Source organism: Prenolepis imparis, unplaced genomic scaffold (assembly GCF_030444845.1).
Source record: "Prenolepis imparis isolate NDT839.2.m4 unplaced genomic scaffold, iyPreImpa1.0 SCAF_79, whole genome shotgun sequence".
Taxonomy (NCBI): domain Eukaryota; kingdom Metazoa; phylum Arthropoda; class Insecta; order Hymenoptera; family Formicidae; genus Prenolepis; species Prenolepis imparis.
Genome location: NW_028141237.1, coordinates 1,546 through 145,724, shown reverse-complemented (window position 1 = coordinate 145,724; position 144,179 = coordinate 1,546). Strand labels below are relative to the sequence as shown.

The following is a 144,179-nucleotide window of genomic DNA, read 5'->3' as shown; positions in this document are numbered from 1 at the left end:
ATGTCGGAAAGAAAAATCCTTCGGGAGGGAAATGGCGAGGAAATAATTTTTCCTCGAAAGGGAAAGAATGTTGGACGTGTGGAAAAACAGGACATTTTCGATCTGAATGTCCTGAAGAAAAGGGAAACGCGGTTTAGTTGAGCTGCGCGGGGTGCGCGCGACTTACTCACAAACCCCGAAAAATCGATTTATAGATTTTAGTATCGGTAGAATTAGGGAAAATAATTTCTATTATAATGGAAAGATAGATGGAAAGAAATGTTCTTTAAAGATAGACACGGGCTCCGATATTTCCTTGTTAAATAGAAAGTTGATAAATAACAATATGAAAAAGGTTAGAGTTAAAAATTGTAATTTAAAATATCCAACAGGAGAAAAAGTAATAATCGAATTTCAAGTTGAGGTTAGAGTAGAAGTTGGAAAATATTCTATTTTGATTCCCATGTTCGTTGCTGACATAAATGACGATTGCCTATTAGGAGCCGATTTTCTTAAGAAAATTAATTTAGAAAATATTTTTGATTTTGAATTTAACAAAAAAGAAATTAATAAAGTTTATAATTGTTCTCGGATTGAAAATTCTTTTAAAATTCCATCTATCTTAAAGGAACTTTTTGAAAATAATTCAACCAATTTGGAAAACACACAAGAAGAAATTTTCGCTGACTTTTTGAATAATTTTTGCGATGTATTCTCTGAAATTATTGTGGCTGGCAATTGCAATGTTGTTGAACATGTTATCAATGTGAAAGACTCTCTCCCCATAAGCAGGTACCTCGTCGAATTCCAATTCATTTAAGGAAGGAACCCAGGTAGCATAACGGCGTCAATTAGACGTCTTTTTTACGTACGTTTTCGTCAGGATTTACGTTAAACTGACAGTTAGTATGACGTCTAAATGACTCTATACTGACCATTTGTCACAGCATAAATGACGTCATCGGATGACATTAGTATGACGTCATTGGATGACATTAGTATGACGTCATAATGATTTTAAAATTGCCTTAAAAATAACGTTAAATTTAAAAAGATATGTGTGTGTGTACCATATTTCTTTTGTTAATTAAGAATTTTAAAAAGTCGAAAATATTTAAACAAAATATATTTATTTATTATACATATGTATGTTTTACAATATTTAGACTTGTGTGCTTTACAAAATAGACTTTCAAATAATAACAAAATGGCTGAGCATCTAATACAGACTCTACCTATATAAACGGCGACGATAAAATAAATTCTTATTTGTAGCATTTATCTATTTTATAGCACAGCCTTTAATAAAAAAAAATTCAACTTTTATCTTAAATTTAATTTAAGATAAGTGAGTTTAAAATATCTTTATTCAAGTATTATAAATATGAAACACATATATATGTGTATTATATATTTAAGTGTTATATGTGAAAACATAATTTTACTTGTATATATACCATTTCAATTAATGAAAACATAATTTTGAGCTCACTTATTTTAGTTTTTAACAGTATACATGTTTCTTTAAAATAAAATTTTTTTAAAAATGAAAGTTAATATTTTATTCAAAATGTTATTCTTCTTTTATTTTAACGTTTTGCTCTAATATTTTTACCATATTTTCTTAATATGTATGAATAATAGGAAAAGAAACCCAACAATTATCGAAAGGAAACACAATGCACTTTGCAAGTATATCATGAAAAGGCCATATATCAGATTCATGTGTTAAATTTTTTACAACATAAATATTTAATTCTTTTGAATCTAGGGGATACTTATACAGAGAATCGTAAGATGTGAAGTATTTTCCAACAACAAATATTTCTTGTAGACTTATAACGACAATATTTTGAATTTGAATGAGCATATTATTTTTCATTAAACAATACGAATTTGCACTTGAATAAGAATGTGTAGTAATAGTAAAATCTCTATGTTTAAATTTTTTAAATTGCTTACAGAAAACACTTCTAAATTTTTCAGATAATGGACTCAAATTATCTTCTACAGCATGAATAAACTGTTTTTCTATGATAGGTAAATTATTCTCTAATGCTGCATTCATTTCGTGTAATCTACGACCAATTTGTTGCAAAGGGTAATTAGGAGATTTTATTAAATTTTTAATCTGGCCAAGATAATTCTCGAACGGAAAACATGAAAATAAATCTAATGGCCCATAAATCTGCACATCATCAGCTAAATGACATAATATGTGTACATTATAGATTAAGAATTCTTGGCCGTATAATTGTTCACAATGTTTAACAAATATATTCAACAGTTCTTGTGGAAATGCACAACTAAATTTGGATATAAATTTTGCAGATATTAAAATTGATATCGCAGTATGAAAAAGTAAATAATTCTCATAAACGGCTGTATCGACTATATTTTTTAGTACAAGGGGTCCTAAATATAATAAAAACGTACGGAACTCTGTCGCTTTCCACCTTGGAAGCTCATGAAGTGTTCTGGGTTTTCTATTAAATTCTAACGGTATATACGATTTTAAGGATTCTAAGTGTTGTGATAAAATATTCACCTTACGACCAGATAATCGTGTTGCCAACGCACCACTTATCCAAAAATTTAATAATTTTCGCATTACTCCTAAGCAACAAGCATGCATATAATCAATTGGAAAAACAGTGACCATTCCGATTCCTAATTTAACTAAAGGAGAGATTCCGATATGGTGATCCTCATCTTGTTGGTTAACAAAAGAAACATTTGTTCTTTTCGGTGCAGATATATCTTTAAGTACAACTCGTATTTTGTATATACTGTCCTCGTATCACACATTTTTCGCAACATGAATAGCCAGTATGGGATTTTATACACTTTATGAATGCTCTAGCAGGTGCATCGCACACAAAACTGTGGATAGCAATGTGATACCTTTTGTTATTGATTTCAATACCTTCTTGCAACAAATATAGGAGTTCGTCAATAAAATCTTCTAGAAATAATTCTAAAGGCTGTGGTTTTGATCTACCGCAAAATATACCAATAGCAAAGGGATTACTTTTAAAATTTTTTACTAGTCCTAAAATCGGCCAGAATTGTAAATTTGAACTGTAAAATAGGGGAAGTCCATCAATATTAAAACTGATATCTAACTTATTTCCAAAATTTTCTGTTATTTGCGATAAAATAGATTTTAAAATATTTTTCAGACCGAAATAATAAAAATGCCCATTATTGAGTTGTTTTGTTTGAATATTTCTTGGCGTTTCTAATAACGTTCTGGAGTCTAAAGGCAATTCATGATGAAAAACGTGTAATACGTGTAATAAACCAGTAATTGCTGAATGTGTGACATTAAAATTAAGAGCCCACTGCCTTAAGCTTGAGTTTAAACATGGCTGAGAAACTGTACTATTTAAATTTATATTTAAATCAGATGAAACTAAAGTGTTGTCAGACAACGTTAGCGATAAACTTGCATCGTAATTACTGGACACATTATTTTTAAGTATACTAGAACAATACAGGCGCGCGCTACGCGCGCGCTATTTATTTATTACAATTGATATCTATATATATAAGTGCCGTCCGTCTGTCTGTCTGTCTGTATGTACGCGAACTCCTTCCACATTTGTGGACCGATTTTTGTGAAACAGGTAACAAAATGTTGCAAATTTTTCGGGGGTGGCTGCTGTGGGGTTTATTTTCATTTAAAAAAATTTTTTTTTTTTCTCATAGAGGAGGGTATGTTTTCCTGAAAATAATTTTTTCACAGATTTTTACGCCATTTACGCCAATGTGTTTAGGGTGTTCCAAAACATTGTATGTGGGTGGTTGCGTGGGTTTTGCCCACCCACGCAACCACCCAAAAAACCAACCAACGCACTTATACATTTGTTCACCGATTTTCAATAAATTCGTAAAAAAATTCAGCAAATTTTTCGGTGATGGCTACTATATGTGATTTTTTTAACCCACCCCCGCAACCACCCACGCACCCACCTACGCACTCATACATTTGTTAACCGATTTTCAATAAATTGGTTCCAAAATTTCGCTAATTATTCGGGGATGGCTACTATATGTGATTTTTTTTGTTTTACACCTTCACCCACGCACCCACCCAAGCAATCACATATTTATTAACCGATGTTTTCGAAATTGGTAGTAAAATTTTCGATATTTTTAAGGGATGACCATTATGGTTATTTTAAAGTTTTGCCCACCCACGCAACCACCCACGCACCCACCTACGCAATCATATATTTTTTCATCTATTTGCATGAAATTGGTAACAAAATTTATCAAATTTTTCGGGGATGGCTATTATATGTGATTTTTTTTAACAAACCCTCGCAACCACCCACGCACCCACCCACGTACTAATACATTAGTTCGCTAATTTTCACGAAATTGGTGAACGATTCGAAATTGGTATTAAAATTTTCAAATTTTTAATTTTTAAAGTTTTGCTAACCCACGCAACCACCCACACACCCACCCACGCATTCACACATTTATTAAACGATTTTCACTAAATTGGTACTAAAATTTCGCAAATTTTTCAAAGATGGTTACTGTATGTGATTTTTTTAGTTTTGTCTACTTACGCACCCACCCACGCATCCACACACACATTCACACATTTATTAAACGATTTTCACTAAATTGGTACTAAAATTTCGCAAATTTTTCAAAGATGGTTACTGTATGTGATTTTTTTTAAGTTTTGTCTACATACGCACCCACCAACGCACCCACTCACGCATTTACAAATTTATTGACCGATTTTCAAGAAATTGGTAGCAAAATTTAGCAAAATTATTAGAGATGGCTACTATGTGGTTTTTTTTAATTTTACACCCCAACTCACCCACCCACGCATCTACTCACTAGCGTGCGCATTTAAAAAATGTTATTTTATGTTAAAAAACTTTGTAGTTATAAAAGAGAAACATATAATTTTAATAAAATCATCTTTTGGTAGTGGCGTGATTGTTAAATGTTGTTATTAAGTAAGAGCATTTATTTATTAATGTATTGTTTTTTTTAAATCGTAAAAATTTTTAAATTATTTTGTTCAGCTAGATTTTGCAAAAATCACCCCTTAGAGGTGATGAGTATTATTTACATGTGATTTCAGAAATGACTATCTATTTATCTATATCTATATCTTTATCTATATCTATATATATAAGTAGCTGGTTTCACATATTAAATGTCATCATTGATCAAACGAATACAAATCAATTTGAAAATACAATCATGGAAGAAAAATATATACCGAAAGAAATAGAAAAAGAAATTGAAGAATTTCTAAATGGTAAATATAAATAATAATTAATTTATTTAAATAAAATTATTTTTTTTTAATTTGTTAATTGTTTTATTTAAATTAATATATTATCACATTAACATATAATCTAATATATTTTTTAATTAAAAAATTTCAGTAATTGAAGATGATCAAATTAATACAAATGAATTTGAAAATTCAATTGTGGAAGAAAATAATATACCGAAAGAAATAGAAAATGTTCTGATAAATGAAACAAATGGATTTGAAATTAAAAATATAACGATGAATCAATTAAATATATCAACAGAAATTGAAGAATTTCAAAATGGTAAAAATATAAACAAGATTTTTGTGAAACAGGTAACAAAATGTTGCAAATTTTTCGGGGGTGGCTGCTGTGGGGCTTATTTTCATTTAAAAAAAAAAATTTTTTTTTTCTCATAGAGGAGGGTATGTTTTCCTGAAAATAATTTTTTCACAGATTTTTACGCCATTTACGCCAATGTGTTTAGGGTGTTCCAAAACATTGTATGGGGGTGGTTGCGTGGGTTTTGCCCACCCACGCAACCACCCAAAAAACCAACCAACGCACTTATACATTTGTTCACCGATTTTCAATAAATTCGTAAAAAAATTCAGCAAATTTTTCGGTGATGGCTACTATGGTATATGTGATTTTTTTAACCCACCCTCGCAACCACCCACGCACCCACCTACGCACTCATACATTTGTTAACCGATTTTCAATAAATTGATTCCAAAATTTCGTAATTATTCGGGGATGGCTACTATATGTGATTTTTTTTGTTTTACACCTTCACCCACGCACCCACCCAAGCAATCACATATTTGTTAACCGATATTTTCGAAATTGGTAGTCAAATTTTCGATATTTTTAAGGGATGACCATTATGATTATTTTAAAGTTTTGCCCACCCACGCAACCACCCACGCACCCACCTACGCAATCATATATTTTTTCATCTATTTGCATGAAATTGGTAACAAAATTTCGAAAATTATTCGGGAATGACTATTATATGTGATTTTTTTTAACAAACCCTCGCAACCACCCACGCACCCACCCACGTACTAATACATTTGTTCGCTGATTTTCACGAAATTGGTGAACGATTCAAAATTGGTATTAAAATTTTCAAATTTTTAATTTTTAAGTTTTGCTAACCCACGCAACCACCCACACACCCACCCACGCACTCATAAATTTGTTAACCGATTTTCACGAAATTGGTACCAAAATTTCGAAAATTATTCGGGGATGAATATTATATGTGATTTTTTTAGTTTTGTCTACTTACGCACCCACCCACGCATCCACACACGCATTCACACATTTATTAAACGATTTTCACTAAATTGGTACTAAAATTTCGCAAATTTTTCAAAGATGGTTACTGTATGTGATTTTTTTTAATTTTGTCTACATACGCACCCACCAACGCACCCACTCACGCATTTACAAATTTATTGACCGATTTTCAAGAAATTGGTAGCAAAATTTAGCAAATTTATTAGAGATGGCTACTATGTGGTTTTTTTTAATTTTACACCCCAACTCACCCACCCACGCATCTACTCACGCGCGTGCGCATTTAAAAAATTATTTTATGTTAAAAAACTTTGTAGTTATAAAAGAGAAACATATAATTTTAATAAAATCATCTTTGGTAGTGGCGTGATTGTTAAATGGTGTTATTAAGTAAGAGCATTTATTTATTAATGTATTGTTTTTTTTAAATCGTAAAAATTTTTAAATTATTTTGTTCAGTGAGATTTTGCAAAAATCACCCCTTAGAGGTGATGAGTTTTATTTACATGTCATTTCAGAAATGACTATCTATCTATCTATATCTATATATATAAGTAGCTGGTTTCACATATTAAATGTCATCATTGATCAAACGAATACAAATCAATTTGAAAATACAATCATGGAAGAAAATAATATACCGAAAGAAATAGAAAAAGGAATTGAAGAATTTCTAAATGGTAAATATAAATAATAATTAATTTATTTAAATAAAATAATATTTTTTTTTTAATTTGTTAATTGTTTTATTTAAATTAATATATTATCACATTAACATATAATCTAATATATTTTTTAATTAAAAAATTTCAGTAATTGAAGATGATCAAATAAATACAAATGAATTTGAAAATTCAATTGTGGAAGAAAATAATATACCGAAAGAAATAGAAAATGTTCTGATAAATGAAACAAATGGATTTGAAATTAAAAATATAACGATGAATCAATTAAATATATCAACAGAAATTGAAGAATTTCAAAATGGTAAAAATATAAACAATAATTAATTTATTTAAATAAAATGATATTTTTTTATAAATTTGTGAATCGTTTTATTTAAATTAATATTATTACATATATATAAAGATATAACCTAATCTATATATATAAATAAAAAATGTCAGTACTTGAAGATGGGCTAGATCATGTATTAATAATGGCATTAGAAGAATTTGAAAAACGAGAGGAGCTAAAGAAGGAGGAGTGTATGAAGAATGAATTTAAAGATAAATTTCAGAAAAAAAATAAAAAGCGGAAAGAAGATAATAATGACAATGATGAAAAAAAGGATAAAAAAATTAAAAAAATATAATTTGGTATAAAATAATTATTTAAATTATTAAATATGTGTATTTTTTACATGTTTAGATATTTAATAAAAATTATATATTAAAAATTTTTATTTGTTAATTATTATTTAATAAAATTCGCTGCTTTTTAAATTTCTATACGCTAATTTAATTATTTTTTCAAAATTAATAGAATAAATATTACAACTTTTGTTTGAGATATGCCCAAATATAATATTAATAATTAAATTTTCTACAATTTGCAATATGGGATACGTAACAATAACAGTAATATTATATGTAAAAATTATAGTTTACAAAAATTAATTTAAAAAAATTAATAAACTAACATCATAAATAATAAAAATAACAAACAATAATAAAACTAAAAAACTAATAAATAAATAATAAAAAAAATAATATTTATAATATTAATAACAATAAAATATTTATTTAATAATAAATTAATAATAAAAAAATAATATTAATAATATTAATAATAATTTATTTATATAAATAAATAATTATTTATTTATGTAAATAAATTTTTGTTATGTTTTGTGGCGGGAGAGAGAGAGAGGAAGAAGGAGGCTAAAGGGAAAGAAGATATATTTGAAAAAAATACTTACAATGACTTGCAATCCTCAATGCCCAGAAATTAAGGATAATCTTGATGGATGTTTAATAGAATTTCGACCAGATTTGGTCGATAAAACATTTAACTTGGATGTCAAAGAGATTTTAAATGATCTAATTCATAATAAAATTTTTGGAAATATAATTGCTTATGCAGGTGTGATTGAATTTCAAAAAAGAGGACTTCCACATTTGCATTTACTTGCAATGATGAGTGATGAAGATAAGCCCCGACTTCAAGAAGTTATTGACATGATGATATGGGCTGAAATCCTTGATGAAGAAAGATATTCAGAACTTAATTTAAAAATTTTGAAGCACATGATTCATGGTCCTTGTGGAGATTCCTCCCACAGATATCCTTGCATTGGAGACGATGGAAAATGTTCAAAAGGTTTTCCAAAAGAGTTTCGTGAAGAAACTAATGCTAATGTGAATGGATATCCTATGTATCAACGAAGGAATTTTGGTAAAAAATACATCGTTAGAGGCAAAGAAGTTGATAATCGATGGGTGGTGCCATATTCATCATATTTAATCATGAAATATGATCGACATATCAATTTGGAAATATGTTCATCGGTGAAGAGCGTAAAATATTTATATAAATATATTCATAAAGGATTTGACTGTGCTGCGATTGAAGTGCAAGCACGAGATGGCATAAGGCTAATTAAAATAGATGAAATTAAATCATTCCTGGATGCAAGATATATTAGTGCTCCAGAAGCAATATGGAGACTGAACGGATACGATCTGTTTATGAGGTCTCATACAGTAATCAGATTGGCAGTTCATTTGCCTAATCGTCATATGGTTTATTTTCGAGCAGGAAATGAAGAGCAAGCTGCTCAGAGCTCACTCGAGATACTACGCTGACTGCATGGTTCAAATTAAATCAATCTGATGAAAATGCAGTGAGGTTTATTTACACAGATATTCCTTATCATTATGTATATGATAAAAAAGAAACTAAGTGGAAGCCACGCAAAAAAGGTGGTGAAAAAATAATTTCAAGACTCTATACAGTAAGCATAAAAGATATTGAGAGATTTTATCTCCGTCTTCTTCTACTACATGTGACTGGAGTTAAATGTTTTGAAGATTTGAGAACTGTAAATGGAGTTCTTTATAATACATTTAAAGATGCAGCAATTGCAAAAAATTTGGTAGAAAATGATAATCTTTGGGGAAAAACGCTGGAAGAAGCAACAGAATCGAATATGCCTGCACAACTTCGAGAATTATTTGCTTACATTTGCATCTTTGGAACTCCAACAGATGTACCAACTATTTGGAATAAATATAAAGATTTCATGATTGAGGACTTTGTACATAACAATGTTGTAAATCCTGAAAATATGGCTTTAAACCATATACAAGGAATTCTGATAAATAATGGAAGTAGCTGTGAGAACTTCCAATTGCCAAATACAACTCCAATAAATATTTACGTAACAGAGTATAATGTGGATGAAGAAAGAATACGTGGTGATTATTTATTATCGACACTAAATGCTGAGCAAAAGCACGTGTACGATATAGTCATGCGAGCAATTGAAAATGAAAATGAAACTCAGAGGTTATTTTTTATTGACGGGTTTGCAGGAAGTGGTAAAACATACCTATTTAACACATTTTTAAGTGTTATTCGAGGAAGAAACGAAATAATTCTTCCATATGCTTCAACTGGAATTGCAGCCACACTTCTGAAAGGAGGAAGAACTTATCACTCTCTGTTTAAGCTTTCAACTCCAATTGATGATGGAGCTAAATCAAATATTAGAGGAAATTCTCAAGGTGCACGAGAATTGATTAATGCCAAATTAATCATATGGGATGAAGTGAGCATGACTGTTGGACATGCTTTAACAGCAGTTGATAAACTTTTAAAGGATTTGATGAAGAATCCTCGACCATTTGGAGGAAAAGTAATTTTATTTGCAGGAAATTTCAGACAAAATCTCCCAGTAGTGCCTCATGCACAAAAAGCAGCTATAATTGAATCGATTGTAAAATACAATCCTATATGGAGGAACGTAACTCAAGTTAAATTAAAACAAAATATGAGAATTGCGGAAGAAAAAGAATTTTCAAATTGGCTAATGCAACTCGGAGATGGTAAATTATCAAATAAGGATGGACTACATCTCGATACAATTGAAATCCCCAAAGATTTTATATCAAAAGAATCTCTTATTAATGAAATTTTTGGTGATAGAATCACCATGGAACGGATTAGAGAAAATCCAGATCGAGCGATACTTTGTCCTAAAAATGAGGATACTTTTAAAATTAATGACACAATCCTTTGTCAAATGGAAGGAGAGGAAAAGGAATATCTCTCAATTGACTTTATTGTAAGTGATGATCCACAGGAGCAATTAAATTTTCCAACAGAGTTTTTGAACTCTCTGACACCTTCTGGAATGCCAGTTCATCGACTTAAAATAAAAGTCAGTGCTATAATAATCCTATTAAGAAATTTAAATACTAAGAAAGGACTTTGTAATGGAACAAGATTTATTTTAACTAATTTGAAAAATAATCTAATTTATGCGGAGGTTCTAACTGGTCCTGCTCGAGGACAGATTGTCATCATTCCAAGGATAGATTTAATTACAAGTGATTTGGAATTGCCATTTAAATTTAAACGAAGACAGTTTCCTATTCGAGTATCATTTGCTATGACAATAAATAAATCACAAGGACAGAGTTTAGAAAAAATTGGGATTTATTTGCCACATCATGTATTTGCTCATGGTCAACTTTATGTGGCATTTTCTAGAGCAACAAGGGAAAGTGTAAAAATTAAGATTGATGAATTTTGCAATCAAGGACATCTAATTGAAGGAAGTGAAAAATGTTTTACAAAAAATGTAATATACAGAGAAATTTTGTAAATTGAAGAATTATGAAATTGTATGAGACCTAATAATAGCGGGTTAGCGGTGGGTACATTAGACGTAATCAAAAAATATTTGAGTAAGGAAAAAAAATTGGTATAATAATTAAATAATAAAAAAAAAAATTTGTATGAATATAGTATATTTACTAAACTAATGTTTCAGATTTAAAACATATTAAATTGTGTGGAAATTATAATAACAAAAAAAATTAATATAAGCAAACAAAATTTTAATTATAAATATTTAAGTTTATGCAAAACAAGACGCAAAATACAATATCAGGGAGTGAAAAAAAAATAATAGTAGTCATCTTCGAAAAATTTGCAACATTTGATATAAATTTCGTGAAAATCGGTCAAAAAATATGCAAGTAGTTCGCGGTAATGCAGACAGAACAATTAATCTTTTGTGTTAAATCAGGTTTTATAAAGGCTTTATGAGAACCGCGCGGTCCGAATTATAAAAGCTTTGAGGACCGCGCGAAGCGCGGTCCGAAACGCTAGTACTTGATATCACAAATAAAATAATAGCATAAATTATATAAATGCTAATATATCTGTATATATATATATATATATATATATATATATATATATATATATACAGATATATTAGCATTTGTATAATTTATGCTATTATTTTATTTTAATATATTATTGTATTTTAAGTTAATAAACTATGATTTGATGTAAACCGAAAATTTACCTTAAGCAGACTTACAAGCTGGTTACAAACTGGTAAATTTCTGATTAATAACATTTTTTGTCAGATTATTGTAAGCGCCTTAAAAATCGTGGCGATCCTTACGAGTATCACTTTTATGAAATTAAAATATAAAATATCTCGTAAACTATTCACTTTTTTATCATCCTACCTTTATAAATTTTTATGCAGAATATTGTGAAGAATCAATTTATGTAAATAAATATATGATGGTTCCATTTAAAAAATTCAAGTTGACATTAATTTGTTTATAAAAAAAAAATTTTTTTTAAATTTTCTATTGCATGTTAAAGCTTGCGTAAAGCAGATTAATTTTCACTGTATAAACTTTTTTTTGAACAGGCGGAAATGTCCCAAAAATCGTGGCGAAACTGTTACGTGAATCACCCTATATACGTATATATATATATATATATACCCTGTATATATATATATATATATATATATATATATATACAGGGTAGGCCATTTTAAACAATACGGTCAATTTTCTCGTAAACTAAGCGAAATATCGAAAAATGTTTCAAACAAAAGTTGTATGGCTGCAAAGGGGCCATAAGATAGTGACAATGATTTGACCTTGGATAGTCAGTTAAAGATTATGTGAAGGTCACCGTCAATTTCTTAAATGGAATCATCTATTTTTTATTGCATATTCTTATAGCTTATCTTAAGAGCTTTTCAAAACTCTATAATAAAATATCTTTTTATGGTATAAGTTATACTCTTTGAGTTATAGAGGTTTCAAGCTCACAATTTTTGGACATAAAATATAAAATATCTCGTAAAATATTCAGTTTTCGATAATCATACCTTAATACTTTCTTGCACAGTATAATAAGATCAATCAATTGGTATAAAGAAAACAGATGATTGTTTTAAAAAAATATGTAATATTTAACATACATAGCTGCATACTTTTTTTTATAAGCTATGTATTTTTTATATTTTATAACTATGTATTTTTTTACACCAATTGATTGGTCTCATTATTCCATTTTGAAAAAAAGTATTAAGGTGATTACCGAGAACTGAATATTTTACAATATATGTTACATTTTATGTCAAAAAATTGTCAACTTCGAATCTTTATAACTCAAAAAGTACTTAATGAAAAAATACTTTATTATAGGGTTTTGGAAAGCTCTTGAGATAAGCTACAAAAATATGCAATGAAAAATAGGTAGTTCTATTTAAAAAATTGACGTTGACCTTCACATGATCTTCAACTGACTTTCCGAGGTCAAATTATTGTCACTATCTTATGGCCCCCTTGCAGTCATACAACTTTTGTTTGAAACATTTTTCGATATTTCGCTTAGTTACGAGAAAATTGACCGTATTATTTAAAATGGCTCATCCTATATATATAGATATGATGATGAAATTATATTGCGCTCATTTCTTATATGTTCATACGTGAGATATAATTGAAGAATGAAAAAATGCAAACAAGTTAAAATTCTAATATTAAAGATGAGTAACAAATTCGTGGAAATACTATTTAAATATATTATTTTTATTGTTTCTATTAATGGATTTACCAAGAATTTTTTGTCAAATCAGATTAGTGTTATTAATTTTATTTGTATCCATAAAAACACTTATAAAAATCATTATTTAATTATTACGATTAAAGGTTTATTTTCTATGGATCAAATGCTTCTTTTTAATAGTTTTGTTAAAATATAGTAAGTATATCTTTTTTTTTAGAAAAAAATGTGAAGAGAATCTGCAAATATAATACAAAAAAATAAAAGAGCCCACCAGCTTTAAAGTTTTGTGAGGTTTCATTGCATATTCTTGTAGTTTATCTCAAGAGCTATATATATATATATATATATATATATATACAGAGTGTTTCAAAAAAAGGGTAAAATATTTTAAGGGGATTTAGTATGTTTAAAAACAAGTCGAAAAGTCTTAATAAACATGAGTTCGAAAATAAATCGTTTTTGAGATATATTTAATTTAATTTTTTTTTATATTTTTTTATAATTTTTGTTTTGTTTAAAATTTTTGTTTTTATTATAATTTATGCAGAAAAATAAGTTGGTATTTTACCTTATCTTAAAGAAGATGTTCAAAATATATTTATTACAATTGATACATTTGATATCACAAATAAAATAATAACATAAATTATATAAATGCTAATATATATATATATATATATATATATATATATATATATATACAGATATATTAGCATTTATATAATTTATGCTATTATTTTATTTTAATATATTATTGTATTTTAAGTTAATCAACTATGATTTGATGTAAACCGGAAATTTACCTTAAGCTGACTTACAAGCTGGTTACAAACTGGTAATTTTCTGATTAATGACATTTTTTGTCAGATTATTGTAAGTGCCCTAAAAATCGTGCCGATCCTTACGAGTATCACCCTTATGAAATTAAAATATAAAATATCTCGTAAACTATTCACTTTTTTATCATCCTATCCTTATAATTTTTTATGCAGAATATTGTGAAGAATCAATTTATGTAAATAAATATATGATGGTTCCATTTAAAAAATTCAAGTTGACATTAATTTGTTTATAAAAAAAAATTTTTTTTAATTTTCTATTGCATGTTAAAGCTTGCGTAAAGCAGATTAATTTTTATTGTATAAACTTTTTTTTGAACAGGCGGAAATGTCCCAAAAATCGTGGCGAAACCGTTACGTGAATCACGTTGTATATATATATTCTAGCTCTCTGAAATAATATCAAAAATCTATCACACTATTTTAAAGATCTTCACTTAATAATAAAAAAGTTCTTATACATTAATAAGATCCACAAAGTAACTTAAAAGTTATTTAAAAAAATGATTCTCCAATTTAAATGTGAGAGACAGATATCTCGATAGGAATGCGTGTAAGAACTTTCTTATTATTAAGTGAAGACCTTTAAAATGATAGATTTTTGATATTATCTCAGAGCTAGAATCGAATTACCTGTAAGTCTTTTACCTCACAAAATTTTAAAGCTGGTGGGCTCTTTTATTTTTTTGTATTATATTTGCTGATTCTCTTCACATCTTTTTCTAAGAAAAAGATATTCTTACTTTATTTTAACAAAACTATTAAAAAAGAGCATTTGATCCATAGAAACTGAACCTTTAGTCGTAATAATTAAATAATGATTTTTATAAGTGTTTTTATGGATTCAAATAAAATTAATAACACTAATCTGATTTGAAAAAAAATTCTTGGTTAATCCATTAATAGAAACAATAAAGGTAATAAAATTTATATAGTATTTCAATGATAAACAGTAAAATTTAAATAGTATTTCAACGAATTTGTTACTCATCTTTAATATTAAAATTTTAACTTGTTTGTATTTTTTAATTCTTTAATTATATCTCACGTATGAACATGTAAGAAATGAGCGCAATATAATTTTATCATCATTAAATAAAAAAAGAAAGAAAATTGTGTCACAAATTGGAGGATATTATAAAATGGAAGGTATCATATAAAAAAATATAGAATATATGTGCGTACGTTACATTTATATAATCAATACATATCAATAAACGTACGTAACATTCATACAAACGTACGTTATATATTCATATAATCATTATAATAAAAAAAAATATATAATACTCCAATACAGAGAAAATAATTATATTTTGTTAAAATTGCTTTTTCATAATTAATAAATTGCTAAATTATAACAAAATATTTGCAAACGTAATAAGTATAAATAAAATACCAAAATATGCATGTTAGAACCACATCACAATGTAATAATATAAAAGTAGCCTATATCAAAAGTATAACAATCTCAACTAACCACTTGCTTGAGAATTGTTAACAATCGGGAAACAATTTTCTGCCAGATACTGCTGCAAATCTAGGGCCTATTGTGTCCTCGAGTGCGCCCCAATTGCAATCAAAAATTGAAAGTATATCCTAATATATATCAAGTTGGGTGTAACGCCAGAGCAGATCTGTCACTAACAATGTGACGACAGATTGACGCAACAAACTGAAAACAGATTTGCGCCAAATGTTCAGCAAATCGAAGAAAAATAATTAAGTAAAAAAAGAAAAAAGCAAATAAAAAACATTTAATAATTCATAATAATTGTAAAAAAGAAAAATAATTTATTTTAACGTATAAATGTATATTTTTGTTAGTTAAATCATATTTTGAAAAAAAAACGTATATAATATTTTTAACTACTTTTGACACATCTGTGTGCTTTTTATATGTCAATTTAACATTTTCGATAGATCTGCAGGATCTGCTACGTTTCTAGCATCAATCTTTTATCAACAATTGTGATAGATCTGCTTGTTACTCATTGCTACTTTGTTAATATAGTCTGCGAACTGATGTTGAGAAATATTTACTGAATTTATGCTCACAGTGTTTGCAATTACAAAATGTTTCTCATCTGCGGCCATTTAACAAACAAAAGCTGTTGCCTACATTTGCCTCCGCAGAAATGGTTAGCTAGGAATTTTATATCGCTATAAGAAAAGTATTTGTTACAAAAATAAAATTATAAAATAAAAATAGTCTCTTATCAGATCAGTTTCTTTTACGAGCATGAAACACAAATTTACACCGGTAAAAAGAATTATGCAGAATATTACAAAAATATATCAAAGTATATAAAATGATACAAATTTTAATGAAAGGTAACTTATAATATATCATTAATCGATTTAATTAATAAAATTATTAAATCAATTATTAATTTTTACATATTCATTGCGGGTATGATAGTACATTAATTTGTAACATTTTATAAAGATATTTTGAAATGTAATAAATTATTGATTGATATATTTGTAAAGATTTAATGCTCGTAAAAGAAATAAAGAATCTGTATAACGTAACTGTAAAAGTTTCAAAGAAAAGACACTATATAGTGATTCAAAGTTAATGTTGTCACGTACAATTATTTTTAGTCGCTGATGTATCCCGAAATTTTTTTATAATTCAATTTATCCCAATTCGGATCTGTTCGTTCTTCAATTTAAAATAAGTGTATAATTTTCAAACTATTATTGTTTTGAGATATCTTTTACAAGAAAAAAAATTAATTACTCAATTTACCACAGGAGAAAGCGTAAGAGAAATAAAATAATATTAATAACCCAGTCAGCCAAGTCTGTTCAAACAGATTTTGTCAAATGCTTGCTACAAATTATTGTCAACAAAAAGGCTACAATTTGGCTACAAGAATTATTATTACTTGATTAAGCTAACAGATTGGCAGCAAAAAGCGAGCAAACTTACTGCATATTTGATGTTAAATTGACGACAAAAACCAAACAAGATCAGTGCGCGTGAAATCTGACGTCAAGTATTGCTTCGGGTTTTGTCACCAAGTTGCTGTCAAGTTATGTTGGCAAGGTTTGTCATCAAAATACAAGCCTAATGCGGACACAGATGGCTATGGATTTGGTGTGGAATTTTGATCTAATTTGCGTCCAATTTGCGCGCAATTTGTAAACATTTTGCTGACTGGGAAGTTTCAAAGAAAATATTTGAAGACCGTACATCACAGGAAAGTTCTCTAGAATTGAGAAGAAATTATTAGAAAATAGAATAATTTTTTTTTGGGTGAAGGTAAAGTATACTTTACCTTATCTACCTAAAGTCATAACAATAACTATGCTATATATATTATATGGAAGTTGGATTCCTCTTATTCTGATTCTATAAAAAAATATATAAATTAATTTTATATACGTCTCTATATGTGTGTGTACTATATAATTATAATTATTATTATCATTCATTTAAAATTATAAACTTATATAATAATTTTGATGTGTATGTATATATTTTTAAAAGATTAATCAAATTATTTTAGTAAATAAGTTTGATTAAAGAGAAATTAATTTAATTTAATTTACTTTTGATAGAAATTATAATTATTTTAAAAAAGGTAAATGGAGAATATATAAGTATCAAAATAATGCGATTCACTAATTGAAAAAATAGTTAAAAAATATGTATTCTCTGTCAACACAAAGTGTTTGTTTGATTATAAAGCAATTAATTGATGATTAAATTAATTGAAGTTTAAAAAAAGTTATCCTTGATACGTCTGTATAGCTGACTTATTACTATCATTATAAATACTAACTTATACATTTTTATAAGAGTGTTAACAATATTGTTTATTTAAGAATAGAATATTATATATTTAAGAATAGAAGAATATTTGATTGAACATTTTCTTTCAAATAGTGAAAATTATATTGATATTTATTTTTAATCTATTCCCACTTTACTTACAAAATTATAATCTTTTCGTTACAACTTTTATCAAAAAATAATTTAAAATTACGAATGCTATTAACTGTGAGACTAAAAATTTAGAATAAAATTTTGTTTTCTAATAAAACTTATTAAAGAGAGTTTCATCATTCTCTTTAATAAGTTTTATTAGAAATTAATAGTTCTAATAATAGTTACAGTAATAATACCTGATTAGATGACTCTGTCTCTTCTATTTTTCTTTTTAAATTTTTTGTACCATTGATTAAAGTTAATAATGGCATATGTCCCGCAATTTTTTTTACATCATTCACATTATTAACTATTAAATACGACGGTATAACTTAAAATTATAAAAATATTAATAAATAAATATAAATAGTATAAATAAATATAAATATATAAAAGTTACAATTAGAAACGTTAAGTGACCAACACTGGCTGCTTTTTTATTGTGTGAATTACAATGTTTCAACCACCGATTGTGATCCTTTTCAAGTACATGTAGAATATAAATTAATTAAAGATGAATCACTGAAAATTGATAATTTTAAGCTATATTATTTTACATTAGAATTTTAAATTAATTGTTAATGTTCTAAGGTCACTTAATGTTTCGAATTTTATTATCTTACTGGCGAAATTATAATTAAATATTGTATATAATATAAAAGTTACATTTAATATTAATATATAAATATAAATATATATATAATATTACAAAATTATAATTATTTATTGAAAATATTTTCATTTATTGTAATATACTACACAGCACGAGGTATCTATTAATTTATATGCTTGAGTTATTAATTTGTAAATTATATGTTATATGAAAGGTTATTACATATAAAAAAATTGAATGATTTTGAGCAGATGCTAATTATGTATTATATTTATTTACTAGCGTTTCGGACCGCGCTTCGCGCGGTCCTCAAAGCTTTTATAATTCGGACCGCGCTTCGCGCGGTTCTCATAAAGCCTTTATAAAACCTGATTTAACACAAAAGATTAATTGTTCTGTCTGTATTACCGCGAACTACTTGCATATTTTTTGACCGATTTTCACGAAATTTATATCAAATGTTGCAAATTTTTCGAAGATGACTACTATTATTTTTTTTTCACTCCCTGATATTGTATTTTGCGTCTTGTTTTGCATAAACTTAAATATTTATAATTAAAATTTTGTTTGCTTATATTAATTTTTTTTGTTATTTTAATTTCCACACAATTTAATATGTTTTAAATCTGAAACATTAGTTTAGTAAATATATATTCATACAAATTTTTTTTTTTTATTATTTAATTATTATACCAATTTTTTTTCCTTACTCAAATATTTTTTGATTACGTCTAATGTACCCACCGCTAACCCGCTATTATTAGGTCTCATACAATTTCATAATTCTTCAATTTACAAAATTTCTCTGTATATTATATTTTTTGTAAAACATTTTTCACTTCCTTCAATTAGATGTCCTTGATTGCTAAATTCATCAATCTTAATTTTTACACTTTCCCTTTTGGTTGCTCTAGAAAATGCCACATAAAGTTGACCATGAGCAAATACATGATGTGGCAAATAAATCCCAATTTTTTCTAAACTCTGTCCTTGTGATTTATTTATTGTCATAGCAAATGATACTCGAATAGGAAACTGTCTTCGTTTAAATTTAAATGGCAATTCCAAATCACTTGTAATTAAATCTATCCTTGGAATGATGACAATCTGTCCTCGAGCAGGACCAGTTAGAACCTCCGCATAAATTAGATTATTTTTCAAATTAGTTACAATAAATCTTGTTCCATTACAAAGTCCTTTCTTAGTATTTAAATTTCTTAATAGGATTATTATAGCACTGACTTTTATTTTAAGTCGATGAACTGGCATTCCAGAAGGTGTCAGAGAGTTCAAAAACTCTGTTGGAAAATTTAATTGCTCCTGTGGATCATCACTTACAATAAAGTCAATTGAGAGATATTCCTTTTCCTCTCCTTCCAGTTGACAAAGGATTGTGTCATTAATTTTAAAAGTATCCTCATTTTTAGGACAAAGTATCGCTCGATCTGGATTTTCTCTAATCCGTTCCATGGTGATTCTATCACCAAAAATTTCATTAATAAGAGATTCTTTTGATATAAAATCTTTGGGGATTTCAATTGTATCGAGATGTAGTCCATCCTTATTTGATAATTTACCATCTCCGAGTTGCATTAGCCAATTTGAAAATTCTTTTTCTTCCGCAATTCTCATATTTTGTTTTAATTTAACTTGAGTTACGTTCCTCCATATAGGATTGTATTTTACAATCGATTCAATTATTGCTGCTTTTTGTGCATGAGGCACTACTGGGAGATTTTGTCTGAAATCTTCTGCAAATAAAATTACTTTTCCTCCAAATGATCGAGGATTCTTCATCAAATCCTTTAAAAGTTTATCAACTGCTGTTAAAGCATGTCCAACAGTCATGCTCACTTCATCCCATATGATTAATTTGGCATTAATCAATTCTCGTGCACCTTGAGAATTTCCTCTAATATTTGATTTAGCTCCATCATCAATTGGGATTGAAAGCTTAAACAGAGAGTGATAAGTTCTTCCTCCTTTCAGAAGTGTGGCTGCAATTCCAGTTGAAGCACATGGAAGAATTATTTCGTTTCTTCCTCGAATAACACTTAAAAATGTGTTAAATAGGTATGTTTTACCACTTCCTGCAAACCCGTCAATAAAAAATAACCTCTGAGTTTCATTTTCATTTTCAATTGCTCGCATGACTATATCGTACACGTGCTTTTGCTCAGCATTTAGTGTCGATAATAAATAATCACCACGTATTCTTTCTTCATCCACATTATACTCTGTTACGTAAATATTTATTGGAGTTGTATTTGGCAATTGGAAGTTCTCACAGCTACTTCCATTATTTATCAGAATTCCTTGTATATGGTTTAAAGCCATATTTTCAGGATTTACAACATTGTTATGTACAAAGTCCTCAATCATGAAATCTTTATATTTATTCCAAATAGTTGGTACATCTGTTGGAGTTCCAAAGATGCAAATGTAAGCAAATAATTCTCGAAGTTGTGCAGGCATATTCGATTCTGTTGCTTCTTCCAGCGTTTTTCCCCAAAGATTATCATTTTCTACCAAATTTTTTGCAATTGCTGCATCTTTAAATGTATTATAAAGAACTCCATTTACAGTTCTCAAATCTTCAAAACATTTAACTCCAGTCACATGTAGTAGAAGAAGACGGAGATAAAATCTCTCAATATCTTTTATGCTTACTGTATAGAGTCTTGAAATTATTTTTTCACCACCTTTTTTGCGTGGCTTCCACTTAGTTTCTTTTTTATCATATACATAATGATAAGGAATATTTGTGTAAATAAAATTCACTGCATTTTCATCAGATTGATTTAATTTGAACCATGCAGTCAGCGTAGTATCTCGAGTGAGCTCTCTCTGAGCAGCTTGCTCTTCATTTCCTGCTCGAAAATAAACCATTTGACGATTAGGCAAATGAACTGCCAATCTGATTACTGTATGAGATCTCATAAACAGATCGTATCCGTTCAGTCTCCACATTGCTTCTGGAGCACTAATATATCTTGCATCCAGGAATGATTTAATTTCATCTATTTTAATTAGCCTTATGCCATCTCGTGCTTGCACTTCAATCGCAGCACAGTAAAATCCTTTATGAATATATTTATATAAGTATTTTACGCTCTTCACCGATGAACATATTTCCAAATTGATATGTCGATCATATTTCATGATTAAATATGATGAATATGGCACCACCCATCGATTATCAACTTCTTTGCCTCTAACGATGTATTTTTTACCAAAATTCCTTCGTTGATACATAGGATATCCATTCACATTAGCATTAGTTTCTTCACGAAACTCTTTTGGAAAACCTTTTGAACATTTTCCATCGTCTCCAGTGCAAGGATATCTGTGGGAGGAATCTCCACAAGGACCATGAATCATGTGCTTCAAAATTTTTAAATTAAGTTCTGAATATCTTTCTTCATCAAGGATTTCAGCCCATATCATCATGTCAATAACTTCTTGAAGTCGGGGCTTATCTTCATCACTCAACATTGCAAGTAAATGCAAATGTGGAAGTCCTCTTTTTTGAAATTCAATCACACCTGCATAAGCAATTATATTTCCAAAAATTTTATTATGAATTAGATCATTTAAAATCTCTTTGACATCCAAGTTAAATGTTTTAGCGACCAAATCTGGTCGAAATTCTATTAAACATCCATCAAGATTATCCTTAATTTCTGGGCATTGAGGATTGCAAGTCATTGTAAGAAAAATATCTGGTTTACCAAACTTTCTTACCAAAGACATAGCATCTTTCTTGCATGTTTCTTGGACTGCCCATAAATGAAGAAGGTAATATCACAGATATACCAGCTGTAATTCCTTCATTTTGTGCTCGATTATCTAGGTGATCCATTAATCCCGAATAAAGTTCTGCTCTTAATTGAGGTTGATTTAATTTAATATAATTAAGCCTATTTGCTTCAGTTTTCATATAGACATCAAGTATAAATTGACATCTCAATTTGCCTGCCTTTTTAAATTGACTAAATTCTAATCTTGGTGCTAACAGGTGAGCATAATAATCCATTTGAGTTACTTTGAATCCTGGATATTTAGGATTATATGATTTAAGCATTGTATCTTCTTTGATCTTGTTGAGGATTTTTTCTAAAGGACAACATTAAATTTATGGTTTTATTTCCTATCGGATTAAGATCTTGTTCAACCTGACGCATCATCTTGAATGTTTTTGCAAATTCATTGCATTGAACCCGTAAAACTTGACAACTCTTTCATTATTTCTGAATCACACTCCTTATTAGCTTTGTTATTCATTCTATGATTTACAGCTTCTTCTGTATCTAAAAAGTAAAGCTGTGCAAATCGCGAAGCTTGCCCATCCGCTGGGCGCATTGCTGTTGAAGTTAAATGATGATATTGCCCATGAATCTTTAAGCAATAAGGAGCATTGTTCACAACATCCAATGGATTTCTATTTCCCGGCGCACCCATTGAAGCCATAGCTAAAGCGCTGTTATATGAACGAATATTATTCATAAAATTTTTTGATTTATAATCATTTCCATTATATAATTTTTTAAGAAAATCAGGACATATTATTGGCTTTAATTGAAGCTTGCCTTTTTGACAACAATATATAAATTTTCCATCTTTAGATTTTTCACATGCAAAGTTTAACGATTTGCAAAATTGGCATTCTACATTCATTTGGCCAAGTGTATAAACTGGCACATTTATTTCATGGTCCTTGGCAATTAGCGCAATGTAATGATTTAATTGTTTAGCTTTTTGTCTTCCTTGAGCATGTCTCTGGGCATCAGCTTCAAGTTCTTGAGACCTTGCGTCATCATTTTCGTCGGCCCTCTGCTGAGCATGTCTCTGGGCATCAGCTTCGAGTCGTTGAGACTTTGCGTCATCATTTTCGTGGGTCCTTTGCTGTGCATGTCTCTGAGCATCAGCTTCGAGTCGTTGAGACCTTGCGTTATCATTTTCATTGATCCTCTCCTGAGAATTTCTTTGAACATTAGCTTCAAGTCGTTGAGACCTTTCCTCAAAACTCTCAATTATTCGTATTTGTCGTAAGCGCTTGCTTTCGCGACTCACTTTATACAAATTTCCGCCTTTTCTCTTTTGAGGTATACTTGTCTACGTCGTACCGTATACGACGTATACTCGTACGTAGGTATATTATACGAATTGTTAAATAACAATAGAGTATTTTTTAAATATGTATAATAGTAATTTTTGAATATATATGTTCTCAAATATATGTTATTGCCTAATTTTATATAAAAAAATTATATCTATCTATATATATCTATATAAGTGCCGTAATAATCTATACCATATATATATTATTCTATATATATAAAATATTATTTGTCTTTCTGTATGACCAAGAATTATTTATTCATTAGTTCATCGATTTTCTTGATGAATCTTTTCTTTTTCGTGCTTATTATGTTTTATATTAATTCTTTATATAGGCACACAGCAGCCTTTTTTTATAGGCACACAGCAGCCTCTTTTTATAGGCGCACATCAGCCTCTTTTTATAGGCGCACAGCAGCCTCTTTTTATAGGCGCACAGCAGCCTCTTTTTATAAGCGCACTGTAGCCTTTTATTATAGGCGCACAGCAGCCTTTTTTATAGGCGCACAGCAGCCTTTTTTTACAGGGGCACAGCAGCCTTTTTTTACAGGCGCACAGCAGCCTTTTTTATAGGCGTACAGCAGCCTTTTTTTACAGGCGCACAGCAACCTTTTTATATAATTCTATATATTTTTCTATCTATCTATATCTATTTTATATAATTTTATAATATAGATTTTTATATAATTTATATAAATTTTTTTTATATAATTGTTATATAATTGAATTTTTAATATCTTAGAAATCTTTTTTTCATATAAGAAAAATATAATAAAAGTGTAATTATTAAATAATATTAATTACAAATATTTAAACACAATTATTACAAATTTCTATATATATAAATATGTAAAATATCTACCGTTTCTCCCTTCACTCTCCCTCTTCAACGTTATAACTTCGTCTATTACTATTTCCTTTCTCGTAAAATTTTACACCTTCGACTCCTTCTTTGTTGTGCGGATTTTATTTATTATAACATTTTCTATTTTATTTGACCTATCCATTATGACATTTAACGTAATTTAATTTGAAACCAGCAATTTATTATAGATAAATTTATTAAATGACTCACGTTAAAAAATCGAAACTCATCCCTAAGGTGTGATTTTTACAAAATTACATCAAGAAGTAATTTTTGAAAAATTTGTGTATGTGTTTTTGTATATGTTTGCAATTCGTGTAAATAAACCTTTAATTTGTATGCCTTGGCTATAGTAACATTTATCTTCAATATTATTATTTTATGCGTACCACATTTCTTTCAACTGTTCTTTGTAGTTAATGTCACACATCTCTAATTACTACGTATAATTGTATAAATCGGCTTCTAATTAATCAAGATGTCTAAAGAGATAAACGAAAATGCGTGCAACACCAGTGAGCATAATGTAAGTAAATTTTAATTTCAAAGAGAGACAGAGAGAGATAAATAGATAGATAGAGAGAGAGAGAGAGAGAGAGAGAGAGAGAGAGAGAGAGAGAGAGAGAAAGAGAGAAAGAGAGAAAGAGATAATATGGTTAGGTTAGATATATATCTTCTTTCCCTTTAGCCTCCTTCTTCCTCTCTCTCTCTCCCGCCACAAAACATAACAAAAATTTATTTACATAAATAAATAATTATTTATTTATATAAATAAATTATTATTAATATTATTAATATTATTTTTTTATTATTAATTGATTATTAAATAAATATTTTATTGTTATTAATATTATAAATATTATTTTTTTTATTATTTATTTATTAGTTTTTTAGTTTTATTATTGTTTGTTATTTTTATTATTTATGATGTTAGTTTATTAATTTTTTTAAATTAAGTTTTGTAAACTATAATTTTTACATATAATATTACTGTTATTGTTACGTATCCCATATTGCAAATTGTAGAAAATTTAATTATTAATATTATATTTGGGCATATCTCAAACAAAAGTTGTAATATTTATTCTATTAATTTTGAAAAAATAATTAAATTAGCGTATAGAAATTTAAAAAGCAGCGAATTTTATTAAATAATAATTAACAAATAAAAATTTTTAATATATAATTTTTATTAAATATCTAAACATGTAAAAAATACACATATTTAATAATTTAAATAATTATTTTATACCAAATTATATTTTTTTAATTTGTTTATCCTTTTTTTCATCATTGTCATTATTATCTTCTTTCCGCTTTTTATTTTTTTTCTGAAATTTATCTTTAAATTCATTCTTCATACACTCCTCCTTCTTTAGCTCCTCTCGTTTTTCAAATTCTTCTAATGGCATTATTAATACATGATCTAGCCCATCTTCAAGTACTGAAATTTTTTATTTATATATATAGATTAGGTTATATCTTTATATATATGTAATAATATTAATTTAAATAAAACGATTGACAAATTTATAAAAAAATATTTTATTTAAATAAATTAATTATTGTTTATATTTTTACCATTTTGAAATTCTTCAATTTCTGTTGATATATTTAATTGATTCATCGTTATATTTTTAATTTCAAATCCATTTGTTTTATTTATCAGAACATTTTCTATTTCTTTCGGTATATTATTTTCTTCCACAATTGAATTTTCAAATTCATTTGTATTTATTTGATCATCTTCAATTACTGAAATTTTTTAATTAAAAAATATATTAGATTATATGTTAATGTGATAATATATTAATTTAAATCAAACAATTAACAAATTAAAAAAAATATATTATTTTATTTAAATAAATTAATTATTATTTATATTTACCATTTAGAAATTCTTCAATTTCTTTTTCTATTTCTTTCGGTATATTATTTTCTTCCATGATTGTATTTTCAAATTGATTTGTATTCGTTTGATCAATGATGACATTTAATATGTGAAACCAGCTACTTATATATATAGATATAGATAGATAGATAGTCATTTCTGAAATGACATGTAAATAAAACTCATCACCTCTAAGGGGTGATTTTTGCAAAATCTCACTGAACAAAATAATTTAAAAATTTTTACGATTTAAAAAAAACAATACATTAATAAATAAATGCTCTTACTTAATAACACCATTTAACAATCACGCCACTACCAAAAGATGATTTTATTAAAATTATATGTTTCTCTTTTATAACTACAAAGTTTTTTAACATAAAATAACATTTTTTAAATGCGCACGCGCGTGAGTAGATGCGTGGGTGGGTGAGTTGGGGTGTAAAATTAAAAAAAACCACATAGTAGCCATCTCTAATAAATTTGCTAAATTTTGCTACCAATTTCTTGAAAATCGGTCAATAAATTTGTAAATGCGTGAGTGGGTGCGTTGGTGGGTGCGTATGTAGACAAAATTAAAAAAAAATCACATACAGTAATCATCTTTGAAAAATTTGCGAAATTTTAGTACCAATTTAGTGAAAATCGTTTAATAAATGTGTGAATGCGTGTGTGGATGCGTGGGTGGGTGCGTAAGTAGACAAAACTAAAAAAATCACATATAATATTCATCCCCGAATAATTTTCGAAATTTTGGTACCAATTTCGTGAAAATCGGTTAACAAATTTATGAGTGCGTGGGTGGGTGTGTGGGTGGTTGCGTGGGTTAGCAAAACTTAAAAAATTAAAAATTTGAAAATTTTAATACCAATTTCGAATCGTTCACCAATTTCGTGAAAATCAGCGAACAAATGTATTAGTACGTGGGTGGGTGCGTGGGTGGTTGCGAGGGTTTGTTAAAAAAAATCACATATAATAGCCATCCCCGAAAAATTTGATAAATTTTGTTACCAATTTCATGCAAATAGATGAAAAAATATATGATTGCGTAGGTGGGTGCGTGGGTGGTTGCGTGGGTGGGCAAAACTTTAAAATAACCATAATGGTCATCCCTTAAAAATATCGAAAATTTTACTACCAATTTCGAAAACATTGGTTAATAAATATGTGATTGCTTGGGTGGGTGCGTGGGTGAAGGTGTAAAACCAAAAAAATCACATATAGTAGCCATCCCCGAATAATTAGCGAAATTTTGGAACCAATTTATTGAAAATCGGTTAACAAATGTATGAGTGCGTAGGTGGGTGCGTGGGTGGTTGCGAGGGTGGGTTAAAAAAATCACATATATAGTAGCCATCACCGAAAAATTTGCTGAATTTTTTTACGAATTTATTGAAAATCGGTGAACAAATGTATAAGTGCGTTGGTTGGTTATTTGGGTGGTTGCATGGGTGGGCAAAACCCACGCAACCACCCACATACAATGTTTTGGAACACCCTAAACACATTGGCGTAAATGGCGTAAAAATCTGTAAAAAAATTATTTTCAGGAAAACATACCCTCCTTTTTAAGAAAAAAAAAAATTTTTTTAAAAATTAAAATAAACCCCACAGCAGCCACCCCCGAAAAATTTGCAACATTTTGGTACCTGTTTCACAAAAATCGGTCCACAAATGTGGAAGGAGTTCGCGTACATACAGACAGACAGACAGACGGACGGCACTTATATATATAGATTATAAGTAAAAATTTTATATATTTTATTATAAAATATATTTCATAGATTTGAAGATTAAAAATTTCATTTTTTTTAAATAAAGCTCTTAAAGTGGATCTTACTGTTTTATATAAATTGATTTTGTAATATTTAAACAATAAAATAAGTAAAAATTGAATAGTTCAGTTTATTACCTGTAGTTTGCATAATACCAATGATTTCTACGTGATCACCTTTCTTGATATCATGTAGAAGATAATCATCGTTACTAAAGTTTATTACGTGAACTTCCAGTTTGTATGTGCCATCAGTTATTGCACCACATCCAATAATTTTATTCATGTTACTGTTATATTCATGTTACTGTTATATATTTCAGCAAAGTTTGTCTTTACGTATCCTCTCAGTACTAAAAATATTTAACGAATATGTATTAACAAAAATAATAATAATTATATGTAAAATAGATTGTGTTATTTTAAATAAATACAATAAAGTTCCAAAAGATATAAATAATTTTTTATATTATATTATCAATAATCATGTTATTACTTTTTAATAAATTTCTAATTTTATATAAATACGAGTATACTATGTTTTAAATCTTTTAATAATTTAAATTCAAATTTACGTGGGTCCCTTAATATCTGAACCACTTTTAATGAATAAATTTGTTTCTGATATCATCTAAACATCAATTATTTTCATTTATTAAATTTTTTATAACTATATTCGCAAATAAATTTCAATTATTCAAAATTTAAAAACACTAAAAAATTGAAGTTTATGGAAGAATAGTTTAAAAAATAATTTTGAGCAATTGCAATGAATATTTGAATGCCTGATATATAGACAGTTGATATAAGAGAAAATATTTATTTGTTATATTATATTTCAAATTTTAATAACATATATTAATTTAAAAAGGTATGTAGATTAAAAAATTATATAAAAGATTGTATTATATTTATATTATAATATTATATTAATAAAAAAAGAAAAGAAATTATATAAAGAATACTCACTAATGTGATTTTTTGTAGCATTTAAAACATCAGATAATTCAATTTTCTCAGGTGTGGTATCTTTTATGGTATCCATTGGTTCAAATTTTCCAAGATTTGAAATTGTAGTATTGGATTTTATTAATAACTCATACGGCATGTTACCATTATTGAATTGAGCTATTTTTGGCGGACGTGCCTGAGTACCATCCAAATGAATAATCTATTTTTAATGAAATGTATTTTAATATTAAAAATATAATTATATATATATATATATTTTACATAAATTCTTAAACAATTACAAGTTATAAATTAAATATTTTATATTTTAATATAATATATGTTATAAAGTTTACCTTTTATCATAAATTACATATTGTGTGTGTGTATACTCATACAGCACAAAATATTATGAATGTTTTCAAAAAATATTTCTAAATATTTCTATGAAAGTATTGCATAAAAATATTTTAAAATGATTTCTTTAGTAATATTTTAAAAATTTCTTGTGATAACATTTTTTAAAATATTTTAAAAAACTTTTAAAAATATTTTTTAAAATGTTCTTTTTTATTGCTCAAATAATATTTTCTTAAATATTTGATACATATTTTTGAAATATTTAGTTTAAATCTATATATTTATTATTTTATAATCTTGTTTCAAAATATTTAAAAAATATTTTACAGTGCAAACTTTTAAAAATTATTAAAAATTAATTTAAAAAATATTTTCGGGAATTATTTTAAATCTTAATATTTTTAGATATTTTTAAAAGAAAAATTTTTAAAAGATTTTAGAAATATTTTGTGCTGTATGGGTATATATATTTTTTATTTCCTTTATTTTAATTTTTTCTTCTACTAATTTATAATAATTTCTTAGTAACGATTTTCATTTTAGACACTTATTAATTATAATATTATACAGATATGTGTGTGTGTGTGTGTGTGTATTTATATGTATATATATGCATATATTCATCTATTATTAATTGTTTGTTTATATTATATAAAGGGTATATTGATAAAACATGAAAAACAAAAAATATTACACGAAAACTTTAATAAATAAAAAAATAAGAAATAATAAAAATACAGTGTTTACTTGTACATGAGGCTCCACATAATCAATATCATTGTTCCAAGCGACAATTTGTATTCTCTTTCCTTTTCCGTTGTTCAAATAAAATTTGAAGAATTTATACTGTTGTGAGCCCACACAACGTGGAGATTCAATATTATCGACATAGCCAACGATTTCGCTAATATAATTAAATTAATATAATTAATACTATAATTAATAATAAATTAGAAGTGCGCGCGTGCGCACGCACACGCACACACACATCTTAAATTAATATTTATTATTAAAATTTTAAAAGCAAAAATAATGCGAGAAATACAAAAAATGATAAAAATTGATTAAAATAATTATTTATTCTTTTCTTCAATACTAAAAGATTTTTTACTTACACTGTTGAATCATACATTTGTACGTTTTCAAGTACATCACTTGGTGTTAAAAATTCAATTGGATTTAAATTGTCAATTTCAATAAGTTTATCCATATGATTTTCAGTTATATGACTGTCTGAATCGTTCAAATTATATTGTGACATTTTTAAATTAATTTGGTATTTTAAATGTGTAAAATTAATAATTATCCTAAAAAATATAGAAAGATGATATATATATATTTATAATATACATTATAAAGAGAAAAATAATATATATTTAAAATTTATTAATTGTGCGTGTGATATTGCGAAAACGGAGCGTAAATATCTTAAAGACGTAAAAATTGATAACGAGAATTTAGTCGCGTTAATTGATACGGGCAGCGATTTGTCACTAATTCGCGAGGATCAATATTTAAATATAGGGTCACCGAATTTGACCCATCGAGAAATTGTGTTTCGCGGTATAGGCGCACAGAACTTTAAAACTAAGGGAAAATTCGACATTGAAATTAAAATTGATGACGACTATTTCTTAACAAGCCTATCGGTAGTGCCGAACGAATTGCTGCAATATGACTTGATTTTAGGAACCGATTTAATAAACAAAATTAATTTATATGTCGAAGAAGGGAAAATTACGGTGCGAAAACCTAGTGCGGAGATCCGAGCGGCGAACAGACTCCCTGAAATTTTTAAAATCGAATTAACGAGCGAGTCTAGCGATGTCGATTTATCTCATTTGACGAGCGAGCATAAAAATAATGTAAGTGACATAATTAATAAATATAATCCCACCCAAAAATGCGAGACCGAATATAAAATGACTATTGTACTTCGCGACGATGAACCGGTTTATCAAAGGCCGAGGCGTTTGTCTCCGTCGGAGAAGGAAAAAGTTAGCGCACATGTAAACGATTCGTCTATGCTATCGATGCGCGTATCTCGGACTTAAGCTTGTCGCGGATATAACTCTGTGTTCAATCGTCGAAATATTTTCTTTTGTATAGAATTTTGGATTTACTGTGTCTTGTATATTATCTTCCGTCTTTATAGTCATTTCTTTATTACTTTCCTAGTTTTCCATTATACTTCATTATTAATATCGGTTCCAGTTATAATTTGTTATCTTCAACTTTTATTTATTATTTTTTGTTATTAAATTTATTCTCTGATTATCATCCGCTATTATATTTTTCTTTTATATTTATTTCTATTACATTGATTTATAATAAACTTCATTATTTGGCTTTGCTTAACTAAATCGCGTACTGCTTTTCTTTAGTACTGTCAACTTAACTGTCTGTGTCGTCATTTCTGTGTTCCTCACATCGCGAAAAGAGTGTAATTTCCTTCCGTTAGAGCAATTTCGGCAACCACACCCTGCCCCTCTGCCGTTAGGCGCGCTAGTTAGCCCGTAGCGGGATTCCCGGCCAAAACTTTGCCGGTTGGGTTCACGATTTGTGGTTTGATGCGTGAAAGACCGCGTCTGGCGCCCAAAACTAGTCTCTCGCGAATATCACGGCTGGTGTTCTGCTGCGGCACGCGCGGGACGACCCCGAGCTTAGTTCCGCCGCGTGAAACATTAAAACCCCTGTGTTTTGACGACGGCCAAGCTCCGTTCTTCCGGCTTTTAATCGAGTCGGGCGAAAAAGACGTCGCAATATATATATATATATATATCTTTAATTTTACTATAGATTTATGAAAGATTTAAAGAAAAAAATGTAGATTATACACTCCGCACAATAATTAAGGGATCAAAAAATTATCTAACAAATAGACAAATTTTAAATAGTTGTAACTTTGTTTCAAAAAATAAAAATTTTAATTTTAAAAAAGGGTTTCAAAGCTTGAAATTTCTACTTTTGAAAGGTTTTTCACAGCTCTTTTTCACTTTCTTCAATTCTGGTATTTTTTATATACAGAAAATGACGGACTTAACGAAATTGGAAAATTTTCTTCTCACTTTGTAGACGTGTCGCATGCACAAAAAAATTTGAAAAAATTTGTTTACTTTTCTACGTTAAAGCCTGAAATGTTCCCTGCAAAATCGTTTTCTAAAATTTAAATTTAAATTTTTCCATATCAAGTAATCAAGAATTGAAGAGAAAATGATCATTTTAATCATTCATAACTCTTAAACTCTGTTAAAACTCCTGTTACGTCCTGTGGGCTCCACGATTCTTTTCTTTCGGAGAATGCAAGGCGATATTTGAAATATTGCAGCTGCACTAATAAACTGTGATCTGAGCGAGAAAAACATACACAGAGATAGTTTAATAATAATAGTAAAAAAATCGTTACGCCCTGTGTACTCCACGATTATTTTCTTTCGGAGAACGCAAGGCGATATTTTAAATATCGCAGACGCACAGATAAACCGACAATCTGACAGGCGAGACAAACATATTCCGAGACAGTTCCATCGTAAAAGTAGAGTAAATACAGAACTTGAGAAGCAAACAGATCAACTCATAAAATTCAAACTATAACTCATTATATTCTAAGAAGTTAAACTATAGTCGACAGTTCTCTAAACGAAACCAACACTCGGAAACTAATAAAAATTTAGAAGAAAGACTAACAACGATAACCGAACCTAAACAATTCTCGCCTGACAGATCGTCGTTACGCGATATCTGGCTGAGATAAATTCGAGAGGGTAATAAAAATATCAACCTCACTTGACTACAACAAATTCTCCATTGGTCGAAACCTAGAGCTCTAAACAAAAGCCCTAACCAATCGTAGTAATTGTAAAATTAAAAGAGACGCCTCCGGAGTAGGTATACTATGCCAATTCTAACCCATGGGGCTCCGAGGGGAATGCGGGGCGCGGGGGGTTCTCCGAGGCGAGGGGTATGACGTCACGCGGGGCGGGGGAACTCGTAGGCGCGGGGGCTGACGTCACGCGGGTGGAGGGGATGTTTCGACAAAGGAGGGAGGAGAGTTTTCTGAGTGCAATATTTGTAGATGGATATCTTTACGACTTTTTTTTTTTTTTTATGAGGGATCCTAGACATTTTCCCAAAAAGGTATAGAACAAGCGCCGACGATCGACAATTTTGTATCCTCATTAGAATAATTTTATTACGGAAGCGCCGATGTCCGGCTGCTCGAACTTGTCAACGGAGCGTTCTAGAATCCATAAAACTATGTTTTTCATTTTATGGACATTAGGAAAGAAATGAAGATTTTAGGGCCAACGCTGCGACGAACATGTTGAAACGTGATTAGGTGCAAAAGCGTTGACGTTCGGCAGCTTTGTACCCTCGCGGAAAATCCTCCATAAACGAGAGCGAAACATTTTTTTCTTAATATTTTTAAGGAGGAATGCAACGTATCGGCGCCAACGTTCGGCTGCTTTGTACCCTCGCAGAAAATCGGTCGTAAACAGATAGCGAAACATTTTTTCTTAATATTTTTAAAGGAAGAATGCAACGTATCGGCGCAAACGTTCGGCTGCTTGTGTCCTTACTCCTCTATCCATAAAACCAATATCTCGGGAAACTATCTTTTGAGATACGCCAAATGTTAGAAAAGAAGATAGAATTAGGTGAAATATATAAGGAGGATGAGAGCGCGTCAAACCATAGTACGATTTGAAAGCGCATAGATGTAGCGGTGAAAAAAGTTTAGTGGCTACTTTCTTGTATTAAAAGTGTTAGTGGTATAATAGTGAATAAAAGAAATAATGGAAAACATCGAGCAGAACGAACGCGATCTGTTGGAGCGGTCCCGCCAAGTCACCACCTTGGGTGAATATTTTGCATGGGCGCTGCGCTGCGAGGAATTTATCAATTTGCTCGAAGGATACAGCCGTAACAAGCGTCCGCGACTCTCGATTGGAAATAGACAGTCTTTGGTGGCTAGAATCGCGCGACTCGAGGGTGCAAAAATTCGATTGCAGAAACAATTTATATCCAGTGGTGGTGAATACAGTGGCGACAATAACGCGGAAAGACTAGTTTGGCGAGAGATTGATACGGCGTTCGAGAGCCGCATCTTAACCGGTGCGGTAATAAACAATAATTACATCGAACCTCGTCAATTTCTCGAAGATGCCAAAGACATTGTGATCGAACACGTGCAGAAAGTGATGCAAAAACACATTAATGTAAAAGTGAACACCGTGTTTAATGGTGAGTTTGTGTCCGGTGATAAACGCGCCAACAAAAGTGTCAATACAAAAAACTATGAACTCTTTCGCACGTCCGATTTACACGAGTGGTACGAGCGCCGCGTTATCGAGCCCACGCTAGCATCGCTAGAAGAGTTTCAAGAACGCGATAGTGGTTGGGCGTTGTCACAAATAATTAACTTGACTATAAATATAAACAAGTATAATTCAATGCGCGCAGGGTGTTATCTAAACTTGCCGCGACAAATTGTGACAAAGAGAGCGGTGGTGAACGTGCGATCAACGGACAATGCATGTTTCGCGTGGTCAGTGGTGGCCGCTCTGCATCCAGTTGCAAAATATAATGAGAGAACATCGTCATATCCTCATTACACGACAGTGCTGAATCTCCAAGACATTGAATTTCCAATGACCATAAATCAAATTAAAAAGTTTGAACTAGCAAATAATATCTCCATCAATGTATATAGTATTGAGAATAATAACATCGTCCCGATACGTCTTTCGGAGCAAAAGAAAGACAAGCATGTCAACTTGCTGTATGTGCAAGACAGTAACAGCGTTGGACATTTCGCGTGGATCAAGAATCTATCCCGCCTTGTGAATACACAATTGAGCAAAAATGGTCACAAGAAATATATCTGCGATCGGTGTGTATATTTATTGCGAATTATATATTAAAATATAATTGTAAATAAAATTGTAATTTTTTTTTTTTCATTCATAGATGCTTGCACTATTTCGGATCGGAGAACAAGTTGCAGTCACATACAGTAGACTGCGGAAAGATAAACGACTGCGCTATCCGGTTACCAAGCGATAAAGACAAGTGGTTATCGTTTGACAACTACAACAGAAAGGAGCGACTTCCATTTGTAGTGTACGCCGACTTGGAATGCGTTTTGGCAAAGACCGAAGAAGCGACAAATTATCAACATCAACATCACAAGGTATTCAGCATCGCTTATTATATGCATTGTTCGTACGACAACTCGTTATCCGCGTATAATTCTCGCCGTAGCGTTGATTGCGTTTCATGGTTCGCTGAAGAACTTAAAAATTTAGCGTTACGTATAAAGACTGTTTTAACGACAAATGTTCCCATGGTAAATTTAACATTAGACGAGTGGAAAAAATTTCACAGCGCAACGCATTGTCATATATGCGAAAAACCATTCGTACAAGACGATACACGCGTACGCGATCATTGCCATCTGACTGGACGATACAGAGGTCCCGCGCACTCAAATTGCAATCTAAATTATAAAGAAACTTTTTGTATTCCAATAGTTTTCCATAATCTATCCGGTTACGACGCGCATTTCATTATCGAGGATATAGCTACAGCGTTCGAAGGGGAAATCGAATTACTTCCGATAACGAAGGAAAAATATATTTCATTTACAAAGACTGTTAAATTGACACAAGACAATTCGAAAAATCATATAAAATTACGTTTTATCGATTCATATAAATTTCTCGCTGCAAGTCTTGATAAATTAGCATCTTTTTTGAATAAAGAGAAACTAAAAATTTTACAATCGGAATTTCAAAATTTACCGACAGAAAATTTCAATCTATTAACACGGAAGGGTGTCTTTCCATACGAATATATAGATTGTATCGACAAATTGCAAGATACATGTTTACCGCCGCGCGAATCATTTTACAGTTCTTTGACCGGTAGCACAATATCCGAGAGCGATTACGCGCACGCCGAGAACGTCTGGAACCGATTCTCCCTTAGAACGCTAGGCGAATATAGTGATCTATATTTAAAAATTGATGTCATGTTATTAGCAGATATTTTTGAAAACTTTCGCGACACTTGCATCGCGAGTTATGGACTCGACCCTGCGTATTATTATACTCTTCCCGGGTATACATGGGATGCCATGTTAAAACACACAAATATAACATTCGAATTGCTTACCGATATCGATATGGTTATGTTTATCGAACGGGGAATACGCGGTGGTTTAAGTCAATGTTCTAATAGATACACCCATGCTAATAACAAGTACATGCAATCGTATGATCCGTTGAAACCATCATCATATTTAATGTATTTAGATGTAAATAATTTGTATGGATGGGCAATGTGCCAACCGTTGCCTTACGCCGATTTTCGATGGGTCGATGACATATCTAATTTTGATATATCATCTATCACGCTCGATTCGCCTATAGGCTATATCCTCGAAGTAGATTTAGAATATCCACAATGTCTTCACGACGCGCACACTGACCTACCGTTTTGCCCGACACGCGATAAACCACCCGGTAAGCGGGAAGATAAGCTGCTCGCGACATTATACGATAAAAAGCGTTACGTGATACACTACCGTAACCTGCAGCAATGTACGCATCACGGCATTCAAGTTACAAAAATACATCGCATATTACAATTCACTCAATCCACATGGCTTCGCGGTTACATTGAACTTAATACGCAATTTAGAACGCAAGCAAAAAATGATTTCGAAAAAAATTTATACAAATTGATGAATAATGCGGTATTTGGCAAAACGATGGAAAATGTGCGTAATCGTGTCGATGTAAAATTATTGACAAAGTGGGACGGACGATACGGAGCAGAGGCGATGATTGCTAAACCAAATTTCCATAGCAGGAGCGTCTTTTCGGAAAATTTAATTGCTGTAGAATTACGTAAACTAGAAGTAAAATTTAACAAACCAATCTATGTTGGTATGTGTATACTCGATATATCGAAAGTGTGTCTGTATGAATTTCACTACGAGTACATGTCACCGCTCTATCGTGACAGATGTCGGGTAATGTACACCGATACAGATAGTTTAATATATCATATTAAATGCGAAGACGTGTATGAAAATATGAAACGCGATATCGCTAGATTCGATACGAGCGATTATCCAATTGACAACGCGTACGGTATACCGCTTGTGAATAAAAAGGTGCCAGGTCTAATGAAAGATGAAAATAACGGTACGATAATGACTGAATTTGTAGGACTTAGAGCAAAAATGTACGCTTTGCGAGTAGATGGTAAGAAAGATACAAAAAAGGTTAAAGGTGTCAAAAGTAACGTTGTCGCGAGAACGATAACATTCAACGATTATACGCGGTGCCTGAATGAAGAGATTGAAATGACACGTAGTCAGTCATGTATTAGATCGAAATTGCATGAAGTATACACCATTCGCGAGACGAAAATTGCTCTAAGTCCGTACGACGATAAGCGGTATATCATACCTGATTCGACCGACACATTACCATGGGGACATTACCAGATACCCTTATAAAATATAATGTAATATAATGTATGTGTGATATAATGTTATGTAACATATGTGTATGTATTTCATATAGTAACGGAAAGGATGTATTAATAAAGATCTTATATATTTTTATATGTTGTACATATTATATATATTTTTTAATTTTTTTGAGTAATTAATAAATACAGTTTGTATGAATTAAATTGTATTATCCTTATGTATCCAAGAGTTGTGCGAATTGTCAAATCCCAGCCATTTCACGTAAACCTCGTCACCCCTCCTGCGCAGTACTTTCTCCACGAGATATACGTCCGGATAATTCGCGCTATGCAACTCGTGCTCGTAAAACGCTCCAGCGACAGATGTTTTGCGATAGTCCTCGAGTAGATAGGTTACGGGATTAGTACGCTGCACTTTAACAATCTTAAAAACCTCCGTCGTCCAATTTGGCGTGTAACCCTTCTCGAAAAGTTTCTTGTACTTGCTAACGCGTACCGGGTCACCTACTTTGAATTTCGCCGGAGCGGCAATCTTTATGTTACTATATACTGTTTTTAAAAGTTTATCAGCGATCGCGGGGGTGACGTCGACGGGTCGCATGCTGATTGTTCGGTGCTTGCGCGCGTTATAATCCGATACGAGCCGCGGCAACGCGTCGATCCACTTGTAAGTTCCATTCAGCGTAAACATCTTCCACATGTCGTTCTTCAGCGTGCGATTGAATCGCTCGACGACCGATGCCTTCAATACCGAATATGTAGAATAGTGATTGATGTTATGTTTCCGTATAAGCCGTTGCACGTCGGCGTTATAAAATTCTTTCCCCATATCGGTTTGCATATTTCTCGGGGATCTCTTGCTATCTCGAATTATCTCGGCGATAGCGTCAGCCGTCTCGCTTCCACCTTTACTCTTGAGTGGTATGGCCCACGCGTACTTGCTCAACACATCGATGATGGTGAGTATGTAGTGATAACCTTTGTTGAAACGAGAATACGGACGCATCTCGACGATGTCGGCTTGCCATAGATCATCGTATCCCCGCACTATGACGTGTCTTCGGGGAAAATTTTTTCTCGCCGGCGCGTGCACTTCGTTCACCAACTGCCGTCTCTCCAAACTATGTTGTTTCATCGCTTCGTCGGTTTTTCTCGATCGCCGTTTGTCGCTGCTTGTTTTAACGCTCATTTCCGTTCTTGACCCGTTCGTAGCCGTCTCTAACCCGTTCGTAGCCGTTCTTGATCCGTTCTTGATCCGTTCTTGAGCCGTTCTTGAGCCGTTCTTGAGCCGTTCTTGCGTTGTTTACTTCCGTTCTTGACCCATTCGAAAATCGTTCTTGATTCGTTCGCAGCCTTGTTCACAGTCGTTTCTAACCCGTTCGTAGCCTCTCCTGACCCGTTCGCAGCCGTTACTGACCCGTTCGCAGCCCTGCTTGAGTTGTTTGTAGCCTTGTATGTAGTCTTTAATGACTTGTTCGTAGCCTCGTTCGCAACCCTGCTTGAGTTGTTCGTACCCTCGTTCGCAGCTGTTGCTAGGCCGTTCACTACCACTACCACTCATTGTAGTTAGATAGCAGTTCGATAATCCTTCGTAGCCGTTCGATAATTGTTCGTAGCCGTTCGATAATTGTTCGTAGCCGTTCGATAACCGTTCGATAGCCGCTCCTAACCCGTTCACTGCTTTTCATTCAAGTTGATAGCCGTTTCTGAGTTAGCGTTAGCCGCGCGTTGAAGTTCGTTTATCACAATCTGTATTGCCCGCACATCCTTCTCGAACGAAGTCAGCTTCTCATCTGATTCTTTCTGTTGATTCATCAATCTTTTAACGCAGGATTCCACATACAGTTTGTTGACGGCATCAGTGTCAGCTTCAGGTTGCGCTACACGACGAATCTTGCGCGATCTTGCATCATAGTCTGTAGCGACACGACACAGAGCGTTTCCGCGCACGTAACTTTTCATCAATCTATCCCAATGATCGCTTGTGCCGGTTGCATCATTTCTTGGTTCGAATAATCCAAATTTGTTGATAGGCATTTTTTTTTTCTCCCGATACAAGTGACGCTGATCGACTGATTAGATTTGTCGAGACACCATTCAATTTATAATAATGCCTGCTTCGCGAAGTTCCTCGATGATCGACAGGATCTCATTGTCATGAGCGTTGTGGCCAGCTCGGCGCGAAGCGTCCAGCAATCGTACCCGATCCACTAGCTCGTTGGGGTCATCCCAGTGTATGTAATCGATTTTATTGTCGGTTAGTGCCATCGCGTGAGGCATGAATACTCCCTTTCCAGATTTTTTCTTTTCAATCGATATCAATGGTGCGATTATATGTTTGTACTTGTATCCCCTGTTGCTTCGTAATTGGCCTTGTGTGTCATAATTGCGTTTATGTGCGTTCGTCGCCAATAATATGCTCTTGTACTTATACATATCATCCTCCGTGTAAATGTCATCATCGGGAATTCTCTTGAAGATCAATTCGTATAATCCTGGTGTACCAATGTACTTCACTTCGTCTATAATTATAGAGTCATGTTTGTCAATGTCGAATCGTTTGTTACCGAGACGCATTTCATTCTTGTCGAAATAGACACCGTACACGTGATCGATTTTCCTTTCTTTGTCGCCACCGAGGAGAGTGCTCATGTACTCTTGTCCCAGTGGTCCCAAGTGCTGTCGCAACATTTCTTGACCTTCCAGCGTTTGTAATGTGTTTCGAACAAACGATGTTTCGAGCGTGCTGCCCGAGGTTTCGAAAACATTTTCGTTTGCTAGTGTTTCGGGTATCATAGGTTGTACGATTCTCGTTGTCGCGAACGGTGTAGAGCTTATCATCAGTTCATCCAATAAAGCATTCGATGTACGCGGTGTCGATGAGCGATTCGGGTTTGACCGTTTCCTCTTTTTCGGTGTCGCATCATCCTTCTCCTCTTCCTCCTCCTCCTCCTCCTCCTCCTCCTTGTACCGCTTGATGGGTAAGATTTTAATCTTTGCGGTACTTTCCGGCTCGTTTTTCATCGCGATCGAGTTGTCGACAATCTTTTGTAGCGGCTCAATAATAGGTCTAAAATGGGTCTTGACCGCGATATCGTCATCGATCTTACCGGTCTTCAAAGCGCGATGTTTCTTGCGGATTGCTTCACTCGTTTTCGCAATCTCCTTCGCTATCTTTTCACGTTCGCGAATATTATCGTTCTCAGCCATGTCGGTAGAGTGTCGAACGCTCGTGTTTCACCTCTCTCGACAGAACATCGGCAACGACTAATTGTTTTGCGGTATCGCGAACACGTTAAATCCGTTTCTGTATCGGCCGTTCGTAAGCGAGCTATCCTTATCTATCACTAGAAATCCATACTTTTGCTGCCAACAAGTACGACATAATTCACTGAAATCCTCATATGACATGTCGGTATTCACGTGATCGTTGTACACATGTTTCAAGTTGGTACCGTCCTGTTTAAACATGATTAGCAGGTTTGCGTTGTCGCGTATAAGATGTTTCGGTATTCTTGCGTATGTCTGACAGAGATAGAAGCAGTCGACGTTCGAGTGGCGTCCCATTGAAAAGTACTCTCTTATCGTATTTTGTTTGTCACACGCCACGTCATCGAAAACGAAAATCGAGTTTGGACATGCTTCGCTCGGTGGAATGACGTCACTGTTATTGGAGAATGTAAAATAGCCGATTTCATCGATCGACGTCAACAAATTCTCCAGATACCGATATTTTAGCTGTTGCAGCGACTTTGAGTACACGTACACGTTTTCAAAGCGGACGCCGTGCGGGCTTTCTATCAAACTAATCAACACGTTAGTTTTACCGCAATTCGAGGGGCCGCAAACGATCGCGCGTATAGTAGTCGGCAGTATCGTACCGTGTCTACGCATCTCCGCGTTGTCCCCCATCGATCGTAATCTGGCGTCGTAATTCGTCACGCGTATCGCGAAAGGTTGTCGCACGAAATTCATGTTCACACTCCTGACTGGATCGAACGTCTGCCTATTTATAGCTGCGCGGAACTGCGAATTGCTCAGTAACGAAAAAATGTTTGTCTTGCTATCAAGCCCTTACGATATTTGTAATTTGAGCGCCGAACAGCTACAATTTGTGTCGAAAACAGTTTTATTGCGAATGTGCGGCAATTACGTTCACTGCGTGTGGGACAAGCTTCCGGAACATATAAAGGCGGATTTGGAGGTTCAAACTTATCGCCGCTGTTTCGAACATTACAATCGACCGTGGCAGCGAACGCACATTGACGGTCCAGCACCGATGATAAAAGATTGCAGCGAATGTCAACGAAAATAGGTAGAGGCCTATTAAATCAGGCGATAAACGCACTTCCGATCGAATTCCATATCCCCGGCTATCAGTTTTGCGGTCCGGGCACGCGACTACAAAAGCGATTAGCCAGAGGCGATCGAGGTATCAACCCATTGGACGCGGCGTGCCGTGAACACGATATAGCGTACTCTCGAAGCAACGATCTCATCGAGAGACACGCGGCAGATAGGATACTCGCCAAAGAAGCGCAAACTCGCATCGTTGCGAGAGATTCGACTCTCGGTGAGAGAGCCGCCGCCACAGCTGTCTGGGCAGCGATGAAAGCCAAGACGAAGTTCGGTATGGGCCTGAAGACGACAAAGATGAAGACGAAGAAAAAGATGGCGAAGAAACGAATACTTCCGGTAGCGAAACGTGGGGGTGTATTACCGATTCTACCAATGTTGGGTGCGCTCGGATCTCTGGTCGGTGGAGCGGCTGGTGTAGCGAAGATGGTGAACGACGGAAAAGCTGCACAACGTCAGTTGCAAGAGATGCTACGTCACAATCGCGCCATGGAAGGTCACGGATTGTATCTCGCTCCATACAAACACGGACGAGGAGTTTCAACGAGAAAAAAGGGGGAAAAAAAAAAAAAAAAAACGTCAAAGAGACGCTAAAAATGCCTCAGGGCGTAACTACCAACATACAATTGCTACAACTGGCAAAACGTATGCACATTCCGTATTTTAGAGGTGTTTTCATGCGTGATTCATTACCAATCGGTGGTATATATCGAAACGAGAGCGGCATCGTAAATTTGGATAACGCTAAAGGATCGGGTACTCATTGGGTAGCGTATACAAAGAGGGGGGATCGCGCTATATATTTTGACAGTTTCGGCAATCTTCGACCGCCGAATGAATTGGTGCGATATTTAAATGTGACAAAGATACAATACAATTACACACCTGTTCAAACTTACAATCAAAGCATCTGTGGACAATTGTGTTTACAGTTTCTCCGAGCGGTCGATGCACATGAATTTAAAGACTGACATTACGCTATTTAACTCAGTATTCGTTTAACAGTTTTGTCAACATGTCTATGACATTCACACTGACTGGGAAGAGTAGTGTTCTCGCGGTAAACTACTTTCCCACCGTAGATTTGAGCGACGATGAATACGAGCTAGGTCTAGCGGATTTTGAGACTTATCATACGATATCGAACGTGAATTCCTCGAATAATAAATTTTACTTTGGCAAAGATGACGCGGAAATTACGATTCCCGAGGGATCGTACGAGCTGCAAGCGATACATGAGTTTTTGAAACATGCAATTTCACGAAAACGTCCGCGACACGCTGTTCGTGACGATGATAAAAAACACGCTGACACCATGCATATTCGGACGAATGAGGACGGTGACTTTGAAGATGGAGAATATCCGATAGTGCTCCGCGCTAATTATAATACGATGAGGAGCGAGATCAAATGCGCCTACAGAATGAATTTTAGCAAGCCTAACAACATTGGATCGCTGCTAGGATTCTCGAACCGTATACTGCAGCCGCGAAAATGGTACAAGTCGGACATGCCGATTAATATTATCAACGTGAATATTATCCGCGTAGAATGTAATGTAACCGCGGGCGCGTACAGCAACGGCAAACTCGTTCATACGATACATGAATTTTCACCGAGGGTACCACCTGGATATAAGATATCGGAAACACCGGCTCACATCATTTACCTGCCGATCATCGTGCGGAGCATTACGGATTTAACGTTACGCGTTGTCGACCAGGACAGACGATTGCTCGATTTTCGAGGAGAAGAGATCACCATTAGATTGCACGTACGACGACGACAGCGATAACGTACGTGTGTGGTGTATGAGATGCTCGTGTTGAACGGATCGAAAGACACGAGAAATAACACAATCTTTACGGAGCCAGCGACAAGAACAACAACGTCGACATTCACTAATATCCAATCATCCGGTTGCACTAAGAAAAAGAAACTGAACGCATCAAACGTTGCGTTTTTACAATCTTTGGGATTCGCGGTGCGAAACATCTGAACAATGACCGACATCCTCAACATTGGAGACGAGCCAATCTTCGACGATCGCATCGTCAAGATCGAGACTCACACGTACAACCCGTTCGCTAACACAACATTCGGACACAGTGATGAGATAAGAATACCCATACAACAACAGGATCTGTATACGTTGCCGTATGAAAGCTTCCTATACATCGAGGGAGAACTAAAGATAAATAAACCAGCCGAAGGATCTGCTGTGATACTGGGAAATAATTGTGTCGCATTCATGTTCGATGAGATTCGATACGAACTCGATGGCGTGGAGATTGATCGCAACAGAAACGTGGGAATAACAAGTTTGCTTAAAAACTATGTAACGATATCATCTGATAGAAGCGTGATTATGAGAAACGCCGGCTGGACTGATCCGACTACTGCAAATGGAAACTTCAATTTTTGCGTACCGCTCTACATGTTATTGGGATTTTGCGAGGATTACAGACGAGTGGTGATGAACGCTCGTCATGAGTTAATCTTAATACGATCGCGCAACGACAACAATTGTCTGGTTGGAGATTCGACGCTGGAGCCTGTGATCAACATATTCAAGATACAATGGCGAATGCCACATGTGTTATTGAGCGAGATTAAGAAGCTGTCGATGCTGCGCGCTCTGGAAAGCGGACATTACCTCAGCATGGGTTTTCGCTCGTGGGATCTGTATGAGTATCCGCTATTGCAGCGTACAACCAAGCATTCATGGGCCATTAAGACAGCGACTCAGCTGGAGAAGCCACGATATGTTATCTTCGCTCTGCAGACAGGTCGGAAAAATATCATGTCTGAAGATATGAGTCGATTCGACGATTGCAAGATGACCAATGTGAAACTCTATCTGAACTCGGAATGTTATCCGTACGACGATATGAATCTGGATTTCGATAAAAACAGATGGTCGATTCTGTACGATACGTATGCGCGTTTCTGCAAGAACTATTATGGATACGAGTATCTCGAGCCGAGTCTCACCGTCTCAATGTTTCTACGTAACGGTCCGTTCATGATCATCGATTGTTCTCGACAAAACGAATCGGTCAAGAGCGCAACCGTGGATGTGAGATTGGAATTCGAGTGTAAGGAGAATGTGCCGATGAATACCACTGCGTACTGTCTCATCATACACGATCGCGTGATCCAGTACAACCCGTTGACCAATGTTGTGCGCAAAATCACTTAAACGCATCAACAATTTAGAGAGAGGGGGAAGCATAGCAGAATATAAATCAAAGTGTTATGAGATGGTTGTCATTCTTCTTTTTTAACTGATACATCGAAGAGAGAGAGATCTCGTCATGTCCGTACCAACGTTTATGGATCTACAGGGGTTTATCCTCAATAAACAATTCATTGTAAAGGAAGCGGCAATCCTGAGAAGAGGATTTATTTTGTCACATTATTTTTTCGCATGTCCTGTACCATGGAGTGTACTCATAAAATCGGAGAGACACCAAGCCTCATGGTTGACTCGAAATCATCATGGATTGCAATGGGAAGATGGAAACGTTCCATACAGCATGGCTCAGCGTTTGATTACAACAGCTATCGTTGGTGGACCACATGAAGAAGAAGAAGAATCCATTCTCGTATATGTAAAAGGACTTGAGAAGCGAGAATGGTTAGCCGATATATTGGATGATGCGGGAAACGGTTTCATTATTGAGACCTTGGATGCTGATTACGATGATATCGAGTCTCTAAATAATCTAGATGTTAAAAACACTATGCGATGTGGAAAACATGTTAAGAATTGCGCATTACAAAATGTATTCAAAATATTTAACTGGTGGTCGCAACGCCAGAAAGAATTGCAAGATTTGGAAAAATAAAATATTTAAACATTAATGTGTTTTATCTCTTATTCCCCTTCCCCAATCCTTTCCTCACGAATCGTTTCTAAGAATTCTTTTTATCCGAGCGCCGTTTCCCCTTCTCCTAAATTTCATAGCGCTAATAGTATTCTAGAATCTCCCACCATATTTACCCCACTACTTTTTAAAATAAGCGTCACGTATATTCTTAATTTTATACGATCAGTGTAGCGTTAACCGTTCATACTGGTGGTTCACTTTTAAAATCTGGAAATATGTACTACGCTAAAAGAAGCAGTGGCTCCGGCAGACGTGTGAATAATTACGTCCCGAGTCGTGATGACACTCCATCGTTTGAGAATAAATGTGACGAGTAAGTTTAACTTTTTCTATTTTTCTATTTTTATGTCTTTATATTTTTACAAATTGTATTATTTTTCAAACTAATTTCATTTTTACAGCATTTCGTTGGAGCGTCGTGCGGTTCGTATACTAGGCAGACGATACGCATTGACGGCTACGGAATTTAAATTCCTCGAAATTGGTATCAAAGTGGATCCACCGAGTTACGTGGAAATCGCCATAGGAGATCATCGAGGAAAGGAACTGATACTATCTCTCGAAGCGTGGAAAGGACTCTACGAGCAACGTCACAATATTCAGAATCTGCTTCGAAACGATTTTAAAGATGCCTACAGTTTTATAAGCGTTGGACCGTTAACAGTGCGAGTTCGTACGATTAACGACGCCAAGTTAATAAGTCTTGAATCTTCAAATGTATGCATGATGATGATCGAATCGACGTTACACCGTATGTTCGATCTCGATCCATGCATTGATGTAACTTTTGACCGATTGGTTAAAATTACCAATACAGTCGATATCAAGTTTACGCAATTTTCAAATATCGCGTCCAATGTAACGAATCCTAAAGAAGTATCAAATGTAATACGCGCTAGCGACGCCTTCAACAAGCATCAGCTCATCGATTGCGAGCTGACAGCTTTAGTTTTTAGTCCATAATATGTAAGAAAAAAAAAAAATATTTAAAAGAAGAATAAAGAGTTTTTAAGTCTAAATTATGATGTAATTTCTTTGCATGCATTTCCATTCTCCATCTTTCTCCCACCCGTAAGCAGTCCCAGCTCTCATACGTAGCTCGTTGCATGGTCCTTGCGGGGAAGGGGGAACGCCAGGCTAGAGACCGAGAGGCTAGGGACTGAGAGGCTAGGGACCGAGAGGTTAGGGATCGCGAGGCTAGGGACCGAGAGGCTAGGGACCATGAGAGAGAGATGACGCGAGGCGTAGCGAGGAGAGAGAGAGATGACATGAGGCGCAGCGAGGAGAGAGATAGCGTGAGGCGCACGCGAGAGAGAATTTTTAATAATATTTTAATATATAATTATTTTATAATAATATTAATATATAATAATTCTTTTATAATAATATTCTTAATATAGATGGAAAGAGGAATTATTCTAAAATAAACTATATATTTTTTAATATTTAAAATAATTTTTATTCTTAAAATGAGTATGCGTAATATTTATAATTTTGTGTGTGTGTGTGTGTGTGTGTGCGTATGAATGTGAATTTAAAATTTAAAATATAAGAATATATAAGAATATAATAATATAATATGAATATAAAGATAAGAATATAAACACTAAGAATATAAAGATAAGAATATAAAGATAAGAATATAAAGATAAGAATATAAATATGATAATATATAAAAATTTTTAATGCGTCGGCGGCAAGCGGAGGAGCAGCGGCTGGGCAGTGGTGGCGGCAACGGTGGTGAGGCGGTCGGGCGGCTGTGCCGACGATGGTGGGGGTGGCAAGACGACGGCCGTGGGACTACTGCGAGGGGTCCCTTCTGTGACAGAAAAAAAAAAAATTTTTATTAATTATTTTAACAATTTTTAAATTAAAAAGAAATACTTACAACACATCTCTTGCTTGAGGTTTTTGCACATCAAGTTCGCGATTTCTTAAATAATGCACCATCGAAGTCACTGGAATGTTCTTCAATCTTTCCTGAGACGCCATCTTCACTTTCAGAATTCTCACTTTAAGTGTCCCAGCACAATCTCCCAAAGTTTATTGTGTGCAAATAGGGCACATATTGCATGGAATTATTATATACAATGGATTTCTACAATTGCAGCACGATCGACTCTCCACTGCATCGTGTAATTGAATCACATGCTTCCGAACAGCATACATGTGCCCGAAGTCTTGAATAGAGATCATACATGTAGTACATAGAGCTTGATCAGTACCCGTCGAATAATAAAAGTATATTGTACAAACTTTTGTACGTCCGTTTAGCGCAAGGATTTGTGAATTGTCCACTACCTTGTCGTCAATATCCGTAAGGTCCTCACTGCAATTACTAATATAATTACTGTCATCCGACAGCGCGTGATCTTCGTCAGACGACTCGTCTAATATCGCTTCGAAATTATTATCATTTTCCATTTTTTTTTTCTCACTATTATGCCACTAACACTTCGCACAGGACACTTAGCTCTTTACTATATGAATACTGAATACTTTGTGATGAACATCGTGGATACAGACCCGCTCTCCATAAGTTTCAACCCCCATCCCTCTCAAAATTATCGCAAAGGAATATCATAGTAATAAAATCGAGCGCTATCTGTTTACGACCGATTTTCTGCGAGGATACAAAGCAGCCGAACGTTGGCGCCGATACATTGCATTCTTCCTTAAAAATATTAAGAAAAAATGTTTCGCTCTCGTTTATGGAGGATTTTCCGCGAGGGTACAAAGCTGCCGAACGTCAACGCTTTTGCACCTAATCACGTTTCAACATGTTCGTCGCAGCGTTGGCCCTAAAATCTTCATTTCTTTCCTAATGTCCATAAAATGAAAAACATAGTTTTATGGATTCTAGAACGCTCCGTTGACAAGTTCGAGCAGCCGGACATCGGCGCTTCCGTAATAAAATTATTCTAATGAGGATACAAAATTGTCGATCGTCGGCGCTTGTTCTATACCTTTTTGGGAAAATGTCTAGGATCCCTCATAAAAAAAAAAAAAAAGTCGTAAAGATATCCATCTACAAATATTGCACTCAGAAAACTCTCCTCCCTCCTTTGTCGAAACATCCCCTCCACCCGCGTGACGTCAGCCCCCGCGCCTACGAGTTCCCCCGCCCCGCGTGACGTCATACCCCTCGCCTCGGAGAACCCCCCGCGCCCCGCATTCCCCTCGGAGCCCCATGGGTTAGAATTGGCATAGTATACCTACTCTCCGGGACCTAAAGGGCGTCATTGAAAAATTTCCTATTCGTCAGGAAATGTTAATAAACCAATGGAGAGGAGGAGCAAGAAGGTTTATATACCCGCGATATCCCTCGAGAGATTAGATTTTAATCCGAACTTTCGAGCGTAGTTTGCCGTGTACAAACTATCCGAGCTCGTATCTAGACTCTTCGGACTTTTTTATACTTCAATTTTTATACTTTCAATTTCGAAAACCGCTTTCAACTCAAATTCCGACGTTCGTTAGAGTGCAAGTGAAAAAAACATAGTGGAAGTCCGGAAGACCACACAATCAGACTAGAACCTTGCAGTCATTATTAACAACGCACTCTACTAACAGTAAGTCAAGACACACATATATAAAGTACAATTTTCACCCCGTATCAAAATAATTCTTGGATTTAAGATAAAGCCATCTTCTTTATCTCCTTTTGCGCAAGTCCTATCATATCCAACCCTAAACCTTCTTCTCCCTCTCTCTTCCGCCCCGAAAATCACTCAGGATTTCCCGTGATAACGGTGAGATCCGTGATTTCACCCATCTACAAAAATCACTCAGGATTTCCCGTGATAACGGCGAGATCCGTGATTTCACCCGTTCCAAAAATCACTCAGGATTTCCCGTGATAACGGCGAGATCCGTGATTTCATCCATCTCCAAAAATCACTCAGGATTTCCCGTGATAACGGCGAGATCCGTGATTTCACCCGTTCCAAAAATCACTCAGGATTTCCCGTGATAACGGCGAGATCCGTGATTTCATCCATCTCCAAAAATCACTCAGGATTTCCCGTGATAACGGCGAGATCCGTGATTTCATCCATCCCGAAAAATCACTCAGGATTTCCCGTGATAACGGCGAGATCCGTGATTTCACCCGTTCCAAAAATCACTCAGGATTTCCCGTGATAACGGCGAGATCCGTGATTTCACCCGTTCCAAAAATCACTCAGGATCTCCCGTGACGGAGAGATTCGTGATACCGTTTCCCATACCTTTCCCCTATTCAATATTATCCAGTCTCTCTCTTCCTCTCTCTATCTCTCACTCTCTCTCTCTCTCTCTCTCTCTCTCTCTCTCTCTCTCTCTCTCTCTCTCTCTCTCTCTCTCTCTCTCTCTCTCTCTCTCTCTCTCTCTCTCTCTCTCTCTCTTTTCTGAGAGAAGACGTGTCAAACATCGCTCTGCAAAAGTGATAACTTTTAAGTGATTATATAGTGAGGGAGAGTGGCGAAAAAGTATTGAAGTAATAGTTGCATAGACTGGGAATAGACATGAGTGTTATCTAACAGGAATATGCTGATTTGTGAGCGTGAGAGTTATATTTCTTGTATGAGGCATCGAGATTTCACGCGACAGGTAGACATTAAAGGTGGACACAAAGCGCTGACGTGTGAATTTGGACAAAGGTAATTGACCGCCTATGCTGGTATTAACAGCTTCGGCCGGTAGTTATCGATATGAACGATGAATATGACGAGTATCGATGCTCGGCATGTAAGAAGGCAATAAAAAATCAGGTTGTTGCATGCAAATCTTGTATTAAACTGTTTTATCATCCAGGATGTACAAGTAAACATAAAATTTATGATAGAAATCGCGAACTGGTGTCGTGTCCTGGCCCATTTGAAAAATTTACAATTGAAAGTGAAGCAGATATGAAGAAGGCACCGACAGCAGCGGGGAGCAGCAGGGAAAGACAAGGATCTACAGGATCTACGGGTTCGTTTACGACATCAAACAGTGGAAATAGAATATCAGGAGCGAGTGGATCATCGAGTATTGACGTAAAAATAGATTGGCTTGTAAAAACTGTGAAAGAAATAAAAGACGAAACAGCATGTAAGAAGGAAATTAAAATGATGGTTAAGGAAATAGTTCGAGAAGAATTTGGAAGTATTAAACAAGAACTGGAAGACTTGAGAAGAATTATACAAGGAGGAGCGGGTGGATTGGCAGGAGGAGCTCAAAGATGTTATAGTGAAGCAGTTAAAGAGAAGAAAAAAGAAAATATTATAATTGTCAAACCCAAGGTGCAACAGAAGAGTGAAGCAACTAAAAAACTGATAAAAGAAAAGGTAGATATCAAGAATATGGCTATGGGAATAACGAAGTTAAAAAAAGGAAGTAAGGGAACAGTGATTCTCGGCTGTGAGACTGGAGAAGAAATGGAAAAGCTAAAGGCGACAGTACAAGCCAAGCTGGGCGAGAACTTTAACGTTACTGAGTCACCGCGGATGAAACCTAAGATAAAAATTGTCAATATTGGCGAGGAAGAAATGGAGTTGAATGATGATGATTTAATAGGTACAATTAAGAAGCAGAACAAAATTGACGTGAAAAATGAAGGAATTCATATGCGAATAGTGAAGAGAATAGTTAAAGAGAAAATAAATGAGAAATATCAGTCCGGAAGAAGAGGAAAAGATGGTATCGTAATAATTGAAGCAGATGAAGAGACTCATGAAGTAATGTTGAGAAAAGGGAAACTGAATGTAGGATGGAGAAAGTGTCCTGTATTCAATCACATTAACATTAAAAGATGTTTTAAATGCTGGGGTTATTATCATATTGCAAAGAATTGTACGCGTAATGAAACATGTCACAAATGTGCAGGAAATCACAAGGTGAGTGAATGTACAGCGACAAAGAAATTACCTACTGTGGACCAGGGACAATATTTCATTAATTGTAGTAATTATTACTAATTATTATGCGTGAAATATGAAACATTAAAATATAAAATATAAAATGAAAAATTAAAAGTCAAACCAACTTTCTATTGCGTGCGAATTTATAAGTTTACACTTTATAATAGAAAAAAAATTATGTAATAATAATATATGTGTTATACATAAGATTTTTTAAAAATCGAAATTAAAACTTTAAATATCTAAGGATTCAAAAATTCAAGGATAAGTAGAATCTACAATATAATTACGTCATAATTTTTGTGAAAAAAGCGCGTAAAAAGCTGAAAGAGTGGGACTACTTTTTTTAATATTATCTCTATGTCCTTTATCGTATATTTTTTTATCTTTTTTTCTCTTGATTCTTTCAATAAAAAATTCTTCCTGTATTTTCTGTTCTATTTCTTTTTTTATATTTTCTTCAGTTTCTTCCTTTTATATTTTCTTTAACTTTAAATAATTGTAAAAGGTTATTTACTTGTAATATTTTATATTGTAAAACTGAGTAATATATATTCAACAAATATTAATATATGTATATCTGTTAGACTTAATTGCATTTACGTTATTTTGGTTTTAAGTGAGACTCAAAATTTAAAATAATAATTAATATTAATATTATATATTATTATATTATATTAATATTATATTATGTTATTAATATTATAATATTATAATAATGTTATAATAATGTTATGAGTTATTTATGTTTGCTGGATATTTACTTATATAACGCGCTAATGATTATTTAATTATATGTATAACGAGCAAAATTTTTACTTAAAAAATGCGAGTCTAAATTAGTATTAATACATACTTTTCTTTTATATATATTGTATCTTTTCTCTCTCTCTCTCTCTCTCTCTCTCTCTCTCTCTCTCTCTCTCTCTCTCTCTCTCTCTCTCTCTCTCTCTCTCTCTCTCTCTCTTCTCTTTCTATCCTTTTTCTATTCTTCGCCTTTTCTAATTTCAAAGCTTATATCATTTATTCTTTCATCTCTTTCCTCCTTTCTATATATTTCTATTGTCTATTCTTTATTATTCTATTGCTCCCTTCTTTAATAGAACGTTTAAAATAATATTAACTTTCATGATATTCTCAAATATACTTATAAGGGTCATTTCATCAAATAAAAATTATTTTTGGGCGTCACTGTCGCCGATCTTCTTGAAACTCCGTAAGTTTGTTATTGATATCGAAAAAAAATCTGTGCAAATTTCAAATTTTTTGAGCAATTAGTATTCCCACAATTATATGGGGAATATTTATCGATTTTTCAATTTTCTTTCTTTACTTTTATTGATTTCAGTATGCTTCTAAATTGATCGAATAATATAAATAGTGTTTTTTGCGTAAAAAAATCTCAGCTTTCCGATAAAAATATTCATTTTCCATTTAAAATATCAGAATGCTATTAAAATTGCAATTAAAGTGAAAAAACTCATTTTTTCGTTATTGCCCAAATTTTCCGATTGAATTTGATATTTTTTTCAGAAAGCTGAGAATTTTTTACATAAAATATGTGCTTTTCAAGCTGGGTAAACTATAAATTCAAAGTAGATTCGGGAGTAGATCAAAGTCAAATCCGTTACTGTTTAAAAACTTGTATTTTAGAAAATTTTTTAGATATTAACACAGGTTTAACCCGCACGAAAAAAACCTACAAGAATACGAAAAAATTATTGATATAATAATAGTTTTTTAATAATATACAGGGTGTCCCAGACCTACCGTATCACGCGTTAATGGGAGATTCCTGAGACGATTTGGAGACGATTTTTCATCAGCGAAAATATCCAGGCACCAATAATTTTCGAGTTATAAATGATTGAAAATAAAACTTTTTTGTAAACTAAGCCTTGTAAAAATAAATTATTAACAAAACTACATTTTTTAGTTAATTTTAGGTAAAGTTTACTTTAATAGAATTTTAATTTAAGGCTTAGTTACAAAAATACATGATTTCAAAAATTGGGAAAATTAAAAAAAATGATGGCCTTTCTCGACATTTTCGCGGAGGACATATTTCGTCTCCAAATCGCCTCAGGAATCTCCCATTAATGTGTGATACGGTAGGTCTGGGACACCCTGTATTATTGGTATACCAGTAATTTTTTCGTATTCTTGCAGTTTTTTTTCGTAAGGGAATATATGCGGATTCAATATTATTTTGAAGAGGTAAAAAAGTGTGTAAAAATTGAGTTCCTTTAACAATTTTAGATTTAAAACATCGAGCATTTAATGAGGACTTCGTTACATTAGATGATCGATGTTCTAAATCTAAAATTGTTAAAGGAACTCAATCTTCACACAGCTTTTTACCTCTTCAAAATAATATTGAATCCGCATATATTAAACCTGTGTCAACATCTAAACATTTTTCTAATTCAACCGGAAAATTTGGGCAATAACAAAAAAATGAGTTTTTTTTACTTAAATCGCAATTTTAATAGCATTCTGATATTCTAAATGGAAAAAAAATATTTTTATCGAAAAACTGAGATTTTTTTTACGCAAAAAACACTATTCTTTATTATTCGATCAATTTAGAAGCATACTGAAATGAATAAAAGTAAAAAAAGAAAATTGAAAAATCGATAAATATTCCCCATATAATTGTGAAAAAATTTGAAATTTGCACAGGTTTTTTTTTCGATATAAATAACAAACTTACGGAGTTTTAAGAAGATCGGCGACAGTGACACCCAAAAATAATGTTTATTTGATGGAATGACCCATATATATGTATATATATGTATATATATATAATATTTAAATAATATTATTACCTGCTAATACTCTAAACCTCTCTTTACTTTCTATTTTTGTCCTTTTTTTATTATTTCCCTTTTCTAATTTCATAAGTTATTATATTTTTTCTATCATCTATTTCCTTCTTTCTATCAATTTCTATTGCTTATATTCTCATAACTTCTTTAACCTTTAATAAAACATTTAAAATAGTATTAAATTTGATAATTCAAATTTAATAGTCAAACATAAAATTTATATATGTAAAATATTGAATAATATTATTGCCTTTTATATTATAATCATCTTAACATTCATCATTATACATACCTTAGATCATTTAAAGCTTAAAACATGATTCATTTATTAAGTCTAAACATTATATAATTTAATATTATTTATGATAGACTTAATATGACCAAATTTTTAATACTTTTTAATCTCTATTTAATAATTATATTATAATTAACCCTGTTCACGATGCGTTACGAAATGTCATCGAACTGTCACAGAACTGCGAATTCAGTGATTACATTCACACCTCTCTCTCACGACACCATCGACCGCCAATCATGCACGCGAAAAAGAGGCAATACACGCGATACATATCGACTCCAAACATACATAAATTTATTATATGTATAATACCATCAATTCAATTATTATTAAATTTAATATTTTATTTGCAATTTGTAATTTATTTGTATTTTATGTTATCGGTGAGTGTTTTAAAAATATAATATATTAATTTCTGAATCATACACACACACACACAACATATATTTACGACATATAAATATTGAACACATAATGTAGATTTTTATTAAAATAAACTACATAACTACATAAATACGCAATGTAAATGAAACATGAATGAAAAAAATTAATTAAATAAATATATTAATTTATATGTAAAAACTTCATTATTTAATGTTCCTTTCATCGTCTCATTATCCACAGTGGTACTTTTACAATTTATTAATCATCTTCTCGATATCTTTCTTGTTTTCCTAAAATGATAAATTTTTAGTTTTTATATTTTAATTTTTGTGTTAAAATTCTTTTGGATTAATAAATAATATATAGATATACTTGGGAAAACTTTTTTGAAATATATTATTTAAAATAAATTTAATAAAAAAATAATTTCTTTACATTGACTGTAAAAAACTTACTTTATAAATAAGCTAATCTTATTAAGTTTTAATAATTTTATTCGGAAGATCTGAATATATATCCTTATGTGTCCTTTTCATAATAGGTTTAGAGCCTTGCAGACATTGAGCAAAAGATATTGTTTTAGAATTTGTTGTTAATTTTATATCACAACTTTTCTTAACTTCTAAGTAAAAAATATTTTCATCTATAAAATAAATTTTAATATTAAAAAGTGAAAAAGAAAAAGATAAAAATTATTACAAATTAATTAAATTAAAATAAATTTTAATAAAAATGTAATAACAAAATATAAAATAAAAATAAATATAAAATATATAATAAAATAAATATATAATATATAAAAGAAAAAATAAAATAAAATAAAATATATAATTGAATCTTCTTTAATCACACCATTGCTAATATTATTATTTATAAATTAAATTATTTTATTTCCTTGAACTATTTATATTAAATTTAAAAATTGAATAATTTGTAAATTTAAATTATTTAAATTTAAATTTAACTAACTTGAAATTTTTATATATCCCTTAATTTCAATTTCTTGGCCTTTTTCAAATTCATTTGTGCTCATAATCAATAATTTGAATTTCTAATTTATACATTCCGTCTGTAATTGATCCATAGCCAGAAGTTTTGAAATTATTACTAAATGTATTAAAATTAGTTTTTACATATCCTCGTACAACTGAAAAATATTTTATTTTCATATATTTATTTATAATATCAAGTATTTTATATTAAAATATTAAAATATAATTGAATAATAATTCAACGTAATATACATAAAAGTAATAAATTAAACATGTATAGTAATTTACAAAATAAATAAACAATAATTTAAATAAATATATAATAAATATATTAAAAATTTATATATTTAATTAATTATTAATTAAATATATAAATTTTTAATACACAAATAATAATATATTTTATTAATTAATGTTTATGTTAAAAATATTAAATTAATACTTACGTATATAATTATTTAAATATTCTGGAATTTTTGGTAATTCTACTAATGTTGGTTCTGCAACATTAATATTTTTCCTTAAATCACACCCCTAAATTATTTATAATAGTGTTTGATCGTATAAGTAACTCATATGGCAGCGTTCCAGTGTTAAATTCGGATATTTTCGGCTTTTTAGCTTTTGCACCGTCAATGTGAATAATCTATAAATTTAAAATATTGAAATTATTAATAAAATATTTTATTAAAAATTACATGTATATACATATAAACATATCAGGTTATAATCTTTTAATTACGCGATTTGGTTTTAAATGAAATCCAACTCGATCAATTTCATTATTCCAAGCTACCACTTGTATACGGTGACGACTATTGTTGTTTATTATAAATTTCAGTAATCTATATTGCTGAGTTTTGCCGACAAGTTTAGGACCATCTATTTCATCCACATAACCAATAACTTCACTATAATGTATTTTAAAATATAAATTTGTTTAAATTATATATGTATATATATATATAATCTACGAAATTATTTTTACAAATAATAAATTTTTATTAATCGTACATGTAATAAATATTTTTTATAAGAATATATTAATTAAATTTTATAATTTTTTTATATATTTTATATTCTTATATTTTTTATATTTAACATTTTATGTCTTTTATGTATTTGTTATATATATTATAAATAAAATATTTGATTTTATAAATTATATAAATTAATTATAAAATAAAACGCCAGCCCTCTTGCGACGTATCGGGTCGGCGTCCGGGTCTTCCTCTCTTTCCCTCTCCGCCGCCTCCTTCCGCGTTAAGACGTCCTCGCAGAAGGAGGCGACGGCACTCCACTTTTCTTTACTCTCCAGCATGGCCTTGACCATACTGGAGAGCTGTAAGTCCCCCCCTATTGCGTCGGTCAGGGCACGGCGCTGTTCTGCCCATGCTGGGCAGAATTCCACGGTGTGTTGCGCCGTGTCCCTGACCTCCGTGCAATGATGGCACTTCATCGTTGGCTCCCTCCGCGCCTTATCGTGCAGGTACTCACCGAAGCACCCGTGCCCGGTGAGCACCTGCACAACTCTATAAGAGAGTCCGAATTCTCTCGACAGAACCGGCTGAATTGCTTGGACAGCGCGCAGACCGGTCCTCGGTCGGAATAGTTCGTCCGACCATCGTTCCACCGCGCGCTGTCTTGCCCGTTGCCGGGCCACTTCCGCCGCTTTCGGCGTCAGGGCCAGGCCCCACTGGCGAAGGTCTCTCCTATGCTCGTACAACTCCTTGTACACCTCCGCCAGCAGGGTCCAAGGTATCGACCCCAACACCATGCATGCCGCTTCCACGGGGACCGTGCGATAACCGCGGACGATTCTGATGGCCAGCCTCCGCTGCAGACCTAGCAGCAGTCTTTGGCTCGGTGCCATCAGGTCGCCCGCCCACACAGGTGCCCCGTAGAGCGCCATAGATCCGATCGCCCCCATGTAGAGGCGACGGATCTTCTCCCTCGGCCCCCCGATGTTGGGCAGCAAGCAGCCAATACTATTGACCGCTGCCCTTATCCGGGGGGCTAAACGGCAGAAGTGTTCCCGCCAGTTCCATCTGCTGTCGAGCGTGAGTCCCAAATATTTCAGGTGGGACTTCACCTCGATTCGGACTCCCTCTACCTCTATATGGGACCGAGGTGATCCCCTCCTTGGACCGTTGAAGTGGATAACTTCAGTCTTTTGGAGGGCCACCTTCAATCCCAAGGCGCGGATCCGTCCAACGACGAGTGCCAGACCCACCGATGAAAGTCGGCGGGCCCCCTCCCAGTTGTCACCCCGGGCAAGCACCAGCGTATCATCAGCGTAACACACTAGGTGCATGCCCGGGAGAAGTGCGCCCCGCAGCACCCAATCATATCCGAGGTTCCACAGGAGTGGTCCTAAGACCGACCCCTGCGGAACCCCCCGACTCATCCTCCTGCGATGCGGCGTTTGGTACCGCCCCGTGTACGATATCCACCTATCGCTAAGGTAGTCCCTGACCACATCCTGTATGTACTGAGGCACCCGGTGGTACCGGAGTGCCTCGCGGATGCATTCCCAGGGCAGCGTGTTAAACGCGTTTGAGATATCTAAACTCGTCCCGATCAACACGCCACCCCTTGCCGTTGCTTCATCCGAGAGGGCCTTGACGCGCATAATAGCGTCTATCGTCGATCTGCCCTCTCGGAATCCGTATTGGCATTTCGCCAAGTCGGGTCCTACCCGCGATAGATGGTCCCTGAGGCGGGCAGCTACTACCCTTTCGAATAGCTTGCCCGCCTCATCCAGTAAACAAATGGGGCGGTACGCCGCAGGTGAGTTTGCGGGGCGCCCCTCTTTCCTCAGGAGAACCAATTTCGTCTCCTTCCAAATATCGGGAAACCGTCCCGTCCTCAGACGTCCCCCGAGGACGCCTAGGGCCATGGCCCAGGCCTTGCCCGGTATTCCATCCGGCCCCGGAGCTGTATTCTTAGCCCGGAGCCGCTTAACCGCTTGGACGAGCTCCTTCCCGGTGACCCTTAGGTCCTCCGTCCATTGGTTTCGGACTATTGGACCCAAGGGTCTGTCCCCACCCTCTTCCTCCACGTCCGGAGGAAAGAGAGTGGTGACCACCTCCTCTAACACATCGGGTTGAAGACCCTCTGTGATCGGGGGTCCACCGGACTGCAATTTCTTTCTTACAATCCGGTATGGACGCCCCCACGGATCCTTATTGAGGGTCTCCAGGAGCTCGTCCCAGGCCCGGGCCTTGGCCTCCTTAATGGCACGTTGGAGGGATTTCTTCGCCTCTTTGTGTTCCCCCAACAGCTCGGCCGCCTCGTCAACCGTGTGACGCCTGCGTCGGCAGTGGGTGTACCGGTGTCTCGATCGGATGCACGTCGCGCGTAATCGCGATATCTCCTGAGACCACCAGTACACCCCCCTCTTCTTATGATTGGCCTGGCTCCTCGGCATGGCGGAATCGCAAATTTCCATCATTGCCGATCGGAACCAGGCCGCCTCCTCGTTTGCGTCGCAGGCGTCAGGCGCGGGAGGTTCTTCCCACGCCTTGGCTGCGGCGGCCGCCATTAAGGCGTCCTCGTCAAGGCGCTTAAGCGCCCATCGGGGGGACAGGGGTGTACCGCGTCTTTCCTCCCGGGGGCGTGGCCGGCGTCCTAAGGAAGGGTCAGAAACCTCCATCCTTATATTTCTATGATCCGATAGGGTCTCCGACCCCACCACCACCCGCCAGCCACTTACCATATGTGCGGCTTGAGGGGATCCCCATGTAACATCTACTATGGATCCCCCGTTGTCCCGCACGCAGGTAAACTCTGACCCTCTGTTAATGACCAGAAGGTCGAGTTGTGCCCCCCACTCTTCCAGGATCTCACCCCTTGCATTGGTCACGGGGGAACCCCACGCATCAGATTTGTTTAGGTCCCCCATGACCAAGACTCGGCCTGGGAGGTGGCGGTTTATTTCATCCGCCAACCTACCCAAGTACTCCTCAAACTGGGTGAGATCCCTATTGGGAGAGTAGTACACCCCTACCACGACGGTTTTCCCCCATCTTCCTGACACAAAGCCCTCCCCTTTCCCCATTAGGGATAATGGTAAGGCTTCCCTCTCTCCTTTGCCAACAATGGCAACAGAGCCCAAGGTGTCCCCCAGCCAGTTTCCCTGCTGTGGGACCTGGTACGGCTCCGCCACTACCGCCAGGTCGATGCCCCACTCCGCCAGGTGTTGCATGCAGTGATGCAAGATTTCACGCGCGACAGCCACTTCGCGACAGCCATCTTGCAGTGGAGGGGGTAGGTCGGCAGCGCAGAGCGCACCGAAAAGATGAGAACCCTTGTCCTTCGAACATATGTAGAAGAGGACAGGTATATATCTTTTGTCCTTTATTTTCTTTTGATAGAATAGAGCTACGAATTTCGAGCAAATCCGGAATACTGGCGATAGCGAGTAGGCGATGCGACCCAATATGCAAAAAGAAAATATAAAATATGAAAAATATATTTAATATTATAAAATAATATTAATAAAATTAATATATTTTAAACATAAATTAAGTAACTTATATTTAAAATTTTAATTAAAAATAATTATTAATTAATAATAATTATAAGTATATTTTATATATAAAAATCCACTCTTGGCCAATATATACGCCTTTCTATTAAAAAAGATTTTTTATCTTTAAAGAAATAATTGTAATAAAATAATATTTTAATTTATAAATATTGTTTAAGATTTTATTCTTTTTATTCCCTATTTATTTTGTACTAATGTACGACGTACATATTGTTGCTCAACGGAAACCGCGAGAAGGTGGTGGTTTCTTCCGTCAAAAAATTTAAAATATTGTATATTGGGAAATGTATTTCAATCATTATATTCGGCTTTCCGACGAGCCGTGTTTACCTTTTTTGCGCGTGTTGATCGTTTTACCGCGCGTCTTGTCTTGTCAAGCAGCTCTCCAATCAGCTGTTTGACACAATAACAATCTAGCGACAGGTTTTTGACATTTATGTCTTCGAAATTCGTCGAGTCAGCTGTAGACCGTTTTACTATAAACATCTCTCGTTTTGGAGCAATTAGCTCTTGATCAGTATATATATTTCGCTTTAACAAATAGTATAAAGTAACGAAAAATATGTGTTGAATTAACGAAGCCTCGAAAAGCTCGTAAGCGAAGTTTTGCAGAAGCTTGGCTTACAGACGACCGATACAAATCTTGGGTGTGTAAAGTATCATCTGATAGTAGTCTTTATTTTATTGCAGTATATGCAATAAAACTTTTTCGTGCAATTCAATATACATATTAAGACATGCTGACTCCGCGTATCATCAAAATAATATTAAAAAGAATACATTATCATCTGATAATAATAGTAATGATAATGTTGAGATACCAATAAAAAAATCGCGTAAATCAATATTTAAAAAAGAATGGTTAGATATTGAAGAATTTAAACTTTGGTTGCGTGAAGTGCCACATGACGAAAGTTTATTTTTTTGTTTGATTTGCGATAAATCTATCGCTAGTAGTTTATCGCAAATCCATCGTCATGCAGAATCCAAAACACATATAAATATATATAAAAAATATCTAGAAAAAAATCAATCAAATTTAGAAGATTTAAATATGCAAAATAAATCTCTTTTGCCATTTAATGAGCGTAAAAAATCCGCGGAAATCAGATATGCAGCATTAATTGCTGATAAAAACATTTCTCATCAAAATGCAACAGAGATTCTTACATTTTTTCAACAAATAGGAGAAGATCCTGACGTATTGAAAAGCATGAGCATGAGTCGAACGAAATGTAAAAGCATTATTACAAACGTTTTGTGTCCGATTGAGACGGATCGTGTCGTCAATAAAATTCAAAATACAAAGTTTTCAGTTTTTATTGACGAAACATCAGACATATCTAATAATAAATGGATGACTTTTTTGTCCGATACGTTGATTCGGAGACATTAGATGTTCGCTCGCAATTAGTCAAATTAATCGATATTGATGCCAAAGATTCAAGCGCAGAAAAGTTGTTTCAGGCATTTAAATGTGAAATGTGGAAACTGCAGATACCATTTCCAAATATTGTTGCCTTATCGTGCGATAACGCATCTGTTATGACAGGGAAATATTTATCGTTCAAAAAAAAGTTGGAAGAACTATGTCCATGTTTACTAACTTTAACATGCCCTTGCCACTCCGCTGCATTAGCAGCGCATACTGCATGTAATAAAATACCTGCGTATTGCAATGAATTTATAAAAAAAATTTCTAATTATTTGAACAGCAGCCCAAAACGTACAGCAATTTTCAAAGAATTTTGTGAATGTTTCCAAGAAACAAATCGCAAAATATTAAAATTATGTGATACACGCTGGCTGTCTCATTATTTATGTGTCGAACGACTTCTTGAATCTTGGGATACAATTAAATATTTTCTTACCGAAATGGTTGTAAGGGAAAAAAAAAATTCTGGAGAATATCTACTGTCTATGATGAACAACGTAGAACTAAAAGCTTATTTTCTTTTTTTAAATTATATTTTAAATTTCTTTAATGCATTTAATGCATTTTTTCAAGCATTAGAAATCAGAATTCATTTATTACAACCAAAATCCAAAAAATTTTTTTTCCAAATCTGCAAAAATTTTTTAAAAGAAGAGCATTTACAACCATTTTCTGAAAATATTACATTCTCTCTAAAGGAGAATCAAAAAGATCTTAATAAAGTTACTTTGGGTTCAGAATGTGAGGAATATCTTAACGAATTACTACTGGAAGGTCACGTAGACATTGTTAAAATTATTCGAGAAAATTGTTTAACATTTTATGTGACTGCTGCAGAAGAAATTCGTAAAAGATTACCAATAAATGACACATTTTTATCACAATTAATAGTTTTTCAACCATTTGTAAGCTTATTTTATAATAGAGAAACATCATTCAATAACGTTTCTTTCGTCATTAAAACTATTAGCGGTTTTGATGAAGATGCTTTAAAAAAAGAATAGATTGCATTAGCATCAGATTTTACAATGGAAGAAAAACAAAGCCTCACTAAATTAAATTTTGATAATGCTTGGAAAGAAATTTTACAACATCGAGACACCAATAATAATGCTAAATATCCTAATTTAAAAAATGTTATAAATATTATTAGATCGCTTCCAAATTCTAATGCCGATCCGGAGAGAATGTTTTCTCTTTTAAATAATGTAAAAACAAAAAAACGTAATAAATTTTCGTCGGCTTCTGTTAATGCTATTTGTGTATTTAAATCTGCATTAAAGACGAGGGGAGAAACAGCTATAAACATGCAAGTTAATGAAAAACATTTGTTTCTTATGTCGGCGGACAAATTATATGCTACTGCTGTAAAAAAAATAAAAATATTTTAAAGCTACATGCTGCAGACGCTGATGTTGCCGACATACCTGGTCCCTCGTCTTATTAATAATACATTTTATTTAAAAGACGTCATGCTTATAAGCATGTAAGAAAATTGTGTATATAAATATATAATAAATATATATATACGTATACAATTATATCCATATATGTATATAATATATAATATATATATATATATATATATGCTGTTATAGCCCTAAAAGCTATAACTATAATTATTAAAATCACTTAATATAATTATTATTATTTTGTATATATTACACAAAAATAAGTAAGACGCATGCTTGCAAAAGCGCTGAGGCAATAAGAATTTCGACAAGCATACGAAATCCGAAAAACGAGACTAACGCTGAGTAAGCACTGCGCTAATTAAGAAATTACCAAAATCGCAAGCAAAGCGTTCCATTAACCTCCTTCGCTTGCGACTAGTAACCCAATTATTAGATATAAAAAGGACCCTAAGACAACTCTCGAGGTCCCAGTCAAGCTGCAGTAAAGCGCAAGTACGTTAATAACAAACCACGACACGATTGTGAACAAGTGATCTACGCAACAACTGTGTAAGCATACTTTATTTTGCGTCACCCCAAGACGCTCATATACTTTGTACAACTGACTATTTATATTAAATATATTGTGAAACCACAAACGGGAGTGAAATTCCCCCTGACGTTCCCGAGCTTCCTAGTTCTAATTCGGTAACGATCCCTTAACTATCCTGTGCCTCACAAGGGCATAACATAATTTGGTGGCAGCGGTGGGATCTACCGAAGGATCGTCTTGTGACAAGGAGTGACAAATACTTCCGAAAATCAGTTGACAAAATCAATCACGAGAACTGACACCGTTAGTGATAAAACAGTGAACGTCCGAAACGCCGAGAGCCATCGCCGAAAAAACGACGACCAACATCGTGGGACCACCATTGACGAGACAGCACCGCCAAGCTGCAGACCGCCACAGCATCCACGGAACCTGGGACCACCACACTAGCCGCTGATACGAAATACATCGAAAATGCGAGCTGCACTACTGCTGTAAGTGCGAAACTAACTATTATAAAAATACTCTTGTAAGGGAGAAACCCCTCTAGCGTCGAGAAATAAGCCCGAAGTTACTCAATGTCGGAACGACCTAAAAAACGCGTCTCATTTAAGCCACGATTCTGGAGCGGACCAGCTCAACTTAATCGTAGATTCGGTTCCGTAACACCCGTACAAGTAGCCGAGGAAGCGGTACGCGACATTCGCGATAACGTACGCACAAATTTAGATAGACGTTACTCGGACGCTAGCTCACCAGAAGCAGGTGCCGAACCTATCGAGGAAAACGTACGTCCTTCTAATTTAGACGAAGGAAGACGCCCCTCGGATCGCGCGTCTTCCGAGCGAATTTCGGTTAGGAGAAACTATTCCCCCGTATCAGTCGACGATAGCGTTTTAGGCACGCAAAGCGAGGACGACATGAGACGAAACCCTCCGACGCGGAATGCCCCCCCTGAAGATGTCGACAGGGAAATCGAACGCTTACGATCAATAATCGACGGTAATGCCGCCGCGTGTTATGCAGACGCCGGACGTCCAGTTTTCAGTCCAAAAAACGACCTACTTGTTGAACTCATACAAGGGCAACGCGAAATGCGGAACGAAATAGACCGATTACGCACCCAGATACGGGACCAGCCCACGAATAACCGAGAGACACAACAAACGTCGAACCGACACCAATTAGAAAATGCGCGAAATACAGACCGTGACCTCGACACGACCTATACGTACGGAAGATCAGGAAACGACGTTAGGAACCGACGAAGTCTCCCTTCAAGGTATCTGGCCCTAAAGGAAGCACGCGCCATGATCCCCGAATTCAATGGGACGCCTCATAAACTCAAAAAATTTTTAAATGCATGTACTTACGCCATGAAAAAAATTCACCCCGAGGACGAAGAATCCTTAATTCAAGAGGTCTTATTCACAAAACTAGACGGAAAAGCCATGCAAGACTTTGAAACGCACGATATTCAAACATTCGAAGAATTAAAGGAACAATTAGAGTCATGCTATAAATCCAAACGCAGCACGACGAGCCTACAATTAGAGTTCAATTCACTAAAACAACAACCGAACGAAAGCACACAAGAATTCGGTCAACGCGTCGACCTACTAGCAATGAAACTATACGACTCAATAACTGAGGGAAAGGGCTACACCCCGGAAAATAAATGTGGAATACAGCAAACCATAAAGGAACAAGCACTAATAAATTTCCAAATAGGGTTACGCCATGACCTTAAAATCCTCGCACGGGCGCAACGCTTTAAAACTCTACAAGAGGCAATAACCGGCGCCGGCGAAGACGAAAAACTCCTCGAGACCCCTAGGGCCGCGGATAAGCAAACACACGAATCAAAGTATTCGCAGCATCCGCATGCATCGCGGATTCAATGTCACAAATGCGGAAAAAACGGACACTACGGACGCGACTGCCGCAGTAGCTTCAAGTTCGCGCTCCCAAAACCGGAGAAACGATCGCAAGTAAACGCGATCATTAAGTACTGTAATTATTGCAAGAAATCCGGGCACAACCGCAACGAATGTTGGAAATTAAACGAACGACCAAAAATTAGCGGATATAAAAAACAAGACGAAGACCTAAAATCACACTCCAAATATACACGCGAGCAACGCGAATCGCATCGTCAACGAAAACAGAGCACCGACTCTAATAGCGGCAGCGAAGACGAAAGCAAAGACAAGAAAAACCCGCCAAAAAGGGCGCTAGAATACCGCGTCGCACACATAAAAGGCGAACCAGGATTACCTACAGTAACACTACCCATACGCGAAGCAAAACAAGGGAGGGTAAAAATGATGTGCGACTCAGGAGCAACCACTTCATTAATAAAATTAAAGGAATTAAAAGATGATACTTTAATCCATGAAGACGATATTTCACTCACCGGAATAACGGGACACAAGGTACACACCATAGGAAAGATAAACGCTACAATCAAGATAGGTGACCATAAAATAAAACACGCGTTCTACGTGGTAAAAGACGATATGCCCATCGAAAACGACGGAATCTTAGGATTCGACTTCCTACAAAAACATTCCACCGTCTGCGATTTCGAGAAAGCACAGTTAAGGCTAGGGAAAGGTATCTTAAACCTACACTCCACTAGCAAGATTACTTTAAAACCTCGCTGCGAAACCATAATTAGAGCCGCGACAAATATAAATAAAATAGGCATAGTTCAAGCAGCAGAAACCGCCCCCGGTATATACATCGGAAATGCGCTAGTAGAACCGATCGACTTCACTTGCCCGATCAGTATGATAAACACGACAGACGAGGAGGTCGAAATAGAAACACCAACAGTGACCATCGAAGAAATCGAACGAGACACTACAACCGGGATAAACGCAATAATTAGCAACAAATTAACCAAGCTAGAAGAACCACGGAAGAACCGCGTTTGCAAATTATTACGAACCGACCATCTAAACAATGAAGAACACAGGGCACTTTTAAATATCTGTGAAGAATACCAAGACATATTTCATGTAGAAGGGGAACCCTTAACGTGCACCACCACAATAGAGCACGAAATAAATACGCGTTGTAATACTTCACCCGTAAATATAAGACCATATCGCTTACCCGAAAAACATAAAAACGAAGTAAGCCAACAAATAACCGAGATGCTAAAAGCAAAAATAATAAGGCCGAGTATGAGTCAGTGGAATGCACCCTTACTAGTTGTGCCTAAGAAGATGGACGCATCCGGACAACCTAAACTTCGAGTAGTAATAGACTTCCGAAGACTGAACGATCTAACCATAGGCGATTCATATCCTCTTCCGAATATTACTGACATATTAGATCAGTTAGGCAACGCCAAATATTTTACCACGCTGGATTTGGCCTCAGGATATCACCAAATTCCAATGGCCGAAAAAGACAAAAATAAAACCGCATTTTCAACACCCCACGGACACTACGAATTTAATCGAATGCCGTTCGGACTAAGAAATGCACCAGCAACTTTCCAGCGGTTGATGAACTCCATACTCAGCGGAATGCAAGGGCTCAAATGCTTAGTTTATTTAGATGACATCGTCATATACGGAGCCAGCCTAGAAGAACATAATAAACGACTCAAGGAAGTACTGCAACGACTCCGAAAGAATAACTTAAAACTCCAACCCAATAAATGTGAGTTCCTACGAAAGGAAGTTATATATCTAGGCCACATAATAACAGAAAATGGAATATCGCCAGATCCCTCGAAATTAACGGCAATAAAAGAATTCCCAAGGCCCGAAAAAGTAAAGGACATACAGTCATTCATAGGCCTTGCCGGATATTACCGAAAATTTATAGAGGACTTCTCAAAAATCGCCAAGCCATTAACAAAGCTGACAAGAAAGTCAGAAAAATTCGAGTGGACCACAGACCAACAAAACGCCTTTGAAACATTAAAAGAAAAACTGATGACTGCGCCAGTGTTGCAATATCCCGACTTCGCACAAGAATTTATAGTGACTACCGATGCTTCCAATTACGCTATCGGAGCAGTGCTATCGCAAGGTAAAATAGGTAATGATCGCCCCATTGCTTACGCAAGCAGAATTTTGTCACGAGCAGAAAAAAAATTATAACACAACTGAAAAAGAGCTACTCGCAATAATATGGGCCGCCAAACATTTTAGACCATATATATACGGCACGAAATTTAAAATCGTGACCGATCATAAACCATTAATATGGCTATTCAATGTCAACGACCCCGGATCGAGACTGATTCGATGGAGGCTCAAGTTAGAAGAATACGATTACGAAATAATACACAAGGCGGGTCGAGCGAACGCAAACGCTGACGCATTAAGCCGTAATGTAATCCGAGATACAAGCGAATCGGAAAAGGAGCAAAAAATACATGCAATAGAAGTAAACAACACAAGCACTGAAAATACTGAAAATTATACGGAAGAAGAAAGGAAACAAATATTACATGAATATCACGACGCCCCCATAGGAGGACATCAAGGTGTCGAGCGAACTTTAAAAAGAATTCGCCTTAAACACGATTGGCACGGAATAACAAAAGACGTCGAGAAATATATAGCTAAATGCGAATCGTGTCAAAAAAACAAATTGTCACGAAAAACTAAAATGCCTTTAATAATAACAGATACACCCACTGCACCATTCGAGAAATGTGCATTAGATATAGTCGGACCACTAACAGTAACCACGAAGGGAAACAAATATTTGCTAACATTCCAAGATAATTTAACAAAATATAGCGAAGCAGTACCAATCCCAAACCAAGAAGCGAACACGGTCAGCAAGGAATTTATTACAAAAATCGTTCTTAAACACGGGACGCCAGAAAAAATCCTTACAGATCAAGGAACAAATTTCCTCAGTGAAATATTCAAAAATACATGCAAGTTGTTAAAAATAAACAAAATACAGACAACTGCATATCACCCTGAAAGCAACGGCGCACTAGAACGATCACATCGCACGCTGGCAGAATATTTACGACATTACATTAACGAAGACCAAACCGATTGGGATGAATGGATACCGTTCGCAATTTTTTCTTATAACACCACACCACACACAGCAACAGGATACACGCCCTTCGAACTAATATATGGACGACAAGCAGAATTACCGACTGCACTAATGAAACCCCCAAGGCTAACATATAATTACGACGATTACGCACAAGAGATGCGAGAAAGAATACGAGCTACCAATCAACAGGCAAGGGAACATCTAAAGGATAAGAAAATTAAAGCCAAACAACAATACGATAAAGAAACAAAAATAACAAAATTTAGAGTAGGCGACAAGGTACTGGTCTACGACGAGACGTTACGACGAGGACGATCAAAGAAACTCGAATCATTATGGACCGGACCATACGTCATACTCGAAAGGAACTCAGACGTAAATTATACAATAAAAAAAGGAAGAAAGACTATACGTATACACGCAAATAAACTCAAACAATTTATAGAAGCATAAACGAACTGTATTATTACAGGATGCTTACTTGCTGGAACAGCAAGGTACTCGCAAGGGCCCACGACGACAAGGATCGCCCATATAAAATACACGAATTTATTCACAACCCAGGCCTACATTTTGAAAAAATCGGAAAATTACATTATACCGAAGGAACATGGAAACTTGTAATTAAATTAAACTTAGAAGAACTAATGCAAAGGTACGAACAAATAGAAGAATACGTACAACAGCACCAACTGAAATGCGACACACTGAAGTTCCACGTTCAGTATCAAAAGGACGCATGTACTAGCTTCGAGACCATCACAAATAAAGAAGCTAAATATCTGAAGAACCTCATGACACAAATCCAAACGGTTTACAGACCGCCGACTAACAAACGTCGAGGATTAATAAACGGAATAGGAACAATAGCGAAAACATTATTTGGAACGATGGACGCAGAAGATGAGGAACATATCAACCAACAACTCGAGCTACTAAACGACAACCAACAAACGATGCAGCATGCAATAAAAACCCAATTAAAGGTAGTAAACGCAACGATAGCGCACATAGAAACGTTAGAAAATATAGTTCAACGAAACGAAAATCTATTACGCAAACAAGTACAGGCATTTTTCGAACGCGAAGACATTTCTGAACATTTTGCGATAACCACTGCGGTCATTACAGAACTAATACGCGACGCAGAAAATGTACTAGATTACCTGACACACATACAAAAAGAAACAATACAACTAAAATTAATGCCGGTAGATATAATAACCGCGCATTTAAAGGAAGCGGTACACCAAATACCGCAAGGTTCATATTTCCCGTTCTCAATACATGCCGAGAATTGGTTACAAATAGAAAAATACATGACAGTAAGCGCATATTGCGATAAAACAAAAATTTTCACCATCCTTCATTTTCCGCTAATAACAAAACCTACGTACGATATCATAAGAGTAGTAGCGCTCCCTATTCCGGACCATAACGCGATAATGTCAAGCACAGAAATAACAAACGAACTACTCGCGTTAAATAAGGAAACGCTAACATACGTACTAATAACAGAAAACGTGTTAGAAAAGTGTAAAAGGAACAACTACGATTATATATGTCTAAAGACACATCCAATATACCGTATAAACGCGAACGCCCCGTGCGAAATTCAAATGTACGAACAGCGACAACAGTATCATAACAATTGTAAAATAAAGCGAACTATTGAAAGAAAAGCAGTCTGGATCGCATTACACCAGCCAGGCACTTGGTTATATTCAACCACCACTGACCTGCAAGTAATTATACAATGCAACGGACAACATGAGTACAGAGAAACAATAAGAAATACGGGACAAATAACACTACAAGGAAAATGCAAATTGACAACCACAGAAATGACGATACAAACAAGAAACACAGTTTTCGAAACGGAAACGGAAACGTACCTACCAGAATTAAACATAACACTATTACGCGATCTCAAAACTAACAACAATATAACGTTAACAGACGTCACAGAACACGAAACTGAATTAACAGAATTAAGAGCCAAATTACACACGATAAATAATAACTTGGAAAACAATGAGCAAAGGTTTTTCACCAAAAAATACTTTCTATACCCAATGGCAACCAACGGAATAATCCTTACCGTAGTAATAGCAATAATAATTTATATAACAAAAAAAACCAGGAAAACCGTATACAAACCTACAACAATACCAAGACCAAAACCAATATTAAAACGTAGGCTAAGCACGCGATATTAGAAGTAAGAACAAAAATTGTAAAGCATTGTAAATATCGCTATAGAACTAAGAAAACTACGTGCCTCGTTTTCTTTTCTAACGGGGGAGGGATGTTATAGCCCTAAAAGCTATAACTATAATTATTAAAATCACTTAATATAATTATTATTATTTTGTATATATTACACAAAAATAAGTAAGACGCATGCTTGCAAAAGCGCTGAGGCAATAAGAATTTCGACAAGCATACGAAATCCGAAAAACGAGACTAACGCTGAGTAAGCACTGCGCTAATTAAGAAATTACCAAAATCGCAAGCAAAGCGTTCCATTAACCTCCTTCGCTTGCGACTAGTAACCCAATTATTAGATATAAAAAGGACCCTAAGACAACTCTCGAGGTCCCAGTCAAGCTGCAGTAAAGCGCAAGTACGTTAATAACAAACCACGACACGATTGTGAACAAGTGATCTACGCAACAACTGTGTAAGCATACTTTATTTTGCGTCACCCCAAGACGCTCATATACTTTGTACAACTGACTATTTATATTAAATATATTGTGAAACCACAAACGGGAGTGAAATTCCCCCTGACGTTCCCGAGCTTCCTAGTTCTAATTCGGTAACGATCCCTTAACTATCCTGTGCCTCACAAGGGCATAACAATGCATACAATGTAAACATATATGTATATATATACACACACACACACATACACATAATATATTTATATGACGAAGTATATTGGGGTGCAATTCACTTTTTATTAATTAATTATATATAATTGACTTTTTATTTCTTTTTTATTTATTTTATTAATTTTTTTATTAATTTTTTTTTATTTTAATTACTTATTTATTTATTTTTATTATTTTATAATTTTAATATTTTTTTAATAATGACATTTCCCAATATACAATATTTTAAATTTTTTGACGGAAGAAACCACCACCTTCTCGCGGTTTCCGTTGAGCAACAATATGTACGTCGTACATTAGTACAAAATAAATAGGGAATAAAAAGAATAAAATCTTAAACAATATTTATAAATTAAAATATTATTTTATTACAATTATTTCTTTAAAGATAAAAAATCTTTTTTAATAGAAAGGCGTATATATTGGCCAAGAGTGGATTTTTATATATAAAATATACTTATAATTATTAATTATAATTATTATTAATTAATAATTATTTTTAATTAAAATTTTAAATATAAGTTACTTAATTTATGTTTAAAATATATTAATTTTATTAATATTATTTTATAATATTAAATATATTTTTTATATTTTATATTTTCTTTTTGCATATTGGGTCGCATCGCCTACTCACTATCGCCAGTATTCCGGATTCGCTCGAAATTCGTAGCTCTATTCTAAAGAAAATAAAGGACAAAAGATATACCTGTCCTCTTCTACATATGTTCGAAGGACAAGGGTTCTCATCTTTTCGGTGCGCTCTGCGCTGCCGACCTACCCCCTCCACTGCAAGATGGCTGTCGCGAAGTGGCTGTCGCGCGTGAAATCTTGCATCACTGGTTGCATGAGCAGGTCTTGCGCCCTGGCCGAGTGGTTAATATTAACCTGGAGGAGGTGAGCATTGTCAAGAGGCATAATTACACCTTGCTCACCTCCTCCAGGTTAGCCTCCTTAGCAGCTCTTACTTGAGCTGGCTTCTCGGGTACTTGTTTCCCCTTATTCCCCCCTTCTTCTTTTGTTTTCGGCTCCTGCTTGCTTCCGTTCCCTCCCCTTTTGGTTATTTTGGCATAGGCGCAGGCCCTCCCCCCGTACCTGTGGTCGGCCTTGCGCCCGTAATCTTTACAATACGGGCAGCAAGGCCGCTCTGTGCATCCACCCGCCTTGTGCCCAGTTTTACCACAGCGGTAACAAAGACCGCTGCGGTCTGTTTCCGCCTTGCATGTAGCGCGAGTATGACCCGCGCCCATGCACCTGAAGCACTGTAGAGGGCGGGCCTCCAGTGTTTCCATTTTTACTGTGGTCCAACCAACCATTAGTGGGCCAGCTTTCATTATCTTGCTGGCCGCTATAGTCGGAATTTGTGCCCAGCAAGAACTCAGGCCGTCCCGGGGGGACCTGGATATTTTACCAATCCTGATATCCCCCTCGAGACAGCCTCCTGCCCCGGCCAACGAGGCCAAGATGTCTTCTGCTGTCGCAGAATCATCCAGGCCGGAGATACGCATCTCCGACCTCTTTATAGGGACGGAGACCCTGATTCCCTTGGGTTCAAGGGACTTCTTCAAGGCCTCCGCCAACAATTTAGCCTTTTCGGCATTTCCCTCCCCGGTTACTTCGTATAATAAGCCCCCAGTGGCGGCCCTCTTTGGTCTGAGTGACGGAATACTGAAATCCTGTAGACGAATCTCTTTCTGGATTCCGGCCATTGCTTCGCCCAGAGACCGTTGGGTCGCCACTCCGTCGGCGTCTGTGGTCTCCATTTCGTTTCCCCCATGAGATGGCATACTAATCAGGATTGCCGCTCTCCTGGGGGGGCGAATGTTGGCCTTCGGTCGGCTGGCTTCTTTCTCAGCGGTTCCTACAGTCTCCTTTGCCGCTTTACCGCTCTTCACTGCTGCTCCCCGGTTCGCTGCTGCTACTATCAATGGAGCTTTCGCCTCCTTCTTGATAGACTGAGGATTCTCGATGTTCTTCGTCCCCTTCTTCTTCTTATTCCTCTTCTTCCTCGTCTCCGCCACCGTCCACTCCTGCTCCTCTTTCTTGTCATGAGGAGTAGAGAGTATTTTGACGTCAGTGCAGACCTCCTGGATTGAAATAATCTTCGGTTTCTGCACTGCCGTCTTGCCCACTTTTTGCCCGCTCCTCGGTGGAACGGAATTCTGTGAAGGCTGTGAAGTTTGTGAAGGCTTTGTCTTCAGTACCCTCTTCTCCTTGGGCTCGTCCCCGGATTTTGCAGCCGCTGCTGCGGCATATGTTTTTGAGGTTTTCGCCCCTGCCGGTGCTGCCTTATTGGCAGAAGTTCCCACCGGAGGTCGAAAGCTCCTTTCCGGTGGAAGCCTCTCCTCGACCGCCGCGAATCTTGCATTAATCATCTTGCCTACCTGCTTGATGATGGAGGCCTCCATATTGCCTATTGCTGATTCGCTTTCCTGTTGAGAGGATCTGGGTGCAACGCCCTTGTCATTGTTCTTCCCCTTCAGTTGGAAGTTGACGAGAGACGTGTCCTCCTTAGTGGCCGAAGTGTCCCCTCCTTTTCCGGAGGTAACGAATTCCTCCCTCAGGTTTCTGATTTCCACCCGAAATCCCTGTACCGTCCGTTTCATGGAGGCAATTTCCGCTTTAAGTTGGCGGTTTTCCTCCATCAGCTTGATATTCTCTTCGTTTGCCGTGCGACAAAGTTCCTTTGTGGCCGATGTGACCACCTCAGCCGCTAACTTAACCTAACCTTTCTTTACTAATTTTCTACCTATTTTACATGTTTACATCCTTTACGTAAAAATTTACGTTTTTTTACGTAAAAAAAATAAAAAAATTATTTTTTTACGTGTAAACGCATATCACTGATTATAATATAATATCGTAATATATATTCTAATATATTATAACATATATAATGTATTACAAATATTATCATTATCATTAATAATGTTACATGATTTATTATTATAGTTTATATTTTTAACAAAGTAAAAGATTCAAACGCCAGTACTTATAAAACAAGGTTAAAGAAATTTTTAAACGACCAACTGGCTAGTGATAATGCGTTTATTTATCGTTACGTTTCGAAATTAAAGATCTGAATTTCCACATTACATATCTTATAAAAAAACTACAGAATATTGAAATGACGGGTTTGGTTGCGTTGTTTTCTATTGAGTTCTTAGATGAATTTTATTCCTGTAATAATAGTAGTTTAAGAAGTAATTTTTATCACAAACAAAAAACTAGACTATCAAATAAATTTAATAATATCTTGGACAAATATAAAACTAACAACAATGTTCTTAAAGATATTGATAAATCGAAATGGCTCGTTAACCTGAGTGATAGGATTTTACCGGAGGCCGTTCAAAATGTTTTATGCTTGGGTGAAAGTTTTAGTCTCCGAGTCAATTAGACGACATCTTTGCTATCATTCCTAGGAATGGTATTAATGAGATCTTATATAGTTTTAATAACTACCATCCTAGATTAAAGTTTACTTATGAACTTGAAACGGATGGCTCGATAGAATTTTTGGACACTAAAGTCATTAGATGCAATAACAATCTTATCACTAATTGGTACAGAAAACCAACCTTTTCGGGTAGATATATTAATTATTATTCCGGCCAACCACATAGATACAAAGTTAATACTATAGTTAATCTCACAGACAGAGCGATTTTACTCTCTGATAAAAGGTTTCACGATAAGAATATTTTGACTATTAAACAAATTTTATCTAATAATTGTTACCCGATACATTTTTATAATAAGATTATCAATAGAAGATTAAAAGATCTATACTCAATGAATGAGGAACGTACAAATATTAAAAATAAGTTTGATCCCTCAAAGTGTGTGGTTTTTCCGTATATTAAGGGCTTAAGTGAGGAGATTCGTCAATCGTTGAATAATTACGGCTTAGAGGTTTTACACACAGTACCAAATAAACTCGATACTTTGATTAAAAAAGGAAAGGACCAACTTGAACCGAACAAAAGAACGAATATTGTTTATAAGATTTCTTGCAATGATTGTGGTGCTTGTTACATCGGGCAAATAAAACGACATCTTGAAACGCGCATAAAAGAACATAGAAGTGACATTAGGAAACACCAGAGTAATCATTCGGTGGTTAGTAAGCACAGGGTTGCAAGAAATCATGAATTTGATTGGACGTCGGTATCAATCTTACACAACGAATGTAATTTGAAAAAGAGAGAAATTAGGGAAATGATTTGTATAAAAAAAACATAGAGATGCGATTAATCTGCAGAAGGATACGGATAATTTGAACGCGATATATGACACTATTCTTAACGTACTTTAATATCCTTGACTAATGAATTTGTTATTGTCACGATTTTTATATATTATGTTTATGTTTATAACACTTTCTTTATATATCTCAACATTCTGACTTATACCAGCTTACGTTAGACTTTTCTAGTCACTGTGTAAAATGATGACGGAATTTCCACTCACGTACGGTCATTTCACATACTGAAACACTATATCTATAGAAATTGCAGATTGTAAGGTATTGTTTTTACATGTATTATATGTTTTATTGGCTTATATCATTATTATAACATCTACGAGCCTTAATGGTTTTTGTTATTTTAGTCTGAAGAGGACCCGATATAGGGTCGAAACGTAACGATAAATAAACGCATTATCACTAGCCAGTTGGTCGTTTAAAAATTTCTTTAACCTTGTTATATTTTTAAATAATTTGAATATAAATATTTGATACTTTTTTTTTAAATATTTTTAAATGAATAAAACAAAAATATATATAAAAGTTTATAAAAATACAATGAATATTATTATTATTATATTTGATAATATTTAATAAAATTTAAGATATTTGAGTTAAAATAATAAAGTTGATATCTTTCTTAATATTTTTTAAAAGTTAATTTTTGCGTATTAATTTTGTAATATGAAATTTCTTAGACCCAATTGCACCAATGTTATTTTAACTTTAAGTGAGACTTGAATATGTATCTATCTTTAACTTTCTTTCTAAATAAATAAAGATATTATATATTTAAGTCTTACTTAAAGCCAAAGTAGGTAACGTTGATACAATCGGGCTTTAAATATTTAATTTTACAATGGTTTCTAAATTCTCAATAAGAAAAATATTATAAAAGAATAAATTAGAATACATAAATAAATAATTAAATAATATAATAATAATATAATAATAATATAATAATAATAATAATAATAATATTACAGATTATTCATTTGGACGGTGTGCAAGTGCGCCCGCCAAAAATGGCACAATTTAATAATGGCAACGTGCCATATGAATTATTAGTAAAGTCTAATACAATCGTATCAAATATGGGAATATTTGATCCAATTAGTTCTTTAGATATACTACCTGAATCAGTCGAATTTTGTGATGTATTAAATACTACAAATCGTATTAGTAAGTATTCTTTCATTATATTTTTAATAATTTTTTTATTATTTTTACCTATTATACTATACAATTTGGAATAAGTTAATTTTTTATCTTATCTTTTATATATTATTAATTGTTTTTCTACAAAATATATAGCTGTTATATATTGCTGTTTTTTTAAAATCTATATAGCTATTAATTGCAAATTACATACTTTTTTAAAACAAAAACAACGTGTTTTCTTTATATTAATTAATTTCTTTCATTATTTTGTGTATAAAGATATTAAAGTAAGATCATCGGTAAATAATTATTTTATGAGATATTTCATAATTTATGTAATATTATTTCAAATTATAGTATAAAATATCTTGTAAACTGTTTATTTTTTCATCCTACCATTATAATTTTTTTATACAAATATTGCAGAAAAAAATTAATTTATTGTATATATTTTAAAAAAATATGGTTTCTTTTAAAAAATTTAAAATGATCTTGCCCTGATCTTGACAACGTCAGCTAAGAAATATAAAAATTTTTTTAAAACTTTATTATAATTATATTATAAATAATAAAATTTAATTTTATTCAATTTTTTCTAATTAATTGTATACTTTACAGTCTTAAAAGGATATGTAAAAACAAATTTTCAAATAACGATAGATAAATTAAATAAAATTATTGGATGCGGTGCAATAACAGATGGTGTGTATAAATTAGAAATACACATTATGAATTTTATAGAGGATGATTATTTTAAATATGATATTAAAAAAGGGGATCATATTGAAGTAATCGGGATTATGCAAGTAACAAGTAAAAACATTTATTATATATTATTATACATGTTTTTAATTATTAAATCAATAACTAATAATAAGAATTTTAAATAATTATTAATATATTTAAATAATTACTAATAATATAATTAAATAATTCTCTCTCTCTCTCTCTCTCTCTCTCTCTCTCTCTCTCTCTCTCTCTCTCTCTCTCTCTCTCTCTCTCTCTCTCTCTCTCTCTCTCTCTCTACTTGTACATACTATACAGATAAAGTCATATATAAATCATTCATATGTCGTGCTTACATATATGTGTATGTACATATAACACACATATTAACGAAAATTTCAGGCACTTTTTTATTTTTACTAAGTTTCTAAACTGATATCTGAAGATTCACTTATATTCCTTTATTCAATTCTAATGGTGAAGTCGTGTTATTTTGTATATACAAATTATCAATAAAAAGAATAACCTGTCTAAATAAATTAATCGTTTGGTTGATAACCATACAAACCTTTTAGGATCTCATTAAAATCTTCTTTACAATTCCATTTACAAAAAAAATAATCACATAATCCCTTTATATCAAAATAATATTATATATATACACACACATATACAGGGTTTATCAGGGTGTCCGGTAATAGTCGCATCAACCGTCGTGTGCAGGTAGAGCTAGTTAAACCGAGTAGAAAAGTCCTCTACCATTTTGCGATATTCTCAATAATAAGAGAGAAATAAATTAAAGAAAATCAGCCATTTCGCGCGATGATAAGCGTGCGGCGAGAAGAGACAGCCCACTCGGGGGTCCAGAGTTAGCGCTACTCGTATGGAGTTACTGTCTTTTGTAAAGCGCTCCTCCCCGCTTCATCGCGCGCTTAGCGACCGTGTAACATTATACTGTTTCTTTTCGCCGCATGCTTAGTAACGACATAAAACTGGGCTGTCTCTTCTCGCCGTCGTCACGCGAATTGGCCGATCTTTATTAATTAATATCTCTCTTATTATTGAGAATATCGCAAAATGGTAAAGGACTTTTCTACTCGGTTTAACTAGCTCTACCTGCACACGACGGTTGATGCGACTATTACCGGACACCCTGTATATATATTGACCAGGTGTAGTAGACTTATTTTCGAGAAGTCAGCGTAGTCAAACGTCAAGTGCGTGATAATACCACGCTGTGGATTAGGATTCCATCCTGAGCTCTCGCATTCTTTTTTGCAAATTTTCATATAAAATAAAATAAATTTTACACATTTATGTTTGTTTTTTAATATGTACGCTTGATAATTTTTTAAATTTAGAACGATATAATTTTCAATATAAACTTGAGAAATAAGTAGGCTATCGAGCCAAACGCGGATATTTGTGCGTCAGATAGCGACAATAATTTTTTTCGCAATAAGTTTTGTGCACGGGGCACGAAAATTTTGCTGGGTCCGTTGTCAAGATTTTAGTTATGAATAAATCTCAATTCAAGATTCCTATATTCCCCTTTGATCCCCTTCGACAGCCTATTTATTTATTAAATTTATAATAACGAGCCTAAAAAATTCTTGATATAATTTTAATTCAATTTACTTTTTATTCAATCTTATATATTTTATACATTTATCCGATAAGGTCAGATCAATGTATAAGATATATAATAAGATTGAATAAAAAGTAAATTGATTGTAAATTATATCAAGAATTTTTTAGGCTCGTTATTATAAATTTAATAAATAAATAGACTGTCGAAGAGGATCAAAGGGGAATATAGGAATCTCGAATTGAGATTTATTCATAAATAAAATCTTGACAACGGACTCAGCAAAATTTTCATGCCCCGTGCATAAAACTTATAGCGAAAAGAATTATTTTCGCTATCTGACGCACAAATATCCGCGTTTGACTCGATAGCCTACTTATTTCTCAAGTTTATATTGAAAATTATATCGTTCTAAATTAAAAAAGTTATCAAGCGTACATATTAAAAAACACAAACATAAATGTGTAAAATTTATTTTATTTTATATGAAAATTTGCAAAAAAGAATGAGTAGGTATACTATGAGAGTTCTAACCCATGGGGCTCTGAGGGGGGTGCGGGGCGCGGGGGGTTCTCCGTGGCGAGGGGTATGACATCACGCGGGGTGGGGGTATCTCGTGGGCGCGGGGGCTGACGTCACGCGGGTGGAGGGGGATGTTTCGACAAAGGAGGGGGAGTTTTCTGAGTGCAATATTTGTAGATGGTATCTTTACGACTTTTTTATGAGGGGTCTTAGACATTTTCCCCAAAAAGGTATAGAACAAGCGCCGATGATTAACAATTTTGTACCCTCGTTAATATAATTTTATTACGGAAGCGCCGATGTCCGGCTGCTCGTCAACGGAGCGTTCTAGAGTTCATTAAAACTATGTTTTTCATTTTATGGACATTTTATCATTAGGAAAGGAATGAAGATTTTAAGCCGACGCTGCGACGAACATGTCTAAACGTGATTTAATAGGCCTCTACCTATTTGCGTTGACGTTCGGCAGCTTGTACCCTCGCGGAAAATCTCCCATAAAAACGAGAGCGAAACATCTTCCTTAATATTTTTTAAGGAAGAATGCAACGTATCGGCGCCAACGTTCGGCAGCTTGTGTCCTTACTCCTCTATCCATAAAACCGATATCTCGGGAAACTATCTTTTGAGATACGCCAAATGTTAGAAAAGAAGATAGAATTAGGTGAAATATATATAAGGAGGATGAGAGCGCGTCAAACCATAGTACGATTTGAAAGCGCATAGATGCAGCGGTGAAAAAAGTTTAGTGGTTACTTTCTTGTATTAGAAGTGTTAGTGGTATAATAGTGAATAAAAGAAATAATGGAAAACATCGAGCAGAACGAACGCGACCTGTTGGAGCGGTCCCGCCAAGTCACCACCTTGGGCGAATATTTTGAATGGGCGCTGCTCTGCGAGGAATTTATCAATTTGCTCGAAGAACGCAGTCGTGTCAAGCGTCCGCGACTCTCGATTGGATATAGACAATCTTTGGTTGCTAGAATCGCGCGACTCGAGGGTGCAAAGACTCGATTGCAGAGACAGTTTATACCCAGTGGTGGTAATTACAGTGGCGATAATAACACGGGAAGACTCGTTTGGCGAGAGATCGATACCGCGTTCGAAAATCGGATATTGACAGGTGCGGTGATTAACGCAGACTATATCGAACCGCGACAATTTTTGGAAGACGCTAGTAGTGTAGTTCTCGAGCAAGTGCAAGATGTTATAAAAATACACAACTGTGCAAAAGTAAATACCGTGTTCAACGGTGAGTTTGTGACAGGTGATATGCGCTCCAACAAAAGCATTAACACGCGAAATTATGAACTCTTTCGCACGTCCGATTTACACGAGTGGTATGAGCGGCATGTCATCGAATCCACATTGGCGTCTCTCGAAGAGTTTCAGGAACGTGATAGCGGATGGGCATTGTCACGAATCCTTGATCTTACGGTCAACGTCAACAAGTGCAATCCTATGCGTGCTGGGTGTTATTTAAACTTGCCGCGAGAAATTGTGACGAAGAGAGCAGTGGTGAACGTGCAGTCTAAAGACAATGCATGTTTCGCATGGTCAGTGGTGGCCGCTCTGCATCCAGTTGCAAAATATAGTGAGAGAACATCGTCATATCCACACTATACGACAGTGTTAAATCTTCAGGACATTGAGTTTCCGATGACGTTAAACCAAATTAAAAAGTTTGAACTGGCAAATAACATCTCAATCAACGTCTACGGCATTGAGAGGAAGAAGGAATTATCTATTCTTCCGATACAGCTCACCGATCGGAAGAGAGAAAAACATGTAAATATGCTGTATGTGGAGGAGGACGACAGCGTTGGGCATTTCGCGTATATAAAAAATCTATCTCGGCTTGTCAGCACGCAACTGAGCAAACACAATGGTCAAAAATATATCTGCGATCGGTATGTATATTTATTGCAAACTATATAATAATTTTAAATAAAATTGTAAATAAAATTGTAATTTTTTTTTTCACAGATGCTTGCACTTCTTTAATTTGAGCGAAAAATTGGAGGCTCACATTGCGGACTGTCGAGAAATGAACGACTGCGCTATCCGATTACCAAGCGATAAAGACAAGTGGCTCGACTTCGACAACTACAACAGAAAGGAGCGATTTCCCTTCGTGGTGTACGCCGACTTGGAGTGTGTGCTGAAGAAGACGCCGGAACATGCGTCATACTCCCAACATCACGAGGTATTTAGCGTTGGGTATTACGTGCAATGTTCGTACGACAACTCGTTATCCGCGTATAATTCTCGCCGTAGTATCGATTGCGTTTCATGGTTCGCCGAAGAACTTAAAAATTTAGCGCATCGTGTAAAGGGTATTTTGTCTGATAATGTCCCCATGACAAAATTAACGCAAGATGAATGGGAAAAATTTCATAGCGCCACGCATTGTCATATATGCGAAAAACCGTTTGGGCCGGATGATACACGCGTACGCGATCATTGTCATCTGACCGGGCGATACAGGGGTTCCGCGCACTCAAACTGTAATCTAAACTACAAAGACTCTTATGTCATTCCTGTAGTTTTCCATAATCTATCCGGCTATGACGCACATTTCATCATAAAAGAAATAGCTACCGCGTATAAAGGACGCGTAGATGTGCTTCCAATAACAAAAGAAAAATACATTTCATTTACGAAGACTGTCAATAGTACCGACGACGACAAAGATTGGAAAACTTTCGTGAAATTACGATTCATCGATTCATACAAATTTCTCAGTGCTAGTCTTGACAAATTGGCATCTTTTTTGAATAAGGATAAGTTAAAAATTTTGCGTTCCAATTTTTCCGCATTATCCACCAACAATTTTGAATTATTAACGCGAAAAGGTGTCTTTCCGTACGAGTACATTGACTGCGTGGACAGGCTGCAGGACACGCGTTTACCACCACGCGAATCGTTTTACAGTTCTTTAACCAGTGACACTGTATCCGAGAACGACTACGCACATGCCGTCAACGTGTGGCAGCAGTTCTCCATTCAAACCTTGGGTGAATACAGCGATCTGTACTTAAAAACTGATGTCTTGTTGTTGGCAGATATATTTGAAAACTTTCGCGACACTTGCATCGCGAGTTACGGACTCGATCCTGCGTATTATTATACTCTTCCTGGGTATACATGGGACGCGATGCTAAAACATACACGCGTAAATTTCGAACTGCTTACCGATATCGATATGGTTATGTTTATTGAACGAGGTATACGCGGTGGTCTAAGTCAATGTTCAGGAAGATACGCCCATGCTAATAACAAGTACATGCAATCGTATGATCCGTCGAAACCATCATCATATTTAATGTATTTAGATGTAAATAATTTGTATGGATGGGCAATGTGTCAACCACTACCTTATGCCGATTTTCGATGGGTCGACGATGTATCTAATTTTGACATCTCGTCAATAGCGCTCGATTCACCTACAGGCTATATCCTCGAAGTAGATTTAGAATATCCGCAACATCTTCACGACATGCACACTGACCTACCGTTTTGCCCGACGCGCGACAAGCCGCCCGGCAAGCGGGAAGATAAGCTTCTCGCAACGCTATATGATAAGAAGCGTTATGTCATACACTACCGCAACCTGCAACAGTGCACGCGTCACGGCCTTCGCGTTACAAAAATACATCGCGTATTACAATTCACTCAATCCGCATGGCTCCGCGATTACATTGAACTAAATACAAAATTTAGAACACATGCGAAAAATGATTTTGAGAAAAATTTGTACAAATTGATGAACAACGCGGTATTTGGCAAAACGATGGAAAACGTTCGAAATCATGTAGATGTAAAATTATTGACAAAGTGGGACGGACGATACGGTGCAGAGGCGATGATTGCTAAACCAAATTTTCACAGTAGAAGCATCTTTTCGGAAAATTTAATTGCCGTAGAATTACGTAAACTCGAAGTAAAATTTAACAAACCAATCTATGTTGGTATGTGTATACTCGACATATCGAAAGTGTGTCTGTACGAATTTCACTACGAGTACATGTCACCGCTCTATCGTGAAAGATGCCGAATAATGTACACTGACACCGACAGTTTAATATACCATATTAAATGCGAAGACGTGTATGAAAATATGAAACACGATATCGCTAGATTCGATACGAGCGATTATCCAATTGACAACGCGTACGGTATAGCGCATGCAAACAAAAAGGTGCCAGGCTTGATGAAAGACGAGAATAACGGTGCAATAATGACCGAATTCGTCGGGCTCAGAGCAAAAATGTACGCTTTGCGAGTGGATGGTAAGAAAGATACAAAAAAGGTTAAAGGTGTCAAAAGTAACGTTGTCGCGAGAACGATAACATTCGACGATTATACGCGGTGCCTGAACGACGAGATTGAAATGACACGTAGTCAGTCATGTATTAGGTCGAAATTGCATGAAGTATACACCATCTGCGAGACAAAAATTGCTCTAAGTCCGTACGACGATAAGCGGTATATCATACCTGATTCGACCGACACATTACCATGGGGACATTATCAGATACCCTTATAAAATATAATGTAATATAATGTATGTGCGATATAATGTTATGTAACATATGTGTATGTATTTCATATATTGGAACGGAAAGGATGTATTAATAAAGATTTTGTATTTCACATATTTCATGTATATTGTAATATTTCAAATACTTTTATTTGTTGTACACATTATATATTTTTTAATTTTTGAGTAATTAATAAATACAATTTGTATGAATTAAATTGCATTGTCCTTATGTATCCAAGAGTTGTGCGAATTGTCAAATCCCAGCCATTTTACGTAAACCTCGTCACCCCTCCTGCGCAGTACTTTCTCCACGAGATATACGTCCGGATAATTCGCGCTATGCAACTCGTGCTCGTAAAACGCTCCAGCGACAGATGTTTTGCGATAGTCCTCGAGTAGATAGGTTACGGGATTAGTACGCTGCACTTTAACAATTTTAAACACTTCGGTTGTCCAATTTGGTGTGTAACCCTTCTCGAAAAGTTTCTTGTACTTGCTAACGCGTACCGGGTCACCTACTTTGAACTTTGCCGGAGCGGCAATCTTTATGTTACTATATACCGTTTTTAAAAGTTTATCAGCGATCGCGGGGGTGACGTCGACGGGTCGCATGCCGATCGTTCGATGCTTGCGCGCGTTGTAATCCGATACGAGTTCCGCCAACGCGTCGATCCACTTGTAAGTTCCGTTCAACGTAAACATCTTCCACATGTCGTTCTTCAGCGTGCGATTGAATCGCTCCACAACCGATGCCTTCAATACCGAATATGTAGAATAGTGATTGATGTTATGTTTCCGTATAAGCCGTTGCACGTCGGCGTTATAAAATTCTTTCCCCATATCGGTTTGCATGTTTCTCGGACATCTCTTGCTATCTCGAATTATCTCGGCGATAGCGTCAGCCGTCTCGCTTCCAGCTTTACTCTTGAGTGGTATGGCCCACGCGTACTTGCTCAACACATCGATGACGGTGAGTATGTAGTGGTAACCTCTGTTGAAACGAGAGTACGGACGCATCTCGACGATGTCAGCTTGCCACAGGTCATCGTATCCCCGCACTATGACGTGTCTTCGGGGAAAATTTTTCCTTGCCGGCGCGTGCAGTTCGTTCACCAACTGCCGTTTCTCCAAACTATGTTGTTTCATCGCTTCGTCGGTTTTTCTCGATCGCCGTTTGCCGCTCGTTTTATGATTCATTTTCGTTTGTCGTTCTTCAATAGCCGTTCCTGACCCGTTCTTGAGCTGTTCGTAGCCGTTCCTGACCCGTTCGTAGCCGTTCCTGACCCGTTCTTGAGCCGTTCCTGACCCGTTCTTGAGCCGTTCCTGACCCGTTCTTGAGCCGTTCCTGACCCGTTCGTAGCCGTTCCTGACCCGTTCTTGAGCCGTTCGTAGCCGTTCCTGACCCGTTCGTAGCCGTTCCTGACCCGTTCGTAGCCGTTCCTGAGTCGTTCTTGTGTTGTTTACTTCCGTTCTTGACCCATTCGAAAATCGTTCTTGATTCGTTCGCTGCCTTGTTCACAGTCGTTTCTAACCCGTTCGTAGCCTTTCCTGACCCGTTCGCAGCCGTTACTGACCCGTTCGCAGCCCTGCTTGAGTTGTTTGTAGCCTTGCATGTAGCCTTTAAAGACTTGTTCGTAGCCTCGTTCGCAGCCCTGCTTGAGTTGTTGGTAGCCTCGTTCGCTGTTGCTAGGCCGTTCATAGCCTCGTTCGCAGCTGTTGCTAGGCCGTTCACTACCACTCATTGTAGTTAGATAGCAGTTCGATAATCCTTCGTAGCTGTTCGATAATTGTTCGTAGCCGTTCGATAACCCTTCGTAAATGTTCGATAACCGTTCGATAGCCGCTCCTAACCCGTTCACTGCTGCTCATTCAGGTTGATAGCCGTTTCTGAGTTAGCGTTAGCCGCGCGTTGAAGTTCGTTTATCACAATCTGTATTGCCCGCACATCCTTCTCGAACGAAGTCAGCTTCTCATCTGATTCTTTCTGTTGATTCATCAATCTTTTAACGCAGGATTCCACATACAGTTTGTTGACGGCATCGGTGTCAGCCTCAGGTTGCGCTACACGACGAATCTTCCGCGACCTTGCGTCATAGTCTGTAGCGACACGACATAGAGCGTTTTCGTGCACGTAACTTTTCACCAATCTATCCCAAGAACCGCTCGTGCCGGTTGCATCATTTCTTGGTTCGAATAATCCAAATTTGTTGATAGGCATTTTTTTTTTTTTCCACCGATGAGTGACGCTGATCGACTGATTAGATTTGTTGAGACACCATTCAATTTATAATAATGCCTGCTTCGCGAAGTTCCTCGATGATCGACAGGATCTCATTGTCGTGAGCGTTGTGGCCAGCTCGGCGCGAAGCGTCCAGCAATCGTACCCGATCCACTAGCTCGTTGGGGTCATCCCAGTGTATATAATCGATCTTATTGTCGGTTAGCGCCATCGCGTGAGGCATGAATACTCCCTTTCCAGATTTTTTCTTTTCAATCGATATCAATGGTGCGATTATATGTTTGTACTTGTATCCCCTGTTGCTTCGTAATTGGCCTTGTGTGTCATAATTGCGTTTATGCGCGTTCGTCGCCAATAATATACTCTTGTATTTACGCATATCATCCTCCGTGTAAATGTCATCATCGGGAATTCTCTTGAAGATCAATTCGTATAATCCTGGTGTACCAATGTACCTCACTTCGTCTATAATTATAGAGTCATATTTGTCAATGTCGAATCGTTTGTTACCGAGACGCATTTCATCCTTGTCGAAATAGACACCGTACACGTGATCGATTTTCCTTTCTTTGTCACCACCGAGGAGAGTGCTCATGTACTCTTGTCCCAGTGGTCCCAAGTGCTTTCGCAACATTTCTTGACCTTCCAGCGTTTGTAATGTGTTTCGAACAAACGATGTTTCAAGCGTGCTGCCCGAGGTTTCGAAAACATTTTCGTTTGCGAGTGTTTCGGGTATCATAGGCTGTACGATTCTCGTTGTCGCAAACGGTGTAGAGCTTATCATCGGTTCATCCAGTAAAGCATTCGATGTACGCTGTGTCGATGAGCGATTCGGGTTTGACCGTTTCCTCTTTTTCGGTGTCGCATCATCCTTCTCCTCTTCCTCCTCTTCCTCCTCCTCCTTGTACCGCTTGATGGGTAAGATTTTAATCTTTGCGGTACTTTCCGGCTCGTTTTTCACCGCGATCGAGTTGTCGACAATCTTTTGTAGCGGCTCAATAATAGGTCTAAAATGGGTCTTGACCGCGATATCGTCATCGATCTTACCGGTCTTCAAAGCGCGATGTTTCTTGCGGATTGATTCACTAGTTTTCGCAATCTCCTTCGCTATCTTTTCACGCTCGCGAATATTATCGTTCTCAGCCATGTCGGTAGAGTGTCGAACGCTCGTGTTTCACCTCTCTCGACAGAACATCGGCAACGACTAATTGTTTTGCGGTATCGCGAACACGTTAAATCCGTTTCTGTATCGGCCGTTCGTAAGCGAGCTATCCTTATCTATCACTAGAAATCCATACTTTTGCTGCCAACAAGTACGACATAATTCACTGAAATCCTCGTATGACATGTCAGTATTCACGTGATCATTGTACACATGTTTCAAGTTGGTACCATCCTGTTTAAACAAGATTAGCAGGTTTGCGTTGTCGCGTATAAGATGTTTCGGTATTCTTGCGTATGTCTGACAGAGATAGAAGCAGTCGACGTTCGAGTGGCGTCCCATTGAAAAGTATTCTCTTATCGTATTTTGTTTGTCACACGCCACGTCATCGAAAACGAAAATCGAGTTTGGACATGCTTCGCTCGGTGGAATGACGTCACTGTTATTGGAGAATGTAAAATAGCCGATTTCATCGATCGACGTCAACAAATTCTCCAGATACTGATATTTTGGCTGTTGCAGTGACTTTGAGTACACGTACACGTTTTCAAAGCGGACGCCGTGCGGGCTTTCTATCAAACTAATCAACACGTTAGTTTTACCGCAATTCGAGGGGCCGCAAACGATCGCGCGTATAGTAGTCGGCAGTATCGTACCGTGTCTACGCATCTCCGCGTTGTCCCCCATCGATCGTAATCTGGCGTCGTAATTCGTCACCCGTATCGCGAAAGGTTGTCGCACGAAATTCATGTTCACACTCCTGACTGGATCGAACGTCTGCCTATTTATAGCTGCGCGGAACTGCGAATTGCTCAGTAACGAAAAAATGTTTGTCTTGCTATCAAGCCCTTACGATATTTGTAATTTGAGCGCCGAACAGCTACAATTTGTGTCGAAAACAGTTTTATTGCGAATGTGCGGCAATTACGTTCACTGCGTGTGGGACAAGCTTCCGGAACATATAAAGGCGGATTTGGAGGTTCAAACTTATCGCCGCTGTTTCGAACATTACAATCGACCGTGGCAGCGAACGCACATTGACGGTCCAGCACCGATGATAAAAGATTGCAGCGAATGTCAACGAAAATAGGTAGAGGCCTATTAAATCAGGCGATAAACGCACTTCCGATCGAATTCCATATCCCCGGCTATCAGTTTTGCGGTCCGGGCACGCGACTACAAAAGCGATTAGCCAGGCGATTAGCCAGAGGCGATCGAGGTATCAACCCATTGGACGCGGCGTGCCGTGAACACGATATAGCGTACTCTCGAAGCAACGATCTCATCGAGAGACACGCGGCAGATAGGATACTCGCCAAAGAAGCGCAAACTCGCATCGTTGCGAGAGATTCGACTCTCGGTGAGAGAGCCGCCGCCACAGCTGTCTGGGCAGCGATGAAAGCCAAGACGAAGTTCGGTATGGGCCTGAAGACGACAAAGACGAAGACGAAGAAAAAGATGGCGAAGAAACGAATACTTCCGGTAGCGAAACGTGGGGGTGTATTACCGATTCTACCAATGTTGGGTGCGCTCGGATCTCTGGTCGGTGGAGCGGCTGGTGTAGCGAAGATGGTGAACGACGGAAAAGCTGCACAACGTCAGTTGCAAGAGATGCTACGTCACAATCGCGCCATGGAAGGTCACGGATTGTATCTCGCTCCATACAAACACGGACGAGGAGTTTCAACGAGAAAAAAAGGGGGAAAAAAAAAAAACGTCAAAGAGACGCTAAAAATGCCTCAGGGCGTAACTACCAACATACAATTGCTACAACTGGCAAAACGTATGCACATTCCGTATTTTAGAGGTGTTTTCATGCGTGATTCATTACCAATCGGTGGTATATATCGAAACGAGAGCGGCATCGTAAATTTGGACGCTAAAGGATCGGGTACTCATTGGGTAGCGTATACAAAGAGGGGGGATCGCGCTATATATTTTGACAGTTTCGGCAATCTTCGACCGCCGAATGAATTGGTGCGATATTTAAATGTGACAAAGATACAATACAATTACACACCTGTTCAAACTTACAATCAAAGCATCTGTGGACAATTGTGCTTACAGTTTCTCCGAGCGGTCGATGCATGTGAATTTAAAGACTGACATTGCGCTATTTAACTCAGTATTCGTTAAACAGTTTTGCCGATATGTCTATGACATTCACACTGACCAGGAAGAGTAGTGTTCTCGCGGCAAACTACTTTCCCGCCGTAGATTTGAGCGACGATGAATACGAGCTAGGTCTAGCGGATTTTGAGACTTATCACACGATATCGAACGTTAATTCCTCGAATAATAAATTTTACTTTGGCAAAGATGACGCGGAAATTACGATTCCCGAGGGATCGTACGAGCTGCAAGCGATACATGAGTTTTTGAAACATGCAATTTTACGAAAACGTGCGCGACACGCTGTTCATGATGATGATAAAAAACACGCTGACACCACGCATATTCGGACGAATGACGACGGTGACTTTGAAGATGGAGAATATCCGATAGTGCTCCGCGCTAATTATAATACGATGAGGAGCGAGATCAAATGCGCCTACAGAATGAATTTTAGCAAGCCTAACAACATTGGATCGCTGCTGGGATTCTCGAACCGTATACTGCAGCCGCGAAAATGGTATAAGTCGGACATGCCGATTAATATTATCAACGTGAACATTATCCGCGTAGAATGTAATGTGACCGCGGGCGCGTACAGCAACGGCAAACTCGTTCATACGATACATGAATTTTCACCGAGGGTACCACCAGGATATAAGATATCGGAAACACCGGCGCACATCATTTACCTGCCGATCATCGTGCGGAGCATTACGGATTTAACGTTACGCGTTGTCGACCAGGACAGACGATTGCTCGATTTTCGAGGAGAAGAGATCACCATTAGATTGCACGTACGACGACGACAGCGATAACGTACGTGTGCGGCGTATGAGATGCTCGTGTTGAACGGATCGAAAGATACGAGAGATAACACAATCTTTACGGAGCCAGCGACAACAACGTCGACATTCACTAATATCCAATCATCCGGTTGCAGTAAGAAAAAGAAACTGAACGCATCAAACGTTGCGTTTTTACAATCTTTGGGATTCGCGGTGCGAAACATCTGAACAATGACCGACATCCTCAACATTGGAGACGAGCCAATCTTCGACGATCGCATCGTCAAGATCGAGACTCACACGTACAACCCGTTCGCTAACACAACATTCGGACACAGTGATGAGATAAGAATACCCATACAACAACAGGATCTGTATACGTTGCCGTATGAAAGTTTCCTATACATCGAGGGAGAACTAAAGATAAATAAACCAGCCGAAGGATCTGCTGTGATACTGGGAAATAATTGTGTCGCATTCATGTTCGATGAGATTCGATACGAACTCGATGGCGTGGAGATTGATCGCAATAGAAACGTGGGAATAACAAGTTTGCTCAAAAACTATGTAACGATATCATCCGATAGAAGCATGATTATGAGAAACGCCGGCTGGACTGATCCGACTACTGCGAATGGAAACTTCAATTTTTGCGTACCGCTCTACATGTTATTGGGATTTTGCGAGGATTACAGACGAGTGGTGATGAACGCTCGTCATGAGTTAATCTTAATACGATCGCGCAACGACAACAATTGTCTGATTGGAGATTCGACGCTGGAGCCTGTGGTCAACATATTCAAGATACAATGGCGAATGCCGCATGTGTTGTTGAGCGAGATTAAGAAGCTGTCGATGCTGCGCGCTCTGGAAAGCGGACATTACCTCAGCATGGGTTTTCGCTCGTGGGATCTGTATGAGTATCCGCTATTGCAGCGTACAACCAAGCATTCATGGGCCATTAAGACAGCGACTCAGCTGGAGAAGCCACGATATGTTATCTTCGCTCTGCAGACAGGTCGGAAAAACATCATATCTGAGGATATGAGTCGATTCGACGATTGCAAGATGACCAATGTGAAACTCTATCTGAACTCGGAATGTTATCCGTACGACGATATGAATCTGGATTTCGATAAAAACAGATGGTCGATTCTGTACGATACGTATGCGCGTTTCTGCAAGAACTATTATGGATACGAGTATCTCGAGCCGAGTCTCACCGTCTCAATGTTTCTACGTAACGGTCCGTTCGTGATCATCGATTGTTCTCGACAAAACGAATCGGTCAAGAGCGCAACCGTGGATGTGAGATTGGAATTCGAGTGTAAGGAGAATGTGCCGATGAATGCCACTGCGTACTGTCTCATCATACATGATCGCGTGATCCAGTACAACCCGTTGACCAACGTTGTGCGCAAAATCACCTAAACACACCAACAATTTAGAGAGAGGGGGAAGCATAGCAGAATATAAATCAAAGTGTTATGAGATAGTTGCCATTCTTCTTTTTAACTGATACATCGAAGAGAGAGATCTCGTCATGTCCGTACCAACGTTTGTGGATCTACAGGGGTTTATCCTCAATAAACAATTCATTGTAAAGGAAGCGGCAATCCTGAGAAGAGGATTTATTTTGTCACATTATTTTTTCGCATGTCCTGTACCATGGAGTGTACTCATAAAATCGGAGAGACACCAAGCCTCATGGTTGACTCGAAATCATCATGGATTGCAATGGGAAGATGGAAACGTTCCATACAGCATGGCTCAGCGTTTGATTACAACAGCTATCATTGGTGGACCACATGAAGAAGAAGAAGAATCCATTCTCGTATATGTAAAAGGACTTGAGAAGCGAGAATGGTTAGCCGATATATTGGATGATGCGGGAAACGGTTTCATTATTGAGACCTTGGATGCTGATTACGATGATATCGAGTCTCTAAATAATCTAGATGTTAAAAACACTATGCGATGTGGAAAACATGTTAAGAATTGCGCATTACAAAATGTATTCAAAATATTTAACTGGTGGTCGCAACGTCAGAAAGAATTGCAAGATTTGGAAAAATAAAATATTTAAACATTAATGTGTTTTATCTCTTATTCCCCTTCCCCAATCCTTTCCTCACAAATCGTTTCTAAGAATTCTTTTTATCCGAGTGCCGTTTCCCCTTCTCCTAAATTTCATAGCGCCAATAGTATTCTAGAATCTCCCACCACATTTACCCCACTACTTTTAAAAATAAGCGTCACGTATATTCTTAATTTTATACGATCAGTGTAGCGTTAACCGTTCATACTGGTGGTTCACTTTTAAAATCTGGAAATATGTACTACGCTAAAAGAAGCAGTGGCTCCGGCAGACCTGTGAATAATTACGTCCCGAGTCGTGATGACACTCCATCGTTTGAGAATAAATGTGACGAGTAAGTTTAACTTCTTTCTTTCTATCTTTATATTTTTTTTTTTTTTTTACAAATTGTATTATTTTCAAACTAATTTCATTTTTACAGCATTTCATTGGAGCGTCGTGCGGTTCGTATACTAGGCAGACGATACGCATTGACAGCTACGGAATTTAAATTCCTCGAAATTGGTATCAAAGTGGATCCACCGAGTTACGTGGAAATCGCCATAGGAGATCATCGAGGAAAGGAACTGATACTATCTCTCGAAGCGTGGAAAGGACTCTACGAGCAACGTCACAATATTCAGAATCTGCTTCGAAACGATTTTAAAGATGCCTACAGTTTTATAAGCGTTGGACCGTTAACAGTGCGAGTTCGTACGATTAACGACGCCAAGTTAATAAGTCTTGAATCTTCAAATGTATGCATGATGATGATCGAATCGACGTTACACCGTATGTTCGATCTCGATCCTTGCATTGATGTAACTTTTGACCGATTGGTTAAAATTACCAATACAGTCGATATCAAGTTTACGCAATTTTCAAATATCGCGTCCAATGTAACGAATCCTAAAGAAGTATCAAATGTAATACGCGCTAGCGACGCCTTCAACAAGCATCAGCTCATCGATTGCGAGCTGGCAGCTTTAGTTTTTAGTCCATAATATGTAAGAAAAAAAAAAAAATATTTAAAAGAAGAATAAAGAGTTTTTAAGTCTAAATTATGATGTAATTTCTTTGCATGCATTTCCATTCTCCATCTTTCTCCCACCCGTAACCAATCCCAGCTCTCATACGTAGCTCGTTGCACGGTCTTTGTGGGGGATGACGTCATGCGGGGAAGGGGGAACGTGACGCTAGAGACTGAGAGGCTAGGGATCGCGAGACTAGGGACCGAGAGGCTAGGGACTGCGAGAGAGGTAGCGCTTAGGAGAGAAAGAGAGAGCGCGAGGTGAACGCGAGAGAAAGAGAGGGTGTGAGGCGAACGTGAAGGAGAGAGATGTTGCGGCGAGGAGAGAGAGAGAGAGAGAGAGAGAGATGACGCGAGGTTAGGGACTGCTAGAGATAGCGCTTAGGAGAGAAAGAGAGAGCGCGAGGTGAACGCGAGAGACAGAGATAGCGAGAGGCGCATGCGAGAGATGACGCAGTGAAGGAAAAGAAGAGGAATTTTTAAAATGAATATATTAATTTAATATCAATTATTTTTAATTATGAATAAATGTGTATTATACATTTGTGTGTGTGTGTGTGTGTGTGTGTGTTTAAAAGAATATAAATGGATATAAATGTATATGAATGTATATAAATGTGAATATATAAATGTGAATATAAAATGGATATACGAGTAAAATTTTTAAAAATATATATAAATGAATATAAAGATAAGAATATAAAGATGAAAATATAAAGATGAAAATATAAATGAATATCATAATATATAAAAATTGTCGGTGGTGGAGGTGGCTATGGTAAAGCCGACGATTGTGGATGCGAGGCGGTGAGGCGGCCGAATGCTAGGTGCTGTGAGAAGCGGAGGCGACGGCTGGGCGGGGACTCCTGCATAACAGAAAATTTTTATTAATTATTTTAATAATTTATAATTTATTTTAGAATATATTTAAAAAAAATAAGAAACTGATACTTACAATGCGTACACACCGAGCACATGTTCCGGCTAAATATCATACATAGCGGGGCACGACAAACGCTGCACAATTCTTGTTCTATTATGTTAAACATTCTCGTATAATGTTGTCGTACAACACAAATGTTTGGAAATAGTTCCACATTTCTTATAAAGCAGCTAGTGCACAGTTTAATATTATCCCAAGGTACATAAAACAAATTTAAAACGCACATTTTCAACGATGCATTTATAGTAAGCATCTCAACCGGTGCCACAAATTGTATAGTTGTTTCGGCAAAGTCTTCACAATCATCACTATTATAATCAGAGTCTTCAAGAGGCTCTATCACTTCTTCATCATCAGATTCATTTATCACTTCTTCATCATCAGATTCATTTATCACATTTACAATTCTATTATTAATTTCTTCGACTATCATTACTTCCTCGTCATTATCACTATCCTCAATCATAATAATATCTTCATCCATTTCTTTTACTCTGATCTGTGCTATACGAATGCTAAAGACTTTTTGACGCGGAGACAGACTCTCTCCATAAGTTTCAACCCCCATCCCTCTCAAAATTATCGCAATTCTTCCTTAAAAAGATATTTAGGAAGATGTTTCGCTCTCGTTTATGATCGATTTTCTGCGAGGGTACAAAGCAGCCGAACGTTGGCGCCGATACGTTGCATTCTTCCTTAAAAAATATTAAGAAAAATGTTTCGCTCTCGTTTTTATGGGAGATTTTCCGCGAGGGTACAAAGCTGCCGAACGTCAACGCAAAAAGGTAGAGGCCTATTAAATCACGTTTGACATGTTCGTCGCAGCGTCGGCTTAAAATCTTCATTCCTTTCCTAATGATAAAATGTCCATAAAATGAAAAACATAGTTTTAATGAACTCTAGAACGCTCCGTTGACGAGCAGCCGGACATCGGCGCTTCCGTAATAAAATTATATTAACGAGGGTACAAAATTGTTAATCATCGGCGCTTGTTCTATACCTTTTTGGGGAAAATGTCTAAGACCCCTCATAAAAAAGTCGTAAAGATACCATCTACAAATATTGCACTCAGAAAACTCCCCCTCCTTTGTCGAAACATCCCCCTCCACCCGCGTGACGTCAGCTCCCGCGCCCACGAGATACCCCCACCCCGCGTGATGTCATACCCCTCGCCACGGAGAACCCCCCGCGCCCCGCACCCCCCTCAGAGCCCCATGGGTTAGAACTCTCATAGTATACCTACTAGAATGCGAGAGCTCGGGATGGAACCCTAATCCACAGCGTGGTATTATCACGCACTTGACGTTTGACTACGCTGACTTCTCGAAAATAAGTCTAATACACCTGGTATATATATATATATATATATATATATATATATATATATATATATATATATATATGTTTGTGTTACGTAGTTTAGCTGGACCATTTTTTGATTGAAACGTATTTTAGCGGGACCTTCGGCTCTTAGCTGGACGGTCTTGATAATACTTTTCATGTTCAGTAGTTTATCAGGACAGTCCAGATAAAACCGATACGAATGCATTGTATTTTATCGGAACCATGTATAATTTCGTGTCCCTTTAATATACGGTCCGCGTATTTTAGTAATTTTTTTAATGCAACGTATTTTACCAGGACCATAGCATAAAATTATATTAAGCCTTGCGCACAATAAATAAAATATTAAGAATAAATATTAAATATTAGGAATAAGAAATATTGTGGAGTAAAGAATCGAAAAGAATGATATAAAAATACAAATTCAAATATAAAGGACTAGTAAAAGAGCTATATAAGCTAATAAAAGTCCTTTATACCCGAATTTATATTTTTATATCCGTCTTTTCGATTTTATTATTCTAAAATAATTCTTATTCCTAATATTAAAAATAATTCTTATTCCTAATATTAAAAATAATTCTTATTCCTAATATTTAATATTTATTCCTAATATTGTGCGCAGGGCCTACGCTAATTTTATGCTATGGTTTATGGAAGAAAATTCGGTACTTTCACCCCCGTGGGGTGAGAAAACGAAACGAAAAGCAATACAAACGGGCACAAATAATGCTGAATCAACCTGCATTAAAAAAATTACGATATCTCAAAATGAGATGCTGACGATTTTTTTAACTCTTATAACTTGCAATTTTTCGGGTACAAACGAAATCAAAGACGGTACAAACAGGTACAAACAATGCTTAAGGATGTATAGGAGACATTTAAAAATGGAACAAAATTCATCAAAATTATATAAATCGTTTCCGCTTTAATACTAAAGCTAATGTTAAAATTTGAATTTAATTTACTAACTCATTTAAAAGTTATTATAATTTAAATTTTTGCTAATTTTACATATAATCTTATAAAAAATCATTATTATGATCGATTAAATTACATTAAAAATATGGAAAAAATGGTACCATGTATTTCAAAATTTTTTACATGTATAATTGCATTTTTAAGGGATAATGTTGCAAAATTTTAATAGCATTTACTAAATCATTTAGAACAAAATAATAATAATTTGTTGACATTCTGGCTTTTTCTCCGATTTCTGAGCATTTCGTTATGTCAACTCTGGAAACAACTAAAAACTAAACTTAAGGTGCCTTTTCATGCTGACACTAGACGCTGAATTTCAGCGTCAAAAGACGTCATATGACCAAAAATAAAAATACCAATTCGTCAATTTTGATCATATGATGACGTCTTTTGACGCTAAAATTCAGCGTCTAGCGTCAGCATGAAAAGGCACCTTTAGGCAATTAAACTATAGCGATTTCTTATAACATGTACAGATTTTCTATAAGATGAATAGTGTTGGTGCTTTTGTCTCCGATTGTATCTCCTACACATCCTTAATCGAATGTATATCTAAAAAATACATTTTCTTAAAGTCGGATGCCAAGTTCACATAGGTTCTGAGATCGGTCTATGAAAACCGGACCTTAATAACAAATTAGTAACGGCACCGACGAGAGACAAGAGACAAGATATCTCATCGTAGGTGGTAACGGTCATTTAGTGTTTGTTGAAAATTATATGAAGGTAATCTAATAATTAGATAACGATTTTAATAAATTTTTGTGTCTGAAGTGGTAATTAATTTACAATTATTTTGAGTATTGTTATAAAACAAATAGAAAAAGCATTGCGTGTGTTTCTTAATACATAAATATAGTACACGCGGAAATATCTACATTCTTTTTTATTCTTTTTTTCATATGCACTTCTTTATCACATTAGTAAATGTTTTATAACAATGCTCAATACTCTCAATACCATTTATTACAATATAATAAAAATAGGTGCTTATAAAAAAGGAGGAAAAGGAATATATAGATATTGCCACGTGTATCGTACTATGTATTAAGAAACATACACAATGTTTGCTCTCGTGTTATTCAATGATGGGATCTATCATATTTGTAAATCAGAAAACGTTAAAAAAAATAAAAATGAATGTGTGGCAAAATATAAAAATGTCAAGTATACTTGTCGGATCATAGCACAACATAGTAAGTATATGTATAATGCATATATCATAAAAGAGGTTAGAAATAGCCAAATAAACTATTTGATTTGTCGTATCTCTCTCCCTCTCTCTCTCTCTCTCTCTCTCTCTCTCTCTCTCTCTCTCTCTCTCTCTCTCTCTCACTCTCTCAATCATTAATTTATTATTATTTGAAAATCTTTTATTCTATTGTTTATTACAGAAAATATTACTGTACTTAATGATATTAAGCATTCTTTAACTAACCTGTGTGTACCTAAAATTATATTACATCGTGTTACTTTGCCCAACGTGCACAAAAAAAAAAACTTGCTGCAAATCCAGAATCAAGAAGGTAAGGTGGAATTTATTTGAATAAATAATTTGTTTAGTTTATTTTATATTACTACAAATTATTATTGTTAATCATCGTGGCTGCTTTTGCGATAGATTTAAAATACAGATTAAAATAATCCTGCACTGCAATTGATCAATTTAATCTGGATTTATTTTAATCCTGCGCTGCAGTTGATCATGATCATTCTCTCGCAAAAGCAGCCTTATATTTAAATAACTCAATATTTCTTATGCCATAGTTAGTCATAGTTATGTCATAATTAGTTTATGTTATATATATGTACGTATATATGTGTAATATTTCTTAATTCAATTGAAATGCTAATATATTTAATTATTGTAATAATTTATGATACGAATAATGTGGTCATATTTTCTTACTTATTAGAACAAAATTTATAGTTTTGTGAGATATCTATCTTCATATTTATATTCATAACTATTTTTTCTTTCTTAGCATGTCTTGATAGTAATACTATGGAAGACAGTAGTGAAAATGTTTGCGATGAGGATCCATTTTATGAATCATCAAATAATTCATCAAATAACAATTTTGTTGAACCTGTGATAGATCAGGCAACAAATTCTGTTCCTAAACAAACTAACAATTCAACAAATACTTCTAATCGATTACATATATCAACGTCAATAAATGTACCACACAAAAATGTCCATAACGATACAGATAACGATGGAAATCTCAATGAAGGTTACAAAAGAAATTTAATTTCTATAACTGCATGCAAATTAGATTACTAATTATGTGTATTTAAATAAAATTTTTCATTCTTAATTTAATTGAAATAATGTATTTAATTAATACTTAATTACACGAATAAATGTCATGCTTTTTTTACTTATTAGCACAAAATCTATAATATTCTATAATGTTTGTCAAAATCTATAATGTTTGTCATATTTAGTGTGCATTTTTTCCTTTTGTAGGAATTTTTAATAGTAATACTATGGGAGACAAAATTGAAAAAAATGTTTACAATGAGGATCTATCTTACGTATCATCAAATAAATCATATAGTGAAAATTTTGTTGAACCTGTGATAGATCAGACAACAAGTTCTGTTGCTAAACAAACTAATAGCTCAGCAAATATTTCTAGTCTATTATCAATGTCATTGAATACATCAGACATAGTAACGTCATTAAATATATCTGACATATCAACGTCATTAAATATATCAGACATAGATATCCAGGATGAAGTTAGAAATCTCGATGAAGGTATGTAATAAATTACAAAATTATTTTTAAACTGCACTGAGTTATTCAGCCTGCTCTTAAAATGAAATAGATATCTATGGGTCTGTTTTCTATCGCTTAATTGACTGTACTATATAAAAAAAAACATCTAAAGATTATCGATGAATGTTAATGTCAGAACATCCGTACCATTTTGCATTGAACTTGATTGATTTAGATCTTTGTAAAAATAAACTCTGTTTTAGTTTCTCTACGTAATTTTTTATATAGTTTTTCTTTTGTAAAAAGTTATACTTAGCTGTAGTGGATCCTTTCGTTATATAATAATATGTTTATTTCTTTATTTATAGATTAACAGTATATTTATATCTTTACTTTTATCTTTTAGTATGAATTGTGAAATGATATATATAATTTTAGATAAACGTTCATGTAACTGGCATGGCAATGTATTGGAAGTATATGAAGATTGCGACTTATTTGAACCCACCATTGTAGAAGATAAAATGTCTAAACATTCTGAAATAAGTGCACCTGTTTCCACTACAGGTATGTTATTGTTTCAAAATAATTATAATTTTCTTGTAAATATACACAAATTATGTTTTAAAAATCTGCTCACTCACTCTATATTTAAAATATAATTATAATAGCTATTATTACTTGTATGTAAAATACATCTCTAAATATTTGGTAAATATAATTATCTCTTAACATTTCTTTTATTGTACACCTAAAAATTTTATACTTGATTTAAGTTTTAACATATATAACATCTATAATATATTTTGTTATACATTCCATGCACGATGCAGATGTGTACTGTATAAAATAATTATTTTAGATATTTTGCAAATTCTAAATTTCTCTTTAATCCTATGTTGTTTAAGTAAGCTATATATCTCAAAGAAAACCAATTTCAACAGAGGACGAAAAATCCATGATACATCTGATCATCAATCTATCAAAGTAATTTTCCATCGTTCTTGACTTCTTAGTTATAGTAAATTGCAATAACACAATGTAAAAGCGGAAAATATACAAGATGCGATCTTGTATAATTTATTCTGTTATTTAAATTTGAATATAAAAAATAACTGATTTATATAATCTTTTTCAATATAATTTAAATTTTTATGTATTTGCTTACACAAGCCAACAAATTTTATTTTATTCGTACTATCTCGTACTGGATATAGTAAACCTGAAGGATATTTGCGCGCTGAAACCGAATTTATTAATTTCGTTAAAAGAGAAGTTTTTTTAATTTCGTCAATGCCACACGCGAAAGTATTATTTATAATGTCCCGATTCAGCCGACTTTTTCGGACCGATATATTTTTCTCGTCTACATCACTCTAGGGGGGTAAAAGGAACGTAGGAATTCAGATCTCGAAAACCAAGAGATTGTTCCTAAATAATTCTTCGATATATTGCTAAGAAATTTCGTGCCTTGTGTACAGGTATAAGACAGCGAAAAATCAAAATTTTCGCGGTCTTCGCGCACTGACATTCGTGGTTAGTAGGGATACTATGAGAGTTCTAACCCATGGGGCTCCGAGGGGGGTGCGGGGCGCGGGGGGTTCTCCGTGGCGAGGGGTATGACGTCACGCGGGGCGGGGGTATCTCGTAGGCGCGGGGGCTGACGTCACGCGGGTGGAGGGGGATGTTTCGACAAAAGAGGGGGAGTTTTCTGAGTGCAATATTTGTAGATGGTATCTTTACGACTTTTTTATGAGGGTTCTTAGACATTTTCCCCAAAGAGGTATAGAACAAGCGCCGATGATTAACAATTTTGTACCCTCGTTAATATAATTTTATTACGGAAGCGCCGATGTCCGGCTGCTCGAACTTGTCAACGGAGCGTTCTAGAGTTCATTAAAACTATGTTTTTCATTTTATGGACATTTTATCATTAGGAAAGGAATAAAGATTTTAAGCCGACGCTGCGACGAACATGTCAAACGTGATTTAATAGGCCTCTACCTATTTGCGTTGACGTTCGGCAGCTTTGTACCCTCGCGGAAAATCTCCCATAAAAACAAGAGCGAAACATTTTTCTTAATATTTTTTAAGGAAGAATGCAACGTATCGGCGCCAACGTTCGGCTGCTTTGTACCCTCGCAGAAAATCGGTCGTAAACGAGAGCGAAACATCTTCCTAAATATCTTTTTAAGGAAGAATTGCGATAATTTTGAGAGGGATGGGGATTGAAACTTATGGAGAGTGGGTCCGTTTCCGCGTCAAAAAGTCTTCAGTATTCATATAGTAAAGAGCTAAGTGTCCTGTGTGAATTGCAAGTGAGAAGAAATGAATATAGAAGATGTAATTATCATCGAAGATAGTGATGAAGATGTGATTGCCATCGAAAATGGAGAAGAGGCCTTTGAGAATAATGAGGCCATTGAGGAAGATGAAAACATGTATATAGATGTCGAAGAAGTGGACAATGAAGAAGTTATGAACATAGAAGAAGAATCATCCGATGATGATGATGATAATATAAGAATTTTAGAAGACTCCGATTACGATAGTGAGTGTAGTGCGAGCCTTACTGAACAAAAACAAGTGCGAGTTCTAAAACGAGCTGATATCCACGATATTGACGAACTACAAAAAATGTGTTGCATTTCTTTTTATTATGAATTTAATAACGACAAATTTTGCACAGCATGTTTTTTGCGAGTCAATGACTTATTTTCACGTGTTCGTGCTGTGCGGAAACACGATACTGAAAGATACATTTTACTTTTGGGAGATAGATGCTGCGAATGTCGATTATCAGTGTCTCAAATAGTATCGTGCAGTCTATGCCCTATTTGCACACAATAAACTGTTTAAAAAAATTAAAACACTTAAAGTGAGAACTCTGAAAGTGAAGATGGCGTCTCAGGAAAGATTGAAAAACATTCCAGTGACTTCGATGGTGCATTATTTAAGAAAAATCGCGAACTTGATGTGCAAAAACCTCAAGCAAGAGATGTGACCCATTTTCTACAATTTCATGAAAGAAAATTAATGGGAACTACCGTATGTAACTGCGTCATATCATCTAAACACAACCGAATCGCGTGTTTTCAGCGTCGATATCAAAAGATATTGCATTTTTTTAAGTGGACAAGTGAAAGTTGAAAGGAACCCAATGATTATGACATTGCCACCATGGCCACCATTGCTATTGCCATCCAATCAGATCAAATCAGATGTGTTGTCAGAACATAATATTCCGGATGCGGACCTAGAAAACGATGAGTTGGATGTGAGGGACGAAGATTGAGAGTGTGTTGTAAGTATTTCTTTTTAATTTAAAAATTATTAAAATAATTAATAAAAAATTTTTGTCCGTCATAGAAGGAGCATCCACGGCGCAGCCCCCACCATCGCCTGCTGCCCGACCGTCTCACCGCCTCGCAGCTACCACCGCACCTCCGCTTGCCACCCCACCGCCGTTATCACATCCACTGCCGGGGGGGGGGGTCTATTTCATATTATTAATTTTTATCATTTATAATATTAATTCATTTTATTATCTATCTTTTTATATATTTTTAAATATTTTAAATTCTATACACTTTTTTTAAATTTTATATTCTTATATTTTAAATTCTATACTCTTTAAATTTTTATATTCTTATATTATTCCTTTTATATTTAATATCAATTATTTGATATATTATTTTTATATATTCAATTTTTTCTTATATTCAGATACACCTGTATTACACGCATATATAATTAAAAATTATTAATATTAAAAGAAAAATATATTTATTCTACAATAAGACGTCCTTCTCCCTCATCGTGACATTATTTAAATTATAAAAATTTATTATTAAAATATTAGTAGAATTAAATTCTCTCTGCTTCGCGTACGCTTCACGCTCTCCTAAAGCGTTTGCTCTCTCGCGGTCCCTAGCGTCGCGCTATCTTTCTCTTTCATGTACCTCGCCGAGCCATCTCTTTCTTCTCTCGCGCGTCATCTCTCGCGCTCTTCGCCGCTACATCTCTCTCGCGCGCTATCTCTAGTAAACGCTTCACGCTCTCTCTCTCCTAAGCGCTATCTCTCTAGCAGTCCCTAGCCTCGCGATCCATAGCCTCTCGGTCCCTAGTCTCCTCTAAGCGCTATCTCTCGCGATCCCTAGCCTCGCAGTCCCTAGCCTCTCGGTCCCTAGCCTCTCAGTCTCTAGCGTCACGTTCCCCCTTCCCCGCATGACGTCATCCCCGCAAGGACCGCTACAAGCTTCGTATGAGAGCTGGGACTGCTTACGGGTGAGAGAAAAATGGAGAATGGAAAACATTAAGAGAACAGGATGTTTTAATTTCATTTGATGTGGTTTCACTTTTTACAAATGTACCTCTAGATCTTGCAATTGGAAGTATTATTAACAGATGGAATTATATTAAACTACACACAAAAATTCCAAAAGAGAAATTTATTTTCATGGTTACCCAGTGAGCAATATATTATCAAAAGAAATTCATAAAGTACTCAAGTTTAAGAGTCGGACTTCCGATAACTCCATCAAAATGATAATATTATGATATCAATAAGTCCTCCAATGTGTCGATTTTAGAGGAAAGAAAGACATCACATAAACGATATCTAAAAGAATTCCACAATCTGACTTCTTTTAAATATCATAAAAGGTTACCGTTAAGAATTGCTATTTGTAGTATTATATTTTTACATATTTTTATATTTAAAAAAATATAACTCTTGGTATACATTTCTTTTATAACATTTTATTAAAATTAAAACAGGTTTCAAAATGCCCATAGACTTTGAATAAAAAAAAAACTTTATGATTGCAACATGCTTTTGCAGACGTAACCCTTCTTTGGTTGGATATAGAGGCAACATAGAACAAATAACAAAAAAATATATGAAAATATATAATCCCTATTTTATGCTCAAATACATATTTAATAATAATATTTATAATTTAAGAAAGAAAGATTAAACGTTAATATCGAAGAACGTAAATGCTATCTCCTTGAAATTCAACTCAGAGCACGCAGTTCACACACGTATATAAGGCTTGCCCATGTGCGGCGTTCGTAAAATAGCACGCTTGCTAGAGACTCTACAGACATCTATGAATAGACAATATAAAGAGCTCTTCTGAAAGATATCTTACAAAAAAAAAAAAAAAGATAACTTACTAATATCATTTTTGAGAAATATTAATGAAGTCTTCAAAAGTTCTCTTAAAGAGCTCTTCCTCTCAATAATGCTCACTGGGTAACTTTGTTTTATCATCTATTTATTTCATATTCAATGAAAAAATTTACAAACAAACTTATGGTACTCCCATGGGTTCTCCGTTATCGCCAATAATTTCAGACCTAGTTATGCAAGATCTAGAAAATACTATTATAAACACATTAGATACAGCAATATCATTCTACTATCGCTATGTAGATGATATCATATTAGCAGCACCAGCGAATACAATAACAGACATCGTTGAAAGATTTAACAATTGTAACAATAGATTAAAATTTACTGTTGAATGGGAGGCCGATCGTTGCATAAGTTTCTTGAATTTAAATATCATAGTTAATAACAACAAAATATATATAGATTGGTTCCAGAAAAAAACCTTTTCAGGAAGATCACTATCTTTTTATTCCAATCACCCTATTTGTCATAAAATAGGTACGATTTATAATTTAGTTGACAGAGCATTGCTATTATCACATCATACTTTCCATAAAAAGAATTTAGAGAAAATTATAAATATATTGCTCTGCAACGGTTTTCCTCTCCATCTCATTTTTTTTTTTTTTTTTTTTTTTTTTGATGAAATCAATCGCAGGATAAAATACCTCATTAAGAACAAATTCAACAACAACAATGAAATAACTTCATCACGGTTGACTAAAAAAAAAAAAATGCTGAAAATAAGTTCTTAGTTATACCATACATCAACTCGATTTCCGAATCGATTACCCATTCAATGAGAAAATCGAAACATAAAGTGGGATACAGAATACTTAATAACCTTAATAAATTTATTAAAGTATATAAAGATAACGGGAATCCATCTTATAATGTAGTTTATAAAATAAATTGCTCAGAATGTAACGCTTCCTATGTGGAGCAGACAAAAAGACAGTTAAGATCTAGAATCAAAGAACACATAGAAAATATAAAATTAGATCCAACAAAGCAGTCAGTGATTTCAGAACATATTATAAATCAAAACCATGCTTTTGATTGGAATAATGTTAAAATTTTAGACCGCGAAAGCAATTATCACAAAAGACTAATTTCCGAGATGTTACATATAAAAGAACAAAAACGGTCTTAATCTAAACAAAGACACGAAATTATTGGGTGGGTCATATTTTGACATTCTCGACATCTTAACAGATAAATAATTGTTTACAGTTATATTTGTTTCAATCTGTTATATGTTTATGATTAGCTTATTTACATATTTAAACCGAATTGATGTACCACCAGTTTGAGAAAAAAAGCATTAGTTGTTAGTGCGAAATCAGCGACACAGTATTTTCTATACCTTTAGACAATAAAAAAATTATTTGACCATGGCGGGTGATGTAAGTTATCGAATTAATTTGCCAATCATTACTACTTACAATCATTTTTTAGTAATCAAATTAACATTAATCCACAGAAGATTTCCAAAAATAACAACACCCATCAAAGCAATTTATGTAATATTTGATAAGCATCTTCTCGTCCTTCAACGATGAATATGTTTTCCATCTCAAATATATCAAGTTACTTCTTGGACCATTACAACTCACACATCTTTGGCAAATCAATATATATTACATGTTTTTTTTTTGTTCATCAAGCTCATATCATTAAGGACTTAATTTTTATATTAATATGTTAATTTCGCTACAATAAGTATGGATTGCGTTAACTATTTAATGTTAACTCTTATTTCATTATATTATGACACTCTTCACATGTCAACTCGTAATTATTAAATTCTTTTTAAACTAATGTATTGATGAAGACTGCTGTGACAGTCGAAACGTCTATTTTTATTTCTTATTTTTTATTTTTTATTTTATTAAATATCAATTATTAACACAAAATAACAACAAACCATATTTAGCTCTTTTTTTTTGGCCTTTTAATGTCTCCTTTTATAAAAAACTAAAGTTGCCAGGTCGCAATCGATGAGCTGATGCTTGTTGAAGGTGTTGCTAGCGCGTATTATATTTGATACTTATTTATTATCCGTTACAGTGGACGCGATATTTACGCGGTTATACACGGTAGCCAAGAGTCTTTCAGCGATCGCGGGGGTGACATCAACGGTGACATCGTTACCGCTGTCATCGTCGTACGTGCAATCTAATGGTGATCTCTTCTCCTCGAAAAAACAGCTGCGAACGGGTCAGGAAAGGCTATGAACGGGTTAGAAACGACTGTGAACAAGGTAGCGAACGAATCAAGAACGATTTTCGAATGGGTCAAGAACGGAAGTAAACAACGCAAGAACGGTTCAAGAACGGCTAAAGAACGGCTCAAGAACGGCTCAAGAACGGCTCAGGAACGGCTACGAACGGGTCAAGAACGGGTCAAGAACGGCTACGAACGGGTCAAGAACGGCTACGAACGGGTCAAGAACGGCTGAGGAATGGGTCAAGAACGGCTACAAACGGCTACGAACGGATCAAGAACGGCTACGAACGGCTCAAGAACGGGTCAAGAATGGCTACGAACGGCTACGAACGGATCAAGAACGGCTCAGGAATGGGTCAAGAACGGGTCAAGAACGGCTACAAACGGCTACGAATGGATCAAGAACGGCTACGAACGGCTCAAGAACGGGTCAAGAATGGCTACGAACGGCTCAGGAACGGAAATGAATGATAAAACAAACAGCAGCAAACGACGATCGGGAAAAACCGACGAAGCGATGAAACAACATAGTTTGGAGAGACGGCAGTTGGTGAACGAACTGCACGCGCCGGCAAGAAAAAATTTTCCCCGAAGACATGTCATAGTGCGAGGATACGATGATCTGTGGCAAGCCGACATCGTCGAGATGCGTCCGTATTCTCGTTTCAACAAAGGTTATCACTACATACTCACCATCATCGATGCGTTGAGCAAGTACGCGTGGGCCATACCACTCAAGAGTAAAGGTGGAATCGAGATGGCTGACGCTATCGCCGAGATAATTCGAGATAGCAAGAGATGCTCGAAAAACATGCAAACCGAATATGTAGAATAGTGATTGATGTTATGTTGTTGAGACCTTGCGTCATCATTTTCGTCGGCCCTCTGCTGAGCATGTCTCTGGGCATCAGCTTCGAGTCGTTGAGACTTTGCGTCATCATTTTCGTGGGTCCTTTGCTGAGCATGTCTCTGAGCATCAGCTTCGAGTCGTTGAGACCTTGCGTTATCATTTTCATTGATCCTCTCCTGAGAATTTCTTTGAACATTAGCTTCAAGTCGTTGAGACCTTTCCTCAAAACTCTCAATTATTCGTATTTGTCGTAAGCGCTTGCTTTCGCGACTCACTTTATACAAATTTCCGCCTTTTCTCTTTTGAGGCATACTTGTCTACGTCGTACCGTATACGACGTATATGTAGGTATATTATACGAATTGTTAAATAACAATAGAGTATTTTTTAAATATGTATAATAGTAATTTTTGAATATATATGTTCTCAAATATATGTTATTGCCCAATTTTATATAAAAAAATTATATCTATCTATATATATCTATATAAGTGCCGTAATAATTATATTTATATTATTCTATATATATAAAATATTATTTGTCTTTCTGTATGACCAAGAATTATTTATTCATTAGTTCATCGATTTTCTTGATGAATCTTTTCTTTTTCGTGCTTATTATGTTTTATATTAATTCTTTATATAGGCACACAGCAGTTTTTTTTATAGGCGCACCGCAGCCTTTTTTTATATGCGCACAACAACCTTTTTTTATAAACGCACAGCAGCCTTTTTTTATAGGCACACAGCAGCCTCTTTTTATAGGCGCACATCAGCCTCTTTTTAAAGGCGCACAGCAGCCTCTTTTTATAGGCGCACAGCAGCCTTTTTTTATAGGCGCACAGCAGCCTCTTTTTATAAGCGCACTGCAGCCTTTTATTATAGGCGCACAGCAGCCTTTTTTATAGGCGCACAGCAGCCTTTTTTTACAGGCGCACAGCAGCCTTTTTTATAGGCGTACAGCAGCCTTTTTTTACAGGCGCACAGCAGCCTTTTTATATAATTCTATATATTTTTCTATCTATCTATATCTATTTTATATAATTTTATAATATAGATTTTTATATAATTTATATAAATTTTTTTTATATAATTTTTATATAATTGAATTTTTAATATCTTAGAAATCTTTTTTTCATATAAGAAAAATATAATAAAAGTGTAATTATTAAATAATATTAATTACAAATATTTAAACACAATTATTACAAATTTCTATATATATAATTATGTAAAATATCTACCGTTTCTCCCTTCACTCTCCCTCTTCAACGTTATAACTTCGTCTATTACTATTTCCTTTCTCGTAAAATTTTACACCTTCGACTCCTTCTTTGTTGTGCGGATTTTATTTATTATAACATTTTCTATTTTATTTGACCTATCCATTATGACATTTAACGTAATTTAATTTGAAACCAGCAATTTATTATAGATAAATTTATTAAATGACTCACGTTAAAAAATCGAAACTCATCCTTAAGGTGTGATTTTTACAAAATTACACCAAGAAGTAATTTTTGAAAAATTTGTGTATGTGTTTTTGTATATGTGTGCAATTCGTGTAAATAAACCTTTAATTTGTATGCCTTGACTATAGTAACATTTATCTTCAATATTATTATTTTATGCGTACCACATTTCTTTCAACTGTTCTTTGTAGTTAATGTCACACATCTCTAATTACTACGTATAATTGTATAAATCGGCTTCTAATTAATCAAGATGTCTAAAGAGATAAACGAAAATGCGTGCAACACCAGTGAGCATGATGTAAGTAAATTTTAATTTCAAAGAGAGACAGAGAGAGATAAATAGATAGATAGAGAGAGAGAGAGAGAGAGAGAGAGAGAGAGAGAGAGAGAGAGAGAGAGAGAGAGAGCGAGAGAGAGAGAGAGAGAGAAAGAGAGAAAGAGAGAAAGAGATAATATGGTTAGGTTAGGTATATATCTTCTTTCCCTTTAGTCTCCTTCTTCCTCTCTCTCTCTCCCGCCACAAAACATAACAAAAATTTATTTACATAAATAAATAATTATTTATTTATATAAATAAATTATTATTAATATTATTAATATTATTTTTTTATTATTAATTTATTATTAAATAAATATTTTATTGTTATTAATATTATAAATATTATTTTTTTTATTATTTATTTATTAGTTTTTTAGTTTTATTATTGTTTGTTATTTTTATTATTTATGATGTTAGTTTATTAATTTTTTTAAATTAAGTTTTGTAAACTATAATTTTTACATATAATATTACTGTTATTGTTACGTATCCCATATTGCAAATTGTAGAAAATTTAATTATTAATATTATATTTGGGCATATCTCAAACAAAAGTTGTAATATTTATTCTATTAATTTTGAAAAAATAATTAAATTAGCGTATAGAAATTTAAAAAGCAGCGAATTTTATTAAATAATAATTAACAAATAAAAATTTTTAATATATAATTTTTATTAAATATCTAAACATGTAAAAAATACACATATTTAATAATTTAAATAATTATTTTATACCAAATTATATTTTTTTAATTTGTTTATCCTTTTTTTCATCATTGTCATTATTATCTTCTTTCCGCTTTTTATTTTTTTTCTGAAATTTATCTTTAAATTCATTCTTCATGCACTCCTCCTTCTTTAGCTCCTCTCGTTTTTCAAATTCTTCTAATGCCATTATTAATACATGATCTAGCCCATCTTCAAGTACTGAAATTTTTTATTTATATATATAGATTAGGTTATATTCTATATATATAAGTAATAATATTAATTTAAATAAAACGATTGACAAATTTATAAAAAAATATTTTATTTAAATAAATTAATTATTGTTTATATTTTTACCATTTTGAAATTCTTCAATTTCTGTTGATATATTTAATTGATTCATCGTTATATTTTTAATTTCAAATCCATTTGTTTTATTTATCAGAACATTTTCTATTTCTTTCGGTATATTATTTTCTTCCACAATTGAATTTTCAAATTCATTTGTATTTATTTGATCATCTTCAATTACTGAAATTTTTTAATTAAAAAATATATTAGATTATATGTTAATGTGATAATATATTAATTTAAATAAAACAATTAACAAATTTAAAAAAAAATATTATTTTATTTAAATAAATTAATTATTATTTATATTTACCATTTAGAAATTCTTCAATTTCTTTTTCTATTTCTTTCGGTATATTATTTTCTTCCATGATTGTATTTTCAAATTGATTTGTATTCGTTTGATCAATGATGACATTTAATATGTAAAACCAGCTACTTATATATATATATAGATATAGATAGATAGATAGTCATTTCTGAAATGACATGTAAATAAAACTCATCACCTCTAAGGGGTTTTTTGCAAAATCTCACTGAACAAAATAATTTAAAAATTTTTACGATTTAAAAAAAACAATACATTAATAAATAAATGCTCTTACTTAATAACACCATTTAACAATCCACTACCAAAAGATGATTTTATTAAAATTATATGTTTCTCTTTTATAACTACAAAGTTTTTTAACATAAAATAACATTTTTTAAATGCGCACGCGCGTGAGTAGATGCGTGGGTGGGTGAGTTGGGGTGTAAAATTAAAAAGAACCACATAGTAGCCATCTCTAATAAATTTGCTAAATTTTGCTACCAATTTTTCTTGAAAATCGGTCAATAAATTTGTAAATGCGTGAGTGGGTGCGTTGGTGGGTGCGTATGTAGACAAAATTAAAAAAAAATCACATACAGTAACCATCTTTGAAAAATTTGCGAAATTTTAGTACCAATTTAGTGAAAATCGTTTAATAAATGTGTGGATGCGTGGGTGGGTGCGTAAGTAGACAAAACTAAAAAAATCACATATAATAGTCATCCCCGAATAATTTTCGAAATTTTGGTACCAATTTCGTGAAAATCGGTTAACAAATTTATGAATGCGTGGGTGGGTGTGTGGGTGGTTGCGTGGGTTAGCAAAACTTAAAAAATTAAAAATTTGAAAGTTTTAATATCAATTTCGAATCGTTCACCAATTTCGTGAAAATCAGCGAACAAATGTATTAGTACGTGGGTGGGTGCGTGGGTGGTTGCGAGGGTTTGTTAAAAAAAATCACATATAATAGCCATCCCCGAAAAATTTGATAAATTTTGTTTCCAATTTCATGCAAATAGATGAAAAAATATATGATTGCGTAGGTGGGTGCGTGGGTGGTTGCGTGGGTGGGCAAAACTTTAAAATAACCATAATGATCATCCCTTAAAAATATCGAAAATTTGACTACCAATTTCGAAAATATCGGTTAATAAATATGTGATTGCTTGGGTGGGTGCGTGGGTGAAGGTGTAAAACAAAAAAAATCACATATAGTAGCCATCCCCGAATAATTAGCGAAATTTTGGAACCAATTTATTGAAAATCGGTTAACAAATGTATGAGTGCGTAGGTGGGTGCGTGGGTGGTTGCGAGGGTGGGTTAAAAAAATTACATATAGTAGCCATCACCGAAAAATTTGCTGAATTTTTTTACGAATTTATTGAAAATCGGTGAACAAATGTATAAGTGCGTTGGTTGGTTTTTTGGGTGGTTGCGTGGGTTTTGCCCACGCCAAATAATTTTTTTACAGATTTTTACGCCATTTACGCCAATATGTTTAGGGTGTTCCAAAACATTGTGGGCAAAACCCACGCAACCACCCACATACAATGTTTTGGAACACCCTAAACACATTGGCGTAAATGGCGTAAAAATCTGTAAAAAAATTATTTTCAGGAAAACATACCCTCCTCTATGAGAAAAAAAAAATTTTTTTAAAAATTAAAATAAACCCCACAGCAGCCACCCCCGAAAAATTTGCAACATTTTGGTACTTGTTTCACAAAAATCGGTCCACAAATGTGGAAGGAGTTCGCGTACATACAGACAGACAGACGGACGGCACTTATATATATAGACTGCTCATCTTGAAATACTGCAATTTTTTAAACAATAAAGTATGTGTGTACAATTACATTAAATAAAATTATTTTTTATAAATTAACTAATTAATTATTTTTTAATATTTACCATTTTCACATTCGTCGCCTTGGCTAATGCTATTATTTTCATTCATTACATTCTCACATTCTCTAACTATTTCACTCTGTTTAATGCCATTATTTTCATTCATTATATTCTCACATTTATTTGATTTATTTAATTTTTTATCCATGATAATACTTATTTTATTTTGTTCGATAACAATAAAATGTAATTTTTGTACGTACCGAACGTAACTTCTTAACTCTTATTCCAAGATTAATATTAATTCTTTCTATATTCTTGCTATGTATAATCCTTCCTTGTTTTACGACGTTATTTCATATTATGTACAGGACTGAATGTAGTTCAGGTTATATAGGAGTTGTCTTCATCTTAGAAACAGGAACCAGAATATTTATAGGATTCAAAACAGGAACCAGGAAATATATATATATATATATATATATATCTGTAAAGAATTTCTGCGTCTCTAAAGAAATTAGGAAATATAATTAAAATATGAATTAAATGATATCACCGTAAGGCAAGATAAAAATGATTATGGATAATATCACCGTAAGGCAAAATATGAATAAGAGTTTTATAGTTTTCAGTTATCACCTTTTAAGGCAGAGAAAATATTAATTAGCTTTGATAAGATTAGATTGATAAAAATATAAATCACCATAAGGCAAAGATAGAATTAATTTGATAAAGATATAAATCACCATAAGGCAAAGATATATTAATCACCATAAGGCAAAGATAGAATTTGTTTGATAAAGATATAAATCACCATAAGGCAAAGATATATTAATCACCATAAGGCAAAGATAGAATTTGTTTGATAAAGATATAAATCACCATAAGGCAAAGATATATTAATCACCATAAGGCAAAGATAGAATTTGAATGATCACCTTATGGCTAGCCTCAAATAATTGGCTTGATGGAAGGTATCGACTATCATGATATGTACTTACATGATGTCCCCAATTGGACAAAGTCGACCTTCCTAACCAGATATATGTAATTAACCAAATATATTTCGATGTATCTCTGATGATCTTGATATTTCCGTACGATGCGCATCGTGTCGATTCAAACATAAAACGAACCACGATAAACAGCTGCATAGCAACCAGATCTTTTTCTTTTCTCACGGCACTCTATGAAAGATTCGAATAGACTTTCCTATACATTTTCTCCGCCCGCATTCAACAATAGATTTGTTGAATGAATTTCAGGATCAGTTGGGATAATACATAATTTTGTTATAGGTCTCTTGTAAATAGAGTTTGCAGTTTTCACTGTAACAACTCTGGTTAAACCGTCTGGTCCTGGATGTAAATGTATGACTCTTGCGAGGGGCCACTTTCCTGGCGGGTAACGCTCATCCGTAATTAATACTAAGGATCCTTCCTTTATTTCATTCGAAGGGTGATACCATTTAGAAATGGCTTGATACCTTTGTAAACACTCTACAGACCATCTTGACCAAAAGTGATCTACTTTCTGTTTAAGTAATTGCCAGCGTGAAAGCAAAGATGTCTTTTCAGTTAATAGACTCGGTTCCGGTAATGTAGTTGGTGCTTCTCCAATAAGAAAATGTCCTGGAGTCAGGGGTGAATAGTCAGATGCATCATCTGATAAAGGACATAATGGCCTTGAATTTAACACTGCTTCTATTTGTACAGTTATCGTTGTCATTTCTTCATACGTTAATATAGTATCCTTTAAAATTCGTTGTAAATGAAATTTAATAGATTTTACAGCTGCTTCCCACTTTCCTCCAAAATGAGGGGTTGATGGAGGATTGAATTTCCATTCAGTGTTATCTTTAGCGAGAAGATAGGCAAGGTCACGTAATTCATTAGAAGATGACTTGAAAAAACGTCTTAAAGTTGCATCAGCTCCAACAAAGTTTGTTCCACAATCACTTTGTAGCGTAGCACATATACCTCTTCTACCAGTAAACCGTTTATAGGCAGCTATAAATGCATCAGTGGTATAATCCGTAACTACTTCTATATGTATTGCTGATGTTGTGAGGCAAACAAATATAGCTAAATAGCCTTTATAAGTTTTTGCCGCTCGCCCTCTCCAAGTCTTCATTATCACGGGACCAGCATAATCTAAACCTGTGTTATAAAAAGGTCTTGCTGGAGTCACACGTGATGATGGTAATTGACCCATGAGCTGTTTCGCTCGAATTCCGCGATACCGTGCACACCTTCCACATCTTAGGATGTAAGAACGTACAGGTGCTCTTCCACCGATAATCCAATATGAACTTCGTAAAAAACCGAGAGTAACTTGAGTACCTCCATGTAGCGTCCTTTTGTGAGCATCATCAATAATCAAAGTACTTAACGAAGATCTTCTTGGTATAATAAGTGGATGTTTTGTGTCAGACTCTATCTGTGCATTATGGAGACGACCTCCAACACGAAGTAATCCTTCATGGTCTATAAAAGGTGTAAGGCGAATCAAAGGGTTGGATTTAGGCAAATGTTCTCTATTAGAAATTATACGAATCTCGTTCGAAAACCATGCTTGTTGTACAATTCGTACCCAAAAATTACGACTCTTCTCGATTTCCATGGGTGTTATGGGATGTTTAATCAGTGTTGATTGTGATTCTCTACGGAGACAACGAATAAATCTGCGACAAATAGAAGTAATTCGTAATAATTTCATGAGTGAAGAGTACTTATCCAACAATTCCCAGTATAAAGGTTGATGGGTGACAGCAATCATGACTTGTCTGGATCGTTCTTCCAAACCAGTTTCCGGTAACTCTTTACACTTGAAAGAAGGCCAAGATGATGGAGACTCAGAAAGCCAATTTGGTCCTTTCCACCATAGATCAAATTTAATTAATTGATCTGGCCTTAAACCACGAGATGCACAATCCGCAGGATTTTCTTTCCCAGGAACAAAATGCCAAGATCCATAAGGTAATAATTCTTGTATAGTAGATACACGATTACGAACAAAATCTTTCCATTTGGTTGGATGAGCCGAAATCCAAGAAAGAGTTACAGATGAATCAGACCAACAAAACACCGATACGTCAGAAAGTGCTAGTGCTTTTAAAGTATGTACAGTTAATCGCGCTAATAACAAAGCCGCAACAAGTTCAAGACGTGGAATCGTAAGCCGTTTAATTGGTGCAACCTTTGTCTTGGAACAAATCAGTTGAGTAGATATTTTACCATCGTTACTGGAAATTCTTATATAAATCACAGCTGCCATGGCTAATTCTGATGCATCTGAAAATCCATGAATTTTAACAGAAGTACTGGAATGAACATAACCAAACCATCTAGGAATTGCTAATTGATCTAGATGCTGAAGTTGTTTTCTAAAATTCTCCCAACGATATTGCATGTCTTGAGAAAGAGGTTCATCCCATTCAATCTTTCTTAACCAGAGTTCTTGAAGAAAGATTTTGGCTGTTATGAGAATAGGTGCGATAAGTCCTAATGGATCATATAATTTTGCGATTTCAGAAGAAATTATTCTTTTAGTATATTTTGTAGTAGATGTTGGTAAAGCTGAAAAATGAAACGTGTCCGAGTCGGGTCTCCAAATAAGACCTAATATCTTGCAAAGTGTAGATTCAATTTCCACAGCAGATGACGATTCTTCACATTCTTCACCCGACATCGACATTGGCAGAATCTCTCTACAATTACTACTCCATTTTTGTAAAGGAAATCCACCTGCTGCACATAATTGAATAAGTTGATTGACAATCTCTTTAACTTCCGAAATTGAATCCGCTCCTCCAAAGATATCATCAACATATCTTCCCTTTGTCAAAGGAATAACAGCCTTAGGAAAATGATGACCTTCGTCGGTTACTAATTGTTGTAATGCTCGTAATGCAAGAAACGGAGCACAGACAAGTCCATAAGTTACAGTTGTGAGTCTAAAAGCTACCAGTTGATTTTCAGAACCTCGCCACAATATCCTTTGTAAATCCCAATCGTCAGGATTAAGAGCAATTTGTCGAAACATTTTAACTATATCTGTAGAAAAAAGAAATCGATGTGTACGAATCCATATAAGAATATCTGAAATATCTGTCTGAAGTTTTGCGCCTGCGTGAAGCAGATCATTAAGAGAATAACCACTGTTTGTACGGCTAGACCCATTAAAAACAACTCTTAATTTTGTGGTACGACTGCTTTCTCGAAGAACTCCATGGTGTGGTAAATAGTGTATAGGAGAATTATTATTTCCGGAAATATCAGCTAACATCATATGACCCAATGTTTTGTATTCTTCTATGAAATCAACATAGAGTTCTTGAAACTTGGGATTTAAAGTAAATCGTTGAAATAATCTATTGAGACAACATAGTGCCTTTTGTTTTGAATCACCCAGAAGTGAAGGATTTGATTTTAGAGGAAGACGTACAACATATCTTCCAGTAGCATCTCTTGTATGAGTAGACAAAAAATGTCGTTCACACTCTTCTTCTTCCTCACTTAATTTAGATTCCGTTGTAGTAGGTAGTTCCTCTTGATTCCAAAATCTAGCAATAAGATCTTGTAAATCATGATCCAAAGTACAATGATACGTTCTTGCTGAATTAGATAAATCATTTTCTGATATTGGTCCTGAAAGAACCCATCCGAAAATAGTTTGCTGAGCAATAGGCGTTGACAAATCCCCTCGTATTAATCCTGGCAGAATTACCGAGCCATAATTATCTGAACCTAAAATGATATGAATATGACCAGAACAAAAAAAATCAGGATCTGCAAGTTGAAGTCCAGCAATATGAGACCAAGTATGACAAGACGCGTTAAAAGGCGGTAATTTAGTTGTTAGACGAGGTAACACGTAGGCTTCGATTGTACAATTATAAGTTGGATCATAGATGGACTGTAATTTTATTGTAACACTTCCTTTAGTGTGACCGGAATATGTACCACCGACTCCAAGAAGTGGTATTGAAGCTGAACTGCGTTTTAGTTGTGCATGATTTACTAAATTTTCTGAAATAAAAGATAATTCTGATCCTTGATCTATTAATAAACGTACTGCAAAATTTACATCTTTATTTTTATGTAATATGGCTCTACTCGTAGCTAATAACGTAAATTTTGGTAAAGAATTTGCTTGTCCAGATTGATGAGCACATAATTTGTTTTGTCATTCTATTGAAGGTTGTGACTGAGGATTTTCTTTAGATTGAGTAGATTGAGCATTATCTATCTTAGATGATTTTTCACCAAAATGTTTTGATGAAGACACGTTGATGTCATGAATTGAAGTATGATGCTTCTTTCCACATTTGAGACATCTTTTTAAAGAATTACATTTGCTTGCTACATGTGGGCCAAGACAATTAAAACATCGTCGATGCTTCATAATAATATCCCTTCGTTGTTGCTGAGTTTTCGAATGATATTGATCGCACTTTGCTAAAAAATGTGAAGATCCACATAGCGGGCAAATGAAAGAATTAGTAAAAGAATTTTGATTAGATGATGTAGCTACATGAGCAGCTATTTTTGTACGAGACTTTCCAAAAGAGGAATGATCCTTATCCTTATGTGATCCAGAAGAAAAAGTATTATTATGTAAATTAAGATTCTCTAAAGCTCGTGTCCTCCCAATAAGAAATTCTTCAAATTGTAAGTAAGTCGGATATGAAGAGGTTGAACCAAGTTTAACCTCCCATGCTTCTCGAGTTTCAGGATCAAGTATTCTTACGAGCTGATGTAATAATAATGGATCCCAATGATCTACTTCACAGTTCAAAGCACGTAAAGCACCAATAACTTCTGATATGGTTGTCAAAAGAGTTCTGAGACCTTGAGCGCATTTTGTTTTAAGTGGCTTTAAATTTGTAATTCTATCCAATTGAGTAGTAATCAAAAATCGTTTATTCTCATATCTTGAAACTAATATATCCCATGCAACAGTAAAATTTTCATCAGAAATAGGCAAATTATACATTAACCGAGCCGCTTCACCAGTTACACATGTCTTCAAATAATGCATCTTCTCAACGTTTGATAAATCTTCATTATCGTGAATCAAAGAAACAAATAAATCATGGAATGATCTCCATGATTGATAATCTCCTGAAAAGCTTGGTAATTTTATACGAGGCAATGCACTACGAGGTAATTGTGAGGTAGATGATGCTACATGTTCCGAATGAGTAGGTCGAGATTGCCGATCTACCGTTTCTAAATCATCTCGATATGTAAGTAATTTAGCACGAGAATATACATAAAACGCTTGACAACGTTCATACACGTGTTCTTTAATATATGATTGATCATTATTCTCAGAAAGTATCTCAAGATATAAATTTTCATGTTCTACTTGAAATTTAGACCAATTCTGATCAAGTAAATCCAAACGTGTATTAATTAATTGACGATTTAAACGTGAAATTTCTACGATATCAAAATCCGCTGCATCTTGTATTAGATTAAATCGACTTTTTTGTAAAGCGATCTTTGCTTCTATATTAGACATCTTGAAAAGCTTGGTATCCGGCTCGAAGGACCAAAAAATGTTCGATAACAATAAAATGTAATTTTTGTACGTACCGAACGTAACTTCTTAACTCTTATTCCAAGATTAATATTAATTCTTTCTATATTCTTGCTATGTATAATCCTTCCTTGTTTTACGACGTTATTTCATATTATGTACAGGACTGAATGTAGTTCAGGTTATATAGGAGTTGTCTTCATCTTAGAAACAGGAACCAGAATATTTATAGGATTCAAAACAGGAACCAGGAAATATATATATATATATATATATATATATCTGTAAAGAATTTCTGCGTCTCTAAAGAAATTAGGAAATATAATTAAAATATGAATTAAATGATATCACCGTAAGGCAAGATAAAAATGATTATGGATAATATCACCGTAAGGCAAAATATGAATAAGAGTTTTATAGTTTTCAGTTATCACCTTTTAAGGCAGAGAAAATATTAATTAGCTTTGATAAGATTAGATTGATAAAAATATAAATCACCATAAGGCAAAGATAGAATTAATTTGATAAAGATATAAATCACCATAAGGCAAAGATATATTAATCACCATAAGGCAAAGATAGAATTTGTTTGATAAAGATATAAATCACCATAAGGCAAAGATATATTAATCACCATAAGGCAAAGATAGAATTTGTTTGATAAAGATATAAATCACCATAAGGCAAAGATATATTAATCACCATAAGGCAAAGATAGAATTTGAATGATCACCTTATGGCTAGCCTCAAATAATTGGCTTGATGGAAGGTATCGACTATCATGATATGTACTTACATGATGTCCCCAATTGGACAAAGTCGACCTTCCTAACCAGATATATGTAATTAACCAAATATATTTCGATGTATCTCTGATGATCTTGATATTTCCGTACGATGCGCATCGTGTCGATTCAAACATAAAACGAACCACGATAAACAGCTGCATAGCAACCAGATCTTTTTCTTTTCTCACGGCACTCTATGAAAGATTCGAATAGACTTTCCTATACATATTTTTTAATCAGTCTATTTATTTCATTAAATAAATGACATTTAAAATGTGAACCAGCAAATAGTCATTAAATTACTCACGTCAAAAAATATAAACTATATATAGATTATTACATAAGATTTAATTTTTTAACGCTATGTGTATCTATATCTATATATCTATGTTTGTGTGTGTATGTAGATATAAAATGGATAAATGTGGATGAATACATACATGTATTTAATAATATTTTATATCTCAATGTTTTAAAACATTCTAAACACAATGTTGTATAAATCTTCAAAAAAATATACATATTTCATGTATTTAATAAAATTTTATATTTCAATGTTTTGGAACATTCTAAACAAAATGGTGTAGAAATCTTCAAAAAAATATACATATTTTTTTAAAATTAAAATTTTATAAAAATCCAAATTTTTCATCGATTATCGCAAACATAATAATTTTAAACATTTTGATACCAATTTGGTGAAAATCAGTCCATAAATGCGCGCGCGCGTGGATGGGTGCGTGATTTGGGGTTATAAACTTTAAAAAACCATCATTGTCGCCATTCCCGAAAAAATTTAAAAATTTTGGTACCAATTTCTATAAAATCGGTCAACAAATATATGAGTTGATGGATGGGTGCATGGGTGGGTGGGTTGAATACACCAATTTCGAGAAAATCGGTCAAGAAATATATGAATTGATGAATTGCTGCGTGGGTGGATGAGTAGGGATATAAAACTTAAAAAAACCACAAAGGTACTTTATATATAGATATATAAAGTACCTTTGTGGTTTTTTTTAAGTTTTATATCCCTACTCATCCACATATATAAAAATCTGTCAATGAATATGTGAATACGTGGATGGGTGCGTGGGTGGGTGAGTGGGTGGGCAAAAGTTAAAAAAAACAACATAGTAGCCATCCCCGAAAAATTTGCAAAATTTTGGTATCAATTCCGTGAAAATCGGTCAATAAATGCGTGAATGCGTGGGTGGGTGTGCATGGGTGGGTGTAAACTTAAAAAAACCTTTAAAAAACCACAAATTAACGATCCCCGAAAAATTTGCAAAATTGTGGTACCAATTTCGTAAAAATCTGTCAATAAATATGTGAATATACGTGCGTGGGTGGGTGCGTGGGTATAAAACTAAAAAAAACACATCGTCGTCATCTACGAAAAATTTGCGAAATTTTGGTACCAATTTCGTGAAAATCGGTCAATAAATGCGTGAATGCGTGGGTGGGTGTGCGTGGGTGGGTAGAAACTAAAAAAACCACATTAGTAGCAATCCCCGAAAAATTTGCAACATTTTGGTACTAATTTCGAGAAAATCGGTCCATAAATGTGGAAGTAGTTCGCGGTCAGACAGACAGACGGACGAAACTTATATATATAGATATTTATTACTTTACACACATGATTAATGTAATGGTGATATTTAATTTATAGGGTTCAGTTGTAATAACATCGAGAAAACATCAAGTGAATCAAAATATGTTATTATACAAGTTAGTCTCGCAAAGACTTGTGGCAGATAGCAAAGTTAAGCTGTCAGATTTTAGTTTCTGTGCTGAAGTCTCAAGAATTACTAAAGCGAAAATTTCTTCGTAGGAACCTTATATTGGATGAGTCCTGAAGTAATTTCAAGGTAATTTATATATTTATATTATTTTTAAGATTGAATAATATAAATTTTATGTTTACTCCTTCATTTTTAAATCATTATTAATTAGTAATATACTAGAATCTGTATAGAAAGGTAAAATTTTATTGGAATACAGATTATAAAATATAAAAGAGTAATTTTGTAATGTTCTATAAAATATCTGACATTTTTAAAAAACATGAATTAAAAGATAGTATTTCTATTGATATGTGCTGCTTTAAGTATTATGGTTAATTATATATGTCTAATAAATATATAACACATTTATTTTATTACATAATTAATGTAATAATACAATTTAATTTATAGGGTTCAGTTGTAAAGACATCGAGAAAACATCAAGTGAACCAAAATATGTTATTATATGAGTTCATAGTCTCGCAAAGACCTATGGCAGATGACAGAGTTAAGCTGTCAGATTTTAGTTTCCATGCTCAAGTGTCAAGAATTATCAAAGCCAACATTTCTTGTAGGAACTTTGTATCGGATAAATTCTTAAGTAATTTCAAGGTAATTTATACATTTGTATAACTTACTTTCAAGATTGAATGATATAAATTTAATGCGTACTACTTCATTTTTAAATCATTATTAATTAATAATACTGGAATCAGTAGAAAGATTAAATTTTAATGCAACGCAGATTATAAAATATAAAAGAGTAAAATTCGTAATGTTCTATAAAATCTGATATTTCTCTAAAATTTTCTAAAATTATTTTTGGATGTGTTTCTTGTTTTCGATTTAATCAATTTTAATCGCGATTCGACCTGTATCTTTAGGACTTGGATTATACAAAAAAGGTCAAAAGTGAAATGATCGGAATTGAGAATTAATGTTGATTAAATTATGTCAGAAAACGAAGTATAATAGGCCTGCCGATAAATTACACAATATACAATTATACAATTTATAGGGTTTAGCTATAGACATTGAAAGAACATCAAGTAAACTATGTTATTATACAAGTTACAGTCAAAAATCTCGCCAGTAGACTCGATAGTTTTGCAAAGACCATTGACTTAAGTAATATAATATAATTTTTAGACAAAGTCCAAATTAAGAATTAATTATTTATAAACAAAAAATAAAGAACAAAAAACTTACTGAAAATATGACAAATACTTTTTAAATTATTTACGAATAATCTTGTTAGTTGGCAAATCGAAAGTTCCATCTTCTCTTGGAAAAGATCTTTTTATAATAGATTTTGTATCTTGTAATAATAGTACCAATGATAACGTTTGGTTTCCTATTAATTTAATGTCACAAACTTTTTCCACATCAAGATAAAAGATGTCATCTGTAAAATAATTACATAATTCATAAAAATTAACAAAAAATGATACAATATTCTATTACGAAATTAAAAGATTTTAATATAATTTACTTGAATTTTTCACATATTCTTTTATTTCTATATTATCTCTCTTTTCGAAACCATCATTTGGTTCAAACTCAGCAATTTGAATCTCTAATTTATAATTACCATCGGTGATTGATCCAGTTCCAATAATTTTAAAACTATTTGAGAAAGTATTAAATCTTGTTTTAATATACATATACTCGTATAACTGAAAAATATTTTATTTAAAGTATTTATTTTAAGAAAATGTAATAGAAGAAAACATACATAAATATTAGAACAATTTATATATATAATAATATTAAATTATATATAATATATTGAGAATTATGAAAAAATTTAGACGCAAAAGAAAAATAATAAAATAATTTATGAACACATGAATTCAAATGATCCGGAATATTTGATAGTTCTATTAATTCAGGTTGAACTGCGTGAATTATTTTTTTAAGATCAAATTTTTTTAAGATCAACCCAAATTATTAATAAATTGTAAAGTAATATTAGATTAGAAAATAACATTTTCAATTATTATTATTGTATATTAAATTAAATGAGAATAAAAAGTATATTTATTGAAATATATTTATTCAATTTGGTTTTATGTGAAATTTAATCCACTCAATTTCAATATTTCATACTACGATTTGAATTCTATGACGACTATTATTGTTTAAAATAAATTTAACAATTGATAGTATTGTGTTTTGCCAACAATTTTCGTACCATCAAACTCATCAATAAAACCAATAACTCTCTAAAAATGATTTTTAAATCATCTTTTTACTTTTTAAAATATTAAAAAATTTAAATATACATATATACATATATTTACAAGATATCTCACAACCATTGTATAATATTTTAGTAGTGTATTCTAGAAGTAAAATAGAGTAAAAATTTCTAATATAAAAATGTTGAGATTACAATAGTTTTTGAATTATAAACGATTAAAATTTGAATGATATAGCATAGAACTCGCATGCTTAAGCCTATAACTAAACATAGACGTCTATCGATCTGTTATCTGTTATTGATTTTTTCAAATTAGTGTGATAACTTTTTCTGCTAATCTTATTTTGAAAATAAAATTAATAATAAATGACAAGTCGGTACGTGTGTATATGTGTAGTTCAGTGCGTGTATATCATTGGCAAATTTTGATAACTTACAACTCAAAAACTGTTGCAGTCTTAACATATTTATATTAGAATTTTTTACTCTCTTTTACATCTAAACACACTAATAAAATATTATATTAAGGTGTTGAGACACCCTGTATATGTATAAATATATAACACATTTATTTTATTACATAATTAATGTCTTAATGTAATGATAATATTTAATTTATAGGATTCAGTTGTAAAGACATCGAGAAAACATCGGATAAATTCTTAAGTAATTTCAAGGTAATTTACACATTTATATAACTTACTTTCAAGATTGAATGATATAAATTTTATGCATACCCTTTTATTTTGAAATCATTATTAATTAATAATAAACTAGAATCGGTACAGAAAGATTAAATTTTAATGAAATACGGATTATAAAATATAAAAGGGTAATTTTGTAATGTTCTATAAAATCTGACATTTTTTAAAACGTGAACTAAGGGATAGTATTTCTATCGACATGCGCTTTAGTAGTAATACTATGAGAGTTCTAACTCAGGTCCTCTGAGGGGGGGGTGCGGGGCGCGGGGGGTTCTCCGGGGCGAGGGGTATGACGTCACGCGGGGCGGGGGTATCTCGGTGGCGCGGGGGCTGACGTCACGCGGGTGGAGGGGGATGTTTCGACAAAGGAGGGGGAGTTTTCTGAGTGCAATATTTGTAGATGGTATCTTTACGACTTTTTTATGAGGGTTCTTAGACATTTTCCCCAAAAAGGTATAGAACAAGCGCCGATGATTGACAATTTTGTACCCTCGTTAATATAGTTTTATTACGGAAGCGCCGATGTCCGGCTGCTCGTCAACGGAGCGTTCTAGAGTTCATTAAAACTATGTTTTTCATTTTATGGACATTTTATCATTAAGAAAGGAATGAAGCCGACGCTGCGACGAACATGTCAGTAGTAATACTATGAGAGTTCTAACCCATGGGGCTCCGAGGGGGGTGCGGGGCGCGGGGGGTTCTCCGTGGCGAGGGGTATGACGTCACGCGGGGCGGGGGTATCTCGGGGGCGCGGGGGCTGACGTCACGCGGGTGGAGGGGGATGTTTCGACAAAGGAGGGGGGGGGTCTAAGCATGTTCGGCAACTGATTATCTTTGTGATTTATGGCTACCCGAAGCCATAAAATTGTTTTTCATTTTATGGACATTTTATCATTAGGAAAGGAATGAAGATTTTAGGGCCAACGCTGCGACGAACATGTCAAACGTTATTTATAGGGGTGCAAATGTAAAAGCGTTGACGTTCGGCAGCTTTGTACCCTCGCGGAAAATCGGTCGTAAACGAGAGCGAAACATTTTCCTAAATATCTTTTAAGGAAGAATTGCGATAATTTTGAGAGGGATGGGGTTGAAGCTTATGGAGAGAGAGTCTGTCTCCACATCAAAAAGTCTCGAACAGTCGCCGAGCGAAGTGAGTGTAAAAAATAGTGAAAAAAATGACTGGAGGTTTTCTGCGCCGTACGCTCCCCGAAATAGTAAGTTGTACAATTTATTTAAAACTATTGTACAGAATATTGCAATATGTTTAGATATATATTAAATATTCATATTTTTCAGATGATCTATAACATTGTGCAAAATTTACGGTCGCAACACGTGGTGGAGCAAGGTTTAACTGAACGAGAGTGGGTGAGAATGCTGAGGTGGGAACATCGACAAATGTTTGCAGAAATGTGGTGCGAAACTGCAGAGGCGCGGGAAATGGATGCTAATAACAGTTGGCTATGGGAGAACATGTATGCTCTTCGGGAACTGTTTGGCCTAGAGCCATATCCACCAGAACCTGTGGTGGAAAATTGGAACTAGTAAGTATTTCTTTTTAATTATAAATTATTAAAATAATTAATAAAAATTTTCTGTTATGCAGGAGTCCCCGCCCAGCCGTCGCCTCCGCTTCTCACAGCATCTAGCATTCAGCTGCCTCACCGCCTCGCATCCACAATCGTCGGCTTTACCATAGCCACCTCCATCACCGACAATTTTTATATATTATGATATTCATTTATATTTTCATCTTTATATTTTCATCTTTATATTCTTATCTTTATATTCATTTATATATATTTTTTAAAATTTTATATCCATTTTATATTCACATTTATATATTCACATTTATATACATTTATATCCATTTATATTCTTTTAAACACACACACACACACACACACACACACAAATGTATAATACACATTTATTCATAATTAAAAATAATTAATATTAAATTAATATATTCATTTTAAAAATTCCTCTTCTTTTCCTTCACTGCGTCATCTCTCGCATGCGCCTCTCGCTATCTCTGTCTCTCGCGTTCACCTCGCGCTCTCTCTTTCTCTCCTAAGCGCTATCTCTAGCAGTCCCTAACCTCGCGTCATCTCTCTCTCTCTCTCTCTCTCTCTCTCTCTCTCTCTCTCCTCGCCGCAACATCTCTCTCCTTCACGTTCGCCTCACACCCTCTCTTTCTCTCGCGTTCACCTCGCGCTCTCTCTTTCTCTCCTAAGCGCTACCTCTCTCGCAGTCCCTAGCCTCTCGGTCCCTAGCCTCGCGATCCCTAGCCTCTCAGTCCCTAGTCTCGCGATCCCTAGCCTCTCAGTCTCTAGCGTCACGTTCCCCCTTCCCCGCATGACGTCATCCCCCACAAAGACCGTGCAACGAGCTACGTATGAGAGCTGGGACTGGTTACGGGTGGGAGAAAGATGGAGAATGGAAATGCATGCAAAGAAATTACATCATAATTTAGACTTAAAAACTCTTTATTCTTCTTTTAAATATTTTTTTTCTTACATATTATGGACTAAAAACTAAAGCTGCCAGCTCGCAATCGATGAGCTGATGCTTGTTGAAGGCGTCGCTAGCGCGTATTACATTTGATACTTCTTTAGGATTCGTTACATTGGACGCGATATTTGAAAATTGCGTAAACTTGATATCGACTGTATTGGTAATTTTAACCAATCGGTCAAAAGTTACATCAATGCAAGGATCGAGATCGAACATACGGTGTAACGTCGATTCGATCATCATCATGCATACATTTGAAGATTCAAGACTTATTAACTTGGCGTCGTTAATCGTACGAACTCGCACTGTTAACGGTCCAACGCTTATAAAACTGTAGGCATCTTTAAAATCGTTTCGAAGCAGATTCTGAATATTGTGACGTTGCTCGTAGAGTCCTTTCCACGCTTCGAGAGATAGTATCAATTCCTTTCCTCGATGATCTCCTATGGCGATTTCCACGTAACTCGGTGGATCCACTTTGATACCAATTTCGAGGAATTTAAATTCCGTAGCTGTCAATGCGTATCGTCTGCCTAGTATACGAACCGCACGACGCTCCAATGAAATGCTGTAAAAATGAAATTAGTTTGAAAATAATACAATTTGTAAAAAAAAAAAAAAAAAATATAAAGATAGAAAGAAGTTAAACTTACTCGTCACATTTATTCTCAAACGATGGAGTGTCATCACGACTCGGGACGTAATTATTCACAGGTCTGCCGGAGCCACTGCTTCTTTTAGCGTAGTACATATTTCCAGATTTTAAAAGTGAACCACCAGTATGAACGGTTAACGCTACACTGATCGTATAAAATTAAGAATATACGTGACGCTTATTTTTAAAAGTAGTGGGGTAAATGTGGTGGGAGATTCTAGAATACTATTGGCGCTATGAAATTTAGGAGAAGGGGAAACGGCACTCGGATAAAAAGAATTCTTAGAAACGATTTGTGAGGAAAGGATTGGGGAAGGGGAATAAGAGATAAAACACATTAATGTTTAAATATTTTATTTTTCCAAATCTTGCAATTCTTTCTGGCGTTGCGACCACCAGTTAAATATTTTGAATACATTTTGTAATGCGCAATTCTTAACATGTTTTCCACATCGCATAGTGTTTTTAACATCTAGATTATTTAGAGACTCGATATCGTCGTAATCAGCATCCAAGGTCTCAATAATGAAACCGTTTCCCGCATCATCCAATATATCGGCTAAGCATTCTCGCTTCTCAAGTCCTTTTACATATACGAGAATGGATTCTTCTTCTTCTTCATGTGGTCCACCAATGATAGCTATTGTAATCAAACGCTGAGCCATGCTGTATGGAACGTTTCCATCTTCCCATTGCAATCCATGATGATTTCGAGTCAACCATGAGGCTTGGTGTCTCTCCGATTTTATGAGTACACTCCATGGTACAGGACATGCGAAAAAATAATGTGACAAAATAAATCCTCTTCTCAGGATTGCCGCTTCCTTTACAATGAATTGTTTATTGAGGATAAACCCCTGTAGATCCACAAACGTTGGTACGGACATGACGAGATCTCTCTCTTCGATGTATCAGTTAAAAAGAAGAATGGCAACTATCTCATAACACTTTGATTTATATTCTGCTATGCTTCCCCCTCTCTCTAAATTGTAGGTGATTTTGCGCACAACGTTGGTCAACGGGTTGTACTGGATCACGCGATCATGTATGATGAGACAGTACGCAGTGGTATTCATCGGCACATTCTCCTTACACTCGAATTCCAATCTCACATCCACGGTTGCGCTCTTGACCGATTCGTTTTGTCGAGAACAATCGATGATCACGAACGGACCGTTACGTAGAAACATTGAGACGGTGAGACTCGGCTCGAGATACTCGTATCCATAATAGTTCTTGCAGAAACGCGCATACGTATCGTACAGAATCGACCATCTGTTTTTATCGAAATCCAGATTCATATCGTCGTACGATAACATTCCGAGTTCAGATAGAGTTTCACATTGGTCATCTTGCAATCGTCGAATCGACTCATATCCTCAGATATGATGTTTTTCCGACCTGTCTGCAGAGCGAAGATAACATATCGTGGCTTCTCCAGCTGAGTCGCTGTCTTAATGGCCCATGAATGCTTGGTTGTACGCTGCAATAGCGGATACTCATACAGATCCCACGAGCGAAAACCCATGCTGAGGTAATGTCCGCTTTCCAGAGCAGCATCGACAGCTTCTTAATCTCGCTCAACAACACATGCGGCATTCGCCATTGTATCTTGAATATGTTGATCACAGGCTCCAGCGTCGAATCTCCAATCAGACAATTGTTGTCGTTGCGCGATCGTATTAAGATTAACTCATGACGAGCGTTCATCACCACTCGTCTGTAATCCTCGCAAAATCCCAATAACATGTAGAGCGGTACGCAAAAATTGAAGTTTCCATTCGCAGTAGTCGGATCAGTCCAGCCGGCGTTTCTCATAATCACGCTTCTATCGGATGATATCGTTACATAGTTTTTGAGCAAACTTGTTATTCCCACGTTTCTATTGCGATCAATCTCCACGCCATCGAGTTCGTATCGAATCTCATCGAACATGAATGCGACACAATTATTTCCCAGTATCACAGCAGATCCTTCGGCTGGTTTATTTATCTTTAGTTCTCCCTCGATGTATAGGAAACTTTCATACGGCAACGTATACAGATCCTGTTGTTGTATGGGTATTCTTATCTCATCACTGTGTCCGAATGTTGTGTTAGCGAACGGGTTGTACGTGTGAGTCTCGATCTTGACGATGCGATCGTCGAAGATTGGCTCGTCTCCAATGTTGAGGATGTCGATCATTGTTCAGATGTTTCGCACCGCGAATCCCAAAGATTGTAAAAACGCAACGTTTGATGCGTTCAGTTTCTTTTTCTTACTGCAACCGGATGATTGGATATTAGTGAATGTCGACGTTGTTGTTGTTGTCGCTGGCTCCGTAAAGATTGTGTTATCTCTCGTATCTTTCGATCCGTTCAACACGAGCATCTCATACGCCACACACGTACGTTATCGCTGTCGTCGTCGTACGTGCAATCTAATGGTGATCTCTTCTCCTCGAAAATCGAGCAATCGTCTGTCCTGGTCGACAACGCGTAACGTTAAATCCGTAATGCTCCGCACGATGATCGGCAAGTAAATGATGTGCGCCGGTGTTTCCGATATCTTATATCCTGGTGGTACCCTCGGTGAAAATTCATGTATCGTATGAACGAGGTTGCCGTTGCTGTACGCGCCCGCGGTCACATTACATTCTACGCGGATAATGTTCACGTTGATAATATTAATCGGCATGTCCGACTTATACCATTTTCGCGGCTGCAGTATACGGTTCGAGAATCCCAGCAACGATCCAATGTTGTTAGGCTTGCTAAAATTCATTCTGTAGGCGCATTTGATCTCGCTCCTCATCATATTATAATTAGCGCGGAGCACTATCGGATATTCTCCATCTTCAAAGTCACCGTCGTCATTCGTCCGAATATGCGTGGTGTCAGTGTGTTTTTTATCATCGTCATGAACAGCGTGTCGCGGACGTTTTCGTAAAATTGCATGTTTCAAAAACTCATGTATCGCTTGCAGCTCGTACGATCCCTCGGGAATCGTAATTTCCGCGTCATCTTTGCCAAAGTAAAATTTATTATTCGAGGAATTCACGTTCGATATCGTGTCTGATAAGTCTCAAAATCCGCTAGACCTAGCTCGTATTCATCGTCGCTCAAATCTGCGGCGGGAAAGTAGTTTGCCGCGAGAACACTACTCTTCCCGGTCAGTGTGAATGTCATAGACATATCGGCAAAACTGTTTAACGAATACTGAGTTAAATAGCGCAATGTCAGTCTTTAAATTCACATGCATCGACCGCTCGGAGAAACTGTAAGCACAATTGTCCACAGATGCTTTGATTGTAAGTTTGAACAGGTGTGTAATTGTATTGTATCTTTGTCACATTTAAATATCGCACCAATTCATTCGGCGGTCGAAGATTGCCGAAACTGTCAAAATATATAGCGCGATCCCCCCTCTTTGCATACGCTACCCAATGAGTACCTGATCCTTTAGCGTTATCCAAATTTACGATGCCGCTCTCGTTTCGATATATACCACCGATCGGTAATGAATCACGCATGAAAACACCTCTAAAATACGGAATGTGCATACGTTTTGCCAGTTGTAGCAATTGTATGTTGGTAGTTACGCCCTGTGGCATTTTTAGCGTCTCTTTGACGGTTTTTTTTTCCCCCTTTTTTCTCGTTGAAACTCCTCGTCCGCGTTTGTATGGAGCGAGATACAATCCGTGACCTTCCATGGCGCGATTGTGACGTAGCATCTCTTGCAACTGATGTTGTGCGGCTTTTCCGTCGTTCACCATCTTTGCTACACCAGCCGCTCCACCGACCAGAGATCCGAGCGCGCCCAACATTGGTAGAATCGGCAATACACCCCCACGTTTCGCTACCGGAAGTATTCGCTTCTTCGCCATCTTTTTCTTCGTCTTCGTCTTTGTCGTCTTCAGGCCCATACCGAACTTCGTCTTGGCTTTCATCGCTGCCCAGACAGCTGTGGCGGCGGCTCTCTCACCGAGAGTCGAATATATACGGGATGATTATTTATACCATTTAATTTTAATATGTTTGTATAGTTAATTTTTAGAGTTTTAGGTATAAAATTTTCCTTGATTATATTTGGTCCGGATCCCGTGTCTAATAGAAAGGTTATTTGCGATGGTATTTCGTTAATTTGGACCTGAACAGTAGGCACGCGACTATGTTTATCGAGGTTTACTGTTACGGGTCGTATGTCGATGGTTTGACGGCCTACTTGACTTCTTGAGATGTCGACGGGTGTGAAGTCTGTCCGGTCCCCCGTTGTGCACCCGACCCCGAGGGACCTGTGTAGTTTCCCTGATTTTCTTTTCGACGATTATTACTTGCGTTGCGTAACTGACAATTTTCAAGGAGATGGCCTTGTTCTTTACAATATCTGCAGAATGTATCGTTCTTCGTTGTCAGTTGTTGATTTATTTTAACACGACAATCCTTAGCGGAGTGTCCGAATTTATCGCAAAGTTGGCATGAAACTTTCGGTCTACTTTCCAAACTTCTTTCCTCGTTCTGTTTTTTCCAACAATTACTAGCCGAATGGCCAGGCCTTTCACACCATTGACAAGTAACCGTCGATTTATTAATTTGTTGTTGGGAAGTAGTTTGTCGGCATGATTTGGCGTCGTGGCCGGTTTTTGAACATAATTGACATATAGTAATTTTTTCTTGAATTACGTTTACTGACTGACGAGCGCGAGGATCGCGTTGGCGACATTTATCCACTGTGGCCGCGTTTTTTGCATATTTGGCAAATTAAAATCTCCGTTCCGTTATTCGTTTGAAAATCGTGCCCTTGTAAGGAAAATTGAACGAGCTTCCTACAACTACTTGCGGCATGTCCCTCTTTGAAACAGATCTGACAGATTTCCCGCACTTGATTAGTGTACGGTGATTGGCCTGTTTTAACGCCTTGGCCTTGGCGCAAACCTGTCATCTCTCGAAGCTCTCTTTCTATCCTTAGGGCGTCGGCGACAGTTTCTTGTACGTCTAAATCTCTAGTGATTCTTTGCTCTATTTCAGGCTTTAGCCCTCTAATAAAACACTTACACATGTCTTTTTCTACCGTTGTTTTTATATTTTGATTGGGTAAAATGTGACCGGAACTTCGATATGCTTCCAATATTTGTTTTCCAAGTAATTTAACTCTATTTGCGTAAGTGACGACATCCTCTTCATTCCTTTGATAAATACATCCTAGTTCTCCTTGTAACTGATATACATTTTTAGTGGGTCCATAAATTTTCTTTAAATAAGTAGTTAATTGCAATACAGTATCAAAATCTTCATCCCGAATTGTTCGACGCGCTTCTCCCACTATTCTAGTTCTTATAATTTTAGTAAATTGAGCCTCTGCTTCCTTAGGAAGCATAGCTTTCGCTTCCTCGCAACCCTCGATAAAATAATTTAGCGAAATGTTACTACCGTCAAAAAAGGGGACGGCGTCTACCGCGTATTTTAAGGTAGCAAAGGGGTTGCGCCATGTTAAAAGAAAGTAAATTTTCGGGATCGCTTTCGATATCAAATTTTTCGATTTGATCTTTTATTGTTTCAGTAGTTATATCGGCGGAATCGTCGGAATCTGGCTCGGGCGATTCGGCTACTAAAGTATTTTCAGTTAAATCGAATTCTGAGGAAGGATCTTTTAACGAAAAATTTATTTGGCGAGATGTCGAAGTTGAAGGTACTAAAGGTGTGGATGTGTGAATTAATTCGGAATCAGATGGTTTAGATTTAGATTTGCGTATTCTATGTGGTGTTGTTAATGCAGTTTTATATAGTTCTTCTATTTGATCTTTATCAGTTTGACCTCTTGTTCCTTTACTCATTACCGCTACCAGGAATCGCACATTTCTATCCCGGACGAGCCCCCAAATTTTATTTATGTTACGTCCAGACTCAAGGAAGGAAGAGTCGAAAGGAAGGACGTAACTAAATTTATCTTTTCGAACGACGGCAGACTATCCGTCTGTTCGACCCGAACGAACGTCTGGGCCCAAATAGGTCAACGACCGCAAGGGTCGCTCTTACTCTATTTAAAGGGCCGTTCGCTCAGTGGTCCCTTTTTGGCAAGAGAATTTAATCTCTTTTACGCAGGATGGGACCTTGTGCGATCCTGGTTTACGGGAATAAGTGGGAACGGGTTATTAATAAATGAAAATCATTTATTTTGAAATTTATAAATTTATTCCTAATATAAAGACGAAAGAATTTATATACATAATAATATTATTGACGAACTTAGTTGCTAATGAAGAGTGAATGTATGTGTATGTGTCGCGGGTGATACATTAGTACGGAGGTCTTCAATCGGGGCAGAAAGGGGTAAGAGTTATTGTTTAAATTTTAGGGTCCCGATTGGTGGTTACAATAATTTAAATGGTAATAGGTATATAAAATTAGTGTCCATGTGTGTGCGTGTAAGAGAGACTTCTAGGTTATATGAGTTCGGTAATTATGGCGGTGGAGGGGGGATAGGTTCGTAGGAGAAGGTGTGCAGGGACGGCTAAAGGATATCTTCGCCCGGGAACATACCAGGGGATGATGTTATTCCTATCGGTGGTCTCTAGAAATTCGCGTAAGGCCTCGTGGTCTACGGGGCCTGGACCAATCGTGAAAGCTTCCTCAGGGACTTCTCGTATCCCTGGGAGCTGGTTTATCAGCCAAGCTCTGAATTGCTCGTATGAGAGCTTGGCAGGCGATTCTGATTCCTCGGAATCGTCGTCGCTGATATCTACTACCTCAAACCCTTCCGGATGTTCCCTATTTACAGAGGACGTTGGGGATGAGGGAGGAGAATCTTCAAGGGTGATTGTTGAGGGAGCCGGAGACGGAGATCTAGGTGGCTCAGGGCGTTCGGGAGAAGCAGGGGGAAGAAAGGGAGAAGGGCTCCGCGGAGAATCGGCGTCCTCAGAGGAAACAGAGGAGTGAGGGGAAGGGGCCCGCTGAGGTATAGCGGGTTCGGGAGAAAGAGGAGAAGGAGTTCGCGGGGAATCGAAAAATTCTGCAGAAGCAGAGGTAGCGGGAGACGGCGTCAGCGGGGTTTCTATATGTTCGGGTGAGGAAATAGGAGAGACCGTAGGGTGATATGTATTAGTTGTCTCTGTATGGATCGGTGTGTTAATTTTTTCTAGGGAGCCGAAGGTTTCGCCCGTAGCCAGACTCCGTGCCAACGCTTTCTTTAACCGCCTATTACGCCTATCGCGCCAATTTAACAGCGGTTCGCGAGGGTCGTCTCCTTGGATTTTCCACTACGAGAGCGAATAATAAAGTAACCGGGCAAGAAGAGTTTTTACTGAAAAATAACTCTGGGAGTTCTTGTAAGAGAAAAAAAAAAAAAAAAAAAAATATATATATATATATATTTATTTTTATATAATTTTGATATTTTAATTATTTAATAATTTAGTTAGTTATTGTATTACTTATTTGTTCATTCAAGAGAGAGAGAGAGAGAGAGAGAGATAGAGAGTGAGAGAGAGTAAATCACGGATTGCTCCGCTATCGCGGAAAATCCGGAGTGATTTCAAAAGATAAAGGGATGATAGAATTCACGGATTGCTCCGCTATTGCGGGAAATCCAGAGTGATTTCGAGAGAAAGAGGAGATGGAAGAAATCACGGATTGCTCCGCTATCGCGGGAAATCCGGAGTGATTTCAAAAGATAAAGGGATGATAGAATTCACGGATTGCTCCGCTATTGCGGGAAATCCAGAGTGATTTCGAGAGAAAGAGGAGATGGAAGAAATCACGGATTGCTCCGCTATCGCGGGAAATCCGGAGTGATTTCAAAAGGTAAGGGGATGATAGAAATCACGGATTGCTCCGCTATCGCGGGAAATCCACAGTGATTTCGAGAGAGAGGGAGAAGATGGAAGAAATCACGGATTGCTCCGCTATCGCGGGAAATCCGGAGTGATTTCAAAAGGTAAGGGGATGATAGAAATCACGGATTGCTCCGCTATCGCGGGAAATCCAGAGTGATTTCGAGAGAAAGAGGAGATGGAAGAAATCACGGATTGCTCCGCTATCGCGGGAAATCCGGAGTGATTTCAAAAGGTAAGGGGATGATAGAAATCACGGATTGCTCCGCTATCGCGGGAAATCCACAGTGATTTCGAGAGAGAGAGAGATAAGGATGGGGGAAGAAAGGACAGTTTTTCGAAGTTAGAATTTAACAAGGATAATAAATTAATAAATTAAAAAGGAAAACAATTATAATTTAATTGAAGTCCCAGAATTATTTTAAGTATTATTAGTAAGGGTGGAGATGTAGCGTGCTTGATAACTTACTACTTATGGAGTGCGCAGGTAGGTGTGAATCTAGTACTCTGCGTTGATACCACTGCTTTGTTCCACTCGCAGTTGTTCACTCGCGAAAATCGTCGTACTCGGTGAGCACTGGGCACACGATGATTTCACAAATGTCACTGCGAATGCTCACGAGTTCGAGATTCACTCGAAGGATGGTGATACAACTTTTCGCGATTGATCCGCGAGCGTAGGTTTGAGAAAAGATTGATATTCTCTGAGAGATGTCACGGGTATATATACCTTCTTGCTCCTCCTTCCCGTTAGTTTGTTAATATTTCCTGACGAATAGGGAATTTTTCAATAACGCCCTTTCAGTCCCGGAGACGTCTCTTGACTTTAAAAGTTTATCGGGATTGGTCAGGGCTTTTGTTTAGGGCCCTAGGTTTTGACCAATGGAGAATTTGTTGAGGTTTATATTTTTATTATCCTCTCGAGATTTCGATATCGGCGGCGGTGTTTGTTGTTAGTTTTTCCTATATCGCGATATTTGTCGTTTGTTAGTGCCGCTTTTATCGGCGGGTTCTCGCTTTATTGCCCTCGCGTGTGGCTTAGAGCTTGTTTGCTGAGAGGCGATGCGTGTGGCATCTTTTTAATCTTTATATTTTTCGCCGCTTTCTCGCGAGAATACCCGCAGGTGTGCTATCTTATTTTGCACACTTTCGTTTTCATTATTTGTTTTCCCCTAATTTTACTAGGGAAGGATTTGCTTTCGGCGCGTTCTCGCCGTCTTTATGTTTTGCCGATATGTGATTTTAACTTATTATTCGCGAGGGTGTCGGCAAGAATCCGCTTTCGGCATCTTTCCGCCTGGTCTCTTTTATTTACCGATTTTGTAATATTTATCGGTCGCTCACGATATCTGCAGCTGTCCGTTTCGCTGGGCACGTTTTCGTTTTATTATATACGTGCCGCTTAGATTATTATTATCTTTTTTCTTCCTTTTTTATTTACCTAACAACAAACTTCGCCTTGGTCGTGGGAAAGAAAAGAATCGTGAAGTCCGCCGGACGTAACAATATAATAATAAAAACTTACCGGCATTGGGAATATAAGGAACAGAGTCCTCAATAAATTTTCTAGCAGGTGGGTCTTCCAAGATATTATGTCTATTATTTCATGAAGTCCTAAGAATATTCTTGTTAAAAAAAAAATTTGGGCCCAAAATGTCTCCCGATCCAAAAGGCATTTTGCACTGCACTTAATAACTTAGCTCGATGACACTTAGCGATACTTAGCTCAGCGACTGCTTTAAACTTTGTGATGAACATCGCAGAGACAGACCCTCTCTCCATAAGCTTCAGCCCCATCCTCTCAGATAAATCGTAGTAATAAATATCTGTTTATAAATTCGAGCGGTTGGACATCAGCGCTCACCGTAATGCTATACGCCATACGCTGTTTTGTTTATACCTGCGGAAAGGACCATGAGAACGCTTAAAAGAGAGAGAGAGAGAGCGTGAGGTGTTTACGAGAGATAGCGCGAGAGAGATGTCGCACAGTGGTGCCATATACGTGAATCACGGAAAAAATTATATAATTTATTAACTTTTAGAAATCGGGCTTTTTTGATGATTTTAATAGTTTTCAATTGCACACATATCAATATTGTTATATTAGAAGAAATAAAACATCAATATAGATCTGATAAAAATTAGTTATATAATATATTTTTATTTAATTAGTGATGACCAATCTAAACGCGTGTTCAAAACAAAAAAAAATATATTTTATAACAAAAGAGGTATTTTATAATATCTTTGAACTGAGCCTACTAGCCCCGGTCTTCTCTAGTCTTCTCGTTATGCATTTATATTCAAATAAAACAAATATAAACATTTTTCCATTTTTTATTATAAATATAAATAATCGCACTAAATCGCAATTGTAATTAATTGCATACGATAATATAGTATGATTTTAAATTTATATAAATTTCTGATTGAAGGGAAATGTAGATAAATGGTGAGATTTATTCAATGATCAAGATTAGTAAGGGGATTTACGATTTTATAATATTATTCTTTGCATAAAAAAAAAATCCGATTTAAAAACGAAATAAATACGCTTTTATAAAGTTATTATGTCAAATTTGTGAATTCCGTACAATAATTTTCAATATAAGATCTTCAAAAAAAATTGTAGGAATATATGGAATAAAAGCATAAAAATTTCATATTCGATGATACTTTAAAATTTTCTTCGGAACGACTCTAATGATGTCCACAGTTTTATAAGCGTTGGACCGCTAACAATGCGAGTTCATACGATTAACAATGCCAAACTCATAAGTCTCGAATCTTCAAATGTATGCATGGTGATGATCGAATCGACGTTACACCGTATGTTCGATCTCGATCCATGCATTAATGTATCTTTTGATCGATTGGTTAAAATTACCGAGACAGTCGATGTTAAATTTACACAATTTTCAAATATCGCGTCCAATGTAACGAGAATCCTAAAGAAGTATCAAATGTAATACGCGCTAGCGACGCCTTCAATAAACATCAACTCATCGATTGTGAGCTGGCAGCTTTAATTTTTAGTCCATAATATGTAAGAAAAAATATATAAATAAAGAGTTTTTAAAGTCTAAATTATGATGTAATTTTTGCATGCATTTCCATTCTCCATCTTTCTCCCACCCGTAAGCAGCTCTCATACATAACTTGTTGCGGGGTCCTTGCGGGGTCTGACGTCATACGGGGAAGGGGAAACGCCAGGCTAGAGACTGAGAGGTAGCGTGAGAGAGAAGAAAGAGATAGCGCATGTGAAGGAGAGATATGTCGCGGCGAGGTACACGAAAGAGTGACAGATAGCGCGAGGCTAGGAACCGTGAGAGAGATAGCGCGAGAGAGAAGAAAGAGATAGCGCGAGATGCATGCGAAGAAGATTTTTTTTTTTTAAATATTTTTTTCCAATATTAATAATAATAATTCTTTTATAATAATATTCTTAATATAAATGGGAGGAAAGAGAGGAATTATTCTAAAGTAAAATATGTGTTTTTATGTTTAAAATAATTTTTTTTTTATTCATAAAATAGGTATGTGTAATATTTATAATTTTGTGTGTGTGTGTGTGTGTGTGTGTGTGCGTGTGTGTGTGTGCATATGAATGTGTGTGTATGTGAATTTAAAATTTAAAATATAAGAATATATAAGAATATAATAATATAATATGAATATAATATAAAAATATAAAAAATATAATAATATAATATGAATATATAAGAAAAATACAAATAATAAGATAAATAGATAAACAATATAAATTTAAAATACAAAATATAAAAATTTTTAATACGTCGGCGGCAAGCGGTTGAGCAGCGGCTGCGAGGTGGTGGGGCGGTGGCAGCGAGGCGGTAGAGGACCATTATGGGACAGCAAGGGGTCCCTTCTGCATAACAGAAAATTTTTTTTTATTAATTTATAAATATTTTAATTTATTTAAATAAATACTTACAAGTATTACATACTGCCTCCATGACAGGTTAGGGAGAATATGGTTCCTCAATATCTCGGTCTGAAAAATTATAATGGTTCCTCAATATCTTGGTCCGAAAAATCATAATCCGATGATTCGCATGATGCCGATGGTGATGGCATATCCATTCGACCAATATATGGGTCCTCAGATCCTTTAAAGTAAACCACACAGCTTTTATAGCGACGTCGAAAGCATTTGATATTGTTGTGTGCTCTGAAGCATTTAGATAAACCGCCAGTTGTTCTTAAAATATCTTCATGAATTTCTATAAAATGGGCCAAATCTTTTGTTTGGGGTTACTGTACACCGAGTTCACGATTTCGTAGAAACTGTACCACCGAAGACACCTTCGATTTTTTCTGACTCGCCATTTTCACAACACTTGTAGAATTCTCACTTTAAGTGTCCCAGCACAATCTCCAAAAGTTTATTTTGTGCAAATAGGACACATATCACATGGAAATATCTGACACAATGATTTTCTACAATAGCAACACCATCGACAATCCACTGCATTGTGTAATTTAATCACATGCTTTCGTACAGCATACATGTGTCCGAAATCTTGAATAGAGATCATACATGAAGTACATAAAGCCAGAGCATCACCCGTAGAATAATAAAAGTATATGGCGCAAACTTTTGTACGTCCGTTTAGCGCAAGGATTTGTGAATTAGACACTACCTTGTCGTGAATATCCGTAAGGTCCTCACTGCGATCACTAATATAATTACTGTCACTCAACAACAACAATGATCTTCGTCAGATTCGTCTACATTGTTATCCGACAACTCGTGATCTTCATCAGATGACTCGTCTAATATTCTCTCGAAATTATTATTTTCCATTTCTTTTTAACTCACTACACTGTGCCACTGACACTTCGCACAGGACACTTAGCTCTTTACTATATGAATACTGAATACTTTGTGATGAACATCGTGGATACAGACCCGCTCTCCATAAGTTTCAACCCCCATCCCTCTCAAAATTATCGCAAAGGAATATCATAGTAATAAAATCAAGCGCTATCTGTTTACGACCGATTTTCTGCGAGGGTACAAAGCAGCCGAACGTTGGCGCCGATACGTTGCATTCTTCCTTAAAAATATTAAGAAAAAATGTTTCGCTCTCGTTTATGGAGGATTTTCCGCGAGGGTACAAAGCTGCCGAACGTCAACGCAAATAGGTAGAGGCCTATTAAATCACGTTTGACATGTTCGTCGGCCCTAAAATCTTCATTCCTTTCCTAATGATAAAATGTCCATAAAATGAAAAACATAGTTTTAATGAACTCTAGAACACTCCGTTGACAAGTTCGAGCAGCCGGACATCGGCGCTTCCGTAATAAAATTATATTAACGAGGGTACAAAATTGTTAATCATCGGCGCTTGTTCTATACCTTTTTGGGGAAAATGTCTAAGAACCCTCATAAAAAAGTCGTAAAGATACCATCTACAAATATTGCACTCAGAAAACTCCCCCCCTTTTGTCGAAACATCCCCCTCCACCCGCGTGACGTCAGCCCCCGCGCCTACGAGATACCCCCGCCCCGCGTGACGTTATACCCCTCGCCACGGAGAACCCCTCGCGCCCCGCACCCCCCTCAGAGGACCTGAGTTAGAACTCTCATAGTATCCCTACTTTTATTGGAAACTGTTTCTAGAATTTTTTAGAAGCAGAAACTAACAATTATTTGTTTACCAAGTCCGGGAAAAGTTATTAAAATCAAGATTTATTATCGATTATATTATTGGAATAGTCATATATGAAGTGTATTTAAAGTTCAACCCTTGATGTGTCTTCAAAATAAAATCAATTGTATATTTATTTATTGAAAAATAAGTAGTAGATGTAGAGAATTTAATGTATTTATATACATAATTTACATTACACATATACAGTGTGTGCTAAAAGTTTGAAAATGGTTGAATACTTCATAAGCTAGGCATTTTAGAAAAAATCTTTCAAACAAAAGAACATGTTGAAACGTGATTAGGTGCAAAAGCGTTGACGTTCGGCAGCTTTGTACCCTCGCGGAAAATCTCCCATAAAAACGAGAGCAAAACATTTTTTCTTAATATTTATATAAGTGCAAATGTAAAAGTTGACGTTCGGCAGCTTTGTACCCTCGCAGAAAATCGGTCGTAAACGAGAGCGAAACATTTTTTCTTAATATTTTTTTTTTTAAGGAAGAATTGCGATAATTTTGAGAGGAATGGGGGTTGAAACTTATGGAGAGAGTCTGTCTCCGCGTCAAAAAGTCTTCAGCATTCGTATAGTATAGAAGAAAGTTAAAGTGTGTATAAGACATGGATAGAGACATTATTATCGATAGTGATAGTGACGAGGAAGTAATGATAGTCGAAGAAATTAATAATAGAATTGTAAATGTGATAAATGAATCTGACGATGAAGAAGTGATAGAGCCTCTTGAAGACTCTGATTATAATAGTGATGATTGTGAAGACTTTGCCGAAACAACTATACAATTTGTGGCACCGGTTGAGATGCTTACTATAAATGCATCGTTGAAAATGTGCGTTTTAAATTTGTTTTATGTACCTTGGGATAATATTAAACTGTGCACTAGCTGCTTTATAAGAAATGTGGAACTATTTCCAAACATTTGTATTGTACGACAACATACGAGAATGTTTAACATAATAGAACAAGACTCGTGCAGCGATTGCCGTGCCCCGCTATGTATG

The 144,179-nt window shown here is 35.1% G+C and overlaps 6 protein-coding genes and 1 long non-coding RNA gene across 7 annotated transcripts; 4 read left to right on the top strand and 3 right to left on the bottom strand.

Moving 5' to 3' along the window:
* Window positions 1-28,774: 28,774 nt before the first annotated feature.
* On the bottom strand, window positions 28,775-31,252 carry LOC145947430 (uncharacterized). The gene is given in 5 exon segments (XM_083057210.1): window positions 28,775-28,993; window positions 28,996-29,033; window positions 29,650-29,851; window positions 30,730-30,895; window positions 31,107-31,252. Coding segments are annotated over 5 exon segments (771 nt in total).
* Window positions 31,253-78,283: 47,031 nt separating this feature from the next.
* On the top strand, window positions 78,284-83,190 carry LOC145947429 (uncharacterized). The gene is made up of 2 exons (XM_083057209.1): window positions 78,284-78,415; window positions 82,273-83,190. Exons 1-2 carry the CDS (start codon window positions 78,284-78,286, stop codon window positions 83,188-83,190), a joined length of 1,050 nt encoding a protein of 349 aa, XP_082913335.1.
* A 1,866-nt stretch (window positions 83,191-85,056) lies between these two features.
* Window positions 85,057-85,801, top strand: LOC145947431 (uncharacterized). Its single transcript, XM_083057211.1, has one exon. It carries the CDS (start codon window positions 85,118-85,120, stop codon window positions 85,799-85,801), a length of 684 nt encoding a protein of 227 aa, XP_082913337.1. The 5' UTR covers window positions 85,057-85,117.
* Window positions 85,802-99,126: 13,325 nt separating this feature from the next.
* Window positions 99,127-99,974, top strand: LOC145947425 (uncharacterized). Its single transcript, XR_014427170.1, has 3 exons — window positions 99,127-99,206; window positions 99,467-99,676; window positions 99,875-99,974. It is a non-coding gene; the product is annotated as an uncharacterized LOC145947425 (long non-coding RNA).
* Window positions 99,975-101,050: 1,076 nt separating this feature from the next.
* On the top strand, window positions 101,051-102,199 carry LOC145947428 (uncharacterized). Its single transcript, XM_083057208.1, has 3 exons — window positions 101,051-101,247; window positions 101,647-101,775; window positions 102,117-102,199. Exons 1-3 carry the CDS (start codon window positions 101,136-101,138, stop codon window positions 102,197-102,199), a joined length of 324 nt encoding a protein of 107 aa, XP_082913334.1. The 5' UTR covers window positions 101,051-101,135.
* Window positions 102,200-115,692: 13,493 nt separating this feature from the next.
* On the bottom strand, window positions 115,693-116,208 carry LOC145947427 (uncharacterized). Its single transcript, XM_083057207.1, has one exon. The coding sequence runs from the start codon at window positions 116,206-116,208 to the stop codon at window positions 115,693-115,695; it is 516 nt and encodes a 171-aa protein (XP_082913333.1).
* A 351-nt stretch (window positions 116,209-116,559) lies between these two features.
* Window positions 116,560-122,028, bottom strand: LOC145947426 (uncharacterized). The gene is made up of 3 exons (XM_083057206.1): window positions 121,823-122,028; window positions 117,073-117,773; window positions 116,560-116,966 (listed from the first exon to the last, which is right to left on the bottom strand). Exons 1-3 carry the CDS (start codon window positions 121,929-121,931, stop codon window positions 116,916-116,918), a joined length of 861 nt encoding a protein of 286 aa, XP_082913332.1. The 5' UTR covers window positions 121,932-122,028; the 3' UTR covers window positions 116,560-116,915.
* Between the last annotated feature and the right edge of the window lie 22,151 nt (window positions 122,029-144,179).

Bases quoted from the DNA above. Each gene is read 5' to 3' on its own strand.
- LOC145947429 (XM_083057209.1), top strand. From the start codon at position 78,284: ATGGCACAATTTAATAATGGCAACGTGCCATATGAATTATTAGTAAAG. The intron at 78,416-82,272 runs GTATTAAATACT...ACTCGATTGCAG, and splicing joins AATCAGTCGAATTTTGTGAT to AGACAGTTTATACCCAGTGG.
- LOC145947431 (XM_083057211.1), top strand. From the start codon at position 85,118: ATGATTGCTAAACCAAATTTTCACAGTAGAAGCATCTTTTCGGAAAAT.
- LOC145947428 (XM_083057208.1), top strand. From the start codon at position 101,136: ATGTCATTGAATACATCAGACATAGTAACGTCATTAAATATATCTGAC. The intron at 101,248-101,646 runs GTATGTAATAAA...ATATAATTTTAG, and splicing joins AGTTAGAAATCTCGATGAAG to ATAAACGTTCATGTAACTGG. The intron at 101,776-102,116 runs GTATGTTATTGT...ATGTTGTTTAAG, and splicing joins TGCACCTGTTTCCACTACAG to TAAGCTATATATCTCAAAGA.
- LOC145947427 (XM_083057207.1), bottom strand. From the start codon at position 116,208: ATGACAACGATAACTGTACAAATAGAAGCAGTGTTAAATTCAAGGCCA.
- LOC145947426 (XM_083057206.1), bottom strand. From the start codon at position 121,931: ATGCGCATCGTACGGAAATATCAAGATCATCAGAGATACATCGAAATA. The intron at 117,774-121,822 runs GTAAGTACATAT...ATGGATTTTCAG, and splicing joins TGTCCAATTGGGGACATCAT to ATGCATCAGAATTAGCCATG. The intron at 116,967-117,072 runs GTACGAATTGTA...CACCTTTTATAG, and splicing joins AGAAGAGTCGTAATTTTTGG to ACCATGAAGGATTACTTCGT.